This window comes from Eubalaena glacialis, chromosome 18, assembly GCF_028564815.1.
Source record: "Eubalaena glacialis isolate mEubGla1 chromosome 18, mEubGla1.1.hap2.+ XY, whole genome shotgun sequence".
NCBI lineage: Eukaryota > Metazoa > Chordata > Mammalia > Artiodactyla > Balaenidae > Eubalaena > Eubalaena glacialis.
The window spans coordinates 27,481,462-27,618,955 of record NC_083733.1 but is presented as its reverse complement, the minus strand read 5'-3'; the positions used below and the strand labels follow the sequence as shown (position 1 = coordinate 27,618,955).

Here is a 137,494-nt window from a genome sequence, read left to right as displayed (position 1 = left end):
CTGGGCTTTAATTCAAAAGACTCCAGGAAAAAAAGCGGGGAGGTTAGGGGCTAGATGAAAAGATAGAGGCGAGATGGGGGTGGTGTTTTAAAGCTGGGTGACTGAGAATAGATACATTCAGTTAGAGATACATATATATAACTGAATCACTCTCCCCCTATTGCAATAGTCTTTCTGAATAAAATTTATCTTTACTACTTTAACCTCTGTCCAGCTCTAGTTCTTTTTAACAGTTTCTGGTGCCATGATTCAGATCTGGATCAGAACCACCACTGAATCCTCAGATGCGACAGCCAGGCCTCACAGGGCACACCTACCTACACTTTGTGTCTCCGGTCTGCTTGCTGGTTTGGGGATCCAGTGGTGAGGCCGACTCCAAAACCCAGTGCTCTGGATAAATGTCCACTGACGCGGAATGAGGACAGATCTTGATTCTTAGGACTCAGAGTATACTCTAGAAGCTGGATTAGAGCCCTAGACAAGCCAAGGCCAGGTAAGAGTCCTGGGTTTCTCTGCAACAAGCTAGGTTAGAGTCCTAGGCTTTTCTGTTGGTACGAGGCTGGTCCCTGTAAGGAACAGAGGCTGGGTTAGAATCCCACGTTTTTCTGTTCATACGTGTAAAGGCACTATTAGTCAAGAACATGGGGGCTTCTTAATCAACTGGAACTCTCCTCATACTCCTGCTGACCACATGCTTCTATGGCCCTAGTACTGTCTGCTTTTGTTGGCAAAACTTGACCACAAACTCTCTTAAGCTAACACAGCCCCTCTGGGGCTCCTGGGATCTGCTCAAATTAGTCTACCTAAGGGGAAGCCCTAGGGCAAAAGGGAACTAAAATTTCTGATGCACAATGGTCCACTTTTTTCACTTGGTATGAAGAAGCCGAAAACAGCTAAATGATTCAAACTTCATTCAAACTATTGAAGTTCTTAATGTCTTCAGAAAATGTTTTCTGGGACTTCCCTGGTGGCGTGGTGGTTAAGACTCTGTGCTCCCAATGCAGGGGGCCCAGGTTCGATCCCTGGTCGGGGAACTAGATCCCACATGCATGCCGCAACTAAAAGTTTACATGCCACAACTAAGGAGCCCGCCTGCCTGCCACAACTAAGGAGCCTGCAAGCCGCAACTAAAGAAGCCCGCCTGCCGCAACTAAGACCCAGCGCAACCAAATAAATAAATATTAAAAAAAGAAAAGAAAATGTTTTCTGACCCAGGAAACCCCCTAGACACCTTCACAGTGCCCCGGAGTTCCCCTCCCAGCTCTCCATGATATCTATCCCTCTCTCCCAGAACGTCCTTCACCAGCGGCACCCCAGCCCCTCAACTCCCTGAAACTGTAAGGTTCTCCAGATCCCCACCTCTTGTAGATGAAGCTCAGGGTGTGGCTGTTACCCATTCTCAAGGGAGGCAAACAGAAAAGAGAACATTTAAACCTTGGTCTCTGTCAGAATTACATGCCATCATCAAGAAATTTCCTGGACTTCCCTGGTGGTCCAGTGGTTAAGAATCCACCTTCCATTGCAGGGGACGTGGGTTCGATCCCTGGTTGGGGAACTAAGATCCCACATGCCGTGGGACAACTAAGCCCATGTGCTCTAGAGCCCGCGTGCCACAACTAGAGAGCCTGTGTGCCGCAACTACCGAGCCCATGTGTTCTGGAGCCCGCACGCTGCAACTACTGAACCTGTAGAGAGAAGCCCACAACTAGAGAGAAGCCCGGGCGCCACCACGAAAAACCCGCGTACCTCAAGGAATGATCCTGCGTGCCGCAACTAAGACCCGATGCAGCCAAATTAATTAATTAATTCGTTAATTTTTTTAAAAAAAGAATTTTCCTGACTCCCAAATGAAAAAGGAAAGATTTATTGAAGATTTATTCAGTCTTCAATTGAAGACTGTTCTGGGAGCATACTCTCCAGATTCCCCAATTTATGTCAACTTATCCACCTATTGGTTGGCCCTGGGAATACCTCCCTTTGGCTTGGAAAGGCCAAATGGAGCACCATCCCTGAAGACCCTCAAGGGTCTCAGATGACCCTGATTCTCATTGGAGAACGAGGGAAGTAAGAGGAAAGTTACCAGGAGCCATCCCTCGGGTCCCTCTCACCAAAACTGGTCGGTTGTGTATTCAAAATTGTAAACAGCAAAGAGATGAACTGTGGCTGACCATCACCATCAATTAGAAACAACACGGAAAGAGCATCTGGGGCTGGACCTGACTTCCCTAACAGCCTCTGCTCTGGCCACAAGCTTTGTACATGGCCTCAGACCAGAGCTTCGTGACACATTACAGAGAAATAATATTAACTGGCAAAATGCAAACATGTCTGAGCTCCAGACATTAGCCCAGCATTATGAAGATGTTATTTCCAGAAAATTGGAAAATATACAACACAAGCTTATGGCATTGCAGTTAAAACAGCTAGAAGGACCTGAAAATTTTAATCTATGGCAAGCTCCAAAATCACGGTCTCCTATGGATCAAGACCCTTGCTGAAATTGTAAGAAAAAAAGACATGGGTCTGGGAGTGGCCAGACCTCGAGAAGAGGGGGAGGCCTACCCCTTAAGATAGAAGTCGATCTTTCCATGCCCCTCCGCAGGATTCCCCAATAGCACTGAAGGCCAGAAGGCCTTGCGAGGCTCTGCCCGATAATCCAAGATTAATCAGACAGGAAACATCGAGCTCCCACTTGTAGTCCATGCACAACTCCCATTTGGACCATCAAAGCCCCCAGTGGGCAAGGATGTTCGTCAGTCCAGATCTGAGATTTATCAAAATCGTGAAACTCAGATTTGCCCTGGTGCCCAATCCTAGCACTATCCTGTCTGCTATTCCTCCCAACACCCAATATTTCCCAGCCCTCAATTTGTGTTGCGCGTTGTTTAGGATTCCCCTTTATAAGGAATCCAGTACTTGTTTGCCTTCTCCTGGGATAACCAGTAATATACCTGGACTGTTATGCCCCAGGGATTTACTGAGGCTCCTACTTCCTTCTCACACACCCTGAATGCCAGTTCGAGGGCCTTAAGTTCCCAGGAGACTCCACTTTAATCCCATATGCAGATGACCTCCTTCTATGTTCTGGCAGTTAGGACAACTCCTTTTGGACGCTGAATACCTTTTTAAGGCATTCGCAAGAAAGAGCCGTGAGGTGGCTAGAGACGAAATTCAGATATGCTCTCTGTGTGTCGGATATCTGGGTCATGATATTTCAGCTGCAGGGAAAATGATCACAGACTGAGCCTCTGCTATTCAACATTTTCCTCTCCCTGAAAGAGAAGGGCAACGGACAGGGTTTTGAGGTCTTGTGGTATATTGTAGGCCGTGGATACCTAATTCTCTATGATTGCCTCACCCCTCTATGCCGTGACTGGGGAGGCACCCCCCAGACCCAGTAGTCCGGGACCCCCTATCCAAAGATGCTTTCAAGAACCTTAAGGGCTCTCTGCTTTCACCTCCCACCCTTGAACTTTCCAACGACTCCCTGTCTTTTTCCTTGTTTGTGCACGAATGAGAGGGTCATGCCCTCAGTGTTATCCTAGAAGCATAATGGACACCAAAGACCTCTGGGATATTATAGTTTGGCCTTTGACCCAGCAGCTAAGGCACATCCCCCTTGCCTGTGAGCCATGGCTACAACCACCAAACTTGTCCAAGCTACCTCTGACTGAGTATTAGGTCATCTGCTTAACATACACGTCCCTCATGCTGCACAGACCCTATTGCCTAATGAAAACACACAGTACTTTTCTGCATCTCGACTTACCTCTTATGAAATCTTACTACTCTTTCCCTCTCACATCACAATACGTCACTGTCAAAACCTTAACCCTGCTACCTTGCTTCCTTTACCCACTGATGGGACATCCCATGACTGTGTCATTAACACTAGATCATTATCCTGTCCTAGGCTAGATTTAGCAGAAAAACCCCTCCCCCAAGTTGACCTCACTCTTCATGTTAAAAGCTCCTACCTCCGGAAGGAAGATGGGGCCTTCCAGGCTGCATGTGCCATCACTGATCAATATAAACCTCTAGAATATCGAGCCTTGCCAAATGTCAGATCAGCCCACGTAGCCGAGTTAATTGCTCTTACTTGGGCTTGCCTAAGAGCGTAAGGAATGAAGGTGAACATCTATGCTGATAGCTGCTACGCCTTTGGGTTAGTGCATGATTTTTGGTACATGATAGAAACAGAGAGGATTCATGACAGCAGCTGGTACCCCATCAAAAATGGGCCCCAAATAGCAGAACTTCTAGAGGCATTGTTATTGTCCTAGCAGATCATGACAGCTAAAACTGAAGGACATAGCACAAAAACATTCAGATGAGGCCCGATAAATATGATACGTTAGCAGCGTCTTCCCCAACCACCCAAGAAATCCAAGCGGTTTCTAAGCCTTGGGACCATGCCCCCTGCATCCTGCTTCAAGGCCCTAGACCCCAATGGGATTATTCACCTTCTCTTGAGGGACAGCACTCATTTAGGATGACTCCTAAGGAAGTCTTAAAAGGGGTCCACATGGCCTAAATAACAGCTTCAGACTCAGAAAGAACTGGATGGGGAAAAGCTGGCTGTTCAAGCCATTCAGATGGACTTTGCAAGCACCGAGACGGCTGCTTGGTAGCTCTTAAGTATCTCTCTTGAGTCACTGTGTGTGGTTTATATGACATGACTCACATGCAAAGGACAAGATGCAGGATGCATTACACAAACAGTAGTTTGGACCCTTTGGCTTTTATTTGGATCAAGCAGTTCACTTGCCTCGATTGCCAGTAACATGACCCTGGAAAACCTGTAAAGGTGGGGCAAGAAGGGAGGCACCTCCCCCTCAGATCTTCCTTCACTAGCAAATAGATTTTATCCAGTTACCAAAAGCACAAGGCTGCCAACATGTTCTCACTGTCGTCTGCCTGTTTTCTAAATGGTTAGAGGCTTTCCCCTGCCCAAATGCCTCAGCAGCATCAGATGCCAAAGTGTTCCTGCAACAAGTCTTCCCCACTTGGGGCATCCCCTCTGCCATCTCTAGTTACAGAAGATCACATTTCATTGGTAAAATTATACAGGAAATTGAAAAGGCAACACATTTAGTCAAAGACTCCACCATCCTTACCATCCTCAGCCATCAGGTGCCATTGAAAGAGCACAGAAACAGCATCCTCAAGACCAAACTGGCTCCACTGTCTGAAGGACTGGACTTACATGGCCACAAGCACTGCCCTTTGCTCTTAAGACTCTCAGATCATCACCCCTATCTCCAGGCAAGCTATCCCCTTTTGAAATGATCACAGGAAGGCCCACAAAGACGCCTTATTCATCTTGTCTAGTGGAAGATTCTAACTTAATTCAATGCAACATCCTTAGATACTGTCAAGGATTAACAAAATATACTCGATCCTATAATCAAGTCAAGACTTCCCTTGATTGCCTTCCCTTTAGAACTTCCTGATCCCTCATGTGCTTTACAAGTAGGCCATCTGGTATTCTAGAAATGCCACCATTAGAAAACCAATCTTGAGCCCAAAAGGGACCTTATACTGTTTTACTGGTTGCTAACACTGCTGTCAAATCACAGGGTGTTCAACCTTGGGCTCATGTTTCACAACTAAAGAAACACAAGAGTCATACAAATAACTCATACAACTCAATGTCAAAAAAAACAAACAGCGCAGTTTAAAAAAATGAGTAGAACTGAATAGACATTTTTCCAAAGAGGAAATACAGATGGCCAACAGGCACATGTAAAGATGCTCAACATCACTGATCATTAGGGAAATGCAAATCAAAACCACAATGAGATATCACCTTACGCCTGTCAGAATGGCTATCATCAAAAAGAACACAAATAAAAAATGCTGGAGAGGCTGTGGAGAAAAGGGAACCCTTGCACATTGTTGAGGGAAATGTAAATTGGTGCAGCCACTGTGAAAAATGGTATGGAAGTTTCTCAAAAAACTAAAAATAGAACTATCATATGACCCAGCAATTCCACTCCTGGGTATATAGCTGAAAAAAACCAAAACACTAATTTGAAAAGATATGTGCACCCCAGTGTTCATAGCAGCACTATTTACAATAGCCAAGATATGGAAGCAACCTAAGTGTCCATCAACAGATGAATGGATAAAGAAGACGTGGTGTATATATATATATATATATATATATATATATATATATATATATATATATATATATATATAATGGAATACTACTCAGCCATAAGAAAGAATGAAATTTTCTCATTTGCAGCAACATGGATGGACTTGGAGGACATTATGCTAAGTGAAATAAATCAGACAGAGCAAGACAAATACTGTATGCTCATATGTGGAATCTAAAAAATACAACAAACTAGTGAATATAACAAAAAAGAAGCCGAGGGCTTCCCTGGTGGCGCAGTGGTTGAGAATCTGCCTGCCAATGCAGGGGACACGGGTTCGAGCCCTGGTCTGGGAAGATCCCACATGCCGCGGAGCAACTAGGCCCGTGAGCCACAGCTGCTGAGCCTGCACGACTGGAGCCTGTGCTCTGCAACGAGAGAGGCCGCGATGGTGAGAGGCCCGCGCACCGCGATGAAGAGTGGCCCCCGCTTGCCACAACTGGAGAAAAGCCCTCGCACAGAAACGAAGACCCAACACAGCCAAAAAAATAAATAAATTAGTGGTTACCAGTGGGGAGACGGGAGGGGGAGAGGTAATATACAGGTAGGGGATTAAGAGGTATAAACTATTAGGTATAAAATAAGCTACAAGGATATATTGTACAACATGGGGAATATAGCCAACATTTTATAATAATCATAAATGGAGTGTAACCTTTAAACATTGTGAATCACTATACTATACACCCGTAACTTACATAATATTACTGTACATTGACTAAACTTCAATAAAAATAAAATAAAATTAAAATTTTTAAAAAAGAAATACAAGAGCTATTTAGACCGTGGAAGTATTCCAAGTGGGACTTCAAACTGGGTCTCTATTGAGAGCCTCCATAAGCAGATGACAGCCAGAGCAGAGAGTTGCCCCAAGAACCTTGGAACAGTAAATGAGGTCAGGAGGGAGTCAATTTCCACTCAAGACCACAGAACAAGACCCACCTGGGTCCCTCCCCTTTCTCCTCTGCTTCTTATCCTTACCATTTGCGTGGAGACCCTCCTGCTCTTCCCACAATAACCTTCTGCCTTAACTATGACTTTTCCTCACCTGAGATGAGTCTCCACCTTCACTTCTAAATTTATGAGTTCCTGCTCCTCTTCCACGCCCTGCTTTTCCCTCTCTCAGCAAGACTATTTTGCCCACAGAACCTGTAAGCTTGGGTAAACTAGTTGCCACTTCCATTAACACCACAGACTATTGGTACTGTCCTCCCTTTCCTGTGTGCACATCTGATCTGGCATTTCCCAGATCCCTTGATCAATCAGGATATCTATTTTGCTAAAACCCTCCCTCTCTTTCCCTCCACCATTTTTTTTTTTTTTTTTTTTTGGCTGCTCCGTGTGGCATGCGGGATCTTAGTTCCCCGCCCGACCAGGGATGGAACCCGTGTCCCTTGTAATGGAAGTGCGGAGTCTTAACCCCTGGGCCGCCAGGGAAGTCACCCCTCCACCATTTTATACTGTAAGAAACCCCTGCACCTATTCCAGTCTATCCTCACAAGGGTCAAGTCTGTTGCCATCGTCATTTTACCACAGGCTCCCTTCTGAGAATGAGCATTCACCATTACACTTACTTAGCTGCCACTAGATCAAACATAAAACCCCCAAGCCACTATAGGAACCCTGGATATCCCTCACATGAGTGGAAATGATCCCACTGCCCCTCCCAGCCTAATTTCTGGGACCCAGACCAACCACACAGGGACCACCTTCAAACAAATCCTTTCCCCACCCTAAATTTAGCATCCTTTGGTTACCCTCAGCCATCAGACAACTATCTCTATGGCCCCTCGCTAACTCCAGATGATTCTTATTTTGTCCATGGAACCCAAGTTTATTGGCTGTTACTTGCCAACTGGGCCAGATCTTCCTACCTTGCCAATCGTACCAATCCCTTCATCTTACTCTATTCCCCACAACCTCCTTCCTCTCTTAAACTGTCTCTAAAACAATCACCCACTCCCTCAGGTTCATCTCCTCTCACTGTAGGAACAAAAGGTATCCAGGATCATTGTAGATGATCTTGGTTCCCGGGGAGACAATTTAGAAAAAAACAGCTACAGAACTGGGCCTACATTCCATCCATGACCTCACTACTTTTGGGGGAACGGTTTGCCACCTTTTGGGTACCATTCCCAGGAATCTATAGCCTGGCTCAAGAAGTTAGACTCGGGACTTCCCTGGTGGTGCAGTGGTTAAGAATCCGCCTGCCAATGCAGGGGACACGGGTTCGAGCCCTGGTCCGGGAAGATCCCACATGCCGCGGAGCAACTAAGCCTGTGTGCCACAACTACTGAGCCTGTGCTCTAGAGCCCATGAGCCACAACTACTGAGCCCGTGTGCCACAACTACTGAAGCCCACATGCCACAACTACTGAAGCCCACATGCCACAACTACTGAAGCCCACACACCTAGAGCCCATGCTCTGCAACAAGAGAAGCCACCGCAATGAGAAGCCCGCGCACCACAATGAAGAGTAGCCCCCACTCGCCACAACTAGAGAAAGCCCGTGTGCAGCCAAAAATAATTAATTAATTAATTATTTTTTTTAAAAGATGAATAAAAACAAAAGAAGCTAGACTCAACGACAGAATCATCTACTCATTGCTGAAGCAATTCACCCTGTCCCCAGATAACATCACCACTGGCCTGAAATCAGTGACTCACCAACAATGAGAAACCCAGTGTGCTATTCTCCATAACTGCATTGCCCTTGATACGACCCAAAAAGGGGGCATGTGTACAGTGGTTGGAAACAACTGCTGCACCTTTGTCCTCAGCAACCTACCTGACATCTCTGCCATAAACAGGAAGGTTCGAGCTGTGAACGAAGAAGTGTGTGCATCACTGCTATCGCGCTGACACCACCCACTGAGGAAGGACAACAGGTCCTGGGACTTCTGGTAGATCCCTGAAGGTCTACAAAGTTGGGCACAAGGACCAATTCAGCCTCTAACCTTCATCTTTCCATTTATCTTCAAGGTATTCCTCTCATCAAATGTCTGTGGATCCTACAGCACAGCAATTAGCAACCATCAAGTCTCAACAGATGATTCAGCTGGTTCTAAATGAATAAAAAGCAATAAAATGAGAAATGAATGTATATTGATCAGAGGAAAGAATGCCTCTCCTTCCCTTGAACAAAAGGGGGAAGTGACAAAGACCCTTTGCTTAACCAAACTTTAGTCAGGCTCCCTTGAACCTTCTCCCTAACAAGACTCATCCCTGTACTTCCTTCCAGAATCCAGTTTTAGCAAGGATCTTGCTAAGTCAGTTTAGCTGAATGCCCCACCCTTGATATCTGATCAAACGCAGCATCCCCACTATGCCCCAGGGGATATCTGATCACCCTCACCTACCTTCAGCCAGAATCCCCCCAGACTTGATGTCTCCCCTTAGTAATTTTCCATCCACCAATGCCGCCCCGCCCCCCACTTGCTCCTTGGCAGTAAATCCCCACTTGTTCCAGTTGTATTTTGAATCAGGCCCAGTTCTATATTGGAGTCTCTATTGCAATAGCTTTTTTTTTTAAATAAAATCTATCTTCGTCACTTTACTGCCTGTTCTCTTTAACAGTGCTCTTTTTCTTCACCTGGCAGGTCGGTGAACAGGCCATTTCTGAAGCTCTGCCAGATCTCTGTGGATTTCCAGGACGTGAGGCCTGCCGGGCGACCTGAGGGCTTACATTAGGGAAACCCGCCCTCAGGTAAGGAAAGCTCCCATTTCCGGGGCTGGGAGGTGGCGTTGGAGAGGGACGGTCTCCGCCCTCCTGCCCTCCCGCGGGGGCCTTCACCTCACGACTCTGCCCCTCCCGGACTTCCCTTGGTCTGGATGCGCAGCCTCTGTGGACCTTAGACACAGGCCTCCCACCTCAAGACTTCAGCATCCAAACCGACCGGATCTCAAGCCGCTCTTGGAAAAGAATTAAACTAGCACTTTAAGCTCCGCTCTGCAGGGAGTTTTGCCCACCCGCCCAGCACCCTGTGGGGCTGCATTGTCACATTTCATTTGCACAAAATAGTGTTCTTTGCTCGGACACCTAATGTGTGCTAGGCCAGCAGCCAGAAGTATATCTAACCCCCCACCCCAGCCCTTTGCCCTGCGTTCCAGATAAGGACTTGGAGGTTCAGAAAAGTTAAGTAACTTGCCCACCTCCATACAGCAAGTATGTGGCAACCCAGGACTGCAACCGCGTCTCTGCCGCTTGGCACTGGCCATCCAAGGTACCCAACGCTTCACTTGGCAACTGAGAAAAGTCCTGAAGGGCCAAAGACACCCTGAGGCTTTTGAAAAGAGACCTCAGGCCAACAAATCTCTAGATTTTTGTTTTTCTTTTTCTTTTTTTTTTTTTAGCCTAAGACCAGACACTTGGGTCTCTCCTTCTCGGCTCTTCCTGCTCACCGCTGCCTCAGTGTCCCCACCCACCCACTAGGCGGGAGAACGAGGCGTCTTCATTCCTTTTTGCCCCTCCCTCTGTGGGGCGGGCCTCTTGGGGGTCAACCCAGCTCCCCAAAAACAAGGAGGGGAGTGACGGGGGCGGACTGGGGAGGATTCCCGCCGTCTGGGAAGAGTTAAAGGGTCGCCTGTCCGGCTCCACCGCCGGCACCTGCTACCAAAAAGCCTCTGACTGAGGTACCGCTCCCGGCCCCCGCCCGGGTCCGCCCGCCACGAGAGCACTGGCCCTTTAAGAGCGGCGGTAGTGCATCGCGGGGAGGAGGGCCGGGAGCGCTCGGGGCTGCGCGGAATTCGCCGGGAACGTCTGGCGCCGGCTCTCTGGCTCGCTCACTCGCTCCGACCGGCTCCCTGCGCCTCATCCCTGGGCTGCGCGGGGACCCGGGCCCGGTCGGGTGCGGGGCGAGCAGGATCCACGGGCGGGAGGCGCGCGCTCTGGGCAGCGCCTGGCCCCGGACATGGACAGAAGGAGCTGGGCGCGCAGGGGGCGCCGCGGGACCGGGCGGCCGGAGCGCTGAGCCAGACAAAGGCTCAGGAGTTGCGCTTGCTCTCGAGAGCCGGGCCCCGGGCGCCGAGGCTGCAGGACCCCGCGGCGGGCGGCTCCGGCCCGCCCTCTCCCCCGTGGGCAGGCTCCGCGCGCCCGGCCCTGCCCGGCCCGCTTTTCCTCGGGCGTGGGAATTTGCCGAGGAGACCTAAGCGGCTCCGCGGTGGCCGGGACCGGGAGGTCTGCCTCGCGCCCGCCGGGCGGGGAGCCAGGGAGCGTCGCAAGTTTCCGAGCCGCGTGCGGGAACCCGGCGAGCGGGCGAGCCGCGCGTGCAGCAGCGCCCCGGGCCAGGCCGGTCGCCGGAAGCATGGGCAGCGACCGGAGCGCGCCCGGACGGCCGGGCTGGGCGGGCAGTCTCCTTAGCGGCCGGGAGGCGGCTGCGCGGCCGCGACTGCTGCCGCTGCTGCTGGTGCTTCTGGGCTGCCTGGGCCGCGGCGCAGCGGCGGAGGGCGCAGAAGTCAATGCCGAGGTAAGGACCCTCGCCCAGTCCCTTTGCCACGGGTTGGAGGACTTGGGGCTGGGGGACTTGGGGTGGGAAGGAAGCCACGCCCGCAGCCTGAAGCGTGGAGAGGAAGGGCGCGGAGATGAACCCCAGTCCCGGAGTTGGGGGCGGGGAAGAAAGGGGACCCGGCAAGCTGCCCCTCCCCAGCTGGCCCTTGGCGGTGCACCTCTTCCCAAACCCTGGAGGGCGTAGGGCTTGCGCCCACTCTCTACCCCCTACAGCCCCGCCCTGGGCACTGATCCTTCCCAGCCCGCGTCCCGGGAGCCGCTTCTGCCGCCCCCAGCCCTTGCTCCTCTCCTTCCCTCTCTACCAGACTCCTGATTCCTCGAGAGCTCTGCGGACGCACGGTGACGTTCTTTGCGAATGGGAAGGGGGCTGCTCTGTGGGGGGGGGGGGGTCTTGGGCACAGCAGGCAGCGCTCCCGCCTAGATAGACTCTAGTTTGGGTGACACTGAGCCTCGCGCGTCAGGCTGGGGTAGGGGTAGGGGGTGCGAACCTCCGAGGCAGCCCATTCGGGTTGAGGGGGCGCTTTGGCGACTTTCTCAGACTCTTGCGCGCAAGCCGCACCAGGGCCAGATGGCATCTAAGAGGGAAGCCCGGTCTCAGCCGGCGCTTCCTCCACCAGCGCCCCTACGCCAAGGCCCGGGCCCAAGAGGGTGGACCCCGAACATTTTTTCACCAGGAGCCCGGCAGACGTCCCTACCGGGGCCCATCTCTGGAGCGGTCCCGTGGGTGATTAGGCGCCGCCTCCTGGCGCAGAGCTGCGTCCAGCCAGCGCCCCCGGCTCCATGGGGTCGCCGAGCGCCGTCCTCCGGATTAGGGACAGTGAGGGCACTAGCTCCGTTGACCCAGAGCAAAAGCGTAGACGTTCCTTCCCGACTTCTAAGACCCTGCTCCCCGCCCAGGAGAAGGGGAGAGGTTTGGCATGGTGGGGAGACACCCCCCTCAGCGCGTCCCCGGTAGGCTCGGGCCTCGGTGCCCTTGCGCCGGCCTGGAGCCTCCTGCCGCCCGGGCTGCTGCGCTGAGTGCCGTTTCTATTTGCAGCCAGGCCGGTGCTCCCTCCCAGCTCTCAGCGGCTTCCCCACCTCCCCGGCTGCCTGGGAGATTTTTCCGATGGAAGCCTGCCCTTCCCCGCCCTACTTTAATAAAAGCACTGAGGAAGGGCAGGGAATTCCTCCCAGCTCAAGTTACACCTCCCAGCCAGTTCCCCACCTGCTCTGCCCTCCCTCTTCGGCCCGGCCAGGGAAAGCTACAGGGAGCCAGGCCCTGGCAGGAGGCAGAGTGGGACCCCAGGCCATGCCCAGTCCAGCTCCACCACCCCACCCCTGATTCACACAGGCAGGCCGGCAGGGGCTTATTGGGGACTCCTGCTGGTGGGGATTGCCCCTCAGCCTGCATCCAGGTACTGGGCAGAGAGTGCTGTTCGGGCCCACCTGCCACTCTCTGGAGTTGAATACCAAAGAATTGCAAGTCATAGACCCACCCCCGAGGAGTTTATAATCCATACTTAGAAACGGCATCTCCACACAGAAAGCAATTGCAGACCAAACTGGAATTTGGTAGCCAGGCATTGTGATTTGGCATTTTAGATGGCCAGGAGCTGGGGCACTGGGACCTGTGGTCTGAGGGCCTTCGTTCTCTCTTTCCTTTGCTTCTGCTCCTCCATCACCTCCTCCTCTCCCAGCTGCGGGAGTACCCGTAGCCCAGAGCCTGCACTGGGGCCACAGACCATGGCCCTATGCCTGTGTGGCACTGACTAGGGATTCTGTGACTGACCTGCAGCCCCTCCCCTCAGGAGAAACTTGGGTTGGGCTATTGCGGGAAGAAACTCTGGAAAGTACAGGGCACCCTTGAATGCTGGAAGCCAAGGTAGATGCAGGACTAGAGACCGGTGGGCTATCCCAGATCCTAGAGTTGGCTTTGGAGTACAGGCCATGGAGTCCCATCAAGTCTGGCCGGATCTGGGCCCAAAGAGTCAAATGGCTTCAGCAGCCAGCCCATTTGCCCGGAGGCTGTGAAAACTGTCCCCAGGTCCGTGCTAACCAAGAACCAGCATCAGAGATTCCTGGGCCTGGCTGCACCCTGTGTCCAGAGCCTCCGTCCCTTGGAGCAGGGCTTTGGTCCTTGACCACAGCTCCAGACCTCCAGTCAGGTCATGGCTGGGACTGTCTCTGAGCAGCTTAGAAACTGAGGCAAGGCCAGCCCCTCTCCCTCTCCCTCCCAGGGCAGACACCAGAGGCATCTTATCAGACTAAGGAATCAGACATGTGCTAGGAGCCAGTAGACACCAGCAACCTGCCAGGCCTCAGCCTGGAGAAGGCTGTCTTCCTTGGGGAAGCCACCACTGAGCCACTCTGCCCTGTCCCACTCCCTCCCTTGGCTGTCAGGTCCCAGTCTCCAGCCATTCTGGGCCACATAGACCCAGGCCCCGCCTGACTGAGGTGCCAGCTGTAGCTCCTGGCCTCCCTGACCTGAGAGTCCAGGCCCTCCTTCAGATTTCTGTCTTGCTCTTTCTGGCTATAGCGCATACTCCGCTTAAGTGCCTTTGATTTTTCACCGGAGAAGCTTTGGCTCTCCCCACCGCCCCCTCCCCCCCAGACACACCTCTAGGCCCTCAGCCCACCCACCCCTCTGCATGGAGGTGACTCAGGCCGCTAGAGTTCAAAGGTGTGGTGCCACTGCCACTAAAACATGGACACACCCACCTCCTTGTCCCTACCTGGCAGCTTAGCAGGAGAGCAAAAAAAGGGGTAGGAGTCAGCTGGAATTCTGCTTTTGACCTTCAGGTCTAACTTGAGCCGCAGCCCCAGGCTTCCTGGGTTCCAGTCTCTGTCCACACCTCCATGCTGGCCCCTGGGGCCCCACTGTGTGCTCCTGTCAGTGCCCTTTCCTAACTGCAGAGCAGAAGCGGCAGGGGCCCCCGTGCCCACCCTCGAGGAGAAGGGGTTAATGTGAGGGCTTGTCTTTGGGAACCTACAGAAGCTGAATCTTCTTGCCTTCTTTTTCCCTCTCTGCTTTTCAATCTGTTCTCCTCTTATCACTAACAAGCTACTGCTCTCCATACTTTATTTCAAAACCCAGAGAGAACTGGGCTGACTGGTGCTGCCAGGCACTTGGGATCCGACTGGGCTGTGCCTTTCATGCCCAGCCCTTTGCCAGGGTCCTGTGTTTGGTCTGCCCTGGGGTACAGTCAGTCAGCTTCCTCCTTGCAGAGAACAGCCCAGTGTGTGCTCCATGTGTGTGCATCACCTGGCCTGCCCATTCTGACCCCTGGACTCAGACGCCTTCCTTTGCCCCAGCCCAAGGAGGGTGGAGAGGAAGCAACCTAGAAACACACCCAGACCCCCCTTAGAAGACTTCCTGCAAATCCCTCCAAATACTACCCATGCTCTCTGATGCCAACTCAGAATAGCAACGCTGCCCAGCAAGGAAAATCCTCTCCCTGCCAAGCACTTGGTTCTGGTCACCCCTCCATGCCCCCTTTGTTGCTTGGTCCAGATGTCCCCTGCCATCGAAGCCTCTGCCCAGCTGGAGGTTTGACTTCTGCCTGAGGCCAGCTTGCGGTGGTCGTAGTGGTGGCCACTGCTTCCCACCTCCAATTAAAGTTGGTGCCGTAGGCCTTTGGGAGGTGATTAGGTCATGAGGGCAGAGCCCTCGTGAGTGGGATTAGTGCTCTTATAAGAACTACCTGAGAGGGCTTCCCTGGTGGCGCAGTGATTAAGAATCCGCCTGCCAATGCAGGGGACACGGGTTCGAGCCCTGGTCCAGGAGGATCCCACGTGCCGTGGAGCAACTAGGCCTGTGTGCCACAACTACTGAGCCTGCGCTCTAGAGCCCGTGAGCCACAACTACTGAGTCCGCGTGCCACAACTACTGAAGCCCGCGCGCCTGGAGCCCGTGCTCCGCAGTGCGTGGGCGCCACCGCGGTGAGACTCCCGCGCATCGTAACAAAGAGGGTCCCCCGCTCACTGCAACTAGGGAGAGCCCGCGCGCAGCAATGTGGAACCCAACGCAACCAAAAATAAATTAAATAAATATTTTTTTTTAAAAAAAGATAATTAAAACTGCCTGAGAAAGCTCCCTTGCCCCTTCCACCATGTGGGGACACAGCAAAAAGTTAGCAGCCAGGAAGAGAGCCCTCACCAAACCTGACCATGTTGTCACTCTGATCTTGAACTTCTTACCTCCAGAACTGTGAGAAATAAATATTGTTATGAGCCACCCAGCTCATGGTATTTTCGTTATAGCAGCCAGGGTGGACTAAGGCAGTTGGCATCTTCAATATCGTCCCAACATTTATGTAGTTCACACAGCTGACCACTCGGGCAGGGGTCAAGCCCCATGGCCAGCTCTGCCCTGGGCGTGGAGATGTGTTCTCTGAGTCAGCAGAAGCAGAGAGGGCTTGGGGGCTCTCTGCTTAGATCCTTCTCCAGCTCAAAGAGGGCCCAGGGAGGAGTCCACAGATGAATGTGAGGACCTGGGACCCTGCAGGTGGCTGAACACTCCAGGCCTGAGGCACACAGTAGGTGCCTTCTGACTGGACAAGCCCCTGCTGAGTTAGAGCTCATATGAGGCTGTTCCCCAGAAGAACAGTGGTTCTGGGGATGCCTGAGCCCTTTAGGGGAGGTAGTACAGATTTTGCAGCCCCGGGCAGGAACAGCAGAGATATATGAGGTGGTCCTGGATCAGAGAGACAAAGAGGGATGCCTCTTAACCAGATCCCATTTCCCTTGTGGGAATAGCAGGAAATGAGCAAGAAGACCCAACTCAACCTCCAGTATCTGGACAGACAGATGGGGACCTGAGTCCCAGCCATCAGCCAGCCCTCAAAGATGCCCCACAGCCATGGAGCCTGGAGGTCAGGGTCTGGAACTGCTCTCTAGGATTTGCCCTTAGCCCTGGACACCACCTGGTCCTTCTCCCAGAAGCAGCTGCCCCCCCCCGAGGGGTGAGAGCCCAGCTTCGTGTCCACCACACATGGGCCTGGCACCTGGTACATAGGAAGCACTTACAAAATGGTGGCAAAATACAGTGACAGTGAGAAGCACATGGCATTTGCTGTTGTGAGCAAGTCATTGACCCCGTCTGAGCCTCAGTTTCCTTGTCTACAAAATGAGACTAGTAATAGTATCTACTGGATGGAGTTACTGGGGAAATTCAGTGCGTTTATGTGTAAAATGCCGAATGCGATGTACGGTGTCCTTCACGTGGGGCCCGTGGAGGATCAAGTGTTATTTTTGAGCACCTTCAACATACTTGGTGCTATCCTGGGCAGGGCCTAGGCGTGTTTTGTAAGCATTTTCACATTTAATCCTGTATTAACTCTGTAAGCATAGGTGCAATCATGACCCCATTGTACAGAAGAGGAAGCTGAGACCTTGAGGTGAGAGACATTACCCCTGATTCCCCAGCCTGGGTGGTGGCAGAGGAGCCTGAGCTCCCAGCCCCCAGGCTGGGTTAAAGGCTACAGGTCAGAGCCCAGGGTGTCATCCTTTGGAAGTGCCGCCAGGCAGGAGCCTGCTGGGCCTGAGCCAGGTAGGAAGGAGGGTGTGGAGGTGGAGCCAGGGCCCGCCCTCAAGCACGTGAGCCTGGAGCCCTACCCCTGCCTGTCCAGCCACCCAGGCTCTGCCTGGAAGGCAGCCCCATGTAAGAGACAACATCTACAGGGGGTTTCCAGGTGAGGCCCCAGGCCTGGCCCTCGGCCAGCCCGAAACCACTAGCAAACAGGGCCCTTTTCCTCACCCCTGCCCGCCCACCGGCTGAAGGACCCGGCTGCTTTTCCCTCCGGGTTAAGGAGTGCGGGGCAGGCTGGGAGGCCACAGGGTAAAGAAGTGGCATCCACTTCCTTCCTGCTTCCCTGGCTGGACGTCCCCCACCCCGCCTGCCCTCCCCACCACCCAGAGCCCCTTCCCCACCTGCAACTTTCCCATCTTGGGGAGTTAGAAATGAGCCCCAAATGAGCAAGTGTGTTCTTCTAGAACTGCGTAAAGATGGACTATGCTGCCTCTAAAGGGAGTAAATCATCCACTAAGGACAGGGTGGTCTGGCTTGGCGCCCCCCTTCTTCCCCGGCCTTGGACTAGTTATGCCGTCTGCGGGCACAGTGAGGACCTCAGGACACCATGAAAGGTCTGTGTCCGTCCGTCGCTGGCGGGCCTGACAAGATGCCTTTTGTGCCTGTCTGGGCAGCCCCGCTAGGGTCTGCTTGGCCTGCAGAGAGAGCTGTGGGTGAGTGAAGCAAAGCAGAGCCAGGAGAGATTTTTCTTATCGCACAGGGTCTGATAAGGCCGGGTGGGAGGCGGCTCGGCCAGTCTGAGCCCCGGGAGCTGGATGAGGCGGCAGCAGCAGCGTGCTCACCCTGCCCCCACTGCTGCTTCATGCACAGTATTGATCGGGCAGCTCCTTCCCAGACACGCCCGCCCTGTAGGGAGGGCCTGCCTCGGCACTGTCTCGGCAGTCCTGGGGGGCAGCCCTGCTGACGTGGCCCAGCGCCCAGACCCAGCCGGAGATGTGGAGTGTGGGGAGGGCTGGGCGCTGTTCCCGAGAAGGGCCAGGGCCCACTGTGCCCTGCCTCAGGCCCAGAGGAGCAGCCGCTGCTTCACAAACAGCCTGGTCCGGTAGCACTGCCCACGGGCTCCGGTGCTAGCCACAGAGCAGCTGCGTGACCCTGGCTGGGCCCCGCACCCTCTCTGAAATTCGCTGTCTGTGTAATGGGGATGGGGCACTTGTGAGCATTGAATGGGGTGATGAGAGTGGACAGTCTGGCCTCCAGCAGATTCTCGGCCCCTGGCTGCTGCATTTATGGCCTCTCCTAGGGGCCAGGGGGCCAGGAATTCCCCCTCAGACTCTTGATGGCTCTACATCTCTTTGCCTGGGGCAACCACTCACCTGAAGCCTCTACACACACTTATGGGATGGGGTCTGGAGCTTGAGAAAGAAATGGCTGAAAGAACCAGGGTGGGTGGGGTCTCCTGCAGCAGCCTCCCTCCCTGGGCTGCAGGCAGGAGGAGGCCTCGTGGCCCAGAGCTCTCTCTGCAGAACCCTTACCTGCCTCCCACTGGACAGTGGTCCTCATGGAGGAAGGCCCACCACTCTGCTGCTTACTGACCTCCCTGAGCCTCAGTTTCCCCAGCTGAGCAACAAAGCTTCACTGCTTGGCTCACCCCACCTGTGAGAGTCGAGGTGACCAGACGGAAAAGGAGACACCTTATGGAAGGGACAGTCTTTACCGGTAGGAGCAGCAGGGGCTTGAGCACAGCCCCTCCCCGACTTTGAGACCAGGGGTCAGTCATGACCTTGGGAATTGCTTCCTGCTTTTGTCCCAGGGCCGCAGAGCCCCTCGGGAGGCTGGAGTTAGGGCAGCACCTGCCATGCACCTGTGCCCCCTCCCCCGTGGTCTTTCCCCTCCACCCCTAGGGCTTGTCAAACTTAGCAGAGCAGTAAGGTGATGAGAAACTTCTCCTGGACACTGGGGGAAGGAAAAGCCCCAGCCCCGCGGACGGTGTAGACTGACTGGTTCATTGCCAGTCAGGCGGGCTCCGTCAGCTCCTTCACCTTGTCTTTCTGGGGCTCAGCTGCTCTGGGCCAAGGCTGTATTTCAGCTTAGCCCACTCATGTCACCAGTCCTCAGCCTCAGCTTTTTACCCAGCAGTGGCCGAGAGACATTTGTCATAAGGAAGCCTTGGCTGATACCGAGATGGAAGCTCCTGGCTTCCCTGGGACTCAAAGGGTGTTTGCCTGTGTGAAGGAGGGTCCACAGGCACCCTTGGGCCTTTCCCGTCAGCCCCCCGAGCTGTGCCCAGTATTGAAGGGGCCCCTCTGCCCCATCCCCCGCTGGGCTCTGGAGCTCTTCACTGCAGACAGGCCCAGCTCTCTCCCCTCCCCAGGGCCCCAGCCTGAGCCTCCCCCGCCCTGCCCTCCTCCTGTCACTCGCCAGACACCCTAATCAGCCCCTTGGTGGCCTGTGATTGCGCTCCCCGGGATATTTTTACCTTATGCAAATAGGTGATATAGAGGTGCCCTCATCTGTCAGCAGCAGCCCCAGTTCTCCCCCCACCTCCAGCTGGATTCCTTTCACTGTTAGAGCTGGCCGAGCATCACAGCCTCGCCTTCTAGATCTTTCCAGGCTTCTTCAGGAAAACCGTGTCCATTAAGGGTGGTGGACATCCCCCTTTACAGACACACAGGAGCGTCAGGAAAGGTGTCCATGCTTGGGAAGAATGGGGAGGGTGCCCGTAACATTGCCAGTGTCTGGTGGACCTGAAGGAAGGGGGCCCCGGGCAGGAGGGGTGAGGGGGGTCCGTGGCGGATGCCACAGGGCGCTCCTGCCTCCCCCAGCTGCCCTGCCCCCACCCAAGGCTGCCGTGTCGGAGCCTGGATCCTTCAACCCTGTCGGCCGACGCAACGGGCTGCCACTCTAGGAACAACTGGGCAGCGCCCCTGCCCCCACCAGCCTCTGCCATTAATACCATGTTGACTGAGCACTTTCCCCTGCCCAGCACAGTGCCAAGGGCTCCTGTGGACTTTCCCATTTCATCCTCACAGAGATCCAGGAGATGAGGCAGGTCTTGATTCAACCCCCTTTTACGGACTGAGGCACAGGGAGCAAAGTGGCTGGGCCAGGATCTGTCCCCAGAGCTGTGGTCGTTTCTCAGCTCGGTGTCTGCCACATTGTTCTGCGAGGCCTGGAAGCTGTGGCTGGGCATCCTCAGGCTCTGGCAGTCTCCCTGTGCCGCCCTTGTTGGCTCAGCCCCCACTCCCTCCAGCGGCAGCCTGGGCGTTGCTGAGTCCGGCTGTGTGGGCACCCCATCCACACCAGGGGCCTGGGCAGGGCCCTGGGCAGGTGCCAGGGCTGGGCTGGCGAGTGGCACTGAGGAAAGCCAGTACCTGAGGAGCTGGATGTGACCCTGGTGGCAGACAGATGAGAGCGTGGCCCAGGCCAGCTGACACACGGCTGTCGGCCCAGAGCAACTACCATGTCCAGCTGCCATCCTGCCCCGTGGGCTCTTGATGTGCAGCCCTCACCTTCCAGAGCATCTCAGAGAGCAGGCCTTTAGGTCCCCTCACTCGGGGGGTTCCCAGAGACCAAAGATAGACAAGGAAGTGTTCAAAGGACATGCTTCCATGTAGGCAAGGCCCACAGCAGTCCCTGGCCTCTGCTCACCAGCCTCCCACAGTGGTCACCATGTTCTCGTGGCCTTGGGGGCACCAGGTGGGCAGGGCAGAGTTCCCTTCCTTACCACCACTCAGCTTGGCTCACTGGGGATCCCGTCCACCGGTTTTGACTGCAATGGTCCTGTCTGCTCACAGACTTGCGGGCATGAATTCCTCACTCTGCGGGTGCACCGGGTCTCCCCAAGGAGATCATAAACCCCTGGAGGTCAGGACACCTCAGCCGCCTCCTCCACGGCCTCCAGCTGGCATGGTACCTGGCACAGAGAGGGTGCTCAGAAACACTTGGCAGGATGGCTGGCTGGGTGGGTGGACACACAGACAGACAGATGGGTAGATGGATGAGAAGACTTGCCCAGCAAGTCTTGAAGGGGACAGGCACCCCCACTGTGTCCCAGCTGCTTTTCCCAGGTCCATCTCTCTCACCCCACCCCCTGACAACCCCATGGCTCCCATTTTGCACACGAGGACACTCAGGCCCAGAGAGAACAGAGTTTGTGGCAGAGCAGAGGCTGGACTTCAGGCCTCCTGTCCCACCCTCCTGGGCCTGGGTGGGCTGCCTGAACCCACCTGCTTCCCTCCGGAAGGTTCAGGGTCTGTTGGGGAGCCGCACCGAGGGGCTGGTTTTCCTGCCTGGTGAGAACTCAAGAGGTTCTGAACCCTGCAGGGTCCCCAGTGGTCTGCCTGGAATGGTAGAAGGCCCCACCCTGGAGGGGCCAGCACAGTAATAAGGACGGCAACTGTGGACTGTCCTCAGAGACACAGCTTCTGTCCTAATGGGGGAAGGCAAATGATAAACACCTAAGTGAAACATACAGTGTGTCAGATGGTGACAAGTGCAGGGAAGCAGGAGAGGGAGTACAGCGGATGGGTGTCTTTTTTACATTTGTCAGAGAACACCCCTCCAATAAGGTGATGAAGCAGAGACCTGAAGAAAATGAGGGCATGAGCCATGCAGATTTCTGTGGGGAGAACACTCCAGGCAGCAGGAACAGCAAGTACAAAGGCCCTGCGGCCTCACAGGTAGCTCCTGTGATAATTGACTTTTCCTCTGAGATGGGAAGTCTCTGGAGGGTTCTAGACAGAAGACTGACCAGACCTGACTTGTAAAGGCCTTTTGTTCCAGCTCTTGTGTGAGAACAGACCGTAGGAAGTGGAAGCACGGAGAGCGTACAGAAGCTCACATGGTCACCCGGCGGGAGGTGGTGGCGGGAGGTGATGGTGGTGGAGGTGAGAGGTGGTGGGATGCAGGCCATGCATGTTTGGAGGTAACGGTGCCAGAACCTGCTGACCAGGTCATGGCCTCTCCTTTGCAGAACTGGCTGCGGCTCTATGGCTACCTGCCCCAGCCCAGCCGCCACATGTCCACCATGCGCTCCGCCCAGATCCTGGCCTCGGCCCTCGCCGAGATGCAGCGCTTCTACGGGATCCCCATCACGGGTGTGCTGGACGAAGAGACCAAGGCGTGAGTCCCTCGGTCGGGCCATTCCCAGACCCCACTGGCACCTGCCCTCCTTCTGGCCTGCTCTGATGAAGGCTTGGCATGTGGAGTTTCCAGAAAAGAGTGGCCTAGATAAGAGATGGCATATGGCTTGATCCTCCGTGCTAGCTCTGATTGGTTGGGAGTGGCTGCCTGCTGCCTAGTGTTGAAAAAGCTCCTGAGGCCAAAGCCCAGCTCAGCAGCAAGGAGCATAGGATTGATTAGTGATGTCTGCCACGGGCATGGGAACGGGGAGGTGCAGCACACATGCGCACATGTGGTTGCCTAGCTAGGCCTTGCTCTGAATTTGGCAGAGGTGATGTGACCCAAAGCCACATCCTTGATGAGCACGCACAGAGCATAAGGTATCAGGGATAAGAAGCCTCAGGGTAACTCTCCTCCCATTCCTGGGTGATACTGCTGAAAAGGGGCTCACCTTTGCAGAGCCACTGCTGGGCACCCAGTCTTCCAGATCTGGGTGCTGGGCACCCAGTCTTACAAGATCACTGTACCGTTTTCCTGATGAGGAGCTCGAAGCTGAGAGAGTCTCTCACCCCCTCCACACCCATATAAGGGGCAGCTGGAGGCCAGTGGGGGGAGGGTGGGAGACGGTGGACTGCCTGGAAGAGGCAGAGCCCAGCAGGCAGGCGTGTTGAGGGGAGGCTCTGTGCACCCAGGTGGATGAAGCGGCCCCGCTGTGGAGTGCCAGACCAGTTCGGGGTACGCGTGAAAGCCAATCTGCGGCGGCGGCGGAAGCGCTACGCCCTCACTGGGAGGAAGTGGAACAACCACCACCTGACCTTCAGGTAGGGACCCTGGCTGCCCAGGGTGGCGTCCCCCCAGGGCACCCTCCAGAAGCAGCTGGCCCCTCTCTGCCTGGGCTGAGGCCTCAGGCTTCCCAGTGGGCTCCTCTGGAAGGCTTCCTTCCCCAGCAGCCCACTGCAGGGTGTCCGGCCTAGCCGTCCAATCCTGCCAATCCCGCTCCCATGCTGATTAGATCAGTCACCCCACTCACCCACCCACCCCAGGCAGTCTCCCTCCAGAGAAGGGCAGGAACGTTGAACGGCTTCTGCTCTGTCCTCCTTCCCTCCATCCCCTGACCCGCCAGCAACCTAGGGCTGGCCTCACCTGCCCAGATGGGCTCCTGAACCAGTGCAAACTGGGGGCTCCAGGCGTCTGAAGGGTAAGGGAGGACTGGGGTGCCTGAATCCAGGCAGATGCAAGCAGGCAAGCAGCAAGTCACCTGCACAGACCCTGGTTCAAGCACCCTCCTCCTTTCCACTGAGTCCTTTGGCAAGAAACCCCCCTGAGCCTTGAGCTCTGTGGCAGTCCCCAAGGGTTCCCCCTTCCTGTTCCAATCCAGCCATGACCCCACCCGCAGCTCCATCTCCTGAGGAAGAGCAGCCCACAAGGTCACATAGACCCAGGCCGCCAGAGTGAATTCATGATCCATGAGTTGATTCATGATCTTTGATGGAGATCTGTCCAGCACATGGACTCTTAATCTGCTTTATGTGGGAGATAACAGGCTTCATCATGCTTTGTGTGTGCATGTGTGTGTGTGTGTGTGTGTGTGTGTGTGTGTGATGCTTGTTAATGCTTAACATTTACATGTCCTCAGAATGAAATTATGTAAGAAAGAAAAAAAATCAGAATATGTACCCTTTATAGGCATCACAGTTTTGTTTGGGTCAAGTGTGAGGCAGAGTTGCCTTTAGTCTGTACTCTTCAAGGCAATGGAAATCTAGAAGGACAGATACTTATTATCAGGGGCTGGTATATTTGTTTAATATTTATCTGCAATAATGATAGAATTGTTTTTAGGAGAATATGGATAGTAGGGTAAAATATAAAGAGAGAAAGAGCTCTTTTAGAATTATACATAGATTTAACCTACTAAATTGCAGAACATTGGTAGTAGAGAAGCAGCATGGCATGTTGGAAAGAGGTATGTTCTGGAAGCCAGCAGTCCTGAGTCTGAACAGGCTTCATCATGCTTTTATCATGTGCAGGCTCATATGTGCCCATGTTCTACCTGAGTTAAGTCATTTAATCCTCCCAGGCACTCCATGATGAAAGCGCTGCCCTCCTTTTCCCATTTTACAGATGATGAAACTAAAATTCAGAGAGACTAAGTCACTTGCCCAAGGTCACACAGAAAATGTTAGAGCCGAGCCTTGAACTCAGGTCACCCTGACCCTGGAGCCCAACATTCAGAACCTCTTGGCCTGTGTTTCCCAAACCGCAGCCATTTGCATCCCACTTTCTAGGTCTTTCTCTTGGCTATGTATCACCTATACTTTTAATTACTTAATGTTTTTCTTTCTTAAAATAAGCTTATTTGGCACAATGCAACCTTATTCAGTGATATCCTAATGAATTCCTTGGCTTCACGTTAGTTCTTTTTTTTTTTTTTCAAATTCACGTCAAAGTAAACTAACAGTTGATATTGATGAGCATTGTCCATGAACCAGCTCAGATCTTATGCCCTTTCCTTCAGACCATGTGTCCCCACCCCCAACCCAGTAAGTGCTAGCAGTGGACAGCAGCCCCAGGCCCTGTGTTCACTCACACATCTCTCTGCCCACCTGCAGCATCCAGAACTACACGGAGAAGCTGGGCTGGTACCACTCGCTGGAGGCGGTGCGTCGGGCCTTCCGCGTGTGGGAGCAGGCCACGCCCCTGGTCTTCCAGGAGGTACCCTATGAGGACATCCGGCTGCGGCGGCAGAAGGAGGCCGACATCATGGTACTCTTTGCCTCTGGCTTCCACGGCGACAGCTCACCGTTTGACGGCACAGGTGGCTTTCTGGCCCACGCCTATTTCCCTGGCCCTGGTCTGGGCGGGGACACCCATTTCGATGCAGATGAGCCCTGGACCTTCTCCAGCACTGACCTGCATGGTGAGAACAGCTGGTCAGGGTGACAACAGGGGAGGCGAGCTGGAGCCTCAGGGCTCAGAGGAGAGAGCATCCCCCGTGCAGTCCTCGGGAGCAGTGACGCTTGGTCTCAGTCTCCTGCCCATCATCTCCAAGGGGGGGTGGTAGGGAAGGGAAGGGATCATCGTACCCATTTTCCAGATGGGGAAGCTAGAGGCCCAGAAGTCAGAGCAGTTTAGCTTCTTCTAAGAGTAAAGCATGGCCAGGCTCTCTGGCCCCCTCAGCCCACCCCAGCCCTGTCTGGGGTGTCCAGGACCTGAGCCAGGTCAGAGCTGACTGCTGCCTGCCCCCACTACAGGGAACAGCCTCTTCCTGGTAGCAGTGCATGAGCTGGGCCATGCGCTGGGGCTGGAGCACTCAAGCAACCCCAGCGCCATCATGGCACCATTCTACCAGTGGATGGACATTGACAACTTCCAGCTGCCCGAGGACGACCTCCGGGGCATCCAGCAGCTGTACGGTGAGCGGGCGGCACGGGTGTGGCCGTGGTCTCTGCACGCGGCTCTCAACTCCCAGCCCTACGAGGCGTAGGTACTACTGCTACCCCCATTTTGTAGACGAGGAAACTGAGGCCCAGAGAGGATTAGTGGTTGTTCACATCATTCAGTGAGTAAATGGTGGTGCTAGAAATCAAACCCAGGGCTGGCCGACTCCAGGACCTGGCCCTCCCTCAAAGTCCTCACCCAGAGCTTTCATGATGGCCCCAGGGCCCCTCACTGCCCCCCTTTCCTCCTCAGCCTGAGTGATACTCTTATTAGACGAGGGTGTCCCTGGGGTCCCAGGACCCCATTCCTCCCACTGTCACTCCCAGCCCGTGCCTGTCCCAGGCTCTCCACTGAGTGTTGCTGGTTTATCACTTCCCAGTGCCTTTGAGGCAGGTGGCATCCCTGCCGCCCCTCTGCAACTAGGCCCCACCAGAGAAGGCCTCCAGTGGGGAGGTGTCCTGGGGGCCAGTTCGGTGGGTCAGGGCCACACTCAGTGCCCACCCTGAGCCCTCAGTGTGTTCCTGGCCACCTGGGAACCAAGTTCTTCCCTCTGTTTGTGTCCACTGTTTCCTGGAGCCTCCACTGGAGCAGGCTGGCATCCTGAGGGGAACATCACCAAGGGGGGGGTGGAGCCAGTGGCAGCCTCAGGGGCGCAGTGACCCAAGCCCAGTGTGGGGAGGTCAAGGAAGGGGTTGTGTGGAGGAGGATGGAGGTCCTCCAAGGGCTGATGGCCGTGCGGGGGAGGGGTCTGCCGTGGCCAGATAGGGCCTTTCGCCTGGGTGGGCTGCCCATGGAGCACAGGTCTCCCCAGGCTGGGGACCCCAGGCTCCCAGGGTTCTAAGTAGGAGACCCTGGCATCCTGGCTGAGTTCCAGGGCTACCCCCTTACTTCCCCCTGCCGCCCTCCGCAGGCACCCCAGATGGCCAGCCACAGCCCACCCGGCCTCTTCCCACCGTGACCCCCCGGCGGCCAGGCCGGCCAGACCACCGGCCCCCCAGACCCCCTCAGCCACCTCCTCCAGGCGGGAAGCCGGAGCAGCCCCCAAAGCCAGGCCCCCCGGCCCAGCCTCGAGCCACGGAGCGGCCCGACCAGTATGGCCCCAACATCTGCGACGGGAACTTTGACACGGTGGCCGTGCTGCGCGGGGAGATGTTCGTGTTCAAGGTCTGGCCCTGCCTGTACCTCCCCAGCCCCTGGGCCCAGGCTCAGAGCCGAGAGCGCCCTCCCACCTCTCCCCCGGACCCTTGCCCCGCCTCCACCCCCGCTTCACTGAGCAGCCCCTGTGGAGCCATCAGACCCTAGACCAAGAAGAAACCAGCCCGAGGGACAAGAGAATTGCCCGGGATCGTACAATAAGCCTAGGAGTCCGCACCCCACCCGGGCTCTCTCCCTGGTGCCGCCCTGGCTTCCTAAGCCACCTCCCCCTGGACCCTCCCTGACCCGGGAAGGGGTGGGTTGAGGGGGGCCTCCCCCAGGCCAAGGCAGCAAGCCTGCCATGCTCGCTCACACCCATGCCCTCCCCAGGGCCGCTGGTTCTGGCGGGTCCGGCACAACCGGGTCCTGGACAACTACCCCATGCCCATCGGGCACTTCTGGCGTGGTCTGCCCAGTGACATCAGTGCTGCCTACGAGCGCCAAGATGGGCGTTTTGTCTTTTTCAAAGGTGAGCTGGGGCAGGTAGGAGGGAGGGGACTGGGCGGCCTTCCTGCCTTTACCTCTGGCCTGACCTCTGACCCAGCCGGGACTGAGGGAGGAGGAGAGGGAAGGACCGTGCACATCTCGTCTTGTTGCCCACTGTGGGCTTACTCGGGGGAGACGAGTCCTCCTGGCAGCAAGGCAGGGGTTGGGGACGTAGACAGAGACCAGAGGACTGGGCGGCAGAGGCTGCTCTGATTGGAGGCAAGTGTCCATCTTCTGCAGCACAGGGGCTCTGCCCCATCGCCCTCCTTCCTTGCATCCTGTGCCCCTTCCTTGCCCCTTCCTCATAAGAATGGGTCCCCGAGCCCACTCTGGGGCAGGATTCCTGAGTGTGTCTGTGGAAACAGTGGAGCTCTCTCCCCTCAGCCCTCCCTCTGGGGCCTGCCTTCCTGGGGAGGGCCTCAAGGGCAGCACCCCTGATGGACCAGCTGTGTCCCCAGCCCCGCTGGCCCGAGCCTCAACCAGGCAGGAACTCCCCGAGGACAGGGCTGGGTCCACACTAAAAGTAAGGAGCCCTGGGCCATGCACTGGGGTGCCCCAGGATGCAGCCCCCAGACCCAGAGGCCAGGCAGGGCTCCCCCTCTTTCCTCTCTCTGTACAGGAACTGTGTGGGGGGGTGGATGTTCAAGTGGGAATGGAGGCCCATATACGGTGCGACTGTGTGTGGTGTGTGTACAGGTGTGACCCGGCAATGTGTATGTGTGTAAATGGGTGTGTCGCAGGTGTCCATGAGTGTCCACTGTGTGTGATGCGAGGGTGAGTTGCACTGTATGTTGTCATGGGTGTGTAGGTGTCAGTGCCTGCCCTGTGTACGAGGATTGTGTGTGTGTGTGTGTGTGTGTGTGTGTGTGTGAGCGTGGTGATGGATGTGAACAGATTTGGGAGCCCAGAATATCCCTCCCGGTGCCCCCTTCCTGCACACCCACCACCGGCCCCAGGCCTGTCCTCACCCCCCTGGCCCCTCCCACAGGTGACCGCTACTGGCTCTTCCGAGAAGCGAACCTGGAGCCTGGCTACCCACAGCCACTGACCAGCTACGGCCTGGGTATCCCCTACGACCGCATTGACACAGCCATCTGGTGGGAGCCCACGGGTCACACCTTCTTCTTCCAAGAGGACAGGTGAGCACCCCTCCTCGAAAGGGAAAAGGCCCGCACTGGGCCCCCACCCTCAGGCCTGACCAGAAAGAACCCATGGCCCGTGCGGACCGGGCTCCAGGCCCCAGCTGGCCCGCAGCCCGGTGCTTTTGGTCACAGGTATTGGCGTTTCAATGAGGACACGCAGCGTGGAGACCCCGGCTATCCCAAGCCCATCAGCGTGTGGCAGGGGATCCCCACCTCCCCTAAAGGGGCCTTCCTGAGCAACGATGCAGGTACCAGGGCCAGCCCCCTCCCAGTCTACCCAGCACTAGCCATTCCCCCTCCTCCACACACAGGAACAGGGCTTGCCTGAGGTCACCAGCATCGAGATGGCATGCAATGGGGGACACAGCTGTTACCCTAGGCTACCATTTACCCCATTTACAGAGGCCAAAGGGAGCTTGCGTAAAGGGCCCCAAATCCCGCAGTGAGGAAGTTACGGAGTCAAGAGTCCAGCCAGACCTGCCTGTGTCCAGAGCTGGTGCTCAGAGCTGCCCCGATCCCCACAGAGCCTTGAGCCTGGCGGGGGTGGGCGGTGAGCTTGGCTCAGAGCGACGGGAGCAGGAGTCCTCCCGGGGTGCCCCCTTACCCGCTTGGCAGGGAAGCATGATCTCTGTCGTTATAACTGAGCAACAGGGAGCTGTGGCTTTTATTTCTCCAGCAGGGTTTCTGGTGAGTTTAAGAAAACCTATCAGCCCTGGTTCTCAGCCTCCGGGTCTCAGGGGAGACCCGGCTGGCTTTGCTAATGCTCGGGTGGGTCACACAGCTGGTTCTGGCGGGCCCGGCACAACCGGGTCCTGGACAACTACCTCCCCCGTGCGTGTCACGCGGCTTCCATGCGTGATGGTTTCACTCTGCAGCTGCTGTGACCTCCTTGTGCTCAGCTGAGTATAGACGCACCTGGTGGTTCAAACCTGGCCCTTCCTGGAGTTAAAGGGATGTGGGTGGAGTGCCCAAGACCAGAGATCTGGTCCGAGGCGGCATCAGTCCCCTCTTCAGGTCTGATGCAGGCTGACTGTGTGGCCTTGAGCAAGACACTGGCCTCTCTGGTGCAGGGAGAAGCCAGGCCTGGGTCCCCTGACTGTAGCCCACAACCCAGCAGGCTACCGGACCCTTCTCTGCGCTGCCCTAGTCAACGTCAGCCCAGCCAGGAAGCACAGGATTCTAGTCGTGCCCCTGACCTAAACCCTGTTCTTCTCTGAGCATGGTCTGGCTCCTATAAGTTGGTAAGGGACAGATTTGAAAATGCCCAGGGAAGCCAGTGAGAAGGATGGTGTTTTAAAGCTGGGGCCCTTTCAGCTCGCCCTGGTCTTCTTTGAGGTCTCTGGCCAGTGGGTGGGCCCCGGCCTGACACCCCTCCGGTCTGCTTGCCCTCGCAGCCTACACCTACTTCTACAAGGGCACCAAATACTGGAAGTTTGACAACGAGCGCCTGCGAATGGAGCCTGGCTACCCCAAGTCCATCCTGCGGGACTTCATGGGCTGCCAAGAGCACGTGGAGCCGGGGCCCCGATGGCCTGACGTGGCCCGTCCGCCCTTCAACCCTGACGGGGGTGCAGAGCCCGGGGCGGGCGGTGACAGTGAGGAGGGCCGCGAGGCGGGCCCCGGCGGCAAAGAGGGGGACTTCGGGGAGGGGACAGACGAGGACGGGGGCAGCCGCGTGGTGGTGCAGATGGAGGAGGTCACTCGGACGGTGAACATGGTGATGGTGCTGGTGCCCCCGATGCTGCTGCTGCTCTGCATCCTGGGCCTCACCTACGCCCTGGTGCAGATGCAGCGCAAGGGCGCGCCCCGCATGCTCCTCTACTGCAAGCGCTCCCTGCAGGAGTGGGTCTGACCCTCCGCACCAGCCCCTCCTGCTCCTCACGGTGCTAAGGGGCCAGGCTGGCCGCGCCTGTGGTTCTGAGACAGCTCCTGGGGCCTTTCATCCAGAGCCTTCAGTGGTTCCCTCAGCCCCTGGGTGGGGGCCCCTCCAGGCCCTCTAACATCCCTGCCAGGCCTGCCCCCTTGTTTATTTATGCCCAGGTATCTTTTTTTTTTTTTTTTGCACACTAATTGAGCATTTCTTCCTACTTTCCTGACCAGGGCGGTCCTTCAGGGCAGGGGGTTAGAGTTTTCTAAATGTAGTTCTGCACCAGACAGGGAATTAGGCTCCCACCCACTTCTGGCTTAGCCAGAGGAGCAGAGGGTCAGAAGGCCCGGCTGGAAGAGTGGCCAAAGGACTGTTGGGCTGTGCTTCAGCCTGAGCACCAGGGCCAGAACCGAGGGCTCTGCTGGCTTTGGAGCTTCGTGGGGCCTAACTGGTCTCCAGCCCTCTGAGTCTCTGTGGTCTTAGAAAGAGCTTTCACCCAGTGGCAGCCCCAGGCCAGAGCGGGCAGAGGGGGAGGTAGCCTGCTGATCGAGAGAGTCCTGTTGAGGTCTGGTTCCTTCCCACCCACCTCTGACAACTCCAGCAGCCTGGTTCCTTATGCCTAAGAACCTACCCTGCCCCTGGCCAGCACAGGGCCAACAGCCCCCAGCTGCCCTGTACCCCTTGAGCCCGCACCTCCTTCCCTCTCTGGAGAAGGGGCCCTGGGCCTGCCTTACCAAGGACCAAAGGGGGTCTGCCGAGGCCCCTCCCCCAAGGGTAGCACCAGCCTCGGCCCTGGGCTGGGTCTCCACCCCAGCCCACCTTCTCCTCTCTGAGTCATGACCCAACTGGGCTCTTTCCGTGAGCGTCCTCCCTCCCTCTCTCACCCACACCACCATCCTCAGAGGTCTCAGAACCCCAGCAGCCTCAGGCTCAGCTGCCAGCGTCCTGGCTGTCCCAGGGAGAGAGGGGCGGATGGGCGCCCAGGCTGGCACGGGAGGTGTCCACAGACGCGCGCCCACCAGCCTGGGGGTGTTCCTCCCTGCCAGCTCCCTGTCCCCCAGGCGCACTGGTCGGGAGAGGCCAGCAGCTCATCCCCTCGCACAGGCTGTGGGACAGGGCTGTGGAGCCCCCAGAAGAGCCCACTAGTGGTAGCCTGGAGATCCTCCCCGTCCTGGGCTCAGCCCTGAGCGTGGAGATGATTCCTCCCTCTTTTCCTTCCCAAAGTAAGCAGGAGGCGAGGCTGCTGTGGGAAATGGTACTGTACAGCCGGCTCTGTCCCCTCTGCTTCCCTGCAGCCCTGAGCAAGCAGGTCTGCCGCCCAGAATCCCTGAGGCCCCTGCGGGGAGGGGCTCCTCATGGGCTGGCCCCAGTGCGGGTCCAGCAGCTTCCTCCCCCCTCCATCCTCAGAACCACCAGTGAGCCAGCCAAGGGGGGTGGGGAGGGAGGGGGTCAGTGTCCACCCCCATACGTTTCTTTCTGTAAATAATCTGCACTGATTAAATTGTACGGCCGGCAAGTGTGCCTCCTTTGTAAGAGGCCTTGGGCTGGAGCTTACAGCTGGAGGGGCTGCAGGTGACTAGGGCGGGGAGGGCGTGGTCCAGGCTGGGATTAGGGGACTTGCCCCCCAACCACGCCAAAGAGACCTCGTTCCCAGTTCTGCGGGGGCTCCTTCCCGATGGCCCTGGAAGGGGCAGAGCTCTGGGGAAGAGTGGGAGGCGGCTGCCCTCAATAGACCAGAGGAGGGTGAGGCAGGGGACCAGGGGTGGCCCTGCTGGGGTCGGGCAGAGAAGGGGTGGGGAATTTACTGGCCATTCCTTCATGGTGAGAAAGGGCACCCAGCCTCCCGCACACCCTGCACGTCTACGAAGGGTGGGATAACCAGTCCAGGCCACCCAGCCTTCCCACCCATCCAGACTGGTTCTAGGCAGCCTGAAGACCCAGCTTGGACGGGAAGAGATGAGAAACGATGCCACTGTGGATTCCAAAAGTTCCCCTCATCCACATGCTCTGCCCAGAAGGTGATGGGCCGCCCAGGATCTGCCCTCTTTGAAGAAGCAGAAAACCTCGCCCCGGGCAGGGGGCAGCCGATGCCCAGGAGTGCAGGAGACGGGCGTCGCTGCCCTCGGGTCTGAGCTTGGCTGGTGAGCCTTGCACTCCATGTCCGACCTCTGGGCCCAGCCTGTTGGGCGCCAGCCTTTGCACCCAGGACCGCGATGCTCAGCCACGGAGCAGGCCAGGCCCCCAGAGCTCCTTAGGCAGGGTCCTCCAGCCTGCTCCAGGCCCACCCTCCCCCGCAGCTGCGTGCCCCCTTCATCCCGCCCTTTCCTCTCTTTGTGTTGAAAACTGGCTGAGGAGAGTAGGAAACGCTGGCCCTCGGAAGCCCCAGAGGCCACTCAGGCTCAGCTAGGAAACGCCTGTGTGCTTCCCCCAGCCCAGGGGCCTTGGTGGGCGGCACGGGGGTGCGGGTAGACGCTGCCTCGTCAGCCTTCCTGTAGCAGCAGCCACGGGGCCCCACCAGGTCTGCCTCCTGCCTGAAGCCTTAGGGTCACCCAGAAGCCCAGAGGTCACCAGGCAGGAGGAGGGCGGTGTGGGGCACGGGGACGAGAGAGGACAGGATGAAAGGCCTTCTCGCCCAGCTCGTCCGCAGCCGCCGGAGGGGAGACTTAGCAGAGGCCTCACCTCCTCAGGAAACCGCCCGAGGAGTCTTCCAGCCCCAACTCCCGGCTAGAAGCTCAGGCTAGAAGCTCAAAGAAACCTGGCGGCTCAAGGAACAGCCCATCTCGCGAGCCCGGTTTATCCTTGCTCAGGGGCCCAGGTGTGTGGAAGTCTCTGAGGCACAAGGGGTGGGGGAGCACCTGGGCCCTTTCTCCCCAGCCCCAGACAGCCCGGCAGCCCCAGTGACCCCCTCCTCCCCAGGATTAAACAGAAGCCCACATCTTTAACGTGGCTTGTTTTTTTAAATCAAGCTGTAACCTAAGCTCACCTTGGGCCCCTCCCAGCCCTCCATTCCCTCAGCATCTTTTGTTTCTTTATATTTTGCTAATTCCCAAGTAAAACAGGCAAGACATTACAGATAAACAAAAAGAAGAAAAAGATAAGTTGCCATCACTCCCCCAGCCAGTGTGGACAGCTTGGTGTATTTCCTTCCAGCCTCTTTTCCTCTGCTTTTGCACAGCTTGGGGTTTTAGAGTCCAAAACGTCCTGGGCTTCAGCCCTGGTGCCACCGGTACTTAAACCTCAGTGGAGGGGATCACATGACCTACCCCACTGGCTGCTGGGAGGATGATCGGAGGACTCTGGCTGTCAAGTGCTGGCGAGTGCTCAGTGTGTGATCACGACTCCAGTCGTCTTGCATGCTCCCTTGCTCACATTTCACTCCCGAGACGAGCAGGGCTCAGAGAGGTGAAGTGACTTGGCCAAGGTCACACAGCCGGGAAGTGGACGATTAGAACCCAGACAGAACGACTTGCACAGCAGCCCAGCGCCCCCACCCCCACCCCCACCCCCATGCTGCTGGAGAATCCAGCAGGGACGAGGAAGCCCCTGACCACCCTGGCCTTCCCTCCTCACACGTTCTAGACATCGAAGACCCCAGGGCCACCAACAGAGCCTCCTTTCAGGCTGGGGCAGGGCTGAGCTGGCCGCTTCCTCCCCCTCCGACTTGGCAGAAAAGCTTTTTTGTTGTGGCTCACATAGAGGCCATTCTCCTCCGGCTCACGGGAAGAAATGGCCAGCTTCCTGTCCATCCATAGCCGCCCAGGCGGCAGTGGACTCCTCCGTGTACATCCAAGAGGAGCAGGGCTTCCTGCCCCTCCAGGTCCTCTAGTTCTGCCTCAGGGGCCCGAGGCTGCTGGACTTTGCCCCTCGATCCGTGAAACCACACAAGGGGGTTGGACACAGCCTCCTCTCAGCTTTCCTGGCAAATGCTGGGGATTCCAGGCCTCAAGGCACTCTCAGGACACAGCAGTACCGCCCTCGGCCCACTGCTCAAGTGGCCTCATGACCCACAAAGCGCTGGCAGAGACCCTGCCAGGCTGCTTGCTCTGTCCCAAATGTCCTGGCACTTGCTTGCCTCTATGCCTTTGCTTGTGTTGTTCCCTCCTGCTGGAAAATCCTTCCCTGCACATTTTATCCTATTCAAATTGCACAGATCCTTTAAGGCACAGGTTAAGGCTTGCCTTGTCCAGATTTCCACCCTCCCTCCTCAAGATGATTGTTTCCTTCCACCCCTGGCTCACCCAGCACTTGTATCCTAACCATTCCTTGCCTCTGACTCCAGTCTGCCCATCCTAACAGGCACCCAGATGCTGAGTGTGACTCCATCACTCACAGGCTGTGTGTCCTTGGGCAAGTCACTTTACCTTTCTGAGCCCAGCTGTAGAATGCGGCTAATAGCCATGCCTATTTCATTCAGCTGTGAGGCTTGATTGAGCTGATCCATGTAAACACTTAGAACAGCCCACAGCAGGCTCTCAGTAGTTTGTTACTCATATCTCTGTTTTAGGTGCAGGTACCTGATGGCCACTAAGGAGGCATCCCTCCTTGCCTTCCTCTCCAGGAGTATTTGTGGGATGGGGTCAAAGGTCGACAAGCCCAAGGACAGGTGCCAGGAAGAGGGACATTCCTCTCCCACCAGCTCCCCCCCTCAGCTGCCGTGGCCTCGCCCTGCCGACCCTGGCGGCCCAGCCCCTCCTCACCCGCAGCGCCAGCCCTTCTTTCCAGATCTTGAGCACGAGGCCCCGGCTCAGGTTTTCTCCCCAAGTGCTCCTGTCACCTCCCACCCCTACATTTTTCACCCACCTCACTCTTTGCCAGAAATAGCCTCCAAACTCCCCTTCTCTTGCAGCCAATCTAACAGGCCCCTCCTGGAAAAACTATATCATTCCCCTGCCAGCATGGATCACAGCAATAAACTGCATTCCATTAAGAAATTATTGAGTCAGTGGAAAGGGAGGGGCAGCTATACCCCAATAATTTCATCAGAAAATTACACAGCACCATCCTAAAACCTGTCGACTTCAGCCAGATTAAGGTTCCTTTATAGATGGGGACACTGAGGCCTGGACAGGGGGCTGATTTGACCACAGTCACTCACTGAGTCTTTAAACTGGTGCCCAGGCAGGACTCCTCCACCCACACCCTCTCTCACCATGCACCCCACGCCACCTCCCCACCCCTCATGGGGCCTCCCTCTTCTGCACTTTGGAAGAACTGAGGGCAGGGTGTTGTGGTTAATCCAGCTTTCCTGATAAAGGGCATTTCTGTGCTTCATGCGCACATGAAGCACAGCCTTCAACACAGCTAGTGGAGAGGAGATCTGACCTCTGCAAATAGCCCCCCATTGTCCCGTGAGAACAAGACCCTGCTTCCTCCCAGTCCGTGGATTCTGGTAGAGCTGGCCCTATTGCCTTGGTGGCCAGATGATCTCGTGACCCAGAATCCAGCCAATCAGAACCCCAGCGCATGATCCAAGGGTGGGTAGAAAACCCAAGCCTGGCCAATCAGGGACTCCCTGCGACTTTTTCTGGAGCCCCGAGGAGAGAGAAGCCCTGTGTCTGCTGGGATTGCTGAGCTCCTGGAGCGTGACTCTGGAGCTGCTGATGGGTCATCTCACCACCACACAAAGAGAGCCTGCCTCAGAGCAGAGCCAGCAGAGGAATATAGAGCCTTGAAGGTTCTGGAAGGCACCACTTGAGCACCTGGATCCAGCTGTGCCTGAAGCTCTTTCAGTTACATGTACCAATAAACTCCTTTTATTTCTTAAGCCATTGTGTTATTATTTTGTTTGTTTGTTTGTCCTCACTGATGCCCAGGGTGCCCTGAGTTCCAAATTTGTGCTTAGCTTAACACATTCTTCTTGCAAATCTAGGACTCTTCTCAAGAAAGTGCCAAACCCCAGGACCACAAGCCACCCATCTCTTCAACACTTGAATGTTTACTGAGAATGTTTACTGGGGTCCCTGGCACAACTCCCAGCCTCGGTAATGCTGCCTAAGACAACGTAGGACACCTGAGTCTTCACAAGAGGCCCTGGGAATCACGTAGCCAAATGGTAGCAGGTGAGGGTAGTGGGGAGGCTCACTTAACTGTTACATGGGCTTTTTCAGATTGCATAAGGTAACAGACAATGAGAAAACCACAGAAAAGCCAAAGCTGTCTATGAAAAATGTCATCAATATCTACTGTTTCGCCAAACAACTTTAACAAAAATTTTTTGTTTTTTTGGCTGAGCCATGCGGCTTGCGGGATCTTAGTTCCCCGACCAGGGATCAAACCCGTGCTGGGTCTTAGCCACCGGACCACCAGGGAAGTCCCCAACCTTAACAATTTAAATGTAAATCCTACAGGCTTTCCCTTATGAGTACATATTAATATATTTTATTTTCTAAAAGTAAGCTCATACCAGGCATGTTGGTTTTTTTAACCTGCCTTTTTCATTTAATATAGCATGAAATTTGGATGAGAAACTTGACCTGCAGGAGACTTTCACTTTATTTGTTGCTTGAATTTTTCTGAGGATGCATTGTATGCCCATCATGATGAAATAAGTGAGTAAACAGTATATCTTTAACCCCTTTCATGTCCACAGGTTGATTTCTACAACATGCTTTTGGTGGATACATTCTACGGATGCCCCGGAGGAGATTCCTCAACCCACGTCTGGACAGTTACAGATAATATTTTGGAAACATCCATAATTATCGCAAATAGTTTTTGAGGGCTCATAACTGCACCAGACTGCTTTACTGACGTTAATCCTAATAAGAACCCCACAGGGTAGTTCTTCTATTTGTACTTCACACCAGAGGAGCCCAAGGCTCAGAGAGGTGAAGGAACTTGCTCAAGGTCACACAGCTAATCAGTGGCGGGGCCTGAACTGAAGCCGCACCTGCTCTCAATTGTTCATTTATTCAATGAACATCTACTGCTGTCAGGGGGCAGGCCAAGGATCCAGCAGGGAACTAACACAGAGACCCTCCCTCATGGGGCTCACATTCGAGGGAGATGAGCATCCCAGGCAGAGGAAGTAGCTAGTGCAAAGATCCTGAGGCTGGACCAAGCCTGACAAATTTGAGGAACAGAACGGAGATAAGGAAGGAGAAAAGGAGAGAGAAAGAGAGCAAGGCCAGGCCACGGGGTCAGGAGTTGTATTTATTCTAAGCTTGACAAGAAGACTTTGGAGTATTTTAAGGAATGGGGAGGGAGGAGGTGGGATCTATGATTTTAGAATATTCCTCTGCCTACTGTATACTTTGCTAAACTACCTTTGCAAACATCCATGATTCTTGCCTTTAGAGAAAGTTCTAGATATGAAAACAAAGTGGAATCACCAGCCCACAATGTTCTAAGCTTTTATTACATACTGACAAATTACCCTCCAGAAGGAGAGTAGCACCTGTTTCTACTCCTCCCGCAAGTGGCTGAGTGCCCATCCCCCCACCCGTCACACACCTGGAATGAGATCATTTTTATCAACATGATTGGTGGAAGCAATATTGTTTTGTTGGTTTTACCTGCAGTTCTTTGATTGCTGCTGAGTTTGAACATTTTTCTCATGTTAGTTGTTAACTGTTTAGAGGGTTTTTTTTAGGGGAGGGGAGGAAGGCCTGCTTATGCCCATTGCCCAGTTTTCTTTGGGGGCGTTTCTTCTCATTGATTTGTGGGAACCTTTTATAGTGTGACAAAATTGACCCTTTGTCAATCAATGAGTTTTAGAGCCAGGAAGTTCCACAAATGGGTAAACTGAGGCCAGGACAAGCATGGGTACTGGTTCTAGCCCACGCCCTCAGCTCTCTGGGGCCCTGCTCGTTCTGGGAAGATGCCTCTGCCAGCTGTGTTCATTGCCTAGAGAGATTCCCCTCCCCTCCCGTTGGCCCCTCCTGGTGTCTTTCCCTGCTTCACCCCCAGCTCCCCACCAGAGCCTCTTAAGGGTTCCTGGTGGAGAGGAAGACATTCTGCAGACAATGGCTGTGTGTGCAGATGATGTCACCGATGGGGGAGTGGGTCCCAGAGAACAGAGCTTAGTTTCCTGGGCGGGGTGCGGGTGAGGGTGCCCCTGTCCTCCCCTTGTCCCCAGTTACCAGGAGGGGCCAAAGAGTTTGATTGGGAGACAGGCTGCATTCACACCCTGCCCCAGCAATCTTCCCTGGGCAGTGCGGGACTGCAGGAGCATGAAACATGAAAGGGGCATCAGAGAAGGGCAGTGGGGTGAACCAGAAAAAGTCCTAGATCATGGCTCAGAAATCCTGGGTCGGAGACCAGCTCTGTCTGGGCAACTCTTCGAGCTCTCAGCCTTTGCCATGAGATGGGGGTTGTTTCCAGAGTTGGTGCTAAGAATCGGTGAAATGATGGACTTAAAAATGTGCAGACATGAAGCTGTGCTTACTGTGGTGGCATCAGTGCTTTTGCCTGCTCAGCACCCATCTTCCCATCTCTTGGCTCCTCTAGGGAGCCACCCCTCTCCCACTCTGAGTTCATGAATTGCAGAAAGGCGGCTCCTCCCCACCCCCAACTTCAGGGACAGGTGAGACCCAGGTGGAGGCAGTCCCCTATCCCCTCCTCCATCCCTACCAGGGATGGGCTATGTCCAGGTCATCTCTGGCCTTTGTTCACACATAGAACTACCTGTGTGAAAATGAGCAGCACACAAGGAAACAGAGACGCAAGACAGAAAGATGGTATTGTTTGAACCCCTGGATACAGCCAGACCCAACAGCCATCCCCCTTACTCTTGTGAGAGCCAATAAATACTCTCTTTGGTCAATCCAGTTTGAGTTGGAATTTCTGTGATTTGTAACTCAAAAAAAAAATACAACCAAACACAATTGTCACTTAATTCAGTCCTTCGTCACCAAAGCCTGGGGCTCAATGAGAATAGATTTGTCCCAGGTCACATACCACTTAGCTGTAGAGTGAGAGCTCTGGAAGCCCAGATGCACTCCTCCTCAGCCACATTCCCCTGCTGGCCTGGTCAGGATGTACAGCCCCGTCACTCTCCCTCACTTCCTTGCGAATTCACAAGTTAACAAAAGGCTTTGTAAACGAGTGATCTTGTTTGTTTTCATAAACAAATCAAGCAGAGTTTGGGTCTGCGTCTAGGGTGGCAACAGCACCCCACTGGGCTAGTCTTGTGCCTCAGCTTGCACTGTAGAGTCCAGTGGTCCTGACCACAGCTCTGTAAATCACTAAAACTACATTTTCTTGGTCCTGTGTGAAGTGAATTCTGTATCCTGCCTGGGCTCGAACTAATACAGCAGGAGAGAAGCTGAAATTCCCAGATCCCTGGACACGTGTGTTGTCTATTTTAATACTTGCTTCCACGTTGCCCTTCCAGGTCGCACGACAGCTTGCCTGACTGGGCCACTGGGTAACCTTGCGGAGAGATGCGGATGTGGGGCTCCCCCCATGGGTCCAGGCACCTGCCCCTGAGGTGCAACCTCGGGTTCTGGAGCGAGTGTCCTGGCTGATGAACAGTTGTACACTGGGGCACCCGCGGCCACCTCTGGCTGGACACGTGCCCAAGAGCACGTGAGGGGCCCAGGCCCTGCCAGCCACTAGCGGCCACTGCCAATTGAGACCAGCCTGGAGCGCCTTCCCCTCTCCTGTTCAGAGGCAGGACAGAAACCTGACAGGCGTGTTTTCACCGGCGTGAGAGTTTCGGCCCCTCTTTGGGGACTGTTTGTGTTTCGGGTCACGCTGTTGGCTGCCCCACCCCCTTCTTTCCTCTGCCAAAGTGACACTCCCTGGGCTGCCAGGCCTCCAGGAAGCTGGCAGTTCCTGCCCTGAGCTGCCCAGTGGGAATCTCCTTTTCCTATTCCAGGCACTTCCATATCGTCTGTTACATTTCGTTCTCTCATCACAGTCCAGCAAATGGGAGGTATAGCCTCCGCCTTACATACAGACAGGGAGCTGAGGCCCAGCAAGGGAAGGCAGCTTGCCCAAGGTCACACAGCAAGTTAGGGGCTGAGAACGTGAAAACTGACCCCCAGCCCAGTATCCACTCCCCACCCCCAAACCCAAACTCAACCACCAGACAAGGATCAGGCCTGGTAGCAATCCCCCCTCTCCAGTCCGTCCATTCATTTGACAAATACTGAAACTTCCTGGGCACCAACTGCAGAGGGTTGGCCCTGGACCAAACCCCGCCCACCTCCTGTTTTTGTAAATAAAATTTTGTTGGAACACAGCCACTCCCATCCATCTGTGTATGTCTATGGCTCCTTTCTGCTACAGGCAGAGTTCAGTCAAAACAGAGACCATCTGGTCCCCAAGCTTAATATATTTACTATGGGGCCCTTTACAGAAAAAATGTGCCCAGGGCCACATTATGACTTTCTAGGTACTTCTGCACCTTCATGAACCCTTCCTTATAAAAAACTATATATATGCTTATATATATATATGAATCCGAGTCCCCCTAAAACCAAATTCCCTTACTGAGTTTATGATTAATCTCTCTATCCAAAACTTGATTCCCCTGCTGTCCCCCCTGATCTCAGTCCTATGCTAACTGAACCCTAATCAACCAGCGTCAGATGACTAAGATTGCTGTTGTCCATAACATCGTTAATGTCCTAAAATTGCTGTTAGAGATTCATCATTAATGTACAAACTCGGGTTCTTTCTCCAGGGCAAGATGAGCTCACAGACCACCTCCCGCCACCCGCCTCAGCCATGGACCACCTGGCTAGAGAATGGTAAGCCAGAGACATCCTGACTCCCAAAAACACAATTAAGGAATGTCACAGAAACATCACAAGATGATGACTAATCCCAGTTCCTTTGTCCTTAACCTTTAAAACATCCTTAACTCGAAGACCAAGATGGGGTGGATCTGAGACTTGTCTCCCACTCCCTTGCTTGCTGCCCTGCAAATAAACCCTTACTTTGCTGCAGACACCGGCTGTCAGAGTTTGGCTTTCTGCACCGTGGGTACACGAGTCCTTGCTCAGTTACATACACATAAAATTATAGATATAGCTATATATATATATTTTATGACTGCATTGGTATAAAGACAAATATAATCCAGGCATGATTGTATCCTTTTTCTACTATTTTAAATCAATTCCAACATTTCTGTGAGCCACTACAACTCTTGTGGACCTCAGGCACTGCACCTGCTATGCCTCACAGAGAAGTCAGCCCTGAGGGTTGGCCATAGGTGGGTCCCATACTGCTGAGAGTAGAGCCCCAAAAGGAGACACCCCAATGTTTAGCCCTCACCTTGGTCCTTACCCCAACAGTAGAGGTTGCAGGGAGAAGTTTTGACAGCTTTGAAAGGAACCATTCAGGACTCAAAGTGATCGCATACATTTCTTAGGATGAAAAATTTTACTCCTTTTCAAATTCTTATATTTTGTATTTTTCAATTTTTAAATTACTTTTGGGGGATAAATAATAAATGCACACGGGTTAAAAAATATTTTGAATGCCCCAAATGATTTGCAAAAGAATATAACGCTCCCTTCCACTCCTGCACCCCCATCCCCTTCCTACCACTAGTGCGATTCCTTCCATGCAGACTGCATATTCAAGAAGAGATGTGCGCACACAGTTTAATGCACATGCTGTCCCACCCCCGCCTTTTTTTTTGCGTCTTAAGTCTACATTCTTATGCATATATTCATCCTGTCTTTGTTGAATAGATCTTTAGTATTCCACTGAATGAATATACCACAATTAGGATGTGCGGGTATTTCCAATATTTTTCTATTACAGCATTGGAACAGAGATTACTTCTATACAGACTGGCTATGCCTGGATATTAGGCAACTTTTTTTTGCCTCCAAAAAAATCTCTCAGAAAAGAGGGAGTCCCCTTTACTGTATATACAAATTCCCATTACCTGATGCTTTCTGATTCCTTTATTTTAAACAAGGAAGTACTACTTGCGGAAGATACAATAGCCTGAAATGACCTCAGTGAATTCTAATTTGGGATGTTTATGGCGGACACCCAACAGAATTGGTTAGAGGGGGGAAAGGAGGCAAAGGCATTTAACACAAATGCCATAATTTTTCCTGGGGATATGACTTCACAATTGCAAGTGTTAAAATAACACTGTAAACAAACCTTTTAAAGATCACTTTAGAAAGCAATGCTTTAAAACTAAGAATGTCCCTTCATCATACACCATTAAGAAAATGAAGAGGAAGCCACAGATCAGGAAAAGATACTTGCAATCTGTATGGCCAGGAGAGGACTTGTATGCAAACTATATAAAGAACTTGTGGGGGCTTCCCTGGTGGCGCAGTAGTTGAGAGTCTACCTGCCAATGCAGGGGACACGGGTTCGAGTCCTGGTCTGGGAAGATCCCACATGACGCGGAGCAACTAGGCCCGTGAGCCACAACTACTGAGCCTGCGCGTCTGGAGCCTGTGCTCTGCAACAAGAGAGGCCACGATAGTGAGAGGCCCGCGCACCGCGATGAAGAGTGGCCCCCGCTCGCTGCAACTAGAGAAAGCCCTCGCACAGAAATGAAGACCCAACACAGCCAAAAATAAATAAATAAATAAATAAATAAATAAATAAAAATTAAAAAAAAAAGAACTTCTACAAAACAATAAGGAAAAAAAAGCAGATGATACAAAAGAAAAAAGACTCGATCAGCACTTTATTTAAAAAGGATATCCCAATGACCAATAAACATATGAAAACACGCTTAACTTCATTAGCCATCAGGGAAATGCAAATTAAAACAACAATGCAATACTACTATCTACCCACCAGAATGGCCAGAATGAAAACAGAAGACAATACCAAGTGTTGACAAGGATGTGGAGCAATCAGAACTCTCATACTCTGTTGGTAGGAATACAAATTGTACAACTTTGGAAGACTGTTTGGCATCATCTGTGAAAGCTGGACATATGTCTATTCTCTGATCCAGCAGCTTCGCTCCTAGAAATATACTCAACAAAAATGCTCGCACATATTCATGAAAAGGCATGTATAAGAAAATTCAAAGCAGTAGTACGATATTGTGTGATCGATAATAAAAAACATACCTTTGGTCTTCCTCTGAGTTCCTGGCACATAGCTCCTAAATTCCTTGGAATTTCCTAAGTGATGAGAGCGATAAAGGTATGTTGTTATGCTATTGAAGTGACTTTTGGAAAGCCCCTAGGTAAGGTAAGATTGGGGACAGGTTGCTAAGGGAAACAACCACATGATTGGAGGCTTGCAGTTTTCAGTCCCACCCCAACTTCTGGGGAGGAAAGAGGAGCTAGTGATTAAGGTAAATCACCAATAGCCAATAATTTGATCTATCAAGCTTATGTAACGAAGCCTCCATAAAAACCCCAAAGGGTGGGGTTTGCAGAACTTCCAGGCTGGTGAACACATATAGATGCGGAGAGAGTGGTGTACTCAGAGAGGGCATAGACACTCCGAGTCCCTTCCCACATGCCTTGCCCTATGCATCATTTCCATCTGGCTGTTCCTGAGTTATATCCTTTTATAATAAGCTGGTAATCTGGAAAGTAAACTGTTTCTCTGAGTTCTGTGAGCCACTCTAGCAAATTAATTGAACCCAAGTGGGGGGGGTCGTTAGAACCTCTGATCTATAGTTGGTCAGTCAAAAGCACAGGAGACAACCTGGACTTTTGATTGGCATCTGGAAGTTGGCCAGGGGAGTGGGGTGGGTTAGGGGAGGCGTCTTGTAGGACTGGGTCCTTAACCTGTGGGATCTAATGATATCTCCAGGTAGTGTCAAAATTGAGTTGACTGCTTGGTAATGTTGAAAAACGCACATCAGATTTGGTGTCAGAATTTGTAATAGCCAAAGATTGTCATCAACAGTAGAATGGATAGATTGTGGTATATACATACAAATACTAGAGAGCATTGAAAATGAACAAATTATAACAGCACGTAACGGCTTGGAAGAATCTCAGAAACATGAGCAAAGGAAGGTATACATAAAGGAGTATAGGCTGTATGATTCCATTTATATAAAATTCAAAAATAGGCAAGCTAGCCACGAGGTAGAAAAAACCTAAGTGTCCATAGACAGATGAACAGATAAACAAAATTGGTATATCCATACAATGCAATATGATTCGGCAACAACATGGATGAACCTTGAAAACACTACGCTAAGTGTAATAAGCCAGACACAAAAGTACAAAGATTGTATGATTGCATTTGTAAGAAATATCTAGAAGAGGCAAATTCATAGAAATAGGAAGTAGATTAGAGGTTACCAGAGGCTGGGGTAATGGAGAAATAAGGAGTTATTGCTTTGTGCTTAGAGTCTGGGGTGATGAAAAAGCTTTGGAAACAGATAGCAATGATGGTCGCACAACAATGTGGAGGTAATTAATATTACTGAATTCACACCTAAAAACGGTTTAAATGGAAGCTTTCTTCCCTCCCAGTTTTATTGAGATATAGTTGACCTACAGCACTGTATAAGTTTAAGGTGTACAACATAATGATTTGACTTACATACATCATGAAGCAAGTACCACAGTAAGTTTAGTGAACATCCATCATATCATGTAGATACAAAATTAAAGAAATAGAAAAATGTATTTTTCTTGTGATGAGAACTCAGGATTTACTCTCTTAATAATTTTCATCTATAACGTACAGCCGTGTTAATTATATTTATCATGTTGTACATCACATCCCTAGAACTTATTTATTTTATAATTGGAAGTTTGTACCTTTTGACCACCTTCATCCAATTCCCCTTCTCCCCACTCCCTGCTTCTGGTAACCACAAATCTGATCTCTTTTTCTATTGTTTGTTTTTGAAGTATAATTGACCTACAACACGTTAGTTCCTATTATACAGCATAGTGATTCCATATTTCTATACATTTAAAAATGATCACCATGATAAATCTAGAAACCATTTGTTACCATACAAAGATATTACATAATTACTGACTATATTCCCCACACTGTACATTTCATACCCATGACTAATTTATTTTGCAACAGGAAGTTTGTACCTTTTAATCTCCCTCACCTATTTTTCTCATTCCCCCCAACCTCTGGCAACCACTTATTTGTTATCTGAATCTATGACTCTGTTTCTGTTTTGTTATGTTTGTTCATTTGTTTTGTTTTTTAGATTCCACATATAAGTGAAATCATACCATATTTGTCTTTGTCTGACTTATTTCACTTAGCATAATACCCTCTGGGTCCAGCCATGTTGTTGCAAAGGGCAAGGTTTCATTCTTTTTTATGGCTGAATAATATTCCATTGTATATATACACCACACCTTCTTTATCCATTCATCTATTGATGAGCACTGAAGTTGCTTCCATATCTTGGCTATTGTAAATAATGTTGCAGTGAACATAGAGGTGCATATATCTTTTCTAATTAGTGTTTTCATTTTCTTTGGATAAATACCCAGGAGTGGAATTGCTGGATCCTTCAGTAGTTCTATTTTTAACTTTTTGAAGAACCTTCATAATGTTTTCCATAGTGGCTGCACCAATTTACATTCCTACTAACAATGCATAAGTGTTCGCTTTTCTCCACATCCTTGTCAACACTTATTACTCGTTGTCTTTTTGATAATAGCCATTCTGACAGGTGTGAGGTGATATCTCATTGTGGTTTTGATTTGCATTTCCCTGACGATTAGTGATGTTGAGCATCTTTTCATGTGACAATGACAAAAAGGTAACAGAGATGCATCAGCAGAAGTGTAATGCAAAAAGTAGAACATAATTGTTTAATGTGATAAAGGGGACAAAGCTGTATTTCTAAAGTGATGTTTTATCTAATATGTGATTTTAAAAATATATGTATAGGGCTTCCCTGGTGGCGCAGTGGTTGAGAATCTGCCTGTCAATGCAGGGGACGCGGGTTCAAGCCCTGGTCTGGGAAGATCCCACATGCCGCGGAGCAACTAGGCCGGTGAGCCACAATTACTCAGCCTGCGCGTCTGGAGCCTGTGCTCCGCAACAAGAGAGGCCACGATAGTGAGAGGCCCGCGCACCGCAATGAAGAGTGGCCCCCGCTTGCCGCAACTAGAGAAAGCCCTGGCACAGAAACGAAGACCCAACACAGCCATAAAAATTAATTAATTAATTAATTAATTAATTAATTAATTAATTAATTAAAAAAATATATATGTATAAAAAATTAATACACTAAATATTTTAAGTATTTGACTATTTAACCTACATACCTAAAAGTTATAAATACAAGCTGGTCCACGAATGTGTTGTTGGTTTTTTAAAAATTATTATTATTTTCAGTTGTGGTAAAATACAAATAACATAAAATTTACTGTCTTAACCATTTTCAAGTTTACAGTTCAGTGGTATTAAATACATTCACACTATTGTGCAAACATCATCACCATCCATCTCCATAACTTTTGATCTTGCAAAACTAAAATTCTGTCCCCCCAAAACAATAACTCCTCATTCTCTAGTTCCTCCCAATCACCATTTTACTCTCTGTCTCTATGATTTTGACTATTTCACATAAAAGTGGATCATACAGTATTTGTCTTTTTGTGACTGGCTTATTTCACATAGTATAATGTCCTCGAGGTTCATCTACATTACAGCATATGTCAAATTTTCCTTCCTTTTTTCAGGCTGAATAATATTCCGTTGTATGTATAGACCACATTTCGTTCATATGTCCATCCGTCCATCAGTGGACACTTGGGTTTCTTCAACATTTTGGTTATTGTGAATAAAGCTGCTATGAGCATGGGTGTACAAATACCTCTTTGAGACCCTGCTTTCAATTCTTTTGTGTATATAGCTAGAAGTGAAATTGCTGGATTATATGGTAATTCTATTTTTAATATTTTGAGGAACCACCATACTGTTTTCCACAGTGGTGGCACCACTTTCTATTCCCACCAACAGTGCACAAGGGTTCCAATTTCTCCACATCCTTGTCAAAACTCATTGTTTTCTGGTTTTTGACAGTAGTCCTCCTAATAGGTGTGATGCTGTTTTTGGTTTTGATCTCTTTGGGAAATAGAAAATTGTCATATATTTGAGCAATATGCTACTTTCTAACATACATGCGCAAGTATGCATATGTGTGGAATAAATCCCTAGAAGTGAAATTCCTGGCTCAAAGGATGTGTGCATTTTATTTTATTTATTAATTTTTAAAAATAAATTTATTTATTGTATTTACATTTTTTATTTTTGGCTGCGTTGGGTCTTCATTGCGGTGTGCAGCCTTCTCATTGCGGTGGCTTCTCTTGTTGTGGAGCACGGGCTCTAGGCGCGAAGGCTTCAGTAGTTGTGGCACACAGGCTCAGTAGTTGTGGCGCACAGGCTTAGTTGCTCCGCAGCATGTGGGATCTTCCCAGACCAGGGCTCGAACGCGTTTACCACTGCGCCACCAGGGAAGTCCATGTGCATTTTAAAGTCATCAAATTGCCCCCACTGAGGTTGCCCCAATTCACAATGCCACCAACAGTGTGTCAGAGCGCCCGTTTCCCCACACCCGAGCCATCGCAGCACATGATCAATACTTCCATTCGCTAATGCATCTCCTAGTGCCTCTGGTTCTACTGTGGAATGAGGTCCCTCCACCCTTCCTTCTGGGCCACAGCAGTCACCCACACACAGAGCCCTGTTGCATGTCCCAGATGAGACCCCCCCTCCTCAGTCTCATTTCCTCCATACCACCCTCCACACAGGCAGCCAAAAAGATTTTTCTCAGGTCCTGTCCTGTCTGCCTCTGGGGAATCCCACACCTCCCCATTCCCACCTGGTCCAGCTCAAATATACCCTTTTTGTGAATCCTGCTTGGATAAGACTCCAAACAGAATGATTTATTCCCTCCTCCTGTGCTCCTACTGTTTATAACTTTCTATTTAAAGCAGAGCTTGGTGCTCAATATGATCATTCATTCATTCATTTAACAGTTATTTACTGAGCATCTTCTGTGTTGCCAGCACTGTTTTGTGCATTAGGAATAGAGCAGAGAAAACTCTGTCTTCATGGAGCTTACATTCTAATAGGGGAACAGACAATAAAGATCTACATGTAAAGTAAACTACACATGGTATACCTGCAAGTAAGGACTAGAGAGAAAAATCAAGCAGAGAAGGAGGATTAGGAGAACTGGAATCGGGTGTGTGTGTGTGTGTGTGTGTGTGTGTGTGTGTAACTTTAAATAATGTGTCCAGGGATGGGAATTTCCTGGCAGTTAGGACTCGGTGTTTTCACTGCCGGGGCCCGGGTTCGATCCCTGGTTGGGGAATTAAGATCCTGCAAGCCGCACGGTGTGGCAATAAATAAATAAATTAATTAATTAATTAAATGCCCAGGGAAAGTCTTTCGGAGAAAGTAAAATTTGAGCAAGGACCTGAAGAAGATTAGGAAGTGCAGTAGATTGAATGGTAGCCCCAAAAAGATATGTCTGCATCCTAGTCTCCAGAACCTCTGAATGGAGGCCTAATGGGGAAAAAGGTTTTTGCAGAGCTGTTAGAGAATAAATTTATGTTAAGTAACCAAATTTGTGGTAATTTGTTATGGAAGCCCTAGGAAACTAATACAGGAAGCAAATCTTGTGGAAATCTGGGGTGGGGAAGAATGTTCCAGGGAGAGAGACTCTCAAGGACAAAAGCCCTGGGGTGGGGATTTGGTGTCTTATGGACCGCCAAGGAGCTGGAGCTGCTGAAGCAGACTGCACAGGGAAAGTGGGAGGAGTGAGGTCAGAGCCTAGGGAACCAGATCATGTGAGACCATGTAGGGTCTTGCTGGCTTTGACCCTGAGTGAAGTGGAGCCATGGCCGGGTTTTGAGCAGAGAAGTGGCATGATCAGACTTACAAAGACATAAATGAATGCATAGCAGCTACCATATCACATCCTAACTGTGTCCATGACTGCTATACTCTGAGCAATTTGAGGGCAAGGGACTATAGTAAATTTTTTTGCATGCCTAGGGTCCATCACTAATAATTTAAGAGTTCCTACAAATCAATGAGAAAAAGACCAAAAAATAGGCAAAAGAAAAATTCAAGTGTTTAACAAACATGAAAAGCAACCGGATCAATTGCATTCCTAGGAATTTATCCAAGAGCAATGAAAGCATGTGTTCACAAAATATTTGCATATGAATGTTCACAGCAGCTTTATTTATAATAAGGAAAAGTTTAAGCAGCCCAGGTATCCATCAACAAGAGAACTATCCATACAGTGTATCCTTATCCATGTATGAAATGTATCCATACAACTGGCTATCCATTTGTATATCCATACAATATACATTCAATGAATATTGTATGGGTATTTGCATGTCCATACAGTGGAACACTATTCAACAATAAAAAGTAACTAACTATTGCAATGACATAGATGAATCTCACAAGACATTATGTTGAATGAAAGAAGCCAAACACAAACTAGTATGGGCTCTATGAGCCCATTTATAGGAAGCTCCAGAACAGCCAAAATTAATCTCTGATGAAAATATAAGAATGGTGATTGCCTCTGAGGAGTCAGAGCAGAGATTGACTAGGTAGGGACAAGAGAGAGTTTTCTGGGGGTCACGTTCTACAATATATCATAATATAAGGTCTGGGTTACACAAGTGTATGCATTTGTCATAACCAATCAAACGATACACTTAAGAGTTTTGCATCACCATGTGTAAATTTTACATAGAGGTGAGGGGGGAGAGCGATAGACAAAGATTGAACTCTAGTTAATGATATACATGCTCGAGTGTTTAGGATGAAGTATAGTGACGCCTGTAACTTGCTCTGAAATGTATCAAAAAATAAAGACTGATGGATGGATGGATAGAATGATATGTGCTAAAGCAAGTCCAGTAAAATGTAAATTGCAGAACCTACATGATGGGTAAATGGGTGTTCACTGTACAATTCTTTCTACTTTTCTGTATGTTGAAAATTTTCATAATAAAATGTTTTTTGGGGGAAAGAGGCTCAATAATCAGGGATGTGTAAATTATGAGACTCTCTTCCACCCCTGGGATCAAATTACAAGACTCTATCTTCCACACTCTGGATTGCCAAAAATGTTAAAGACTAGGGATACAGTGGGCACAAAAGTGTGGGGTTTCTCACACTGCAGGTGGGTGGAACCACGGTGGTGCCCCTGCAAAGCCATCGGCCCTGACACCCCGCATGCTTCCTTCCTGTTCCCTTCCTGCCCTGAGCTTCTTGTCCTTTACATACGATGTATACAATGTTGTATCCTGTTTTCCCCTCAGCTTGGATTATCAACATTTCCCCACTTCTCTAAAAACTCTTAGTAAACATTTTACTTAGAAGAAAACAGGTATTGCAGGATTTGAGTGTTTTGTTCTGATTTTTTTTTTAGGGTTACAAATTCATTGTAGAAAAATTAGAATGTTCAGAAAAGAACAAGGAAGAAATAAAAATCCCCTGACACCCGTTGACATTCTGTTGGTCCTCTTTCCTGTCTCCTCTGTGCACATGCACGGGCGCGCAAACATACACACGCACACACACAGATTTTTACGTTTGTGTGCATTTTAACAAAATAGGGATCCTATAGGACATCATGTTTTGTTATTTGCTTTTCTTAATAAAATTCTTCTGGGATGTGGTTTTATAGGCTGCCTGGTTCTCTAATGAGGGACTCATTTTCCTCCATTGTGGGGGTCCAGGTAGGGTCAGCCTGGTGCTTGCTATGCCCTTGCGGAGCCCAGGGCAGAGACAGGCCCACCGACACCGGCTTAGAGATGTGCAGGCTCCTTGCGTCAGAGCGCCTGGCAGAAGTACCTTCTGATCCTGAGGGAGTCCCCCTGGCCTGGCCTCTGGCCCCTGGTCTGGCTGCCCCAGCTGCTCCCATCACCACCTGGTTCCAAGCTCAGCTGGGAGCGAGCCGGTCACCCCTCTTCCCTCGGGGTTCCGCTGCCAGTCCTGGAATGTGCTGGCCTGTCCTGAGCTGCCCTTGGCTGGGCCGGGTTGGGGGAGGGTGGGCCCAGAGTCCCCCTGAGGACTGTGGGAAAAGTCAGGCATTTGAGGCCAGTGGTCAGGGTGTCTTGCTTCAGCAAGGCCTTTGGCCTAAGAAGCATCCTCGGTCCAGCCCTCAGCCTGGAGGAAACCCCTGTGCCCCAGGCTTCATTGTATTGTCAGGATTTCCTGTTTCCTGGCCACCTAACCTATTTATGGGCCACAATGGCCGCTTCCCTGGGGAGGCCCCTACTGTACTCGGGCCATTCTCCACAGGCCTCTGGGCTTGGCCCACACATCCCATGACGGCCCAGCCTGGCCTTTCTCTGGGGTAGGGACAGCAAATGGGTGTCACCTCACGTGCTAATTCGGTAGATTGATAGAGCCTGCCAGGCACAGCGTGAGGCTTCTGAGGCTCTATCTGGGCTCAGCAAGAGTCTGACAGTCCCTCAGCCGTGAGCGCTGTGTGGGGCTGGGTGACGTGAGCGTACAGCATGGTGACGGCAGCCCTCTGCCCAGGCCCTAACTTCCTTTCTTGTCTCATCTCCTACCTCGATGCCATGCCCCACCCCTCCAGCCACTCTCTCCTTTGAACATGACCTGCCTTTTCCTGCCCCAGGGCCTTTGCTTTTTTTGTGCCTCTGGCCTCTCATGTCCTGAGCAATTTAATCAGGCAAGATTTATCAAATGAAGCAGACACTGTTCAGCTCAACAATTCTTACTCAACCTTCAAGGCCCTGATTCTAATGTCACCTCTTCAGGGAGGCTTTCCTGTGCCCCTAAGACTGGCCCCCCATATTCCCCTTCCCCAGCCCTGGTACCATTCTATAGGAGAGGCCACCAGGTCAATTTTGTGGGTATCTGAGATCAAGTTCTCTAGAAGCAGAGCCTGAGATGCAATTTTTATGCAAGTTGTTTACTGAGATCCTCAATCCATGTGAAAGTGAGGGAAGCAGATAATAGGGCAGAGAAAGACGCCAAACAGGGTGTGGTTTCAGGAGAAATCTTGCCTCAGCCTGATCCCCAAGGACTCCACATTGTGAACGGTACCAAAGACATTGTGGACTCCAGAGGCCAAGGGACCTGGCTGCTAACCGCCCATGTTGGTCAGTCACTGCTCATAACCTCCCGAGCATCTCCAGGTGATGCGGCTCCCGTCAGCCAAGGGCAGCCTCTGGAGGGGGTGAGCTGAGAGCAGCCAATAGCACAGCAGCTCAGGGATGGGAGCAACAGACCGGGGATCTGGGCGGACATGACCAGCGCCTGTAGCAGGGAGTATCCCACCAAGTGGGAGCTGCCCACAGCAGGTGTGGCATCTAAGGCACCCCAGAGACCAGAACTGGGCACCCAAAGACAGACGTGACACGTGACATACTGCTCAACTCAGGGAGGGCAGCAGCTTCAGGGCTGGTACTGACTCTGTGGCCTGAGCCCGGGTATGTGGGGGTCACCCCCTGCCCCAGTGCCTTCCCAGCAGGCCTGGTGTCTGTGCCCCTGGGCCTCATCTCCTCTGGCTGCATCCCAGCTCCCTCCCCTGGGTCGTGTTGGTCGGCCCGGCTGTGCGTCCAGCAGGCTCTAGGAGGGCCACAGGCCTCTGTGCCAAGGATGTTCTGGACCTCTCCCCAGCCCTGTCCACCTTCCACTCCTCTCTCTCCCTACACAAGTCACATCTAGATGGATAAGCAGCTCCCTAAATCCCTCCTCCTCTTGGAAGCCTCCCCAGACTTGGACTCAGGAAAAAGGTGATGCTGGGGAAGGGGCACGGTTCTGGCTGCTTCCTGTCCCCTGGTGGTGGTAGTGGCGGTGGTGAGGGTGGTCCCCAGGCTGACCAACCAAGGAGCTGGTCTCAGGGGCCTCAGTCATCCAGCCAAAGGCCATGGTGTTTAGGCCATGACGAGGGGGTCAGGGTACAGAGCTGGGGTCTGGAGAAGAGCTGGCTCCCTTTGAGCAGCCTGCGGGAGGAGGAGTTCACGTGCTGGAAAGGAGTGGGACCAGGAAGGTTGTCCAGAAGCTTCACTCAGCATCCCTACCCTGCTGAGCCCTGTGTTTGGGGAGGGCAGGGAAATGTGATGGGGTTTGGGCCAGGCAGAAGAGAGTGAGGAAGGGGAGTGCGCCTGTGTTGATAACCCCTCCAGGAACCGGTTCATGCTTAAAGGAAGGAAGAGAGAAAAACAGCCCACAGCTGGGACCACCAGGCAGGAAGCTGGAATCCCAGCTCTGCCCCCTGTGCTTTGCAACCTGAAGCTCTGGGCCCCTGGGCCTCAGGCTCCTCAAATTAATGACAACGAGTTGGACCAGGTGGCATGCGGGGATTCTTTGGGCTGGAACAACCTGCTGAAAGTCCCTAAGTCAGGAAGGGCCCCCGGTCCCTGGGGAGAGGCAGCTCTTCAAGGGGTGGGACAAGGAGCCTCAAAGCCCAGGATGGAGGAAGAGGCACCCAGGGACCTTGTCAATAGCTGCATCAGTCAGACCTGGGCTCCAGTCTCAGGGCAGCCACTTGCCCCCTGTGGGCCATTTACATCTCCGAGCCTCAGGCTCCTCACTGGGAAAGGGGGACAGTAATATCAGCACCTGCCTCAAGGGTCGGCATGAGGGCAACGGGTACCCAGGGCCCTCAGGGACATGTTCCCGCTCCCCCACCGTGGCTCTGTGATCCCTACATCAGCCCTATTAGGGAAGCAGGACAAGGCTAGTGCCCATACTTCAGATGACAAAACTGAGGCTCTAGGTGCTCAGTTCAGGTTGCCTCTCCCTTTGATGCACCCTGCCTCTCCCACTTCCATGGCTGCAGGCGATGCTGGCCAGGCCGTGCGTGTGTGCACACGTGCACACTCACACGCACACACACTCACATGCACCCCCGCCCCCTCTGCAAGGCCACCCTGGGCTCAGCACTGCTGAGGTGGGAGATGGGAGCAGAGCATGGTGTTTCCCACTGCTGGGCTCCTCCTGCCAGGAGGGGAGGAAGGAAGGAATGGCGCTGGTGGCAGGAGGGGGATAGGATGGGGGTGGAGGGGTGAAGTGGCTGCCTGTTCCATGGAAGGATCCATTTTTCCCTGGAAACACTTCTGCCTTCCACCCCCTCCCCCAGCTGCCTTTTCCTGGAACAAAGGCTGGGGGTGGAAAGGAGACAGTCCCAAGACCCACCTGGACAGATGCACTGTGACTTCACCAGCCCAGCTTGGCCCCAGAGCCTGGCCCCAACCCCATCTGGGAGCCCAGACCCCTGACCATCTCTCTGCCTCATAGAGGGAAACCGAGGCAGATGGTCAGAAAACCACCTTCCTCCACATTGGGTCCTGTCAAGCCAGAATAAAACGGTGCAGCCCACACCCTTTGAGGGGTCATGACGGTCAGTCCTCTGCCTCAGAAAGGCCAGGGCTCCAATGAGGGGGGCACTTCCCTTGGGGGCCTGTTCTGCTCTTCATCAAAAAGTTCCTGCTTATGTCCAGCTGGATCATCCCCAGTGGAGGACAGACTAGCAACTGCCATGCCCCTGCCTCCCTCCCTGGCCAGCAAGGCCTGGGGTGAGGGTGCAGGGCGTGGGCCAGGCAGTGAGAAGGCGAGGCCGGTGAGCACTGGGGAGAAGTCCTCTGGCTTTTCACCTGCTCTGCTCTCTGCTCCGCGTGGCTCTGGCCTAGCTCTCCCTCATCCTTTCTTTCCTCCCTACTCTCCCCCTCCCCCACCCCCGCTTTCCCCCCTCCTGTGTGTCCTCCCTCTCTCTTCCTCTGAATCACTTCTTGTTCTCTCTTTTCTCTCTTGTGTGTGCGTGTCTCTCCCTCTCTGTCCTGGGCGCTCTCTCACTTTCACTTTCCTTGGCTTTCTCCTTTGCCGCTTCTGCCCCTCTCTCTTCTCTTCTCTCCCTCCTTTGCTCCCCCCTCCCCGTCCCTCTCTCCCCTTGACTTTCCAGCACTCCCCTGCCACAGATCCAGCTGTCCTGCAGGCATCTCCCCAAGCTGCTCCACCAGCTCCTCAGCCTGCCCCTCCTCCCCCAGTGCTCCCCCAGGCTCTCACCATACCTGTGCAGCCCCTGCATGCTCCCCACTTCCTGCCTGTCTCCCTCCAAAGGCAGGCCTCTGTCCAGCACAGAATGTCGGAGCTGCAGTGCGAGGGACCTGACATGGGTTAGGGCTGAGAAATCGAGGTAAAGACTAGCCAGGAGCTAACAGACCCAAGACGAGGCCAGTTGAGGCAGCACCCCAGAACAGCAGAGCTCGGGGGCTCTGAAATTACCAGCACAACCCCTGCACTTTACAGCTTGTAAGTCGGGGCTCCCACTGTGGGGTCCTAAGCGGGCAGGCCCAGACTCAGCAGGGCAGGGCTCCCTATGCCAGGCACTCCTGGCTGGTCAGTGCCACCCCAGCAGGCAGCCCTGCAGCCCAGCAGCCCAGCGGACTGTAAATCACCACCATTGTCTGGCCTGGCCCCAGTCTCGCCTGTACTTTAAAAGGAAGACAAGAATCTCCCTGCACGCAGCCCCCCTGCCTGCCAGCCGAGAGAGGGCTGACGCAGCAGAAGAGAAAGGGGGTCTTTATGCCCACGGGCAGGAGGGCACCGCATCCCCTCCCAGTCCCCCTACAATGCCCTCTGGTGAAAGGAGCCTTTGTGATGCTCCCTGAGACTGGCCAGAGCAGACACAGTGCCCTCCCCAAACAGGAGGCAGTAACAGGCAGCTGGGGGGCTCTCTGTCCTGCGGGGAGGAGGGTCACAGGCCATACTGGGGGAGGCCTCTGGGCCCAAGGACCTGAGGAAGAAGCCATGTGATGGCAGGAAAGGAGAGAGGAGACACTCAAATTGCAGCATGCGGAAGCGAGGTTAGAGTTGTCGTGTCCTGTGTCCACATAGGCCCTGACCTTTCCCAGCTGCGGAGGAGTGAATTCCTGTGGAATTGGTCACAGAGGAGGGGCAGCTCCCCTGCCACCCAGTCTCACTGACCACATTCTCACCTACTCTACCTCTCACCCACTCTGCTTTCACTGCTTCTTGAGTCACTTTGCACAGCCCAGGCAGGAACTTCGCAATGCTGTTCTTTCCACCTAGAACACTGTTCCCTGCGTCTGCACTGCTCATCACCTCAGAGACGCCCACTTTGACCTCTCCTCCTCTGCCCCTCTGGGCTAGCTCTACTTCCCCTTATCCCACCTCCTCACCTTCCAGCCTACCACGTCATTTGTTATGTCTGTATTTTTTTTTTTTTTTGTCAGTCTCCCCAGCTGGAATGTGAGTTTGGTGAGGAAACTTACATTCATTTTTCATTTATCTCTTGTCCCAGTGCCTGACACACAGTAAGTGCTCAATGAATATTTCTTTGAATGAAGGTATAGATCATTTCACTTCCCCTTTCTCCTACCCTGAGAGGGAGGCACAATGGTTCTCGATCCAGAACTGAGGGATACTTCTCAAGTTATGTAGTGAAAAAGAAGTGGAACTGAGGGACTTCCCTGGAGGTCCAGTGGGTAAGACTCCACGCTCCCAATGCAGGGGCCCCAGGTTCGATCCCTGGTCAGGGAACTAGATCCCGCATGCCACAACTAAGAGCCCACGTACGGCAACTAAGAAGTCCACATGACGCAGCTGAGTCCGCATGCTGCAACTAAGACACGGTGCAGCCAATACAAACAAATAAATAAAAAATAAATATTTTTTTAAAAAGTGGAACTGGGATTCAGATTCAAGGCTATCTGACCCCAAAAGCCATGCCTTTAACCCATAGTTCCCTATCTCCCTGTGACAGCCACCCTCACGCACTGGGACCCTGCCTGGAGGGACCCCAAGGAAAGAAGGGCAGAGAGAAGGGCTCAGCCCTCAGAGAATGTTCGGACGGCCCAATCCCTCCCTTACAGGTCCAACGGGGGCCCAATGCCAGGTCCTCAAGCAGAGCTCTGTGCCTGTGAGAACAGGGGAGCAGCTCCACCACTCCCCTGCACCTCATCCCTGCAAGTCTGACCCTGCCCAGCTGTGCATCATTAGGCAGGGCTCCTACTGCTTCTGGAAATTTAGTGCCCCCCCACCTCTCCCACCCTGTGTAAAGTGGGCCAGTAACACCTGCTCAGCAGGTGCATCTGTGAGGAGCACAGGTGAAAATGTGCAGAAAGGGCTCCTGGGACCGGACTGTAAAGCCACAGACCCCTCTGCAAAGGCCTGAAGCTGGCAGGAAGCTAGGGGTGGGAAGGACTCCAGAGAAAGGCTTGGTTCCCTCAGTCCCCGGCTGGAGGAAAAGGCTGAGCTCGGGGCTGCCAAAGCCATGAGTCAGCCATCCCTGAAAAGCCAGGCAGCCCAGGGCCCGGCAGGGAGTGGAGGGCCAGGGGGCCTGGGGCCTGGGGCCTGGGGCCTGCTCTGTGGATGGGGACAGTCTCCCCAGGGAAGAGCAAAGCCTTTCAGGCCAGGAGCCATTGGAATCCATCTCTTTCAATCCTGATCCAAGGACCTGAGTGATGCTAACAGTGGTCCCTGAAAAAGGGACTTCCTTATAAAGGCCAAACGTGGGGCTGCCTGACCCCTCCAGACTGCCTTCATGCCCCTCTTCATCTTACCACTCCATCCCCATGAGCCCACAGTGTCCCCCAAGGCCCCTCCGAGCCAGAGACAGGGCCTTAGGGGACAGCAAGCTGGGTCCTTCACTGTGCAGATGGGGAAATCGTCCCAGGGAGGAGCAGTGAAGGCCTGGGGCAGAAAGAGACGGGGCCCAGCTCTTCCCGCCCCAGGCCTCGCACTTGGCTCTGCTTCGAGGACAAGCCGCTCAGGTGCAGCTGCCCGTCACAGTGCCGGGTCGGATGCTCTGGCACAGGCAGGCTCGGACCCCGGAGTGGAGACCCCATCCAGCGCGCCCTCTTGCCCCATCTCTCACCCCACCCCAGCCACGTGGAACTTCTCGCAGTTCCTCAAACCGGCCAGGCTCTATCCAGTCTTCGCCCATGCTGTCCCTTCTGCCTGGAAGGTCATCTCTCCTTTCTCTTTCCTGGCCAACCTGTGCCCATCCCTCAGCTCTCCGTACAAACAGTAGACACAGCTTCCTCCAAGAAGTGCTCCCTCTCCTTCTGCCCCCATGAAGCCGGGGCTATGAGGCCCTCTCTGGGTTTCTACCCATCGTAGAAGCCACTCTGTAGGCCTGTGGTTCAGCCCCAGATCCCAGCACTATGGCCAGTACACAGCAGGAGCTCAGTGTTTGCTCAGTGAAGGGGACTGTGAATGAGGGGAATGAGCTCCTCATGATGGAGGGTCTCTAGGATGGGGGGTAGTCCCCAGGGAGCACTGCCTTCTTCTCTTTCGAACTTCCCCGCTCTGGCCACTTAAGGTGGCTGGGGAGATGGAGGAATACCACTCTCTCCCCAAGGGTCGCCTCCCTCTTGGAAGGGCCGACTCCACCCCTGCTCTGTTGGGCCCACTTCTCACTTCCGTTTCCCGAGCCCCTGCTGCTAACAGGGGCTCTATTTCCTTGTTCAGATTCCAGACAGAGGGACCTGATGGCCATGTCCTGGGTCACTGACCAGCCCAAGAATTCATCATCCAGTTGCCTTCAGCCAGGGGCCCAGGGTCCACATCCCAGGCAGCCAATAATTCACTAAAAAATCTGTTCATTCCTTTATGCAAAAAATTTGCTCTGAGCACTAAACCTGTGCTGGGCACTATCCTAGGTGCTGAGGATACGGCAGGGAAGAAAACGGATGTGGGCCCTGGCCTCTCGGGCGCACAGTCGAATGGGCTCCTCCCTCCTCCCCACATTTCTGGAAGCCTCAGTCTTCCTCCCTGATGAAGATGTCTTCGTTTCTCCTCTCCATGGAACCTCTCTAAGCAGGCAGACACACCTGGGCCAGAAGGAGGCCAACCACAATGACACCCATGAGGCTGATGAACCGAGGACAAAGACCGTCACCCTGACAACTCCCGCCCGGGAGTGCTGGGTCTTGCCCTAAGCACGGTCCCCTCATTCTCTCAGCGAACCCCAGCCACAGCACTATGAGGTGCACATCGCTACTGTAATTCCTGTTGCTGTAAAATGGGAAGGCCCAGTGAGGTGAACTGTAGCTGAGTTTGCAGGGCCGGTAAGCAATAGAGCCAGGATTCAAGCCCACGCTGGCACACGCTACAGGGGAGGGCTTAATCACTGGCCACTTGGCTTTTCCAGGCCCAGAGTGGGCACATCCATTCATCTCACTGCCCTACAATGACCCCGCAGGCGGGAAGGGCAGATGCCCCAGAGCATCTGGTCTCCACCAGACTTGCTTTCTGCTGGGAGGGCAGTGCTGGAGAGGGCCTGCCTGGAAGAGAGGGGACGGTGACCAGCCAGCCCAGTCCCTTACAGGAAGCTCATTCAGTGGGAGACCCCTCCCCCCACAGCCCCAGTCTCAGTCACAGGGACTCCTGTGGCACAGGGGCCTATTTTGGGGAGGCTGTGTCCACCTTCCCCATCCTCTCCAGCCAAATCCAGAGTACACTCAGGACATGGGCTCCGTTTTTGCATCCCCCGTCTGGGGCCTGCTTCCTCCCTGGTCCATCACTCTCCTCTACGGCCCCCATCTTGGTGGGGACCATGTCCTCCTCCCCAACACCCCCTGTAATTAATCGTGGCTCTGGTCCTGCTCACCCACCCCACTGCCAGGCCCGGACAGGGCCATCTACCTCTCCTGGTCAGAAGCCAGTGACCAACTCAAAATAACTATTTCCCTTCCCTCCAGCACAACTGTCTTTCCTGGGGGGGACAACAGCTGCAAGGGATTAGGCGTGGGAAATGGAACCCCACCCACCGAGCTGGAGGCCGGGGCCGGGGGCGTGGTGTGAGGGGCCTGCCCCACCCCGGCATCCAGCATCCAGGGTCGCCTTCCCCCCAGAGTGAAGTCCTCTTCCCCAGGAGCAGGAGGTGAAAGAAGGGAGCGGAAGGACGGCTGCCTCCCCCAGCCCAGCCCACCTGTGGCCAGGACTGGGCCCCCCAGCCTGAGGTTGCTGCTTGCAAGTCAGGCGTAAAGGAACTGCATGCTCTCATTGCAGCAGGAAGCTGGAGTTCCCACTTCCGGGCCTTTGCTCCCACTGTTCCCTCCGCCTGGACCGCCTTTCCTCCTTCGGCCTCCTGGCCACACAAAGTCCTCCTCCACAGAGCCTTCCTCGATCCCCCCCCGCGCCTCCAACAAAACGCAGAGACTGGAAGTTACACCTTTTACCTGCTCACACAACCACCTCTAACGGTACTTCTCCCAGGAACAGACCCCCTGGTGAGGGCGACTCAGTGAGAGGGCAGAGCCACCCTCAGCTGGAGGAGATGGGGGGCTCTCTTGGACCCCGGAGTTGAACTGAGCTGGATAGGCCTCACTCTGAGCAGTGACACCTCAGCCAAGCCCAGCTCAGCCAAAGGACAAGGGGAGGTGTGACTGGGCTGGGGAGGGCCCCGAGAGAGCTCTGAGTCCCCAAGGCAGGGCTGTGTCACATCAGCGCCAGCCTCGGTGCACATTTCCCCACTACTTTTGGGGCTGCTGCTTCTCTCTCTGGACGGCCCCTCTGTACCTGTGCCATTCTGCCCTGGGGTCACTCGAAGTTCACCTCGCCCCCCAACTCCCACCTGCGGCTCCTCCTCCCTCTGCAGACACCGCATTGTCCCTGCGTCCCTTTCCTGAGGCAGCCTGATGGATCGTTGCTTTCTCCCTGCAGGTCTTGGTCACAAGGGCTCTCAAAGCCACGCTTTCAGGCTAGCCCCTCCCTAAGCAAACTCGAGAGAGAGAGCCGGCGTGTCAATACACCTTCGTCTGGCAGGTGGCACTTCGCCCTCCCACCCTCAGCCTTTCATGTCTGAATGAGGTTACACAGTGGCTAAGGTCAGGGACCAAGGTCAGGAGTGAAATGATGCTCATCACTCATATAATTTTGAACTTGCATCCCACTCCCGAGGCTCATCACCTAAAATGCACCCTAAGTGTTTGTAACTAATCCTACAATCCCTTGCAGGTCAAAGGGTGGTCCATGGATCGGAAGCATTAGCACAACCTGTGACCTTATTAGAAATGCTGAACTTAGGGCCTCATACCAGATCTGCTGAATCAGAACCTGCATTTTAACAAAATCCCTAGATGACTCCTATGCACATTAATGTCTGAAAAGCCTGCTCAGATCCATTTTTAAGGAAGTGATTATATTACATTAAACATTTTTTGGTAGTGGTGATAAAATCTTATTTTGCTTAATGCAAGCATTTAAAACAGCATTGTCCAATCAAAACTTCCTGTATCTGCACTGCCCAACATTGTGGCCATTAGCCACATGTAGCTACAGAGCACTTGAAATGTGGCTAGTATGACAGAAGAACCGAATTTTAAATTTATTTAAAATTAATTAACATTTAATTTAAATAGACACAGGTGGCTAGTGGTTACCATACTAGCACGAATTTTCAATCCACTTCACTTTCTACAGGTCTGCCAACCTAGGAAACTGCAGCCTGGCTCCCTTCTCCGTCTCCACGAGGATTCGCACAGCCCTGAACTCCTTCCTTGTTACGGTGCGATATTGCGATATAGGAAGAAATACCTATTTTGGTCTTTATCCCCAGCTCCTGGCCAGAGCTCCTAAAACCTTTGTAATTTCCTAAGCAATAAGGGTGCCAGGAACATCTTTTGTTCTGATATTTGGTCTTTGACCTCAGTTCCTGACACAGAGGTCTAAATTCCTTGGAATTTTCTGGGTGATAGGAATGTCTTTTGTTCTAATGAAGTGACTATTGGTGGGTTCCTGGATGGGAGCTGTTACCTGAAAGACCAAGCCATAATCAGAAGCTCGGAACTTTCAGCCCCCCTCCCCATCCTCTGGGGAGGAGAGAGGGGGTAGAGACTGAGTTAATCATGAATCACGCCTACATGATGAAGCCTCCATAAAAATCCCTAAAGTACAGGGTTTGGGGAGCTTTCAGACTGGTGAACACATCCAGTGTACTGGGAAGGTGGTGCACCCCAACTCCACAGGGGTGAGCCATCACAGCAAATTATCAAACCTGAGGAGTGGGTCAGGAGAATTCCCAATTTGTAGCTCAGTCAGACAGAAGTGTGGGTAACCTGAGGACCCACTACTTGCAATTGCCCTCTGAGTTGCGGGGTGGGAAGTCTTGTGGAACTGAGCCCTTAACCTGTGGAATCTGATGCTAACGCCAGGTAGATAGTATCAGAACTGAATGGTAGGACACCCAACCGGTGTTGGAAAATTGGTTGGTGTCAGAAGTATTGTGTGAGTAGAGAAAGAAACAAATTTTTTCTTTTATATGGTTTCACAAATAAGGCAGGAAACTGGTGCCTCTGAGGCCCATGGAGCCACCAATGGGAGGGGAGGGTGGCAGCCACCATGGGTCCCCACACCAGGTGAGCTCAGCCTCCTGGGGAATGGGTGATGCCCTGAAGCACCCTTCAGGCCTCAACAGTTTCCTCGGGCAACGGGAGTAGAATGGGACAAAGCTAATGTCCAAATCCCACAGGGAAGGCCAGTGGCCCCTCTGAGGCTCAGCTGCCTAAGGAAGCTCCAGCTTCTCCATTTCTCTTACTTGAGGTTGCTGGGATTTCCTGGGCGTGAGGACTGGTGTAGAGCTTTGGGTGTAGAGCATCTCCCCTCCCCCACTCATCTGCCAGCACACGGACCAAAGTGAGCACAACCCTTGGGAATGAATATTTACTCCCTACAAGTAGTGCAGGGATATCAGAAATACCATTCCATAAGAAATAAATAAGATCCACACATGGCCAAAAAAAAAAAAAAAAAAGAAATATCTTTCCACTGGAGAAATGAGTCAATTCCAAAATATGCGACTGAACATTTTACAGGTATCTCTGTCCCCATTAAAATGGGGCATAAGGGCTTCCCTGGTGGCGCAGTGGTTGAGAATCTGCCTGCCAATGCAGGGGACACGGGTTCGGGCCTGGTCTGGGAAGATCCCACATGCCGCGGAGCAACTGGGCCCGTGAGCCACAATTACTGAGCCTGCGCGTCTGGAGCCTGTGCTCCACAACAAGAGAGGCCGCGATAGCGAGAAGCCCGTGCACCGCGATTAAGAGTGGCCCCCACTTGCCGCAACTAGAGAAAGCCCTCGCACAGAAACGAAGACTCAACGCAACCAAAAATAAAAAAAAATTAAATAAATAAAAAATAATAATAAAATAAAAAAATAAAATAAAATGGGGCATAAGAACTTGGCAAGCCCAGCCACCTAAGACCTTCAGAACGGTATAGTCTGGAACTCAAGACCGGCAGCTCATCCCTCCTCCTGCCCACACACTTAGCAGAGAATCCCCATGTGATCCTACTGTCCACATATCCTCACGTTCCCCACAGAAGTGCACCAAGAGAGAGCGAGCAGACACTTCACCGAGCTTTAGGAACGGGTGCCATGAGTCTTTTTTGCATGCTCACTTGTCAATTTTGTACTTGTGTCCTGAGACGTGCTTTCATAGCACACCACGGGGTAGCCAGCTTGGAGGGGAGAGAACTCAGCTTTCCACTACCTCTGATACAGGCTCCCGAGAGTCACCAGGACTGACATGTTGGCTTAGGTCAGTTCCCAACACCAAGAAGAGGGGCCCCAGGCTTGCAAGGATGCTTTAGGCTTCAAGTGAACATGAGGACAGCCCTGGAGGAGGGGAGGCAGCTTTGAGGGTGACTTGGAACCCAAAGGCTAGTGTGTGTGTGTGTGTGTGTGTGTGTGTGTGTGTGTGTGTGTGTGTGTGTGTACCGATTCTACTGTATTTCCTGATTTTACTGTATTTCCTCCCAAATACCAGGAGGATTCACAACTTAAGACTTTATGGAAAAAAGCGCTGGGGGAAACCCATGTGATGAGAGAACTTATGAAAGCCCTTATTAATATTTATTACCCTCATGCAATAAAACAGCAGAGGCTCTCAGTGACATTTTACACCCTTTACTAAGGGGTTCTGTCCAATGTGTTTCCATATCCCACCCTTGCACACTGTTTTGCTTTGCTTCAGACACCATGGATACCAAGAAGCACAATTTTTCCAAGGCTCATGCTCCGTCCAGATGCTCAATGCCTTATGGATTTACAATTTGGAGGGCCTCTATTGCAGCCCAGGGGTGCTCATGATGTGCATTACAGGACTCCATATTTTCAGATTATGTAAAAGGTACAGAGATGTAAGTTACACACTAGAATTTTGTATAAAGGGAACTTAAGGATTTCAGAGGTAGTGGGGTTGCTATCTGCAAACGTGCCAGGGTGGGTTGCTTTACACTCTCCTTCCCTCCCGGCATCTGGCTTCTCAGCACTCAAGAGGTATCACATCAACTCTTGCTCGCTCCAATTTGGAGCAGCTTCAAGTGACAGAAACACCAAAAATCACCAGGGGACGACGTTAACATGCAGATTTCTGGGCCAGATTTAGATCTCCTGAAAGAGAATCTGCATTTTAATGAGCTGGGCCCCAAGAGCCTGCATTTTAATAGATCAGGGCTAAGTAATCTAAATTGGACATTTTTTTTTTAATTGAGAAACATAATCGGAAGAATATATTCAACTGTGTGTGCAATTCAAATAGTAATGAAGCAAACGTCCATGTGTAAACACTGCCCAGGTTAAGAAATAAAGCACTGATGGTCCTTGGACGCCCCCAAAGTGCCTCTCCCAACACTCGTATCCCCATCCCCAACCCCACCTCTAGGCAAAAGCGCACTCCTGAGTTTTCAGATACTCCGCCCTCCGCGTGTCACTGGAGTACTCCCCAAAGGGATACGTTCCAAGACCCCCTGTGGATGCCTGAAACCGCAGATAGTACCAAACCCTATATATACTACTTTTTTTCCGATATATACATGCCTATGATAAAGTGTAATTTGTAAATTAGGCACAGTAAGAGATTAACAACAGTAACTAATAATAAAATAGAACAATTATAATGATACACTGTAATAAAATTTATGTGAATGTGGTCTCCTTCAAAATATCTTATTGTACTATACTCACCCTTCTTCTTGCAATGTGAGATGATAAAATGCCTACATGATGAGATGAAGTGAGGTGGGTGACATAGCATTAGGCTACTACTGAACTTCTGACAATGTCAGGTGGAGATCATCTGCATCAGGTGATCTTGCATCATCGAGCCATGACAATGTCAATGGTGGGGTGTTAAGAGCAAACCATGTTGATGGTTGGGGATCCCAGGTAGGGCAGCACGAGATTTCATCATGCTACTCAGAATGCAGCACAATTTTAAACTGATGAATTATTTCTGGAAATTTCCATTTAAAATTTTTGGACTGCAGCTGACTACAGGGAACTGAAACCAGGAAAAGCAAAACTGCAGATAAAGGGGGATTACTGTATAGACTGTCGTTTATAAATGCATCCTAAACAATATATTGTTTTGTCTATTTAAAAATTGTACAGAAGTGGAATCATCTCTACTATATTGTGCCTTGCTGTTTTCACTGCATTATGGTTGTGTGGTTCCTCTTTTCTTGCACCTAGCTGTAATTTGCCCCTTTTTCATCACCGTATAGTATTCCACTGGGTGAAGATAATACAAATGATCTAATCTATCATTCACAGACGGACATTTCTTCCAGCCCAGCTCTGTGGTAAGTTTCTTGTGTTTTATCATGAGGCTAATTTTGTCGAGGAGGAAACAGCGGGTCAAAGAAGTCACGTGATTTAAGAGCCTAGCACAGGAGTTAAACAGCCTGAGTTTGAAACCTGCTTCTACCACCACTGTGTGAGCTTGGGCACATTAATCTCTGTGCCTTGGTTTTCTCATCAGTAAAATGACAATAATAGTTCTTGTTTCAGTGTTGTGATAATTCAGTAAAACAAATACATGTAAAGTAGTTAAAACCTGGCCTGGGGAAACTAAAAATAGAATTACCATATGACCCAGCAATCCCACTATTGGGCATATACCCTGAGAAAGCCATAATTCAAGAAGAGTCATGTACCACAATGTTCATTGCAGCACTATTTACAATAGCCAGGTCATGGAAGCAACCTAAATGCCCATCGACAGACGAATGGATAAAGATGTGGTACATATATACAATGGAATATTACTCAGCCATAAAAAGGAACGAAATTGGGTTATCTGTAGAGACGTGGATGGACCGAGAGACTGTCATACAGAGTGAAGTAAGTCAGAAAGAGAAAAACAAATATCGTATATTAACGCATATATGTGGAATCTAGAAAAATGGTACAGAAGAACCGGTTTGCAAGGCAGAAATAGAGACACAGATGTAGAGAACAAACGTATGGACACCAAGGGGGGAAAGCGGGGGTGGTGGGGGGGTGGTGTGATGAATTGGGAAATTGGGATTGACACGTATACACTGATGTGTATAAAATGGATGACTAACAAGAACCTGCTATATAAAAATAAATTTAAAAACAAAACAAAACAAACTTGGCCTGGCCCATTCAAATACTTTCAGTTCAGGAATGGGAACGGGGGCTTTATCTTACTTTATATTCTTTGTACAGTTTCAATGTCCCATGAGCCTATGTTACCTTTATGATCCATTAGTTAAACACAAATCTTTGCCCCACAGCTTTCTATCCTCAGCCTCAGGCCCTGAAGTTCAGCTAATGTGCAACCATGAAGGGACAAACCAGGCAAGCCCTCGCTGCAGAGGCAGAGTTGAGTCTAGTCCTCTTGAGCAGCCAAGTCTGGCCTGGCCCAGCCTCCCAGGCAGACATTATCTGACCTGTCAATGCCTCTACAAAAAGGATACAGCCACCACATAGGAAGCAGGGGGACGTCAGCACAAGGGAGGACAGGGATGGCATATGACTCCCATCAGGTGAGCCTCATCCTTGTTCTACTCCTGCCACTCTGACAGGGGCCGGCCCGAGTCTCTCTGGGCTATAGTGTCCTCATCAGTAAAATGGAAGAAGGGAGGGCTCAGACAAGAAGGGCTCCAAGATCTTTTCCAGTGAATTCCTGACACTTGAGACTTTTGGCTAAAGCTGCCAAGGATCTAGGGAAATCAGCTTGGGGGTTGTTCTCTGGCATTCTTGCCTCCTTAAGAAATGCCCCGGGAGGGGGCTGGACTGGCACGGTCAGTCTTATTGCCTTGGTTGCAGGGGAAGCAATCAACGTGCTGGTAGCAAATAAGGGCCATAGTGGATCTGCTCTCCCCCAGGATGGGCCCTGCTGAGAATGACTGCATGCCATGTCCCCTCAAGTTCATGCCAATTAACTAACACTCTCATTTGGAAGACAACGCCTCCTAAAACACACCGTGACTTCTGAGGAGCCGGGTAACCAACTCTGCCTGCTGCAATTTCCTCAATCTAAGGTCACTCTGGCTCCAGCTCCATGAAGGAGAAGGCCTCCAGGCCCTGCAGCCTGACCTTTCCTTCCTCCTTCCCTTGGCCTCATAATTAGTCGTCGTCATCTTCCTGGTGAGCTGGAAAGCTGAGGGCAGGGGCCATGCAGTCGTTGGTGCCACAATTCACATTGGCCTGGGTCCAGCTTAGATAATACATCCCATCACCCTCAACGCCCCCTCACTTCCTCTCGGATGGATATGTGAAGCATCTGGGAAGTCAACAGCTGCCGCCTTATACCCCAAAGACGGTGGTGAGGTAATCCCCATACATAGTCTGACAAGTGCCGCGGGGTGAAAGGGGCTCTGTGTGGAGGAGAGTGCATTACTGTATTGCTCTGGACTTCCAGGAGCACTCCACTGATGTCCTGGCACGGGAGAGAGATGAAAAGTTAACTGGGTTTTCTCGCCTCCACAAAAGCATCTTTCATCCCACAACAGACTCCAGATTGGAGGGAAGATTTCACCACACAGTGGCCAGAGACAAGAAGCTCTGTTGAAGTCCGTGACCACCCACCCCCACCCATTTCTGAGGACCCCTCTGTAACCCAGAAAGCTCAGGAGACAGACACACGGAGTCTAACAACAGGAATGCTAATGTGTTTCAGGATGGAGAAGTGGGCCAATATTCAGATGTGACTGGAGTTGGCCCTGAGAGAGCAGGCTGTCACCTGGGCTGATGGGTGCTCTGCGATGCTGAACGATGGTGACTCTCCAAGGAGAGGGGCAGCATCCATGGCAAAGGCGGCTCCAGTCCAGCTGTTAGCAGGAAGAGAAAGGCAAAGTCGTCTTGACTGAACCCACCTAAGTGCCAGGTCCCGACGACTGCAAGGAGAAATGAGAACTCAGTGAGTGTCTAAGGCAGCAGTGGCGCACCTTTCCCTCCAGCCCTCCGCCCACTGCAGCCCTGCCCTCCTCAGAGATTCAGTCATGCTTACCCAGAGCACACTCTGGAGGATAAGGATGCGGGAGAACAGTGCTCCTTGCCACTTAACTTCTCAGGAGGCAGCAACAGCAATGACGAATTCAGCACTGTGTTTTTACCTCTAGTCAAAGTCAAAACAGCCAGTGCCCACAATTCCAGCCTCATCCTGTGGGATGAAACCAAATCCAGAGGGAGTGTCGGGGAGAGCACAGTATCCAGGATGGCCTTTTGTTCTTTTTTGACTTTGAAATTCTTATCACATAAATATTACCTTTCAAAGAAAACGTCTATAGTACAAAAAAAGTATGTAAATGATACAACCATTCTCTCCAGAAGTAATCTTATGTGTCCTATGAGATCATCTAGGTGTATCTACATAGGCTCTTATCCGCCCCCAAATTGTTTTCCCTCCAGAAATATTACATAGAGTTGTATCATGTAAGTGTTTAACTTTTGTAAATTTAACTATTTGTGCCAGGGTCATTTCACTAACCAAGCACATGCCCCAGAATAAGCGTGAGCAGGGAGAGTGGTGCAAGATTTCGGTTCTCTCAAGTGAGTCCAGTGTTTAAAGAAACATTTTTCCTTCAAGTCCCTAAATTCAAGGCAAGTACTTCATCTGGAGCTCAAATAGGGAGATGGTGATCTGTTCCAATGCTGAGGAACACTAGATGTGCTGATTGTTACAAAAGGGTAAGTGAGGCTCCAACAAGACACCTTCCTAAGGTGTCTATAAGGTGTCTTCCTAAGGTGTCTAAGAGCAATCTGGAATATATGCCATTTTATCTAACTCCACTTGGGACCCACCCCTCAGTAAGACGATTCTACTGGTGATACACTATTCCGTTTCTTTCCATTTAGTTTATCTTGGAAGTTGTTCTAAATCAGTATCTATAGATGTCTTGTTCTTCAAGTGCTTATTGTAAGCCATTTCACAGCATGAATGTATGGGATGTTCTTTGGAAAGAGTTCTATTTTCATACCATAAAGAAAGAGAAATGTCACCATTAAAAAAGACACAAACTAAGAACAAATTTACAAACCAAGAATATAACATTTTATTCATTTCCGGATTATGAGTATTACACAGCATATACATATATTTAGATAATATATAAAACAAAGAACAAACCATAGGAAGAAATATCGGTCTGAAATTGCCTTTACGGGACATCTTTAATTCTGTAAGTTCATTGTAAATGTATCTCCCCACACACCGAGGCAGGCAGCAAGATAAACTCTGGCATTCATGTATCAAAGGACAGCTTATGCCCCACTGTACTTACAATGCACGGCACGGTCACTGGTAGCCACGACCAGGGACGCCAAGGAGTAGGTAAAAGAACCGCAGCACAGTGAACTAATATAAATATTTGTTTTTTGCATTGTCCTCCAGATAGTTTCCTTTTTAAACTAAGAGTCACATCCAGGGTCTATCCCTTGAGTTGCATTCGAGTTATTGCTGGAGGGGAAAGAAAAAAAAACAGAACAAAGGCATCAGTTTAAGTTATTAGAAAACAGACGGTCAGTGCCACTGACCCCCTACCTCTAGTGACACTCAAGGGGATGCTGGACTGTGGAGAGATGCATATGTGTCACCAGTGGGCAGGCATGTAAGCACCCATCGTCGTGTCAGAGGGGACAGATCAGCTGATAGTAATTTGGGGCTGATGAAGAGGTTCAGATGAAGATATTCTGCAAGGAAGGCCTGGGAGCAGGAAGCAGCAGGATGCCCCCCAGGAGGGACAGTGTCACTTCATGGAGGTGAGACAGCAGTAACAGAACATTTCATGGGATCATTCCTGATTCAGTGCTGGTGGTAGAAGACCTAAGACCTTATGATGTAAAAGTCCTCCATACTCCATGTCAACAGAGAGAGGCTCTGCAGCTGAACTTGTAGAACAGAGCACTTTCCAGGGACACAGCTTCTCCAACTCACTGTCTGGCCTTCCTCTGAGGAAAGCTGGCTTACCTTTGCCTTATTCTGAACTGGGAGATACAGTTTGAACTCCGCTGGCAGTTCGTCTTCTGAGTAGAGTCTGTCTGAGAAGTAAACCCGTCGGATGCGGCAGTTTGCATGGATCTGTGGATGCAAGACTTAAAATAAGTCTCTTAAAATAAGACACAAAATATGATTGTCCTTCCTCTTTTCCTGATTTTCCTCGAGCCCCCCGCATGGTGCTGTCAAAGCTTCACCTCTTTGGCATCTCCTCAGCGTGGCTTAGGGGTAGATTCTGACAAGAGGGAGATTTTACTTGCTGTATTCTCCCACTGTATCTGAGCAGATTCCTGAGTAGGTCCTGGGCCTCTCTGAGGTGAAAGCCCCCTGGACAGTGACTTGGGAACTTTAGCCAGAAACCCACACTGTTCTGTCACCTGGGTCACAAGCCAGTAACAAACAGAGCCTAGACCCCTCTCCCATTTGGGGCTCCATCTGGAAAAGGAGCCAGTACCTGCACCCTGAGGGTCTCAATGTAATTTGTGCCATATGCCCGCCGAGTGAAGTCTGACAGGTTGAACTGAATCTGGTTCCATCCGTCATCCAGCCGCATGGGCATGGTACAGATGAAGGGTTTGACCCTGGTGGTGCTCTGGTAGTTACTTGCCCGAAACCGCCGACGCACATTCTTGTCATCTAGTACCTATGAAATATAGAGAAGAATCACATTAACTCCATCTTGGAAGAAGCAAACAACCCTGATAAGACAAGGACCTGAAACTCCCACAGCCTGGTTTCCCAAGGCTGAGACCCAAGGGAGAATAAACAAACCAGATACAGGTCACACTGGATGCAGACGGCCCGGAAGTAGCTAGTTTATCTTGTCTGTTGCCAAGACAACACCAGCTGCTTATGACATATGACACATGCATCAGGCCCCCAGACCATAGCATGATTCCATAAACATTCTTCCCTTTGAAAACTTAAAAAAGCTAGACTTGAGACCAACAATAGCCCAGTGTTAAATTGTAACTTCCCAAATGGACACTATTCTAACCCTCAAGCTTTGAACTCCTGTAGCTATTGATTAGATTTTCTAGATGCTTACTGCTTCTTTTAAAACTTGGCATTAAACTTTGATAATACCAAAATTATGCCATAATAATAATGGTTGCATCAAGTATACAGCAGAGGCAGAAAAGAATACATACAAAAGGATAAAGATACTTTCCTGCGGCCACTTTTTTCCTATAAATTGACAGGACACCTCTTTGGTATAGCCAAGACTGTAGAGATTCATGTGCACACACTTACCTGTACTTCAAAGGTAAAATATTTCTTCAGGTTTTTGATAATCATGACAAGGAAGGGAAGTTTAATTCCCAATGTTTTCTTTGGGTCTGCAGGACATGTGATATATGTGGTGCTGTAGAAAGAGGAAACACCAATAAACACACTACTTATCTTTTCCTTTGTGGTATGCACAGCCATAACACTCAGTCCAAGAGGATAAATTGGAAGGCAGATCTAAAAGATCCAGATATGTCATCCAATGATCCCTCAACCCTTAAGTTAAGCTAATGCGTTAAAAAAAATGCTGGACTCTGAAACAAAAGCTTAACATAGCACTAGACATCAACAATAAAATATCTGAAAAACAAAGCCAGACCCATGGATATGGAAGTTCTTCCAGTGAAAAAAGATTTAATTCTGGTCTAAGAAACTATCAAATGATAGAAAACCAAAACTAAGACCATTGTAACACTGAAAACTACCCTGGCCACCCACTGGATGATTACTGTAAACCCATACCTCCACATAAACACATCTGGGTTAAATAGTAATAACTAAGACTTATACAGCACTGACTAAGTGCTAAGCAGGTTTTAAGTGTTTTATACACATTCACTTATTTAATCTTCACAATAATTCTATAAGGAAGATGTACTGTTATTATCCCTATTTCACAGGTGAGGAAACTAAAGCCTGGGGGATTAAGTAACTTGCCCAAGGTGAGCTCCAAGTAGCAGAGCTGGATTCACACCAGGCAGTCTGACTCTGCAGTCCATGCCATTAACCTCTATGATGTACTACCTCCTGGCATTCCCTGTCTCTGGGAGAACATAGTGGCAACCTACCTGACATTTGTTCCTTCAATCTCTAGCACCAGGGACTGGATGTCATTATCAGTGATTCTTTTGATGTGGCCATTCCGTACCTACAAGGGAGGAAATTAAACTGGTTAGTACTGAAATATCGACAAATAACTCTGTTAAGATTTTGAAAGCTGAATGGGACTATTTAAAGCAGCGGTCCCCAACCTCTCTGGCACCAGGGACCGGTTGTGTGGAAGACAATTTTTCCACGGACCGGGGTTGGGGGTGAGGTGGGATATGACGGCTCAGGCGATAATGCGAGCGATGCAGAGTGGCAGATGAAGCTTTGCCGGCTCGCCCGCCGCTTAACTCCTGCTGTGCGGCCCGGTTCCAAACAGGCAGCGGACCAGTACCGGTCTGTGGCCCGGGGGTTGGGGACCCCTGCTTTAAAGAAAACCACAGTAGCCCAAGGGGCATAACACAGAAGTCTGTGACGCCATATGTTAAAGCTTATGTGAAAGTAAGCCATGCTATTACCTCTATACAAGGCCCAATCAACCACCACAGGAATTGCAGGCAATTTGGCAATCTATAAATCAGGACAAATTTCTTCCCAAAGAAATCAACTCAATTTAGATTCAGCCAACGTTTACCAAGCGTCTACTATACACTAGGAACATTCCTAACAACAACGAGCTCAGTCCTAACAACAACAACAAAAATCGCAAGGTCGTTGGTGTTGTTTCCACTTTACAGACGTGGACACTGACACTCAGGGAGTGCAGATGACAGACCCTAGGTAAGAGGGGCAGGATTAATGACCAGGCTTTCCACTGCCCTACACTGCCTCACATAGTTCTCTGGCCAGAAAGGCCAAATGCTGAGTGTCACTGAGAGGGAGGGTAGCAACCAAAAAACGAACGTATTACTACCCCAGGTTTACTCCTACTTCATGCTTCCTTATCTTCTTTTCCCCAAGTTTCTACTTTTTCAAGTATGAATTCAAGCCCCATCTGTGCCACACACAGAAGCCTTCTTTAGCATTTTCACTCTACACTGACCTCTCTTCTCTCTGATTCATTTTTCTTGCTCATGTAGCCTAGACTACATAATTTAGCACTTCATCCTATATTGTTTTGCATTGTTTGCTGCATATGTAGGAGGAATATGATGGAGAGGAATCAATATTCGATATGGATTCCTCCTCTCAAAACATATTTAGGAAAGCACATTATCTTCAAGCATTACGCCCAAGCACCTTATATGGACAGAGCAGAGACATGCAAAGGCACTTCTGAGACAGGGCTGGACTGTTAGGGCTGAATGTATTAACACATGAAAAAGATCAACCAGGTTTAGAACCAGATGCATCAGAATGACAAGCATGTGGTCTTTTTCTAGGTATAGTGAAAAGGGCTGCCTGTGCTGTCATATTCAACAACTCATCATGTGGCTTTCCATGAGACTTGCATATGGGGAGAGAATACAACGTTAAGTCTGATAGTTGTATTGTTCAACACAATTATTAATAATATGGCATTCTGTCTTTAGACATCAGCCTCTGTGTGCTCTGTTCCTGTTAATTTGATCCACTTGTGGTGTGCGTGGTATTCCCCAGGTAACATCTGATATCACTGCCCATCTTTTTCTGCCAGATGCAACTGAGTCTTGTCTCCTCAAAAGAGTATAAGCTGAAGGGTAAGGACCAAGTATTAAACATCATTTATATGTTCTATAATGCTTAGTACTCTGCTAGGCATAAACTAAGCATTCAAATATTTGCTGACTTCTGGAATTTGTCACCCTAAGAGTTGGCACATATGAAGAGATTCAAGAAGGATTTTTTAAAAATTCCTGAATAACATATCCACCATGGGCTATTATGGGAAGCCAGAGATCCTAGGGTATATCACAAAGCCAGTGAGGTTACCAGCATAAAGAATGCCTTCCCACAAATCATCCTTTGGTACCCATTGTCAGAGACAGAATACTGGTTGGATGGGCCCCAGATCTCTGCCAGTGTAGCATTTCTGGATTCTCAAGTCACAAACATCACACTGAAGTGCTTCTCAAACAAAGCTGGCGACATCCGATGCCCTCCTGCTTTGAATTCTGGGCCTCTTTCCAAGGGAGATTAAAAGCACAAAGACTTGGATCACAAAGACTTGTAGCACATGCCAACACTGCCCACCTCATTCCCCATATAAATGCTCCCAAAGTGGCAATATTCCTCCTCTATTTGCTAGCCCACAGCTGCTGTGGAAAATCATGCAGACTTCTTGGTAAAGGAGGAATTCATCAAGAAATTTTTCCGTACACACATTGATAAGAGCTGACAGTATCCCAACAAGATGCAAACACTAATTTTATAACAAACCACTAATTATTCTCTATAACTTCATTCTTTCTTAAAAAGGTACCAAATGCAACAAACCAAACAGATGGTTAAATTGAAAGGATTAAGTAATTAGGGTCCAAAGACTACTGTTGCTAAAAGGCAACACGTTGCAATTTATCCAACATTGTAAGTGGGACCTCAGATCTTACATCCTGGAAGGTCTCTCCGACCACAGTCACAGGAAGCCTCCCTCAGCTCCAGAAAACCCAGCCAGATTTCACAGGGAGGAAATGTTAGGACATTTGCCTTCTGCCCGTCTCAAAGTTTATAGCACTCCAGTAAATGTGACTACTCAGGTCTTTACAGAAGAAAACAATGCCTTACACTGCACACACAAGCCAACAGACTAAAAGCCAAAACAGACTTTGTGTATTCTTACACGTCTGTCCCAGGGGCAAACTAACTTTCAGTTGGACTGTCAGTAACTTAAGAGAAATTTCTTTCACAACAAACTACCACACTCACAAACTTAATTCTTAAAAAATTAATTAACGTAGCCCGTAAAACATGAGAACCCAGAGGGGGAAAAGGCAGCTTTTTCGAAGGAATGCCCAACAGTCTCTCTAGAGTTTTAACCTGCCTAGTGGCGAGAACAGTCTAAATAGAGCTTTGCCCAAGGAGAAAGTTCAGTCCTCAAAGAAGAAAAGTATTCTCATATCACAAGCTGCCAGAGCTTTAAAATCAAATTAAGTTGATTTCTTAGTGAATTATGATTTTTCTTCTTTATTAAGTTCAAAGGGCTGTAAATACAAATTCACTGGAAGAAGAGTGGAGTGGGGCCGGGGGTGCAATTAACCAGAGATATGGGTGGGAAACGTCCCCAAACCTCTCTCTAGGCTCTAAAACTACGATCAACGGAGAAAGACAGGTGGACAATTTGGGGCAAGGCCTCCCAACCACCCTGGCAATCTGGCTGTCACTGCCTTAAGTTGTAAAGGTCTTCCAGGAAGCAAGCCCCTCCCCAGTCCAGCTTCTGACAAACATGTATAACAAGACACATGGACTCAGAAAGCATCAACTTCCTTTCCTTAGCTTCTTCCAGTTCAGAGGCCACTAGGCAGGCCTGGCTTTGAAATGAAGATAAGATGAACTGGTCAGCATTTATTGCACATGGTGGAAGTAGGTTTTATTTTACTTCCCTCTCTAAATTAGAAAGTGCCTATTGTTTTTGACTTGCTAATTTTTTTAATTTCATGACACATTCCTGTAGTGTGGCCTATGAGTGTTTTATTCCTCCAAAATAATGATAATAAATAAAGCCAATCTTACATTCTTAAATTTCATGAACTCCTCCCCCCCCCAACCCCCCCCCCAGCCCCAACTATGAGGTGGAGTTACTTTAGAAGCTTCAGAACCCAGGCTACTGGCAATTAACAATCAGAATGGTTCTCAGCCTCTGCAGGCACCAAGAAGGGAACCCTCAAGCCCTTTTTTGCAATCACTCTCCCAGGCTTTCCATGGTTGCTGGGACAACTAATAAAGAACACTGATTTTTTTTTCCCCCAATGTAAGCCCCAGGGAGGAGGGTCAAAGCTGAGGGGGGAAATACTACTGGGATAGGGGGGAAATACTACTGGGATAGGGAGGAAGCTGGCCAACACTCTGTATTTCGTCAAGTGCTTTAAAAATAACACGAGTTGTATCCGTTCCCTACTCCCACCTTTCTTTTTTGTGGCTCCACCCACTTATCCTGGCAGACAGCTGAGCCCTCAGCCATCTGGCATCCTAGTCTTAATGACACATGTTCCAATTTACATTAAGCCTTTAGAGCTGTCCATTTCAGCAGGAAAGTTTCTGCCCTGAGCTAGGGGCTGGGCTCTAAGTCAGAAAACAGGCAGAGGGAGACCTCTGTGGGGAGAGCTGGGCATAGCTCTGTCTCAAGGCCTGGGCCTTATAGGCTCCAGTGGGTTAAAGGCTTCTCTCCCTTTGCGGCACTTAACAGGGACTATCCAAACAGCAGACAGGCAACTTTGGACATTTACAAACAGCCCTTTAAGTTAAAGTAAGGACAATTATATGTATTGCTAACCAGTCTCTTCCTAAGAATGCCTTGAAAGGGCAAGTGTAACTAAAACCCAGGCCTTTGCCCAATTATAGTAAAAGCTATTTTTTGGAAAAATGAATAACATCCTCAGATTGACCCAGGGATAATCTGAAAAAAATAGTTTTAGTACTTTCATGTCCAAATGCTCTCAATTCTACTACTAGAAATTTAACATGTACCAACAAGGTTTGTTAATTAAAAGTTAAGGTGTGGGAACTTTTCTTCTGGAGAGAGACTTTGTTCATTTTTAAAATTAGGAACTGGGAATGGGAATCTAATATTTTCCAGCAACAACCACAAAAACTCTGGTTCTAATATTTCGTTTGGGAATGCGGAGGATCAGCAGCAGAAAGAAAGAGAAGCTTGTATGAATTAACAGTCTCATGTAGTAGACTTTTAGGGTATTACCAGTAAAGTCTGAAAGTTACATGTTTTACACAGGCGTAAGTGAGAAAAGAACCTCCTGGTATTTTCTTTACAAACCAGAAGTAATGTTTACATTAAACATAAAAAGTCCTTTAATAATGTAGTATTTGCTGATCCCAGAAGTTAAGGGAGCATTAAGAAATCCCTAATTTCTGCTAAACTCTTGGTTTGAAAAATTACAAAGGTCTCTATCAGGAAGCTTACCGTCCAGCCAGGAATACAGATCTTGAGAAGCTAATTTCAAGTATGATGAGAAGGAAGTAGAGGTTCTATAAGTGGATATAAATTAACTTAACCTGAGGAAGTACCTTTGCGCTGAGACGTAGAGACTAATGAAGATGGGTAGGAGTGGGTCCCAGCAGAGGGGCCGGCAAGTACAAAAGCCTAAAGCGGGGAGAGAACAGACTTCTTTCAGTTCAGTAGGAGGTCAATACTAGAAGGGGGATCCTGTGGGACGTCAACCTGGAGAACTAGTTAAGCAGGTACCAGACCACAGTCTGTGTGGCCTTAGAGCCATGTTAAGGTTTTGGATTGGGAAAGCCATGGTACACTGACTAAATTATTCTCATTTCAGAAGTCTGGAGTTACTGTACTTCCTATTCCTAGGCATCTGAATATCGGGCTCAGTTATAAATTTTTCACTTACTCTTGAGCAAATGCCTCAGTTCCCTGCCCTATTTAATACTGTGTGCCATAACTGTTGCTAAGCATTTATATACATCTTCATTTAATCTCCATAACCATGAGAAGGAGGTGGATTACAAGATGAGAGAACTGAGTAGTTGAGTACTTGCCCAAGGTTACACACCACAGGACATATGACAGAGCCAGGACGCAAATCCAAGGTGTCTGACCACACTCTGGCACTGGGGTTTCAAAGTAAGATACTATTCTTCCCCCTAAGGAACCTGTAGTCTAGTGGGAGATATACAATAAATAGGCAACTGCCATTCAGCGTGATATAGAGCGCCACAGGAGCACAAAGGAGACATAAACATTATTTCATTGGGAACTTAAGCTGAGATTTGAAGGATGAGATGGGAGGAGGTGCTGAGAACTTCAGAGTGTCAGATAAATGCAGGTATTGCAAATGTAGCCACACCCCCAAAATGAATTTGCAAATTAACTGTTATTATGAATATGGCATTCACTCCTCATATTCATAAGGAGACACAGAGCCTAAATGAAGCCAAACCTAAGTTTTCCAAGACTGCTCTTCAGCGTAAACAAATAACAGAAATTCTCTCTCCATAAACTCAGGAAGAAGAATAGTAAAATTTTGTGAAATCAAAATATGTAACAACTAAAAACAGGCACTTATAGCCAATATGTACCTACTAGCAGAGGGCAGGGTCATTTCTAGATAAATGTGGACAGTCCTTCCCTCCCTCCATCAAACTTTGCCCTTATTACAACTTTGCCTTATTTGGAATCATGGGAGTGGGGAAAATGTCTTCTCTTCCCTAACTTTGTATCTCCCCAAATCTACACAATGCCTGTCACTTAGCTGTTGCTCAATAAATCTTTGATAAGAATATCAGTTCCCAGTGTTTCCCCTTCTGGACTGGATTCCCAACACTTTCTGAGGACTTTATAATACAGCTGAGTAAAGGAACACATACACCAAAGCCTATGGATCTGGCCCCAAACTTTCCCTTTTTTCCTCCCTTTCCTTCTCTTGCCTCAAGGGGGAAAAATTCACAGATAAACACTTTTCAATCTAGTCTAAACAAGAAGAGTAGAAACATATAATTGACTTTTACTATTATGAGAATTTTGCTTAAAATGAATGTTCCTCTAAAGGTTTTCTTTGCCAAAATGTCCGCTTAATTTACTCCATGTAACCCTGCCAGTTGATCTAACAATGTTTTCACACAGGTTTATGTCATTAGGGTACCTACCATCCGACCTCTAGTGGCGTTGTTAAGGGACACAGTGCACCATGGTTACTTTGCTTTTATATTCCGTGTGCAAACATGCTGACTACTCAAAAAGCTGCATTTGAAAAATAAAACACACTACAAAAGATCAAGCCCGGAAGGGTTAAAATGGGGCAACTCTGATCAAAGTTTCACCTGATAGAAATGCTGAGGCCTCTCTACCACTGGAATTCTTTGTGTTGGTAAGTTCTCTGACCTGCTCTGAAAACCTCTCCTCCTAGATCAAGCCCCATTCTCTATATCAATTGCCTCATATCGACACTTTGGTTACAATCCCAAGTTCAACTGGCATACAATCCACTCTCTCCTTGCCTTTGGACAGTCCAAAATTAAGTCAAGCCACAGCTGAGAAGCCATCATCTTTACAAAGTTCCCAGGTACACTCATTCCGGGTTCTCTTTGTAGAGGTACAATTTCGGAGTTTAAAGTGTTTTTTATTCCAATGTAAACAAAACCATGGAACTGAAAAACTCAGTAAAATGTAGGAAAACAGTTAAGGAACTGCTCTCTTGGGTAATAAGTAACTCTTGGCATTAGCTCTAGTTTGTGGACAGAATCACTGTGAAAGAGGAGAGCTGGTCAGATTTCTCACACATGCGTAAGGCCAAACTCATTAAATTCAGATCTTTCAACTATCTTATAAAAATGACATTGTGAACACACCATCCCCAAAGCTGCTCTCAGAAAGCAGAATTCCCTAGTGGCAACAGGCAGAAGGCTGTCCATGTTCTCTCCTAATCTCTATGTGGCTCCAAACCTTCATCTGTGGATAAGGGAAGACAGGGAATTGTTCTGAGATGATATCCAAAATTCTTGGCCTCATTACCAATGAACTGCTTATTTAGATTATCCTACATTCTTCTCTATAAAAACAGCATTCAACATACCACCTCTCTCCATTTTCCCCGAAGGACTGAAGTACTAAGGTTATACCCTAAATCACCTGTCTTCCAATGTAGAGTGCTTTATATTAACTCATATTCAAAAAAGGGTACAGATGACTGGGAATTTGCATGAGAAAGGAAATATGAAAGTAATTAAATGCAGACCAACTCATAGATTGCTAGGCACACATGCCCCCAATCAACATCTCCAAAAAGTGAACAGGGTCACCATCTCCCAGAGTCAGTGGAAGTTATCATCTAGCGGATGCCTGAATAAAGATGATGAGGCTTGTACTTGGCGTTCAGCTTGTTAACCCAGACAACACTTTATCACCATTTTGCAATTTCCCTAATGGAGATCAGCCACTGAAGGCAGAGTACAGACCCCAAGTCACAGTGAGTGTGGAGCAGGTGCCAAAGGCCACCGAATTCCGGCTTGGTTGGGATCAGTGGGAGGAAGGGAGCAAATGAATGAAACACAAACATAACTGAGTTCTGGCTGTGCCTCTATAAGGGGGCCTGGAACAAAGGCTCTGTGTCTAGTGCCCAGCACAGTGCCTGGTACAACACAAGATATCAGTAAATATTTGTGAAATCAGTGAACAGCGGTTCCTTTCATCTGCGCGTTCCCGAAGCAACCTCACGTGAGTTTACACTTTTCATGCCGTGAGACGGGCACTATCGACCCCACCATATAGATGAGGAAACCGAGGCTGAAGAACCAACTGGCCCAGTCAAGTCTGCGGCGAGGGACCACTGTCCTAACCACACTACTGCCGCAGGACACTTAAACCCCAGGCACGCCCACCCCACAATGCACCCCCCGCTGCTTACACGACGCCCCCACCTGGCGCCTCAGTCACGTCAGGCTGGGGACAGGGGACAGCAGAGACCGCCCGGCCTCCCCCAGGCCCCAGTTCGACACAACTACCCGCTACCCCGGGCCCAGCCCCAGGCCCCCGCCCCGCCGCCGCCCCCAGCCCCTGACCTTTTTGTCCCAGATTTGCAGGGGCTTGCTGCCAATGCTGTAGAGGATAGAAAGGAAGCCGCTCTGGAACGTGTTCTTGAACATCTCGCCCGCGGCCTTCTCCTCAGCCGCGCCGAAGCCGACCTAAATATGGGCACCAAGTGGCGAAGGCAAAACAGGGGGCCGGCCCTGGTCCGAAGAAGGGACGCTGCGCTCCTGACCTCCCGACCGGTAGCCACAGACTGCTGGACTTGGACGCGGGACGCTGCGTCCGTGAACTTCAGCTCCAAGAAGAACTAAGCCACCTCAACACAGAAACCACAGCAACTGCCGCCCGCGCCGTTCTCCCCTCCTTAAATGGAGGCGGCGGCCGCCCGCCGCCTGTGATGGATCCCTCCGCCCACTTGAGCCCGCCCCCTGAGAGAGCTGAGCCCAATCCCGCCACAGGGCTCACAGACTTCCTGTTCCTTCCGCTCTTAAGCCCCGCCCTAGTCCCGCCTCCTCGTGAAAAGAACTCCTTTGCCAAGGGACTATTTTCCCATCGTTGTCCCATAGCTGCTTTTAGAAAGCGGAAGGAGACAGGATTATAGACTATGTTGTTAGCGGCTACGTGGTGTCATGGGAACCTGGCGGGGGTGGGGTCAAAGCGCGTGAAGGCCAGGCCCCGCCCCCTAAGGGGCTAGGAGGAGTTACAAAGGCAAAAGAAAAGTGAGGCAAGGCACGGAAGGTGGCTCGGATAAGCTTACCTGGTGTCCTGCGAATGACAAATAAATACTTGTTGGCCGAGTACTGGATAAGGTTAAAGCAGCTAACCAGTATTGCGCACTAACTGTGCTAAATGCCTTATAGGCATCATTGCTTTAATTATTGACAGGATCGTTATGAATACTCCACATAACTTGTGGGATGAAGTCAAAGCAATACTTGGAGGAAAATTTATCGCCTTAAATGCATTAGAAAACAAGGCCTGAACATTAGGATAAAAGCAGAAATTAATGCAATTAAAATATAGTTGAGTTGGTTGAGTTGAATAAACAAATTGCTTTTTTAAAAAATCAATTCTTAGAATTTTTTTTTTTATAAATTTATTTTTATTTTTGGCTGCGTTGGGTCTTCGTTGCTGCTCATGGGCTTTCTCTAGTTGAGGCAAGCAGGGGCTAATCTTCTTCGTCCCAGTGCACGGACTTCTCCTTGTGGTGGCTTCTCCTGTTGTGGAGCACAGGCTGTAGGCGCACAGGCTCACTAGCTGTGGCACGTGGGCTCAGTAGTTGTGGCTCATAGGCTCTAGAGCGCAGGCTCAGTAGTTGTGGCACACAGTCTTAGTTGCTCCGTGGCATGTGGGATCTTCCGAGACCAGGGCTCGAACCCATGTCTCCTGCGTTGGCAGGCAGATTCTTAACCACTGCACCACCAGGGAAGCCCTAGAACATTTTTTAAAAGACATAAAATAAGCTATGGTATTTCAAGTGTGGAAGAAATCCCAAATGTTGGAAACCAGTCACTCACTGAGCATTTACCTGGATATTACTCTGTGTTCAGGCCTGTGTTGGGTATTGTGGCTGACAGAAAAGGAGTTTGCAGCTAACTTCACTGTAACAACTAATGTCATCATTGTAATAACTAATAATTCCTAACATCAATTGAGCATTTATTTTGTGTCAGGCATATAATAGAGTGCCTTAGCCTTTATTAAATCATTTAATCCTCATGGCAATGCCGTGAACAGTCCAACCAGAATTTCCAGACAGAAGGAAAAATATGGATCTTATTACAGCAGAAAGCCAAAAATGTTTATACAAAGCTGTTATTTTTGGATGATTTCTGAGGACTCTGTGTAATTCAGGTCAGTGAATAATTTATCCCTTAAGGTTATTAAATTTTTCAAAATATCCTAGGGGGAAACACAATTACTGTACATTAGATTTTCATGTGCACCTGAGTCTATTGCAGGATTTTTAAATTCTGCTCTCTTGAACTCAGACAACACCAAATGCTGGTTAGGATGTGGAACAACAGCAACAGGAATCCATTGCTGGTGGGAATGCAAATTGTACAGTCACTTTGGAAGACAGCTTGGAGATTTATTACAAAACTAAATATACTCTTGTAGGATTCAGCAACGCCACTCCTTGGTATTTACCCAAAGGAGTTGAAAACTTATGTCCATATCAACACCAGTACACAGATGTTTATAGAGGATTTAGTCAAAATTGCCAAAACTTGTAAGTGACCAAGACATCCTTCAGTAGGTGAACAGCTAAATAAACTGGTACACCCAGACAGTGGAATATTATTCAGCACTAAAAAAGAAATGAGCTATCGAGCCATGAAAAGACATGGAGAAAACTTAAATGCATGTTACTAAATGAGAGAAGCCAATACAAAAAGGCTACATACTGTATGATTTCTACTATATGACATTCTAGAAAAGGCATGGAGTCAATAAAAAGATCAGTGCTTTCCAGGGGTAGGGGTGTGGGGAACGATGAATAGTCAGAGCACAGAGGATTTTTAGGGCAGTGAAAACATTCTGTATGATACCATAATGATGGATACATGTCATTATACATTCGTCCAAACCCATAGAATGTAAAACACAAAGAGTGAACTCTAATATAAACTATGGACTTTGGGTGATTATTATGTGTCAGTGTAGGCTCATTTATTGTAACAAATGTACCACTTTAGTGGGGGATGTTGATAATGGGGGCCATGCATGTGTGGGGGCAGGAAATATATAGAAAATGTGTACTTTCCCCTCAATTTTACTGTGAACCTAAAACTGCTCCAAAAATAAGGTCTTAATTTAAAAACAACAACCTTAGAAATATCTTCAAGACCTTGAGGTAGACAAAGATTTCTTAAATAGGACACAAAATGTACTAACATAAAAGAAAATATTGATAAATTGAATGTCATTATAATTTTAAAAGTCTGTTAATTAAAAGACAAGATTAAGAAAGTGAAAAGGCATACCACAATCTGGGAAGACGTATGTGCAATACATACACCAGACAAGAAAAAATCTTTTATCCAGAATATATAAAGAACTCCCACAAATTAATAAGAAAAAGACAGAAAACCCAATTTTGAAAAACAAAAGAAAATATTCAAATGACCAATAAGCATATGGAAAGATGCTCACCATATCTTGTCATCAGGAAAATGCAAATTTAAATCATGAGACACTGCTGCAGATCAACCAGAATGGCTAAAATTAAAAGGACTGACAATACCCACTGATAGGGAGGATGTGGAGCAACTGGAACATTCATACTTTTTTTTTTTTTTATAAATTTATTTATTTTATTTATTTATTTCTGGCTGTGTTGTGTCTTTGTTGCTGCGTGCGGGCTTCCTCTGGTTGCGGCGAGCAGGGGTTACTCTTCGTTGCAGCGCGTGGGCTTCTCATTGCAGTGGCTTCTCTTGTTGTGGAGCATGGGCTCTAGGCGCGTGGACTTCAGTAGTTGCAGCACGCGGGCTCAGTAGTTGTGGTGTGCAGGCTCAGTAGTTGTGGCGCACGGGCTTAGTCGCTCTGCGGCATGTGGGATCTTCCCGGACCAGGGATCGAACCCGTGTCCCCTGCATTGGCAGGCGGATTCTCAACCACTGCACCACCAGGGAAGCCCACATTCATACCTTCTTGATGGAAGTATAAATTGGTTCAGCCACTTTGGAAAACTGTTTGATAATGTCTACTGAATCTAGACATATATATACTCTGTGACTGAGAAATTCTAATGCTGGGTACCAAACAGAAATGCTTGCTTATGTCCATAAAAGACATGTACAGAAATGTTCTTAGCAATGTCATTTATAATAGCCCTAAACTAGAAACAACTCAAATATCCATCAACAATAGATGGGGACTTTCCGGGTGGCACAGCGGTTAAGAATCCACCTGCCAATGCAGGGGACACGGGTTCGAGCCCTGGTCTGGGAAGATCCCACATGCTGCACAGCAACTAAGCCCGTGCGCCACAACTACTGAGCCTGCACTCTACAGCCCGCGAGCCACAACTACTGAAGCCTGCGCACTCTAGGGCCCGCGTGCTGCAACTACTGAGCCTGCGTGCTGCAACTACAGAAGCCTGAGCGCCTAGAGCCCATGCTCCGCAACAAGAGAAGCCACCGCACCGCAACGAAGAATAGCCCCTGCATGACACAACTAGAGAAAGCCCGCGTGCAAAGACCGAACACAGCCAAAAAAAAAAAAGAAGGGGCTTAGTTTGTTAACCTGCAGTTTGCGTAGAGCCATTGCAGAAGCAGCAAGCAATTCTGTGCCCGGCCCAGAATCTCTGACCATGAACGAATCACAGTCCTGCGTTTAGATAGAATATCTCACCTTGGTGGGATAAGTGTCAAAGTACACACAGAGACTATGGGAAGTAAATCAAATTCATAATATCAGTAATCCATGTCAAACAGAGGAATAAGTTTGATTATTGTGATATTTTGTTATTTAAGATATTTGAAATAGTTAACTCATTTAGAGAATTAGAGGATATGGTACTTTGAATTTAATTTGAAATGCTTAAAGGAATTTGAAATTAGGTCTGCAATTTTAGTTTTAAAATGCTAAGAAAATTTAATTAAGTTTGTAAACAACGTTTGATTGATTAAATCTATGAGTTTAGACTTAGATATGTTAGTATATGAATGCTTAGGAAGATTTTAGCAGATTTTAGTCTTTCATATTAGCTATCGGAAGTGTTTGTGCAAATCAAACAGATTAAATATGTGGTTTACTTTGAAATTGTCTAAGGAAACTAGATTAAGTATGTGAGCAATGTTTATGGTTTAACCCATTAAGTTTTGAATTAAGTGAGCATCAAAGATTAACCAAAATAAATGTTCAAATTTACATACAAAACCAACCAGTTTGTAGTTATAACAAGATTTGTAGACACAAGACAAATTAGATTTTTAAACGTACAGCTTTTTTCTTTTTTAAAAAATAAATTTATTTATTTATTTATTTATGGCTGCTTTGGGTCTTCATTGCTGCGTGCAGGCTTTCTCTAGTTGCAGTGAGCGGGGGCTACTCTTCGTTGTGGTGCATGGGTTTCTCATTGCGGTGGCTTCTCGTTGCAGAGCATGGACTCTAGGCACACGGGCTAAGTAGTTGTGGCTCAGGGGCTTAGTTGCTCCACGGCATGTGGGATCTTCCTGGACCAGTGCTCGAAGCCGTGTCCCCTGCATTGGCAGGCAGATTCTTAACCACTGTGCCACCAGGGAAATCCCAAAACGTACAGCTTTAATAACTAAGATATTATATAAAACACCCAGAACTTCAAGAATCCCTTTTAGAGCACAAAAGCCCTGGTTACTTGCTAAAATCCAGTGGACAGCATCTGTTTATGTCAGTCTGAGACCAGAAACTCCAAGCACCTGGCCACTAAAGGACACAAGGGACTTGCCACACACTGTAAGGCAGAGATTATTCTTCACCCCTCCCTGCTGATGGGAATGGGGAGATATAGGAATGAGGTGAGGGGTTGTGCCTAGAGAATCACCCCTTAGCTGGGAGCAAAGATGGAAGACTGCCCAAATGACTGGGGTGCTCAGCTAGCAGATGGAGGACCGCTGAATCCCAGCTCAGTGGTTATATCCAAAGACATCGTTTAAAGAGCCAGTGGCAGGCAGATGAAGCTCCTGCTAATCTGAGAGTGAAGTTCAAAGGGGACTGTGTTGGGACCCTGCATGTCATTGTTATTTTTTAAAATTTATTTTTAAACTTAAATACAGCAAAATGTACTCTTTTTGGTATAGTTTTTTTTTTAATAAATTTATTTATTTTTTATTTTTGGCTGTGTTGGGTCTTCGTTGCTGCACTCCGGCTTTCTATAGTTGCGGCGAGCAGGGGCTACTCTTTGCTGCGGTGTGTGGGCTTCTCATTGCGGTGGCTTCTCTTGTTGCAGAGCACGGGCTCTAGGCGCTTGGGCTTCAGTAGTTGTGGCACGCGGGCTCAGTAGTTGTGGCACTCAGGCTCAGTAGTTGTGGCTTGCGGGCTCTAGAGTGCAGCATCAGTAGTTGTGGCGCACGGGCTTAGTTGCTCCGCGACATGTGGGATCTTCCCAGACCAGGGCTCGAACCCGTGTTCCCTACATTGGCAGGCGGATTCTTAACCACTGCGTCACTAGGGAAGTCCCTTTGGTATAGTTTTGAGAAAGGTACCAAGTCATATAACCATTGCCACATTTAGGATACAGAACAGCTCCATCACCCCCAAATTCCCTTATGCTATCCCTTTGTAGTCAAACCCCCCACCCCCCAACCTTAACCTTTGACAACTACGGGTCTGTTCTCCATCCCCACAGCTTTGCCTTTTCCTGAATGTCATATAAATAGAATCATCCAGCCTTTTGAGACTGGCTTTTTCACTTAGCACAATGCATTTGAGATGCACGTTATTTTAAAAGTTTGTAGAATATTCTGCAAAGAGTTGCTCATCCATTCCACCACCCAGACCATTCAGGCCAGGGATATTTAAAAACATTTACCAGCCCTCTGCATGGTTACTTTTGAAGGCATCCCCATAGCATTTCAAACATTAAAAGGCAGCCATTTTTCATATTTAAGATAACTTTTTTTCCCTGTAATTTTTTTTGAATTCTCAGTTCACAGGATTGGAGAGACATTTACTTACATTTATTAAATTTTTATTTTGCAACTTTCTTATGTTAGAGCCAACACCCTTTTTTCAAGTCTCAAATATTCCGTAGGTCCCTGGAAAGCTCATAGACCTTGGACACCATGCCCCAAGTGCCTGACAGAGCCCCACAAGAATTCCATAGCTAAAGGCATCATGGTGCCAACCTACACCAGTGAGAGAAAGGAATGGAAGACTACTTTCTCTGAATTACAACAATGCCCTTCCTAAAAAAAGGAAAAAAGAAAAAAAGCATATGGCACAGTAATTCTTTTTTTGAAAAGATTTTATCTCACAAACATACAGACTGTGTAAGAATGTTATGTGCAAATTTGTTCATTGCAACAATACTGGTAAGCATCTATCCATAAGGGATTGCTTCAACTGTGGTACATTACACAATGGAATGCTATACAGCCATGAAAAGGGGTGAGGTAGATCTATACATGGTAACAGTAAAATTTTCCCAACTAAGTGAAAGCACAAGTTGCAGAAAAAGAATGTAAAATCTGACTACCTTTCTGTCAAATAAAAATCATTATAATTTTAAAATGTTAGTAAATGCATAGAAAATAGTCGAAAAATACATGCCAAATTTAACTGTGGCTTCCTCCAAGGGAGGAAAGAGTTTTTGGATGTGTGGGTATGTGGTTAGGGTGAGGCTGTCATTATTTACTTTTATGTAACATTTGAATTTTTTGCCATGAACATATATATTACTTTGGTAATCAGGAAAAGTCAATAAATATTACTTTAAACAACCGCAATACAAGCAGGACTACTGAAAGATGTGAATTGATGTTCTGAATTTCCAAGCACATTGTGGATGAGCTTCAGACTGTTCTTGGGTTAGTGGGTTCCTTGTCTCCTTCTCTCAAGGCCAAAACAACCTAAGCAAAAACTCCTCCTTCACCTTCGTCCTACAACTGAGCACTCTCCTACCCAACAATTATCATCCACAAAACCCAAGTTTATCTTGGTTGAGAGGTTTCTGGAAAATAAGACTTTCCCACTGGTTGAGAAGGGAAATTGGATAAAGCTAGCGTTTCACACCCGGGGCACTCAGCAGAGACCCCAGAAGGATCATGCACTAGTGGAAAGCCCAAGGTAGTCCAGAGTAAAGACTACTCTAAACTTACCCTAACAGAGCTTAACGCTGGGGGACTTAAGCTACCTAATTCCAAGACTTAATATAAAGCTACAGTAATTAAGACAGTATGATATTGGCAAAAGGATAGACACATAGACCAATGGAATGGAATAGAATCTAAAAATAGACCCACACATATATGGTCAATTGATATTTGACAAAGACAAAAAGGCAATTCCATGGAGAAAGAATAGTCTTTTCAACAAAGGGTCCTGGAAGAACAGGGTATCCATTAAAAAAAAGAACTTGATGCATTACACAAGAATGAACTATATATGGATCATAGACATTAACATAAAAGGTAAAACTATATAACTTCCAAAAGAAAACATAAGAGAAAATGTTTACAGTCTTGGGGTAGAGAGAGAGTTCTTTGCTAAGACACAAAAAGCATGAAGCATAAAAGAAAACATTTGATAAACTGGACTTCATCAAAATAAAACCTGTTGCTTTTCAAAAGACATCATTAAGAAAATGAAAAGTCAAGTCAGCCTGGTAGAAAATATTCATAATTTATATATTTGACAATGGACTTGAATGTAGAGTACAGAAAGAACACTTACAACTTGGTAAGAAGACAAATAGCCCAGTTTAAAAATGGGTAAAATATTTGATCATACACATCACAGAATAAGATGCATGAATGGCTGGTAACCACATGAAAATATGCTTAATGTTATAAATTATTAGGGAAATCAAATTAAAACCACAATGAGATCCACCAAACCCCCATTAGAATTACTGATAATATCAAGTATCAGTGAGTATGTGGAGCAACTAGAATGTTCATGTGTTGCTGGTAGAAAAGTAAAATTGCATAACCACTTTGGAAAATCACATTGCAGTTTCTTATAAAGTTAAACATATATTTACTTATGACCCAGCAACTCCACTTCTAGGCATTTATTTACTCAAGAGAAATGAAAATGTATGTCCATAAAAAATGCATGTACAAGAGCTTTCGTATCAGGTATTCAATGTAGCCCCAAATTGGAAAGAACTCAAATGTCCATAAAAGGTATGGATTGTGCTATATTCATGTGATGGAATGCTACTCAGCGACAAAAAGAAATGAAGGCTTACCCATGCAACAGCATGGATGAATCTCAAAAAACTTATGTTGAGCAAAAAAGCTAGACACTAAAGAGTACTTACTGTATAATTCTATTTATATGAAATTCTAGAAGAGACATCTATTCTATAGTGACAGAAAAGAGATGAGTGTTTGCTTGGGGCCTAGGGCTGTGGGCATTGATTATAAAGAGGCACAAGGAAATCCTTTGTGGGTAATGGGTATGTTCTATATCTTTATTTTGGTGGTGGCTACATGAGTGCATACCTTTATCAAAACAGATCCAACTGTACACTTAAAATGGATGCATTTTATTGTATGCAAATTGTACTTCAATAAAATGCATTTTAAAAATCTAAAAAAAAAAAAAAAAAAAGCTAGCGTTTCAGTTCTGCATGGCATCTAAAGAACTCCCAAGCCAATCGACCGTGTATGTGCTCTGAAGAGACCCTCCCTGTCGGGGAAGGCCCTCGAACGCCAGCGGGTCAACATGGTGATAACATGCTATGTAGATTAACACAAACATACGAAGTACCACGTTCATAAGAGTTTCAGGGACATGCTCATTAAAACAAGGTATTGAGATGCTGTCTCAGACACGTGGGAGACCAAAAGAAGTTTACAGAGCCTTGAGTCAAAAAGGGCCTCATGAGAGAGACCGCTTGAGAATACGAGGCCAGTGATGGAGCTGGAAAGGACCAAGTCCAGCCGTTCGGTGTCCTGTCAGCTGGTTGGGGGCCTGCGGGCCCTCACTCGCTGGTGTCTGGGGGCAGGCACAGTCTTGAGCTCCCACATCTGAGAAATGGCTTGGATACAACAGGAGCTGGTCCAAGGGACACTGACGCCATGGTGGCCCTGGGGGACCTCTTTGCTTTCCCCCTATAATTGCTTCAAAAACTGTGAGCGTCCACACCTGGGTTCCCATAGTCACCTGTTCAGGACAAGCAGCAGAGAAGACAGGAGAAGGGATGTTGGGCAGACCAGTGGCTTTTGTGGAGAACTAGCGGGCGCCCCGTCTAGCTGCCCAGGTGTCGGGTCTGCCCGCCGCTTCTGCTTTACAGGCGGTGGGAGGACGCAGGCCTCAGCCAGACACAAGGCTGGGCAGCCACCAGGTTGTTGCTTTCACCTCCCCGTGGCACAGCTGTCCTGGGAGAGGACTGAGGGCGCCAGGGAAACTCATTTGTAAAACAGGTTTCGTTTTCTCACTTAACAGACACACCTGGTGCTTCTATTCCACCTTCTTTCACCTGTGAGTGGGCTGCTTCTCCTCCCATTCACGGGAGCTTCGGGATAATCTGAACCCCAGACCCAACCCCTTCCCCTGCCTCTGGGCAGCAGACTCAACCAGCCTCCAAGGTAAGATGCTTTTTCGGAAGGGGGCGTGGCGGGGTGGTGGGCAGGATTGGGAGGTGGAATGAACACGGTGATGCGCAAAGGGAAAGCAAACAATGGGCTAAGGCAGCTTCCTGAGTTCACTAGAGGTGACATTTACCTACCGCCTAAATGGTTGGTTGACTCACCTGCTTTGGAAGGAGGGGTCCAGGGAGACGAACGAGGCGAGGCCGAGGCCTGGCTTTCCTGGCTCGCCAAGTCTGCTGGAATCACCTGCGGTCCCCCATTGCCAGGGCTGGTTCACATACCTCTTCAACTTCTCATCTCTGTCAAGAGCGTCCTGGGAACGGCCCTCCTCACCTCTGGGACTGGCCCTCTTCCCTCTGGCTAGAACCTGGCTCAAATGCTCTTCTCTCTGTCCTCTGTGGCCACAGGTCTCGTTTAATGGCCCCTTCCGCACTGAAAACTCTCCATACATTTCTTTTAAAACCTTTTATTCAATAATATATACTTTTAAAATTATAATATGTAACCGCCCATCATGCCATATACGCCCCGTGCCCCCACTGGAGTCTGTGGTCAGCTAGTTAACATGGTCTGCTGGAAAAAACAGGCGGCCACGGGGACGAGCCAGGGGCGCGGGGGAGCAACAGTAACCAACAACCATTTCGCATACCCTTCACATTTCCCATGCTTTCTGGGTCAGGAGGAAGTCAACAGGAAGCCAAAGGCGTGTGAACCTTTTACATTCAGAAGTGAGGTTTGATATACGGTGGTGGGCTGCCCTTCGGTTGGTCTAGTTCGTGCTCGCCAAACCTGCCACCGTTTTGTGTCTGCTCACGGAACGTGATCTCTCTACACACGTTAAGACGTTTGATTTGGTTCTTGTTCTGCTTATGGAAAAGTGGGAGGAACCGCAACAGACCTGGGGAGAGAGATGGGAGGAGGGGAAAGATGGCATTAATCATTCTGATCTGGAGTGAGGACAGGCCTCCACTGGCCTGTGGCTCCCTTCTCTTGGGGAGCACTGGGAATGGTATACAAGCCTGACTTTCCCATGGCACTTTGTGGAAAACCAAGTAAGGACTGGTTTCAGGTTTCAAATAGTACCCTTTTTCTTCCTCTTCTGATCACCACTTACAGAGGCAGTCTTGGCCCCAGCCTTACTGGACCGAGTCCCTCCCCTTTTCTCGGGTCCAGGACGCTGATCTAGAAGCACCAAAGCCTCTTGTCTATTCTGTGTAAGCCAAGCTACAGGTTCAGCAGCCCAGCTCCAGATATCCATCAGACCTGACCAACTTACTTATGTCTTGGGACCAAGAATCAGATGACTGTATTTAGAGGGAAAGGGCCCAGTTCACTAATAAAGAGCAAAAACGGAGCTCAAATATTTTTAACTCCCCCCTGGAAGGAGCTGTCTGGCATGGCCTGAAAACCTCATTCCTCCTTCCACATCCAGCACAGTGGAGTGGGTCGTGAGATGCCAGCAGAACTCTAGAAGCCACAGCTCAGAATGGTGCCACAGCAGGGTACCGACAGAAAGGACAATGTATCTGGGAAGCTGTCACACAGAAACATTTCATGACCCAAACTTTCTTTGGGTACAGGAAGGGTTCTACTGCTTAGTATCTGAGAAAGGCTGCATGGTGTGTAAGGTTAAGAAATGACTCTTCAGCAGATGATTTTCAAGCATCCCACTCCACAGAGGGATCAGTGAGAAGCGCGCGCACTGATGAAAGACTCCACCATCTGCCAAACAATGGCGTGTGCCCGCTTGAGTTGCAAGAAACGGGGCTGGGGAGAGGTTTTCCTAAATGCAGAACACTGCCACAAGGTAAAGTTGTGCAATGAAATGGTCAATCCCAAGCAGGACTGACAGGTTCTGAGTGGTACAATTCAGAAGCAAGTACCAAGAAACAACCCCCACACCACCCTAGTCCCACCACTTCTGCTCAAGTCAAGTCTTCACACCAAGGTGATTAACTGCAGCCACCCACCCACACAACTTCACAGTTCAGGGTTTATTCTTCCTCTCCCCCAAGAGACAGGAAATACAAGTTTAAGGTCCTCATAGCAGTGGCTTGTCTCCCACTTGGGAAGGCTGGTGATTCTCAACATGCTGGTGATTATCAACATTTTTATTTATGAAAACAGGATTTAACATGGCATTTTTCTTTCCTCTAAAGGGCAGCAGCACATAAATCATACATCAGTCATCCAGTGATACAAAGAGGTGGTCAATTGTGTCTGAAGTAGTCATTAGTAAAGGATCACAACCCAGGCAGTGTTGCTTTTCTGCAAACAGAAGAAAATAGTCGGCTCCATGCTTCTTGAAGATTTATCCAAGCTTTCCACTGGGTGTCAAGATTTCTGTCCCAACCTCTTAGTCACCATTTACAGCAAGAAAAGCCAGCAAGTGAAAAACTGTTAATTTATTGATTCAATGAATTAAAAAAAAAAAAAAACAATCCCCAATACATGCAGTTCAGGATTAAGTATCACATTTGTAGCACATTGTTGATTCTCTACACAAAAGTATGCATCACCTGTATAATCCCATAACATCACTTTCCCCTGCCTCTACAATACCTGGTTGGGGTCATTTTCACTGACACATTCACGTAGCTCCAAAGCATATGTTATTACTGGTTTTCTTAAGCCAGATGTTTCCTCGCCACCTCCCCTCCCCTCATCCCTACCCTGGGGTTAGTTTTAATGGCAAGATGTCACTCAGTCTTAGATTTATTAAGCTCACTGACAAACTTTGGCTTCTTGTGTGCTCATATGGACCCTGCTTTTGCTTTCGGGTTTATATCTCAATGGCCTTGACTCCGATCAGTTACCATCCACTCCTGTTAATTTGTAGGAGGGAAGATTGCTTTTTCCTGTGAGTGCTCATGCAGTAACACAGGTTCCTAAACGAATCATTAATCTGAACTGGCATTAAAGGAGACTGTCAACTGGGCTCTCTCACATCCATTTCAATGCATATATAAAAATTCTTCCAATTGTTTGTGTCCCAAAATAATTTTGCTTCCATCCTCATCAAAGCAGCACCTGGGAGAAGCTAAGTCATTTCCCTGAGTAGACGCAGACTGAGACCCACGGCCATGGGCTGGCTCTCTCTGGGACTCAGCATCTGCCTCAAGAGCACCACCTTGCAGTCCCACTGGAACCAATCCTGGGGGCGTTCCAGAACTCAGGGCACGTTCCAGAACTTGAACTTTGTGCTCCCTTGCTTTCTTCCCTCAAGAAGTCATGTTCCCCCACCTCAAGATCTACCTTTCAACTGTTTTTACTGATTCCCTTTCTTCTTTTAACAGCCCCCTCTCCTGTCCTCTCTCCCTGCCCCCAAGGATTATAAGCTCTTCTGTCTCCTCTAATCAATCAGTTGGAGAGCACCTTCCTTCTCTGCAAGGGAATACATATGCTTTGAGCCTCGTGAGTACCAACGTGCTGGAGAATGCCTGTGAGGAGACCCAGTAGAGTGACTGAGGTTCACGTGCCTCACAGAACTGGCTCTGGCACTCCTCTAAGTGGTAAGATGACCCGGGAATGCTTGGTCTGCGTTATACACTCATTGGCTGCTCCCACCTGGTCACTTACCACGGGGCTAGGATAGGACAGGGGCAGGCCAGCTGATAGGATCACGGGGAGAGTGAACTGCAAGCAAACCTGATGAAAGTATTTGCACTTCATCAGTTCTGCTCTCGCCATGGGATTTCTCAGCTGAAGCAAAACCTTGCAGTTATGCTCACCTGTGGCCAACAACCTCTGATACACCGATCTGTATTTGGCACGGGAACCTTCCGTTCTCACCATACCGGGTCTATGTTCTTGAACACAGGCAGTACCTGAGATGACAGTGTAACACTACCCTGTTCGCCACATTTTTTTGCTTTTCTTTAGGAAATAATAGGTCCTTATCATAGGCACTTTTAACCTGTTACAAGGTAATGAAGCAAACAAAATGTCGAATGAAAATTACTGAGATGAATTTAAGAAATAATATGCTAACCGAAAAGGATATTGGGTGGGTAAATCTACCACAGCTTTGTCTAAATGTAAGATTAGACTCACTCACACACACGCACGCTCTCATCCCTCTTTTGGAACTCTCCAAGACTGCCTCCTAACCCAGGTAAATACTCTAAAATCTCAGGGGAGCTAGGTCCATCTGGACACAAAATGGTTCTGGAGATAGGTAAAGGAGGAAAGGTCTGGACGAGACTCAGTTCAGTTTGGGAAAGAACCACCCACAGTCAGTCAGTCAGCCAGAAGTTGGGTGTCAAGACCAGACTCAGAAAGGAGTGAGCATTTTAAACTCAGTTATGCTATATGTCTAAGGCATGAAGAGAGGTAAAAAATATAGGTGGTGGAAAAGTAAACTGTACACATAAAATGGAAGAATTACTCCTTTGCCAAGCTGCAGTCACAGAACCCAAGGACAGGCAGGTGAGCTGTGTTTGCATCTACTACATCATGACCAGAGGAGAGACAGAAGTCAAGTCACCTGACTCTTCTCCGCTGCTTTTACTGCCTCTGTGGGGACCCAAGAGAAAGAAACGGGGTTACTACTTCACCAAGACCCTCCAGTAGGCTTCCTCTGCCTGGTCCAGACCAGCAATTTAAAAAAAAAAAAAAAAAAAAAGAAGGGTGGGGGGAGGGAATGGGTGACAAAGGAGGAGATGGGTGGGGCAGGAAAGACACACAGTGGCACATCTCCCTGATAAATAATAACCAACAGTTCGGTGTTGCCTAGAAGGGCACATTAGAAGGCTTTTGATAATCCAAAACACTGAGTTTTGCTGCCTGACATATCAATATAGGTTCACCCAAGAGCTCCTGTCTTGTTTTTGATTTTCAGGTAGAACAAATGTATACATTAATATACAGAATGTGCAATGAAGGCAGGTAGCATTGGTATGAGAACCTTAACTGAATGCATTTCCTGGCTTTGGGATCTTGTTTTATTTGAAGTTCCCACTGACCAAACAACAAATATAGCATCTACATTTAGAGATAGGACCTGCTACCAATACCAATACGATTTTATTGGGATATGGAATGTAAACAGATGTTTTCAAACAACCTAACCTTATAAAAATGTATGGCATTATTAAATAGTAATAAAGAAATCCTAAAGTGTGATGTGGTGGTAGACACCTTGAGCTCCAGCCTAGTGTGAGAGGTCCCCACAGCTGTAGCATGGCCCTGCAGCTGGGGTCAGGGGACTGCTTGCAAACTATGTTGATGACAAGTCCCCAGAGTGACATCAGCTCTATTTTTTTTTAATTTTCTTAAACAAAATATAGCTTCCTTTGCTAACGTGAAGGCTAGCACAATGGATCCCAAGCTTTGATACTTGCCCCAGCAGCTCCACTCCTTTCCCCAAGTCGCTTGTATGCTACTCTCTCCGGTCGCTTGGGTTATCGGTGGGTGGCCCTGCCCACACAACTCCAGTCCCTGCACGTGAGAAAGACTTATCTCTGCCAACACATTCATGTATTACCTATCAGAGCTTAAAAATGCAGATTACCCTGATTACAGAGGGAAACTGTTTCTCATGGGAATAAAAAGGGGTAAAGCATGGGAGGGGAGTACTTGTTTTTTTCCCACCCAATCTGTCTTTCCTGAATAAATTCTAATAAGGACGCTTTTTTTTCTCCCTCCCTGACCTCCCTGAAGACTGACTTTCCAGCTTTAGTTATGGTTGTGAACAAAAAGTCTTTGTTTCAGAGACGTGCGTTAAAATAGGTGCACACACAGGGATGTGCTAGGAAATGAAGTTTTCCTTAAGAGGCTGGGGAAAAAAAGCTACATGAAAAAAATAGCAACAAGATTTTATGGTTAGGCAAATCAACGAAGGTTACACTGAGCTCCAAGTTATGCACTTAGCATCCAACTTTTGATGAGACAGATGGACCTGTCCATGGCATCAGAAGGTTTAAAGTGATGTCTCCTGACATCAAAGGGGACTCCTGTGAGAGTGACTGCAGTTTGCTCCCAAATGAATACACTTAGAAGAAAACTGCAGGGATGAGGTACATTTCCCAGAGAGCTCATGTCATTAAAAAAAAAAAAAAAACATAAAACATGAATTTGTAAAAGAGCTTAGAAAAAAAATACTGTCACTGTTTTAGTATCTCCTTTTCGTGAATGAGGCTGGTGTGTCACTATAGACTGCTGACATTTTGCTAAAACTTGAGCCTGAATCTCACCAAAGGAAACCCAGACCACAGTGGAATAGATAGGAAGTCAGATATTCAGAGCTTGTTGACTTGAACAGGTTAATTCAACAGTGGTCTCCTGTTAAATAAAGGTAAATGTACAACAACTCCGAGTCTCTCATCTCCCATGCATTCCAAAGGGAAAGTCCCCTCAGATACCCAACTATGTGCATCGTCAGGCTGCCAAACAGCAGTTCCCTGTAGACTAGTGCTGGGGAGTTTCTTTCTTTTTGACAGACTTTTAGGTCTTTACTCTTCTTTGCGTTTAGAAGGAATGGCTAGAATTTCTTTTTATCACACTGTAGTTTTCCTTCAAGGTTTGTGTTTGGTTGGTTGGTTTTATTGGCAAGCATCAATGCCGCATTACCCGTCGCTTTCCAGTCTTCATCGGGCCGCCGTGAGACCACTGGAAAGTACAGCATTATCTGCACAAGGCTGGGACTGCTCCTTCACCACGGGGTCTACAAGAAAACAGAACAGTCAGCAGAGGCAGGGCTGGCCAGTGCCAGGGGAGAACACCATAACAGACCCAACCTTCTTCCACAGTGAGATAGAGACACAGGCTACCAGGAAGTCAGGGTCAGGAGGGCAACAGAAATTACAGACACTGAGAAATGATCAGGGGGAAATGCTCTCACAATCAACTCGTATACCTCTTCAGAGTACAAGTTCAACTGCTAAGACTAAGGGAAAAGAGAGGCAGAGAAACACCCATTTCCCACTGTTCAAAATTTCTACTGATTTTCTTATGTGTTGTTTTTCCTTGAATACTAACATCATATCCAACTCCCATTTCTTCAAAGTATGTGCGATAGATAATAAACACTTCGGAGGCAAGGGTGAATAAAAAGAGCTATTAGAAGAACTATCGATTTTAAGCAACAGTATAAAAATTTTTTTATAGAAGTATAATATGTATTCGGAAAAGTAGACAGATCATGATTTGTATAATATAAACATCAGTGTTCTTAATTCAGTCAAACTCAGAGTGTAAAAATAGCCTTCTGTGACAGAAAGACATCCATTTACACTTGTCTGAGGTCTGGAAGAATGAAGGGTAACACCTTTTAAATCTGCTGTCTACTAATGCTTATGGGTTACCAGGCTCAAGACTACAGAGCAATGTATTCTTCAGGCAAGATTTAGTTAATCTCCAGAGAGGAAAAAAAGGAGAAGGAAAGAGCGTATTGGTCAAGCAAGAGATAGGCTGAAAGTTCTCATCTCACTTCAGACAGAAAACTGAGACAGATCACTTAACCTCCCTCACTCTCAGTCTCCTCTGTGACTGGACTAAATGACCTCACACTGCCTATAATGAGAGGAAAGTCTGGGACATACTTTATCAGCGGGGAGAACCATATGCATGCAGACCGATAAGCAACCACATAAACTGAATATACACACATACTTTAAAGTGAGACCTAAGAAGTCTGTAATTCAGATAGAATTTTAGTGAGGTCCTTCCATACCTGCTTTCCTTTCCTCAAATTCCTTGTATTTATTTATCTTATTTCCTTCTTTAAAAATATGCTATGGTCACCTTACTACTTTCAACAAATCACTTTTTTTTTTGAGGGGGAAAAAAATCTTTGATTAGGTTTCCACACAAATGTATATATTTGAAAACAAAACTTTAGATACTTGTCATCTATCAACTCAGGGTCATGGGCAATGGTCAAACAGACCAGACTCAAGGGAAATACAGCAGTGAACAAGCAAACACCTTTGGGCATCTAGAAACAGATCTGCAGAGCTGTTTCAAGAGTCGAACTAATGAGGCCAAATCCCAAGCATGATTCATCCAAATACCCAGAATTCTCTTGTCTGGCCTCAAAGATAAAGAGTAGAAGAACTTCCCTTTGACAAATCAGGCCCCTGGAAACTCACAGAAGTATGGGTGCTCCATGGCCTCTTTGGCAGTCAGTCTCTGTTGATGGTCATATCGCAGAAGTTTGTCCAGAAGATCTAGGGCCTCAGGGCTGACGAGGTGTCTGTTCTCACTATGGATAAAATTTTCCCAGCGTTTCCGTGAATGTCTGAGAAGAAAAGGAAAGCATTGGTATTCTGAGATTAAATTCAACAAGAATCCTTACATATTAGGCTAAAAGCCAACAAAGTCTTAGAACACTGTGCTGATTACAAGCTCATTAAATCTCATTCTTATTGTTACTTGTCCCCCCCGCCCCACCCCATAGTTATGATCACAGCATCCTCAAACAAAACAGTGCTCTGTGACTGATACATAGAATTAATTAAAATGTCTGCATCTGATTTAAAATTTGTAGAACCTTTCTAGATAATTTTTTACGCCCCAGGCTTTTAGTCAATTCTGGGTGAGGCACGGAGGTAGCTAAGTAATCTTTATTGTTCAGCAGATATATTTAAAGAGCTAGCCTCAGAAACATGGAGGTTCCATAAAATTACTGTCTGAAAATTGTCAACACAACATCTACTTTTCAACACTACTGTACTGTATCTGACAATATGCTTTAAAATTTGCTCCCTTACAGAAAATCCATTACACAGAACAAGAAGAAACTACAAATCTCTTATTCAAAGAATCACAGCTTTCTAAGATTTTCCATTAAAATAAGCCATATGCTGTTCCAGAAAGCTTTTTTCTGTAGCATGATTTTGTCTTCCATTTTCTATTGATAAACAGGTTATCTCTTAGAGAAGTAAAATGATTAGAAGACACATGTAAACAATGCCCAAATTTCTCAAGTTAAAAAATATATATGGGGGAAAAAAAGAATATTTCAATTTTTATATAATTAGAAAGGAGAAAGAGCTTTAGAAAGTGATTTCAGCTAACCTTTTCACTTCTGAAATGGGGTAAATTAAGACCCTCTTTGTTTCTCTCTCTTACTTACTGTCCCAGGATATCATTGAAGTGTGGATCTAGGTCTATGTGATACTTCTTCAGATACCCATACAGCTCATCTGTACCCAGAACCTTGGCAATGCGAACAAGCTGAAACACAAAACAAACTGACCAAATTACTGAGCACAGAACTCACTGCAAGCCCGCGGGGATGCTGGACCAAAGAATTAGGAGACTTCCACATCACTAAATTTCCAGGGAACAGATACAGATCTGAGCCCGGGGCGGGCAGGCAGCAGACTCACAGATATGAAGTTCACATGAATGCAAATTTCCAAAATGCCTTTAAAATGATAACACAACTTATGACAATAATATTCTACAGGCTGATGATTATGGGGACAAAAAACCTAATGACTAGAATCTTTTTTTTTTTTTTTTTAATAAATTTATTTATTTATTTATTATTTATTTTTGGCTGCGTTGGGTCTTTGTTGCTGTGCTCGGGCTTTCTCTAGTTGCGGCGAGCGGGGGCTACTCTTCATTGCAGTGCGTGAGCTTCTCATTGCGGTGGCTTCTCTTGTTGTGGAGCACGGGCTCCAGGCACATGGGCTTCAGTAGTTGTGGCTCTCGGGCTCTAGAGCGCAGGCTCAGTAGTTGTGGCACATGGGCTTAGTTGCTCCACAGCATGTGGGATCTTCCCGGACCAGGGCTCAAACCCGTGTACCCTGTATTGGCAGGCGGATTCTTAACCACTGCACCACCAGTGAAGTCCCTAATGACTAGAATCTTGTTTTATTAGACAAGGAGGTACCTGACTTCCTCATAGACACAATTTGGAAGTTGCGCATAACACAGCACTATCTGTCTCTATCTTTGGGGACCACAGACAAGATTTTGTGAAACTCTTTACCCTGAAGAATAGCTTATATGCAGATACTGGATGATATTTAGTGGCTCAACAACAGCATCCCTATCAAGATGCTATTTTCTTGGCATCTGCCCCCAAATGGATAGGAGCCAGATGATGTTTGCTTACCTGGTCATAGTTATCCTGTCCATGAAAGAAGGGCTCCTTTCGAAAGATCATGCTCGCTAACATACAGCCCAAACTCCACATATCCAGGCTATAATCATACATCTGAGGAAATAAAGACAACCAGTCAGTCAAGGGTGTTACAAATGTCATTTTTCTGATCTGAGTTTCTAGGTTTCTAGTCTTCAGTTGACCTCTTCAGATATTTTAAAATTCAAAGCCAAAAAAAAAAGTAGCTGAGAAAAGTCCATAATTATCATTTTGGGGTAGAATAAAGACTGGATTTTATTTTATTTTATTTTATTTATTTATTGGCTGCACTGGGTCTTCGTTGCTGTGCGCAGGCTTTCTCTAGTTGCAGCGAGTGGGGGCTACTCTTCGTTTTCGTACGCAGGCCTCACACTGTGGTGGCTTCTCTTGTTGTGGAGCACAGGCTCTAGGTGCACAGACTTCAGTAGTTGTGGCACGTGGGCTCAGTAGCTGTGGCTCATGAGCTCTAGAGCGCAGGCTCAGTGGTTGTGACACACGGGCTTAGTTGCTTCGCGGCATGTGGGATCTTCACGGACCAGGGATGGAACCCTTGTCCCCTGCATTGGCAGGTGGATTCTTAACCACTGCGCCACCAGGGAAGTCCCGAGTCTAACTTCTTGAGCCAGGCGACAGATTCCTGGGAATGGTACTCAAAAGGTGGCAAACCTTTTCCCAAAAAGTAGTGAGGTCGTGGATGGTATGTAGGCCCAGTTCTGTAGCTGTTTTTTTCTAAATTGTCTCCCCAGGAACCAAGATCATCTACAATGATCCTAGATACCTTTTGTATCCAAGGCTGGATTTTAAATGTATCCAAATTGACTAAATAAAAACCAGGAAAAAGAAAAAGCCAGGAAAAGCCCTAAGCAAAGGTAAAAAGAACCCAGAGGTGCTTCACTAACATTTTACCTGATAGTCCACAAGGAGCTCTGGTCCCTTGAAGTACCTGGAGGCTACGCGGACATTGTACTCCTGGGCGGGATGATAGAATTCCGCCAGACCCCAGTCTATCAGTCGCAGCTATAAGTACAACAGAAACAAAGCATGTGAAAGGAGTGTCTCCAGATGTCTGTGTCTTACAACAAGGCCACATCTAATTAGATAACAATTATTTGGCCACATAAAAAATGTTAGCAAGTGCACTGGCTAAAAAGATACACTTTTCAGCAACTGCTAAGAGGTCATTTCTAGAGCAGAGCACTTGGAATCTTATTTACTTTTTCTTTTTTAAAATTTAAATTATCCTGGCTTATCATTCTCTCTAGATCAATAAAGCTTAAGCTTGTCTTCTGCCTCCATACCAGCTGCATGTGTTAACATACCCCCTCATTACTGATAGCTTTCATTATAAGCTCTAGTCATAACAGAAAAGGTTGGGGACACGTGCCCCACTCCAGGATTGAAGCATTGCTCTAGCTTTTCATTAATCTAACACTAGCTGATTCATTTACTCACCAGTCAGGGACAATCAGAACTGAAAATAGAAAATTGGAGGGACCCAGGTATACTTTTAAGGCCAGGCAGATTGGTCTGAGGGTCATTAAGAAAGGAAGTGAAAATCACCAGCTGTAGTTTCTGTCTTGAGGCCCTCCAGAAAATCATGACCAAAGTAAACAAGTGACTACAGTCAGGGTCAGCTGTCTACTCTTCTTGTGTACTATGCTTATGCAAAGTAGAAACCAACACTGGAGACTAGAGAAATAACAATATCACAAGTCTGCCAAAGAAAACAGCATGGGTCTTCAGAAACTACCTAGGTACTGGCCAGAGTTTTGACTGGCCCTAAGCCTTCCAATGAAAGGCTTTTCACTGCCTGGCTGTAATGGTACCTTTTTCTGTTGGTGATCTATCATGACATTGTGAGGTTTCACATCCCTGTGCATGATTCCCTTGCTGTGGCAGTAATCCAGAGCCTATTAGATAAGAAAGCACAGAGAAAAGTAAGCAAACCCTCTACCACCCCCCAATGCAAGCATATTCTTTTTATTTTTTTTGATTCTGAAAGCTTTTATTGAGCATTGTCAAATTTGTAGGCTTCATAGGGATGGACATCATATTTATAAATGCCCTTCTGTAAGTGCTACCATAGATGTGAAATTCTTGCCCTTAGTATCATCTTTGAAATTGTTAAACTGAGAATTCTGTTAACATTTTAAGAATTGGCATATTGTATTACTGCGAGATTTGATTTTCAGCATCTGCAAGCATACTCTTATTTGTTTGTGACAGCTTGATCTGAATACAGCCTCTCAAGGGGTAGCCTTACTATCTGTAACAAAAGAGAAAAAACATGCTTCAGAAGGCACCCCTTGCTCTCTGAGCACACTATGCTGGCACCTGGTAGAAAGGGGGCTGTGGAGAGGACACCAAGGGCTATGATGAAGGTTTCTTAAAAAGGGGGAATGATATACTTCTTTAGGCACTCCTCTCCTACTTGTAGCTGGTAGCAATACATCAGCCACCTGGATTTAGAAATCATACATTAATCTGTCGGTCTAATTTGATGTGTTTAAAACCAGACCTAGGAACCACACTGGAGTCACTTCTCATATGAGTTCAACGACATGAAAAGAGTACATGTGGACATGAAGAATGACATCCAAATATATCTGCAATATGACTTGTCTTTTAGGTAAGTGTCCCATGTGGGTTTTCTAGATTAACATATATTCTAATATTAGTATTTTCCTTAAAAATAATCCCTGAGCCAGTTGGTCTTTAAGAATTATGTTATGACTCTACAAGTCAATGATTTTTCAGTAAATTCCTCAAGCTGTGCCACCATTACCACAATTCATTTTTAGAACTTTTTCATCATCCCAAGAATTTCCCTTAAGCCTGCCTGCAGTCAGCCCCCAATCCCATCTACCTCCTACCTCCTTCCTTCCTTTCCCTCTCCTCCCAACCACTGCTCTACCACCTGTTGCTACAGATTTGCCTCTTCTGGACAGTCATCAAATGAAATAATACAATACATAGTATTTTATCGTCTTTCGCGCAGCATACTGTTTCTAAGATTCATCCATGTTGCTTTTTTCCTTGCTGAGTAGTATTCCATTGTATAAGTATACTAGTTGATAGACATTTGGTTTGTTTTAACTTTTTGGCTATTGTGACTAATGCTACTTATGAACATTCATGTACAAGTCTTTAAGAGGACACACATTTTCATTTCTCTTGGGTAGATTCCTACGGGTGAAGTGCTAGGTTGTATGTACGTTTACATTAAACTTTTAAAGAATCTGCCTAATTGTTTTCCAAACTGGCTGCACCATTTTACATTCCCATCAGCACCATATGAGAGGGTTCCAGTTTCTCTACATTCTTGTTAACACTTGTTATTATCTTTCTGATTACAGCTGTTCTAGTGGGTTTGATGAGGAATATCATTGTGGTTTTGATTTGTATTTCCCTAATGAGTGATCAAGTTGCACATCTTTTCATATACTTTTGGGCCATCCCATATCTTCTTTGGACAAATGTTGATTCAGATCTTTCACCCATTTCTTATTTGGGTTAAGTTTGTTTTTTGTTTTAAACAATATAAAACTTTGCTCCTAAATCTCCCATTTCTAACACAGTAACTATTTTCATAAATTTCAATGTTGGGCCCTTTGGCTTGTCTTAAAAAGCACTTGAAGCCTACATGAGGCCCATAATATACTCCTTGAATAATGATAGCAACCCATAATCGTATGGTACCTACTATGTGCTTGACACTGAGAGCTCTTGCAAGGGTGAGTTTTCCATGGGACAAGATTAGGGTTTCTCGATGTTAGCACTGTTGACATCTGGGACCAGATAATTCTTTGTTGTGGGGAGTGGTCCTGTGTATTACAGGATGTTTAGCAGAATCCCGGGCCTCCACCCATGAGATGCCAGTAGTGTCCCTCCAACTGTGACAACCAAAAATGGTTCCAGACATTGCCAAATGTCCTCTGAGGGACAAAGTTAACCTGGTGGAGAATCACTGGACTAGACTAGCAAGGGCACTGTACCAGGCATCTTTAAGTGGGAGGGAATATATAAGCCAGAGAATGATCCATAGAACCAGCATTCCAAGAATAAGCAAATTTTGCTCTCCCCAGACACAAAAGAGTATACAGTGTACAATGCTTTTCATATGAAGGTCAAGAACAGGCAAAACTAAACTATGGTGGTAGAGGTGAGAATATAATCTATGCAAGGAGAGAAACAGTCTATATTTGCACTGTCCTATATGGCAGCCACCAGCCACATGAGGCCATCGAATGCTTGAAATGTGACTAGTGTGACTAAGGAATTGAATTTTTTATTTTACTTAATTTAAATAGCTACCTCCGGACAGTAGCTACTGTATTGGACAGCATAGTTCTGTGTCAGTGTGGGTGAAGGTTTCACACTTAAGTAAAATCAAAAAACTATACCCTTAGGATTTGTTCATTTCATCTATGTAGGTTCTACTTCAATTTAATTTTTCTCTCTGTCTTGTTTTATACCAACAGTTGTAGCAAGATTCCACAGTGGCTCTGTGGCAGTGCTGTAGAGAACCACGGCTCCTGAGGACACACCTCCCTAAATCTGAATCAGGAGCTCAGACTTGGTGGGAAGCCTCAGCGAGTCACTGAGCAATCACTCTGCAGTCCTCAGCCTAGTTCCTTCTGCATTTTCTACATTCCACCTACATTTCCTCTCTCCCATCCCTGTTTTTTTTTTTTTTTCTTTTCTTTTCTATGAGAATATTTAGCAAGTGTTGATTCTGTTATTTTGCCTGGTCTTTGTCCAAAGGAATAAACTAATTAGGACCACAGTACCTGAGGTGTGAAAAATACCTGACGAAAGCAGAGGCTGGACAAATACAGTAAGGGAATAAATTCTTTTGCCACTAGTCAGATTCCCTGTGGAGTTACTGACTGCGTTTAAATTCCTTGGGGGAATTATTTCAATTTAAAAATCTGATTGTTTCTGACCATTAAGCATGAAAGAGGTTTTTCAACTTTCATCTGGGGCTCTGCCTCATTAGCACAAAGTATGCCCCACCGCATAGCTGCTACCCCCAGAAGGCAGAGAGGACATCAGACACTGCCATCGGAATGACCAGCCTGTATCACTGCGATGCTGTTACCTTATCTAAGGACAACTGCACTAGGTTATATATCTTACCTTTGGTGTGCTAGCTAACCACAAAATCTTAATACCTTACTTAAAAAAAAATAACCAACTGTGAGATTTGGATTGCTGCTCTCACGGAGTGAATGCCTGGGATTTTCTGAGAAGCCCTAGGAAAAAGACTAGCCTGACAGTTCACAGCACCGCAAACCTCTGCCCACCAAGGCCTTCCATTCTAGCCTGGAGGGGATATGAAGAAAGGTAGAAAGGTGTGATAAACCAAGCTCTACTTTCTTCATCTTTCTGATCTTAATGACAAAGAAAGACCCATTCGCCATAAGAGTGAATCCACCACCTTGGCTCGAATGATAAGTAGTTTGTGTAAGTGCATGTAAGAAAACACACTGACTTCACATAAAGCTAGTCCTTCAAATTCCCATTCCTTAAAGCCTAAGACTTGATTTAACTTGTATTTTCTTCGAGCAGCTGTTCATAATCCCATCAAAACTCCATCCTGACAATTTTCTTCAATAATACCAATACCTTAGACACATCTATATTCTTTTAGAAGTTCTTAAATTGAGACCCATCCATTCCACCCTATAACTTTATGTAATGCTGTATGTATATTTTTACATGCATTGGCGGCATGGGGCGGGGGGCGGGGTTCATAGCTTTCATTAGATTCTTAGTGATTCACGACCCTAAAAAAACACTGTATTCCATTTTACAAACCTTTTTAGAATTCTTTACTTAAGCGTTTATCTAACCAAATTAAAAAAGATCACTCCTCTGTCAATCAATAACACTTGAAAATTTCAGTCTCCTAGAAGGTCCACCCATCACCTCTCCTTGCATGTTAAGGTTAACCAGCCGGGGCTAAACGGGTGGGTTATCTCATACAAGAAGGGGACTATGAGAAATGGCAAGAAAAGGATGGCCGTAAAATGCCCACCATCCCTGTATGCATGTCCTTCCACGATGTGACTTCAATGCTCTGCCCATGAAAAGTGGAGTCTACTTCTCCACCCTTTGATTCTAGGTTTGGCCACGTGACTTGCTTTGGACAATAGGGCATCAGCAAACGTGACACAAGCAGAGGCTTGAAAAGTGCTTACACATATCGAGGTTTGCCCTCTATTGCTCTTAGGACCTGATGAGACCACCATGGGAAGCAGCCCAGACCATCCTTCTGGAGAATGAGACCTCAGCTATTCCAGCTGCCATCCCAGATATGTGAATGAGGCCATCCTGGACCATCTTGCCCTAGTCAAGTTGACCCAGACCAAAAGACTCACTCAGCCAACCCACTGAATTATGGGAAATAATAAATCATTTTTAAAAAGTCACTAAGTTTGGGGTGATTTGTTATGTAATGAAAACTAGTGGTATTAATTAAGCAGCAAAAACAAAACAAAACGAAAAACAGTAAACAAAAAAACAAGGACCAACAAGAGTTATGTTCTAACCTCTGGTATAATGTCCCCAGTACCACTAACTTAGCCATTTTTCTCAGTTACACTGAAGTTTCTATGTAAAGATTCCACAATGGAGGCCTCAATGTAAGTTAACCCCCCACCCCAAACCAAAAAACACCACTAAATTCTCTGGGTATCAAGAAATATCCTTGAGGTCTCTGTGTCCTCTCGAAAACTTCTTTAATGAATAATCCTGAAAAATTTCACGGTTTATGACTGTCACTTACTTTAAGTAGTTCATACATATAAAACCGGATATCAAAGTCTGTCAGGATCTGGTAGAGTTGCTGAAACAGATTTCAGAAAACATTAAGTTAATTTAGTCTTATTGCATCTTGTTATCCAAAGTTGGTCATTATTCTCTGTAAACTTAGTGCTTAAGTCACTGAAGAATCCCAGAACTTTTTACTACCTGATCTGGAACAAACGAGGACAAAGACTAAAGACAAGGGTCTAACACTTCGGTCTTCAGAAGAAAAAACGAAAGGAATTCCAAAGGGGAGAAGAAAAAAACCATTTACACCAACTTGGATCTTTTAAAAACCTGTGTAATGCTCCATGATTTCAACACCCACAATTACATTATTATGAAGTCCAAGTTGTCCAATTGTCCTCATATTCTTACTGAACTTCAAACAAACTAACCCCACTGCAGCACCACAGTTTAGAGAACCAAGTTCCGAGCAGATAGCAGAATCTGAAAAACTTCATCAGCCCACATGGTAAAATGATGGCAAGACAGTCTGTTCATGAAACCCAAGGAAAATGAACTGCTATAGCATTTGGAGACGGCAAGAGACTTCAAAAAAAAAATCTATAACCTCCACTCCCTCAAAACCAATTCCAGGCTGGAAAAAAGAACACTTCATAGGCAAAAACTGATGGACGCTAAAGACGTAAAATGTTTAGGGGGGAAAAAAAGGAGTGGTGGCGTGAGATGTTTAAAAAAAAGGAAGGAAGGAAGGAAAAAAGGGAGGGAGGGAGGAATGGATGGATACCAGTTCTGAAAATGATTCCAGGCCTAAATGACATACCAATGTAAGTTTTCTTAATTGGTAATCCAAAGACCCACTCACTGGGAGTTTTGTTTGTTTAATTTCAATTTCTAAGAGACGGAGGAGAATTTACACAGCCAGGTTCATTTAAATCATCACAAACCCCCGTCAGAAACTATATTATTATTTTAGACAATCAATTCCAAGTAAATCTCTTTCCCCATCAGTCCAAGCAGCACCTTCTGTAAAATTAATCAGTACACCTTTATTAAACCTATTTTGTTTCTCTCTTTACTGGAAGACTCAAGCCATGTAGGGAATCTCTCCAAGGAGCACAGAACAGCGTATACAATGTGTTTGTGTAAAAAAGGAGGGGAAACTAAAACTACACATGCATATTTGTATCTGCAAGAATGACTTTTCACTGTGTACCGCTTTATATTTTAGATCCATGTAAACATACTACTTGTTCAAAAAATTTTTTTTACAAAAAACAACAGATTTACCAAGAATCGAATCCAACATTTTTGAACACCAGGACTTTTAGCCTCTTTCTCAAATTTCCCCTTTTCAGTAAGAGTAATTATCCCTCCAGCTTAGTAAGAGTGTCTGATTTCACTCATGGCACTGTAGAAAATGAACACATACTTTCCAGTATACTGGTGGTGGCTTGGAGCTGCTCCACTATTGGAGGCTGACCCTGCTTGGGACTGAACCGCGTTTAGGCCCAATGGCATGAACGTGCCACCACTTCGGCTCCCGAGAGACTCAACTGCATAACAGCTAAACACCCAAGTGTTTTGTTCTCCCCCAGCTCTGCATAGCAAGAAAGGCTTCTCAGCAGCACACTGACAGTCTGTATGTACAGACACAGGCCAAAGATAACATCTCTTCGGGTGCCAAATCAGCTCTTCCTCTGAGAGTTAAGGAGATCACTCCCAGAGACTGTGCCAAGTTGAACCTCAAGTCAATAAACAGACAATGAAAGTGAAAAGGGCATTTTCTAGTAACCCTCAGAGGGCTAGAATATTCTATTTCCAGAAAACAAACATGGGCTATTTTATCATTTGGACCTTTATCTGCGGAAGGCTTTCCTCTCATACCATGCGGTATCTACCCCAAGCATCCACGTGAGTATTAAGGCATCAAAACAAATGTCCTTGGACTGCTAACACAGTATTTATAGCTACTCTAACCAATATCAATTTTACGTAACACAAAAAACACTAGCTGACTATAGCATTTAGGCCTAATACGTTACAAAGTCCTGAGTGACAGGATGATACTCACTTTCATTTTTCAGGAGCTCTGGGAAGGAGGAGACCAAACTACACCTGTAACATTTTACCACCCGGGCCTGAAATTCAGGACTCACCAGAGTCCAGGGAGTAGCTTCCTCCAACCGTTGTAGCTCTTTCTCCACTGCAGCCCCCAGGAGTTCCCCACTCTGACCAAAGAAACCTGTCTTTGCCACCTCTGTTCTTCCCTCCCCCAAATCTAGAATGCCTGCCCCTCCCCCTTAGCTGGTAAAATCATAACCATCCCATCCGGGTGCCACAGAGCCCACAGTGGTCTCCTCCTTCTCTGAACCCCCAGGCTGTTCACCGTTCTCTGGGGCGCTCACAGGACACCGACAGCAGCAGCGTCCCCAGAGTTAATGTTCTGTACTCGGGTACTGGTGGAGAAGTTCTCAGGATACTTTCTCACTCTGCTGTGAACAACAAGAGGCTTCTTCACCTTGCCCACACGCCAAGAGCCCCACGCCACCGCCCCTGCATATCGAGGCATATGCATGCTGGGGAGGAATGGATGCCACAGCTGCTGGCAGTCACCGATGTGGTGATTAAAGATCTCTGAACTTTCCTTCCCTCAGGCATGTCAAGGGTCCACCGTACAACTCTGTCTGTGGACAGCAACTCTGTCCTTGCAGAGCAGAATAACATGTTTTATATAGCCCACACCACGTGTGGCAATTCTGTGCTTGTACACAGAAGGCAGTCAATAAGTGTCTTTGACGATGCTCACTAGTCAATGGGACAAAATTAAAACTGTCCTCAAGAAACAGAAGTACTAAGATTCCATGACAAATTAGGAAGGGAAATTTCACAAGAAGCACACTTCTCCTCCATTCTTCTTAGTCAGCTACGTGGAGAACATCCTTAACCAACCAACTGCAAAATGTTGTCAGGAAGTTAGTTTTATTTACGTTTTCATAAGGTAAGTGACTTACCAAAAACAAAACAAGCCTATACTTCCCGGAAGATTACAAAGGTGCTGAGAAAGAAACTATTCACCAATCCTAGTTTGGTTCCAAAGTCTCAAACACATTGGCATTTCCCTAGAAGTCAGTTATACTCCAGGACTATTCAAAGGGCCCAAGGTACTTTTTTTTTTTTAAACTTTGGGTTGGTTGGTTGGTTGGTTGGTTTGTTTGTTTATTTATTTATCCATTTATTTATTTATTTATTTATTTATGGCTGTGTTGCGTCTTCGTTTCTGTGCGAGGGCTTTCTCTAGTTGTGGCAAGCGGGGGCCACTCTTCATCGCGGTGCGCGGGCCTCTCATTATCGCGGCCTCTCTTGTTGCAGAGCACAGGCTCCAGACGCGCAGGCTCAGTAGTTGTGGCTCACGGGCCTAGTTGCTCCGCGGCATGTGGGATCTTCCCAGACCAGGGCTCGAACCCGTGTCCCCTGCATTGGCAGGCAGATTCTCAACCACTGCGCCACCAGGGAAGCCCCCTCTCCTGGGACTTTTAATTAACCTCAGAAGGTCCGAGAAGAAGAATGGGAAAAATGCAATTTGACCAAAAGAATCAGTGCCTTCTTGGTCTAAAACCAACATCCAGAAAGGAATGGCCACAAGTGGGCCTCACTCACGCTGTCTACACACAGATAGTTCTTCAGGCTCCAGTCGTGGTGCAGCTAGATTCCAAGGCCCCATCCCTAATGACTGTCATTCAGGAGGACTTCTCACTTCAAGAAGGTTCCCAGCCAGATGTGGGAATCACCAGCACAGCAAACTCTCACGCTGCACACACAGCTTGCATATTCCCTGCCATACACAGCTTGGTCTATGTCTAGAAACCAGTGGTCCCCACGTAGGGAGAAGAAAAAGTGGGGGGAGTGCGAAATAAAGTAAAAGTGAAAGGTGCTGAATGCAGGAGGCACCCATTTTATAGCACTGTTCACACATAACCCCAAGATCCAGAATGAAACCAAGGGCAACATTTTTAGAAACTTAAGGAAGCAGAAAAAATCATTAATCAAGAACATCAAAGTTACTACAAATCACCCGAAAATGTCTTACAAAGAAATGACAAAATAATGTCAGTGATCTATAATAAAAGTAAACTTTGTTCCCCCAATTAAGGAAACTTTATTTAGTCTGTGAATGCACCATCTCCACATCAGACCCTAACAGCATTAACAAGGCCTCAAGATAATCAGGTAGTCAAGGCCTAATTCTATGTGAATGATATGAAATTTTCCAAAGATTAATATGGGTCTACCATCTTCTAAAGATGGAGCCCATTTGGGATGTCTTAAACATTTTTTAAATGCCCAAATGATATATATTTTACTTAAAATGTATACTTATTTTTACTGATACTTTTCCAAAGGCATAGAAAACTGAGAAGCATGTCTCAACAAAAAACTCTTTCTACCTTATAACAGTACCTTAACTTCCTTGAGACAATTCTGAGTTTGGGAGTTTTCTATAACTATTCATTCTAACTTTTAGAAACTGGCTTTTCCTATTCATTTGCTTTCAAATTTTGTCTTTTGTTCCAAGTATCACCATGTATCTTTTATTATCACTTTGACATATACGAAGCATAACTGATGATTTTAAGGAGAAACTGACCAAACCAGTACCACTACCACAAAATAAAATATCAAGGGAAAAAATTATCAAGGCCATAGAAGATCTGAACAAGATTTAAATTAACAAGCTTGATATAAAAAAGTGACTGAGTACCAAAGCCACAAAGCAACCATCAACAAATTCCAAATAATCAACATTATACAGATGTTTTCTGGACACAAGTGCAATCAAATTAGGAACCAACTAAAAGAATCATTAAAAAAAAAAATAAACAAAAAAATACCAAGTGGATCCGGAATGGACATTCCCAGGACAATAATTACTGGGAAACTTTTGAATATAAACTCTATACTATATATTAGATGGCATTATAATATAAATATTAAATTTCTTAAGTGTACTAACAGTATTGTGGTTATACAGGAAAATGTCCTACCTAGTTCCAGTGACGGCATATTTAAAAGTGAAGTATCATGATGACTACAACTTACTTTAAGATGACTTCAACAAAAAGAAAGACAAAGAGGGGAGGGTGGGGAAGGGGTGAGAAATAACTACAAATGTGGCAAAATAATAACAGCTAGTAAATCTAGATAATGTAAGGGTATTAACTGTGCTACTCTTTCCAATTTTCAGTAGATTTTAAATTTTTCAAAGTAAAAGATTTGGGGAGAAAAACCCAAATCCACAAGTTTGGAATCTGTACTTGTAATCTGAAAACTATATAGAAGGGAGTTACATAACCATGGAATGTAGCTACAATGGTGCTTGGGGTTGTATAGACTTAAAGCACACTTACTACCAATCAAGAAAGACAGAAACAAATCAAATGAGCTGACTTCAACTCAAGAAGTTAACAGGAAAAACCAGTGAAAACCCAAGAAAGAAAATAATTAAGGAAGAAAGAAGAAAAGTTGGAACAAAATAATTAAGACAGGAGCAGAAACAGAATGAAATCGAAAACCTAACATAAACTCTCTGAGCACAAAACCAAAAGGCAATTCTTTGAAAGCATTAATAAGAGATCTCTAGCAACACTGATTTCTTTAAAAAAAAAAAAAAAAGAGAAAAGAGAGTAAAGGTACAAATAATACTACAAATGTAAAGGAAAGCATAACTAGAGACATATTAAGTTTTTAAGTCCTAAGAGAATTCTATTAACAGCTTTATGCAAATATAATTTAAAGTAGACAATTTTAGGAATAATTATCCAAATAGACTCAGGAAGAGATAGAAAACCAGGATAAAACTTTAACCAACAGTATGTTTTAAAAAGGAAAGTGTAGTTCAAAGTCTCCCCTCTCCACCTCAGAAGATACCTACTACCTAGATCAACCCTATTTTATATAAACTTTCAGAGAATAGAAAGGAAAAGCTATCTAACTTATGTTATGAAGTCAGTATAACCTTGATACCAAAATCAGAAAGACTCTACAATAAAAAGAAATTATAGATAAAAATTTATTATCAATTGTATCAATAAAAAATACTGAAAAGAACAGGCTGTGTCACTGTCGATTCACCCCTGATATTTAAACCAGGGACAAACCTTCTCTGGATGATACCTTAAAACCAGTTTTTAATACACCTAACAGTAAAATTTAAAAAATAAATAAAAACATCCTTTCCTAATAAGATGGACACAGGACAAAATAATAAGCCTGAAGGACACTGGACAATAAATCAACTGATTTCCCCACTTATGGCCTGTCATACTATCTGGAAAAAAAAGTAATTTCCCTGTTATGATTTGCTCTTCCTGATATTGAAGATATTTTAAGTTGACTAAAATGGCATCGTTTGAACATTCAAAGGGGACCTACAGTTTAATAACATGGCAGAACCAACCCATCCTACCTCTGTTTCTTCCCAAAGCTCCTCTAAAATAACTGTAAGACGGACTTCCCTGGTGGTCCAGTGGTTAAGAATCTGCCTTCCAATGCAGGGGAGGCAGGTTTGATCTCTGGTTGGGGAACTAAGATCCCACATGCCAAGGGCAACTAAGCCCACGTGCTGCAACTACTGAGCCCGTGCGCCACAACTAGAGAGAAGCCCAGGCGCTACAACGAAAGATCCCACATGCCACAACTAAGACCTGACGCAGCCAAATAAATAAATATTTTAAAAAAACCGTAAGAGGAACAGGGGGATTTACTCACAATGCTAAGAGAATGGAAGAGACAACAAACTTTGAAGCTATAAAACAGATGTCCAGTTGACTTAGCAGACCAAAAAAGCTGAGAATTCTCCCAACATTCTGCCAGCGGAGGGGGCCCAGTAGCAAACACTTCACAATGAAAAACTACAGAAAGGCCCAAGAATTGGTGACCCCAGGTACCACTGAAAAAGGGCAAAGAGATTGAGCTGAAAACAGGAAAATGAGTTTAAAAACACGACACTGAAAAGGGAGAATTAAGTGAAAGTCCACATGGCTCTCCTCAACTTGAGGCTACTAGGGATGCCGGCAGCCAGGCTTGCATTCTTGAGACAGGAGCTGACAATCAGTAATCAGTAATTTCATTACTCTACAGAGGGAGCAGACATTCAAAAACTGTGACATTTCAGACAACTGTAGCAGAGACAAAACCCAAAAACACCCCCCCCAAAAGGAATTTGGAAGGAAAACAGAAAAAGACATGAAGAAGAAAACATAATGGGAAAAAAACCCCACATATTCTCAGTGAGAAAATAGAAGATATTACATAAAACATAAAAGAACAGGATACTATTTTTAAAATTCAGAGAAGAAAATAGAGTGCCAATATATGAAGTCTAACATTCGAATGAGTTCTAGAAAGTGAGAACAAAGAAGAAAGGGAAAAAAATAAAAGAACATTAAAAATATTTTTTCAAAATGGAAGGACATGGGTTTCTAGACTGAAAAAGCCCAGTAAGTCCCCAGAACAAAGGATGAAAGCAACCTGTATGAAAGCACATCACTGTGAAATTTCAGAGACTGAGAATAAAGAGAAAATACTAAAAGCTTTCAGAAGAAAAAAAACAAAAAACCCAGATTACATATAAGATGAAACCAGAATGGCTTCAGTGGTAATAGTGGTAACAATCTCTTCAAAATTCTGAGGAAATTATTAATTACAACCTAGAATTCTATATCATGGCAAATGTATTAATTGGGAGGATAAAATAAAGATGTTTTCAGATATGCAAGCCTCAAAAAACATCAATTTCCCATGACCCTTTTAAAGGAAGCTCCTAGAGAATATATGCCATCAAAACATCCTCTTTGTAAGAAGTAAGATTTCTCTAGGAATTAAAAACTGATCCTCTGTATGTTATTAAATCAACAGAACAGCTGTCAATTTAAGAAACACAAAAATACTGAAGTGAGGGACTTCCCTGGTGGCGCAGTGGTTAAGAATCCGCCTGCTAATACAGGGGACACAGGTTCCAGCCCTGGTCCAGGAAGATCCCACATGCTGCGAAGCAACTAAGCCCATGCGCCACAACTACTGAGCTTGCACTCTAGAGCCCGTGAGCCACAACTACTGAGCCCACATGCCACAACTACTGAAGCCCGTGCACCCAGAGCCTGTGCTCCGCAACAAGAGAAGCCACCGCAATAAGAAGCCTGCGCGCCGCAATGAAGAGTAGCCCCCGTTTGCCACAACTGGAGAGAAAAGCCCGTGCACAGCAACGAAGACCAAATGCAGCCAAAAACAAATAAATAAATAAAAATTAAAAAATAAAAAATACTGAAGTGAAATTTTTACATCTCTGGCTAGATAACTGGGAAAAATGCATTAAGGAAGCAGAAGCACTGAAACCTGAGGGATTTCACTATGAAGTTCCATTAAGACCAGCTTTTAAACTTCTGCATTAGGAAAATGTTTGGTTTCATTAAAGCCTATTTCTTAAGAAACACATTCCCAATCATGGACATCTTGATAAACCTCAGTTGTTCATAGCAAAAGTGTGATCAGTTACATGTATCAGCACAGTACTCTACCAGCTAAGCACTGCTCTGCTAGTTAATGAAAAAATTTACATCCCACTTTTTAGAGTTCACCTTTAAGGAGTCACATCAACAAGGAAACTTGTTACAAGTGGGAAAAGCCATCCAATTGTCCCTCCATATTTGAGGATTCAACCAACTGCGGATTGAAAAAAAAAAAATTCCATAAAGTTGAATTTGCTGTGCTCCACCAACTATTTACATACCATTTACATTGTATTAGGTATTACAAGTAGTCTAGAGATGATTTAAAGTATACAGGATGACGTGCATACGTTACATGCCAATACTATGCCACTTTTATTGATATATAAGGGACTTGAGTGTCCTCGGGTTTTGGTATTCCTGGGGCTCCTAGAACCAATCACCAATCACCAATCACCAATCCCCTATGGATACCAAGGGATGACTGTACTGAATATAAAACTTGCTTATTGTTTTATAAGTCATAATATCCATTTTTGCTTATTTTCACTAATTATTTTAGAGTGATTACCAAAGAAAAAGTAAATGTGAGGATAAGATTCTTTTATTTTCACCCAAAAGCATCACTCCCCATAGCATCAACTTTCAACTGCTGATTTGGTTTTGTCCTAACTTCCATCACAACAAAATCACAAGCCTTTCATACACTGACAGAGAATTATATTCACCTAAAAGTTCTCTAAATGCCCCTAAAAATCAACACCACTATTTGCTTTTATATTGGTTTTCATATTATGCTCTACCATGTCCAGTATGCCTGGCTCCTTATCAGAAGATTGCAGTGTTTGAACAAAAATAAAAACAAATTCACGAAAAACCAGCTTAAAACCACGCTTTTGGAACACTTTAAAGTCTAAATTAACATGCATTATAAACATAAGAAATGTAAATAACCCAAAATAGGGCTTTTCTAGAGCACAGTGACTCTGTGTCATCTGCTTTGTACACAGTGTGCATGAATACACATGCCATCTGACAGCTTGAATCCAAGGTACTATACTGACTTGTTTTCCACACAAGTCCTGTATCCATTTATCACTTCCTATCAGTAATATAAGATCTGTATGAAAATTAAAGTTAACACCTACCTAAAACTATGCTGTTTACAACAGGAACATTATAAATGAGGCATTAACTTAGACCCAACCCAGCAGCTCTCCCCAGAGTAAGCAAGGCAAAGAGTGATGAGTAATTTCACCTGTGCAAGAACCTAACCACTTTCTGCATTCTGTACTAATGCTTTAAGGAATCCAATGTTATTTCCTGCTCTCACCAATGACCTTTCCCGGCCCCCTTGTGTTCTAGAGTGTCAAGAGTACTTATCGCCACCTCCCCACTCCCCATTAACCCCATGCCAGAAAGAAAAAGTATATACGCACCTTAAAATCTGTATTATTGATATATTCAAATACCAAAGCTGGTGTCTTTGACTGCAAGAGAGAATATTAATGCTTTGTAAGTTTCAAACAATAAATGTAATTTGCTTCTGTTGTACTGGCCTACCCCCAAATCCCACTTAGATGAAAGAGATTCACTCATCAGGGAGAGCCTATTAAGAAAGAATCCTCTTGAAATTTTAAGTTTGGAATTTGCTTCAAAACAACTGGGGATGGTGGTTGGTGGGAAGTGGGTGGGGTAGAGATGAAACAAAGTTGGCCACAAGCTGATTAACGTGAGCTGAAGTTGGGTGATGTGTGCAGGGAGGTTCATTATACTATTCATTTTATTTTGTAAATGGTTGCAAAATTTCATAATAAAGGTTTTCTTTTTGTTTTTTAAGAAGAGTTGTATTCTCTGACCAACCTGTCAGTGGGCCTGGCACATTATGTGAAGATTTATACTCTTCAGTGTTCCAGGTTGCCAACTACAAAAGGAGTGTTAGTTTTCATCTTGGGTTAATGCGCCAGATGCATTTTACAGAATTATCATGGGTCTTGGGAATTTATTACTGGTCTTTTTAGGATCCAAAAAAGTCTATAATTATCAGTAAGGTAGAATGTGAAATTATTGCCTTGGCTAGGGACAATTAGAGAATGTCTCACGTTACAAAGATGTGTTTCCCCCACAAATCATATAAAATCAAGTATTTTTGAGTACTATAATCTTTAATGCAATGAGTACAAAATGTTCAATATTTCCTTGTGTAAATACAGATATTCAAAAGTCAGGTTTACCTAAGTAAGGTAAAATAATGCTAACTGGCAGTAACAAGCTTTCAAAATTGAGAGAAAAGCAGGGGCTTAAAGGATTATAGGAAGAAATAAAATCATCTTGGAAATCTTTACGGCTGTGAAGTTTTGCTCAAGGAAGCAAGTAAAAGTTACCTAGGAAATAGGCCACAGTGCATGCATGCAAGTCTTTGAGCAAGCAGCAGACCTGGTGCAAGGATTCCTCACTAGCCCAATGCTGAAAGTTTCAATAAGACCACCAGATCTCTCTATAGGCTGGGAGCAAGCCTGTCCCCCTACAAGTTAGGGGATGAGGGTTCCCTATTGGTTTTCGTTCACCTTGATTTACTTGCGTTACATATCATGTAAAACATATACATGCTTTAAGTAACAAATTACAAAAACAGTAAGACAGGAATCATTAAGTTCTGTTAACTTAAAAAAAAAAAAAAGCAAAATGAAGATGCTCTAGGTATAAAACTACATACTGGCCCACACTGCAGGCCATTTTCAAGGATTATGTAGTCCAGAGTTAGTCACTGTAAAATCAATCTGAGCTGATAAGGTTGGGATACATTTTTAATGCCTCGGATCGAATCCAGCATACAACCGTCCTTCTCGATCTTTTCAGGGTCCAAAAGGAAAAACTTTTCTTTTTTTCAATTCAATGATACTGTGTAATCTTGGGCAAATTACTTAACCTCTGCAGACTTCAGTTTTCTTATCTATACAATGTGACAATGTGGACAATAATGTTACCCACCCCACTGAATTGTTGTGGGGATTAAACGACATGATACCGTTAAACACTCAGAACAGTGCCTGGCACACAGTAAGCATTCAATGCATGTTAGCTACATTATTATGAGGATGTCTTTAGCAGATAGAAGCAAAGACCTACTTCTTAAAAAGCTATCATGGGAGAACAGGGAAATATTCGAGGCAGAACAGGTAAAGAACAGAAATTGAATGGGAAGCTTGGCTAATCATAAACACTTAAGGTTAAGTTACTCCCGAGGGGGAGAGAAAACAAAATTAAACAGCACATTTAAAATGGCTAAAAATTAAGCATTTTAACAAAAATATTTAAATTGCATCTGCATATACAATGTGAGCCCCAATGGTGGATGCTGAATTAAAGACCAGTATGAGAAACAGCAAGATAGTGACCTCAAGGGGTCTGTGGGGCTGTGATCTGTTCAGCTCTCTATGGCAAGTGTCCACATGGAGACACTTCCTATTTCCTTCTATAAACCCAGATTTTCAAATTCAGGCTTACTTAAGTGAGGTAAAATGTTAATTGGCAGTAACAAGCTTTCAAAGTTGGGAGAAAAGCAGGGCCATAAGGAAATATTCAGCAAACGTTTGTGGGCCAAATCAAAATAATGAGGTAATAAACCTGGGACAGGGATTTTTTTCTACATAAACTTTTAGGTTCCATAAAAGCGGCGGTGGCTATTTTATCATTGGGCCACCATGATTTTTTCTGGTTTTCAAAATCAGTTAGTAGTAAAGACAAACACAATCATTCCCACTATATTATAATGATGTTTCCCATTATTTTCAGGTTTGGGACATTGGCATACACACACACACACACACACACTCTCTCCCGCAACCACCAGGCACCTACCACAGGGTCCTTCACAGTGTCAATCAGCTTAATGATATTTGTTCCACCACGAAGGTTCTCCAGAATCTTAACCTCTCGTTTTATCTTCTTTTTCTTCACTGGCTTAAATACACAAGAGTAATCAGAAGTAAGACTCCTTTTGAAGTTAATAAATAAAACTTTAAAACAATGTTTATATCAAATGGATATTGTACTATCTTGCACACTGTGTTATGCTAAAGGCCATGTCTAAATTAGAAGGAAAAAAAAGAAAAGAAAAGAAAAAAAGAGATAAAATGGGCCTGCTCATAAGAATCAAATAATTCATGGACTCATATAGCTTATGTGTCAAATCTTTAAGTAGTTACATATAAAATTTTGAATACCCATGTCATACTTTAAAAATAAAATGCTTACTAGATAACTGCCAAATGGAGAATGTTATAGCTCTGAACAGCTGTCTATCATGCACTCACAAATGGAAAAACTGAAACAAAATGGTGAGACACCTGCTCTTCCAACGGGTTGCATGTAATTTTGTCTTCTAGGAGCGAAGACCAGTTCACTGACATCAAATTACAAACTTGTTTCCCAGCTGCTGGCTCCCATGTCCTGTCTGCACTCCCATTTCCTTAATATCTAGAATCTGAAATCAGTTCAGAGCTAGTAAAACATCCCAAGAGATCCCATTCCTAAAGAAAGAGATGATGGATAAGCAAAGGAGAAAACTGACCTCTGACACAGCAGTGACTGAAAACTCCCGCTACCTACTAACCTTTCAATCTGCTGGACAGAAAAATCAAAAACCTTAATCAGAAATACTAGCATTATACGTGTTATTTCTTGTCTTAAATGGGCTAAAGAGTTTGAAGAAGAATAAAAGTAGTTCTGGAAAAATAAGCATTATCATAATCAATCATGCTTTATAAAGTACTTATAAAGTACTTAAACAGTGACTGGCATATAGAAAGCAGTCAATAAATGCTAGCTTTATTATTTTCAAAATTTTAGTAATAAATCATGTTTCATCCTCACAAAATTCCTATGCAGTAGACTCAGGCAAGTTGAGCTATTTGCCCAAGGTCACACAGCTAATTCTAAAAAGTGGGGGCAGGATTCAAATCTAGACAGTCTGACTGTAGGCCTCACTCTTAGCCACTGCGCTTTCATTTCCCAAGTGTGGCTATGGAAGAAACATAACTGAGGAAAAGGAGTATTCCACCACTGAGACACTGTTATAAAAGCACAGGCAAAGAGAGTCCAATGGATTAGCCATGAAACAAGACTGAAAAAGCCTTGTGTGTATGTGGTGGTGGTGGGATGGGGGGAGATGTAATATACACACATGCCAGAGAAACCTCTTGTTGGTCATCAAGCTACAGCTTTGAACACACAACAAAACAGAGAGATTATGAAATACAGAACAACTGCATCACCTGTAAGAGGGTGCTCAATTGAGAGACTGGAATCTGGCTGCATTCTTCCAAGCCAGCTGCCACAATCATGGCCACTCCACTTTGTCAGGGTTTTCACTAGAATAGATCTGGCTACCGTGGTTCTTCCCCACGTCCACTTAGGAATTTTACTCCTTACTTCCCTTTTTCATAATTACAGAGCTCAATATTTTGGGAAAATGAAGCACTTGAATATGAAGTACAACTTGGTCAGAAAACAGCCAGAGAAGGATATACTACAAAATAAGTAGCCTATAAGCTTCAAAAATGTCAATGTCATGAAACACACAGACTGAACAACTATTCCAGTTTAAAAAGATGACAACTGAATATAACACATGGTCTGGGATTTTCCTTTGCTATAAAGAACATTGTAAGGACAACTGGCAAATGAGAATGAGAGCTGTAGATTAACAGCACTGCATCAATGTTAATTTCTGATTTTTGATCATGGCATTGTGGGTTATGTAAGCAATTGTTCTTGTTTTTAGGAAACAGAGGAAATTAGGGATGACTGCAATTTCCTCTCAGGCACTTAAGACATGTAAAAGAAATATAATTATTTATATGCACACACACATACACATCTATGTGTATATATATACACGTGTGTATATATATGAGAGAGTGAGAGAGAAGGATAAAACAAATGTCAATATTTGAGAAATGTGGGTGAGAGATACGGGAATTTTTGCAATTTTTCTGTAAGTCTGAAATTTTGTTAGTAAGTTAAAAGAAAAATAAAAGCTGGCTATCATATCTAAAAATTTAGCCAACGATACCAGTATATTCAATGTAAGAAAATTCTAGAGTCAATAGTCTAGAATTCTAGAGTCACTACTGGAAAGCAGTTACACATCTGTGGGAGTGGCAACAGAGGGAGAAAAACACAACAGCCAGAAGAAGCCTGTGTTCACCAAAATCCCTCTTCTCCCTCTAACAGTAAATTAGTACAGGGGTAACCCATTAAATAAGTTGCTCCTATGACAATGCCCCATATAAAGCCTTGATTTGTTCTCCCGTTATTCAGCAACAGATCAGGCAGGTACCCAGTTCCTGGACAACCCAGTTAAGATGAACACATTTTTCATTATGTCTAAAGGTAACTTATAGAGCACGTGAAGCATATTTTGTTGCCCAACTGTCACCTGTCCAATAACTTCCCAAACTAGAGACTGGGGACAGCAGGACAATTCTGAAGTGGCACAATGGAGTCACACTGCAGCTGGAGTTCTCACATACTGACAAAAGACAAAGAGACTGTAAGAAAAAGGAGAGTGATGTACAGCTCAGGACACTCCCCTCCAAAGCAAGGGCACCAAGTCTCTACAGAACCCAGGCTACGGGTAACTCCCTTTAGCCTCAAGCTCACTCCTCTGAACCTAAGAGATGCTCCAGAAGCTGAAAAACCAATGAGCTCCTAGGGAGTGAAAGCAAAGATTTAAAGTCTATAAAAAGAATTGAAGAGAAAAAGTTAGGATTTATAAGGGAGGATCCTTGCATCCGAAGGAAAACAGACCATGAATTTTTATAGAAATAAGGATGCTCTGACCCTCTAGCCCACTGTCTGCATTCACTCACCGTCACTAAAGTGGAGAATACATTTCCATCACAATCACATCATTTCACATTTCATCCTGCATGTTAGAAAAAGCCTCTGTCTCACCTAAGGTTCATTTATTCCAATTCAGAGAATATCTGGTTCTAACTGAATCAGTTTAGCTGTTTAACAAAACAAAAAAATTTAAACTCAAAGTCTAGTAGATAAAATGGCAAAAAGCTAAAAAAGAAATTAAAGTATTAAAGCAAGTTTCAATAATAAATTAATTTTGGCACACACCTAGAGAGAATATTTAAAGGGGAAAAACTCATTTAAAATGTTCTGTGCATGAGCTCTGAAAAGAAAGAAAAACAGATTTTTTTCAGAACGTTTCTGCTCACAGGCGAAGAGTCCCAGCTATTCAGGAGAACCTTGTTCAATGTAATCCAAGAGTAAGGTCCTTTTTCTCTTTCCCTATTCACCAACATTAAACATTTTAAAACAAAAGACCAATTTAGTATTGGCTGCTTAGAAAGACAAAAGTTGATAAGGCCAGTAATCTGTCCTATTTACTCACAGCAGATTTTTAAAAAGCCAGATCTGAGAATGATTTCAATTACTAGCATTTAATTGTGACTGAATTTGCAAAGTAATGTCTACCAAAGGCGTAAGAATTATGACCTCAATAAATGCCAGCAAATGTTAATAGGCAAAGTCCTGTTTTAATTTCTTTCCAAGCATAACTGAACTGATAAATTCAAGGAAGGCAGGAATATAGCTCAGAACTTTCAATTCTGGGATTACTTTTATTCCACTACCAAAGCAACAACTGCCCCACTAAGATTAATTTCATCACCTGCAATAAACAATTACAATGAACAATGGTTGTCAGGAATGTAGGATAGAGTAGAAAGAAAGCTCAGTCTGGATGATGGCTTTTATTTTATTACCCTGGTAGCATCTCTAAAATCCATTACAACTGACCTAAATATAAACATTATCTGAGCAGAGCAGTGTTTATTTCTTCACAGCAAATTTGCCCCTAATCTTTCAGCTCTCGTCTTCTCAATTACATTATCAACGTCTTGAACTGTTTATTCTAGATTAAAAACACATTTTTTATTTAAAAATGTGAGGCACATAGCAGGCCTTCTGAATCTCATGGAGAGGACGGTACAGTCCTTTCTACTACTGGTTCTGCTCCCTGAGCAAGCGATCAGGATGAGACTTGGAAGAACTGTATGGGTTAAAAAAGTATAAAAACACTGGTTCTTGTGGTGTCAAACAAGAAAGGAAAGTAACATTTCACTTATGCATTAAACATGCTGCTGTGGATACAAACCAGAGAACCCAAGTCTGGGTCCCTATGGCTCTCTGGGCTTTCATCTATCCCACACTTCAACCAGCAACCCTCTGATGTCAAATATTTCCCTTCAGAAGAATAACTCCAAAAATCATTGGAAACAAATTAATTCCATTTGACTTCCAGTGAGTGTTTGGCCATCTTTCCAGTACAGTTCAGAACATCCAGCAAATGTCCTACTCGTGCCCCTCACATCTACCAAGACTCCATGGCAGGGACCGAAGGTCGTGAACCTAGTGCTTCTGCCCCCCACCAGCCATGGAACCCCGAGCAAACTGCAGGTTCCCCTGGGTCTGTAAAAAAGAGGCTGGGTTCTAATAATACCTGCGCTCCCCTATCCTGTGACTCTGTTTCACAGGTTAACCACACTCTCAATGACTGACCTCACAACCACAATATTAGAAACAGCACTGACTAGTTCACAATTTTTAATTTTTTTTTTTTTAATATTTATTCATTTATTTATTTGGCTGTGCCGGGTCTTAGTTGCAGCACGCGGGATCTTTGTTGCTGTACGCAGGATCTAGTTCCCTGACCAGGGATAGAACCCAGACCCCCTGCATTGGGATCGTGGAGTCTTAGCCACTGGACCACCAGGGAAGTCCCCAAATTTTTATTTTTAATACTTTAATAATACTCTTTTTAACACTTTTTATACCATGAGACGTGTGTAGAAACTAGGAATCACCAAAAAATTTAGATAAATTGGTATTAATGTCTTGTTTCAGGACAATGATGTCTTGGCACACTTGCCTAATAAAGTAAAAGGAGGGTAAAAAACCTAGCAGCTGAAGAAGTAGAAATAAAGGAGAAAGCACAGAGCAAACATCATTTTGATATAACCTAAACAGCCACCCGCCCACTAGGAAGCCCACTATGAAGTAACTAAAAAAATCTGTAATCAACAGTCATCTCATCCTTCTTTTAACACTACCTCCTGCAAGTACAAAAATTTAAATATACCTACAAACAAGTAGGCTAAACATGCTGAAAAGATAAACTTGTATTACCATCATTCTTTGTTTGAAGCTTGATAATTATTTCTGGGGGGAAAAAATGGACAGCCAAGCTCTTTGTATAAAATAAGACTACCAGGCTTCCCTGGTGGCGCAGTGGTTGAGAATCTGCCTGCCAATGCAGGGGACACGGGTTCGAGCCCTGGTCTGGGAAGATCCCACATGCCGTGGAGCAACTAGGCCTGTGCGCCACAGCTACTGAGCCTGCGCGTCTGGAGCTTGTGCTCCGCAACAAGAGAGGCCGCGATAGTGAGAGGCCCGTGCACCGCGATGAAGAGTGGCCCCCACTTGCCGCAACTGGAGAAAGCCCTCGCACAGAAACGAAGACCCAACACAGCCAAAAATAAATAAATAAATAAATAATTTTAAAAAAATAATAAATAAATAAAAAAATAAGACTACCAACAGGAAGCCTAATATGAGGATTTCCAGTCCTTGCAGCATGGGTCCAAAAGCCTGCACATTTGTTTTTTAAAAACTGGTATTGCTCTTAACTTCTACTTAGAAAATAGCAGTTGAATTTGAAGGATCCCAAGGACTCTAAGAAGAGATGAAATCCATACATAGGTGATACTCACAAAGCGCTATAAGTTGTCCAAAATGGCCAAATGTTTCTATTTCTGTCTATACCTTCCTAAGACGTCTACAAAGGAACTGAAAAGTTGACTTTTCAAAATCAAGATGAAACCTCAGGCACAAAAGTGGTTTTCTGCCCTGCTATATTAACCCTTACCACCCCCGCCCCCCAACCTCGGCCTTTTCTCCTCAAAACAATTTCTGTCAAAAAAGATATAACCTCCCTATTGATTGGAAAGTTTTCTTTGAAGATTTCAGACTCAGGATCTCACTTCAGCATAGACAGAAACATTTTGCTCACCAATTTCTAAATTCCTAAAACCTCTTAATAGCCCCAATATCTTCTGATCACAAAAATATTGAGAAATCTACTGATGTAAATTAAATGATATAAAAGCCCTCTGTGGTCATTCATCATCCAACCATTGTCATATATTGAAAAGGACTAGATGGAATGTTCGCCAAAAAAGCAAGCAGCCCCTGTCCTCAAGGAATGTACCCTCTGTCTCAGTCACAATGTGCACATCAATATATAATTCCTTCTTGAAGTTGAAATACAGTACGCCTAGATGAAGAGGAAGCTTTTTCTGGATTCCTTCAAATTATGAGCAACTGGCACTTTGTTAAGGAACTAATTTCCTGTGGCCAAGTACCACAACAGTAGGTATTAGTCATAACTTTGACTTATCTGAATGGGGGCACTTTACTGAGTAAAGACCCTATTCTTTTTAAAAAACAATACTTTTAATCTACTTTAATTCAGCCTGTCAGAACGAGAAAACCCAACAATACCATTAATAGTTTCTTACTCCATCCATCAGACAGAACAAAATCTGGACAGAAATGTCACAGGGCTTTGAAAAATAGAAAGTGAGTGTAGTTTTCACCAGTGGAAACAAGGTGGTTCAGGCTGCACTCTGAGAAGAACTTGTGTGGAAAAGATACAAGAAACAACACTTCATTAGCTAGAGCATCAAGGGGGCCTCCCAAGTCTTATTCGAGAACACTGGAACTTACTCTGTGCTCAACGTTAAGATCTTATAACCCAGTGCTAAAATGAGCAGTAAGAGACAGGAAGAAATAGCAAACAGGAGTTCTGGCTAAGGGTTATTTCAACATAGTGATGTGAGATATGTTTCTTTGTGCCTACATTTCTTGTCGGTTAAAAATAACCTTCAGCTTCCATATTGGGTTCCCTAAACATATCCTCCGAATCTTTAGAGCAGGGGAAAAGCTATCCAGCAACTGAGGCTATGAAGCTCTCTATAAGGATGACTAAAGGGCAACGTGATGCTTCCCTAAATGAATGTACTGTTATTTACATGTACACCTGAATGTTGTTCCTTTTCAAAAAAGACACTACAGGAAGTTGCACACTTACTCTAAAAATGCTACCGTCGCACAAATGTTTAGACATTTTTCTGGAATTGCTTTAGAGTCAGCAGTTCATTCTTCTGAATGTACAGCAATGGAATGTGGATATTCCTAATTTCAATTTATGCCTTGCTTAAAATTTCCTAAAGAGATTTTAAGCAGCTTATATTAAAAACATTTATGCTAATGTATAAAGAAAAAAATTGTATGCCTTTGCCAGGTGATTTCTCTGAAGAGAACATTTCTTTCAATATTTATGCTTGTGAAGAAAAACAAACAAAAAAGATCACGTGACTCTGTAGGTGCAATTCATATTTAGGGAAGAGGAGAGTCAAAAACTCCACGTCTTCAAAATCAGTTCCTCACTTCTTACCCCCGTGTTTCTGACAGCACAAATAATTTGCCTATTTCTCTCAACTGCAATCCTGCCTCTTCATCACTAGGCCAGGATGGTACTGCGTAATAGAGATGATCACTTCTTGGAAAGGTGATTTTCAGACAGTTTAAGACTGACCCCTCTTTCTAAATAGGGACACAACTGCCCTAACTCTACTTAAGATACAAAAACAGCTTTTCAATCCCACATTCTTATTCACAAAGCCTCTTCAAAATGGCCACAATGTAACTCTTGTATGTGTAAAAGTGCTTATATTAACTCTTTGGTCATCTCAAGATTTCACTAAATGACATGCACACATATTTAATAATCTGGCAATGATGAATACCCTTCACAGATTCTAAGAATTACTTTTTAGTACATCCTATAAAACATTATCAAAGCTACACAATCAGTTACCTGAAGATAATTTAGCCAACTCTTCATGCTCATTAAGATCATGCCTTCATTCAAGAGATGACAAAGGTGTATCTTTAACAAACTTAGGCTGCTAAACCAGATTCAGGCTGTTTTGTTCCCATTATTATTTTAGTGATTGTAAGTGTATTCTCCACTGCTCCCAACTTCACTTTTACTAGCTGATAAGCAACAATGAACCTTCCTGACACAATTGACTCACTATATCCACCCCACCTGAAACTTTTATCACCAAAGGAGAAAAAACAAGTGATTATCCACTGAGGTGTTTCCCTCCACTCAGGCTTCAAGCTCATCTTTGAAGCTACTCTGTTTCCAACTTTCTCTCTGGAATAACAAACTCAGTACTCAAGGAGCTCCTGGATTGGGGGGATCTTCATGAAAAGGCTCTTCTTGCTCCTGAATACCTGTTTACTTTGTAACAAATGGAGCCCCTCTGGAATTTTCACTTTGGGACCCCGTAATTACATTTCAGAACAAGAACGTTCCTGAACTATCGTGCTTAGATTTGAAACAGGTCTGCATATTTTCTTGAAAGTTCACAGGAAAACGGGGTGGGAGGAGTAGCAGAGAGACATCAGGCAGAAGATATGTAAAATGAGAGCTTGTACTACTCATTCTAGAATATGGCTGGAGTAGTTTATATCCTCCTGACCTGTGAAAAAGAAATTTTAATGCCACTCATAAGACACTCACCTTGAGAATTTTTACAACCACTCTCTCATTGTTGGTGATGTTAATGGCCTCAAATACTTCACTATACTTTCCCCGACCGAGTTTTCGAACCAGCTGGTAATCATCTTGATTACTGTGAAAGGCAAGAAAGAGGGACACATAAATGCCAGGATTTGGGATTAACTGAGCCTATGCCCACTACACACCCCCATCCAGCCGCTTCCATTAATCAAGCACTTGGAACTGTCTATATACATCATGCCACGACTCATTACCTAAATGAAAGCCACAACATAAGCTTGGCTCCCTTCACTGGACGCAGATCCGAACCTAACTGGTCCCTCATTAACTTGGGGGAGATGAGGTAGGAAGGCACGGGTCTGAGCCAATCTAGAGAGGTGAGCAAAGAATCACCATCCTGGAGGCTCCGAAGTGCCCCTCTGCCCACAGCACCTGCCTTATATTTCACACGCCGAAGGTAGGCAGCTCCTCCTTTGAGAATCTGGACGTCTTTAAAAAATTTCCTCGCACCCAGCCTCATTTCAAAAAACTAAAAAGGCAGAGAATTTTAATAGCTCAAGAGTACAGCTGCTGACTTCCCACCCCAATAGAAACCCCAAAGCGTGAGAAGGGCCGCTCCCTCACTTGCACCAGGCTCTGGTCTCTGGACCCCTACACTTGTCAGTAAGAAAGCATTCCCTGGGGTGAGCGGGAGAGAGGGGTGCGCACGGCGGAGAGGAAGGAACGAGAAGGGGGAGAGGAAGACGAGAACATAGTGTGTGTGTGGGGGGTCTGCCGCCCACCACAGACCCGAGGAAGCACGGGCCCACCGGGGAGACAGATCGCTGGGGGACAGATCGCGGGGAGCGAGTGCGGTCTGCATCGGGGGGCGGCCGGGCGGGGGTGGGGGTGAGAAGGCCCGGCGGGGGACGGCGGCGGCTTTACCCCCAGCTCGGGACGTGAGCCTCATAGTCCCAGTACTCGCGGCTCCTCAGGCTGTTCACCTCGGCGTAGACCCGGGCCCTGCTGCCCGCGGCTGGGCCGGGCATGGCGGGCGGGACCGGGGGGCGCCGCGGGGCGCCGAAGGCGGCGGCGGCGCGGCGGGGGTCGCGGGGCGGCGGGCGGAGGAGGCGGCGGGCAGCGGGCCGCCGGAGGAGGAGGAGGAGCGCGGCTGCGGGCGTCCGCGCCAGGCCGGGCCCGCGGGGGCGGGCGGGCTGGGGGCGCGGGGGGCGCCGGCCGAGCCGGCCCGGCCCTGGAGCGGCCGGCGGGGCGGCGGGGCGGGAGGCTCTCGCGCTCCGCGGCGGCCTCCGCTTGGCTCGCGGCCCCGCGGCGGCGGCGGCGGCGGCGGCGGTGGCGATGGCTGCACCAGCAGCGGCAGCCGCCGGCCGGGAAAAGGGTAGCGGCGGCGGCGGTGGCGAAGAAGGAGGAGGAGGAGGAGGACACCCGGAAAAGGGACCGCGCTCACTAGGAGCGGCCGTCGCCCGGTCCGGGGCCTCCCGGGCTCACAGCGCCCCCTGCTGCGCGGGGGGACCCGCCCGGCGGTCCGGCCCCGCCCCCGGCCCCGCCCTCCAAGGCTACCTTCCAAGTCTCCCCATCCTCGGTCTGGCCTAATGCCCTCATCACGGAGCCTCGTCCACCCACAGGCTACTGCCCTAGAGGCTTACCCCTCGTATACCCTTTTAGGACTCTCCTAGAGACCCTTACCCAAAGCTCTCTACCCTCTCGTCATCCAGAGTTTACCCATCCCAACCTCCCAAACGGACCCTGTTGTGACCTTTTTGTCACCCAAAGTTCCCATCGAGTCCCTCCCTAATGACTCGCTCTTACCTCTCAGAACCTCTCCTACTCAAGAGAGTTCCCCATCCCTCCCAGAGACACCCCGTCTTCCCCCAATGGACCCTGCCCTGTCACCCAGAGACTCTTGAACCTCCAGACTTCCCCTTCTCTCCTCATCCAGAGCCTTCCTCACGAAACCCTTCTTTTACGCTTTCCCCCAAATTTCCTTCCAGAACCTTCCCTAAGAACCCTCTGTATGTTCACTTCTGTCACTTGGTTAAGTTGGAGTCAGCCGGGTTGCTCACTGTAAAGTTCCTATTTTTCCCTTTGTAATTAATAAGCAATTTGTGGGGAGATACTTTGAGACCATGTAAGTACCCTGGTTTTGTTTGGGACCACAGAGAGCAGGGGAAGAATTGTGAGAGTCCTGCCGGCAGGGACAGGCTAGGGGCATGGACTGAGGATGGGGTAGCCAACCAAACTTTGGCCTATTTTATTATGTTGTCTTCTAGCCCTGAACACTCTTCTCTCTTTGATCTTCTGGGCCTTTCTTTTGTCTTGCTTTCCCATCCCACATTTTTTTTTGTCAACGGAACTTCCTCACTCAGCCCAGGTTGCTCTGACTCCAATCCTTTTTCATATTCTGTTTTCTAGGTGAGACCCTGTTTCCTCCTTTTTGATATAGTTAAGGGCACAGACTGTGGAGTCAGATCCATCCCAGGTCTGAATCCCAGCCCTGCTACTTACAAGCTGTGTGACCTTGGGCCAATAACTTAATCTCTCTGTGCTGTAGATTTTACAGCATAAAAATAGTAATGGCACCTACTTTACAGGGCTATGGGGAAAATTAGACAAGGTAAGCCATGTAATACACTTAGATAGCAGATACTACATGCTCAATATTATTATTATCAGACCAGGGCCTTTCTCCTATCACTTTTCTCTCCTTGAGATCACCACATGCCCATCTTTCGGTTCTTTTCTACCCTCCAAGCTTGGCCAGGGCCACCTCCACCCCCTCCACTCCCGTCTTCCTATGCCTGACTCCTTTTTCCTCTTCAAGGCTCACCTTTAAGTTCACTTTAAATGTTAGAGTTGATACTGCTCTATCCCAGCACCCACCCACATTCTTCAGAAAACTGCATATTTTCTAATTATTTGTTTCCTAGGTTATTGTCTGTTTCCCCCACTGTAGAAACAGCATGAGAACAAAAACTGAGTCTGGATGCTCACCGCTGTCTCACCCAGCATCTGCCACAGCTCAAGGCTTTCAATGAATACAGTGTTACCCTACAGAGCATGTATTAATGACAAAGGGCAACCTGGAGGTCATCACGCTAATCATGAATCAAACTTAACATCATCAGTAAGGGACCAACTGACCCTCTGATGTCATGCGTCAAGAAGGGACACAACATTTGCCCCCAGATTTTAACTGTAATCAGACAAATCCAAACTGGGGAGCATTCTGCAAAACAACTAGCCTGGACTCTTCAAAAAGATGTGTCACAAGAGAAAACAAAACAAAAAACCAAAACTCTAGAGTAGTGCTCTTGATTAAAGAGCCTGAGAGATATAACAAAATGAAGTGTATCATTCTGGATTCGATCCTGAATGAACAGGTAGGAAGGAAAGGAAAGAAAGATGGAGGGAGGAAGGGAAGGAGAAAGAATACAGCTAAAAGGATACTATGTATTGGGACTACTGGGGAAATTTGAATATAGGATGTATATTACATAAAAGTATTGTATCAATGTTAAATTTTATGAGTGTGAGGATTATGTTGTGGTTAGGCAGGAGACTCTCCTGATCTTAGGAGTTAGTATGCCAAGTGTTTAGGGATGAAGTATCATAATATCTGCAACTTACTCTCAAATGCTTCTCCAGAAAAACATGGGTTCCTGAGAGCACAAGCATGCAAGGGAGAGGGGAGAGATTAGAGAGAAATGTTGACAGTTGGAGAATGTGATTGGACTACATGAGCTCGCAATTTTTTGGTACTTTGAAAATTTTCAAAATAAAAACTGGAAGAAAATAAATAAAGCATTTATGGAATAAGTGGGCTTTGGAATTTAATTCCCAAACCTGCAAACCTCCCTAAATCTCTGTTGCATGAGAAGACACAAACGTTCTCAAATTCTCTTTTTTTTTTTAAATTTTTTAATTTTTAATTTTTAAAAATTTATTTATTTATTGCTGTGTTGGGTCTTCGTTTCTGTGCGAGGGCTTTCTCTAGTTGTGGCAAGCGGGGGCCACTCTTCATCGCAGTGCGCGGGCCTCTCACTATCGCGGCCTCTCTTGTTGCAGAGCACAGGCTCCGGACGCGCAGGCTCAGTAATTGTGGCTCACGGGCCCAGTTGCTCCGCGGCATGTGGGATCCTCCCAGACCAGGGCTCGAACCCGCGTCCCCTGCATTGGCAGGCAGATTCTCAACCACTGCGCCACCAGGGAAGCCCCGTTCTCAAATTCTTAATGCAGCCTTAGGATTTCTTTCTGACAAGTCCCTGTGAACTAGTCTAGACCAGAGGTTTTTAATTCTGAGCACTTGGATGAGCTTCCTAGGTTCAAGGAAACCTTGACACTGTGCAAATTTGTGGGTCAGTTTGTGTGTGTATGTGTGTGTGTGTGTGTGTATGTGTGTGTGTGTGTGTGTGTATGTGTGGGTGTTTATGCATGTGGGTGTGTGTGCATTCTGTCCTTAGCATCCATCAGATTCTCAAAGGAGGCCATGGCCCAAAAAGGGTTCCAAACTGCTGGTCTCACTACTAGGTCCAGTCCCAGCTGGGGTCCCATTCCTTACCTCCACCCTCACCCATCTCTGACCCCACCTACCCTCCCTGCACCTTTCTCTCATCCCTCACCACCTAACCCACACCCATCTCACATAACCTGCTCCCACACCTGCCGGGATGCCTGAGGATTTGCCCACACATCACTCTGGTGCAAAATGCCCTTGGATTTGGCTGACACTTGGCTAACTCAGCCCTGAAACCTGCAGTCGGTCCTCCCACGGCCACATGGAGTATTCTTTTGCCGTTTCTTGGTAGGTAGGTTAGGCACTCCATGGACTTGGTAGAGACCCACCTCCTCTCCTTCCTGCCAGTTTGCCATGCAGTGTGCTTGGTGTGAATTAAGATGGGCGACTGGAGATGGTACCAATGCAGCTTACACTGAAGGAGTAAGATTCACTTGGATATGGAGAAGGACAGGCCAGTGGCTCTGCAGGGATGGCAGACAGGGTAGGGACACATTCAGTGAACCAGAATCAACCTCCCCTAATTACTCTGTGTGTGTGGGTTTGGGGAGGAGCATAATTCAGGGTTACACAAGGGAGAATGAAAGAGGGCATCTTGAGTCAACTGGCCCAAGAATTTAATACCAGCTCCTCCTATGCCCCCAAATTCTATCCAAATACTAAAAAATAACCCCCAAACCCCCTCCCGTAATTAAAAAACCCTCACAAGAACCTTCTATCTTCCCAAGGCCTATGTCCAAAACATTTGAGAGGTTTACAGGCTTTTATGCTATATTGCTGATCCTTAGAACCTAGCCCAAGAAAATGATGACAATTATGATCAAAGAATTATTAATGGTAGTGACAATTTGTGTGTTCAATATCATTGAATCCTGCAAAAACCCTGAGGCTAAAAACCATTGAATTTACCCCTTAACTGGGTGGATTGTATAGTATGTGAATTATATCTCAAGAAATCTGTTTAAAAATCCAGTGAGGTTGGAGCTATTGTAAGGATCTCCTTTTTGCAGTTGTGGAAACCAAGACTCCAATGACATGGATAATTGAGGCAGAGCCTGGATTTGAACTCTGGTCTTTCTGACCACCAAGTCCATTTCCTTAACCCATTTCTGATTCAGTATATCCCCCCAAAGACCTAAAGATGTTCATCATGAAAATCATCATCTTTAAAATCATGAAAATGTTAAACAACCTAAATATCCCCAATTGGGGGACCAGTTAAATAAATCGTGTATCCCTACAGTGAAATATTAGGCATCATTAGAAATTATGATTATCAGGAATTTTTAGTGATGAGAAAAATTTTATTATATGAGGTTTTTTAATAGGTTTTTAAAAAATTACACAAGTCATTGTGGCAAGCAGAATAATGCCACAGTCTCCGCCTTGTTCCCCAGAGATCTCTACTTTCTAATCTCTGTGACCTGTGAATATGTGAATATATTACTTTACATGGAAAAAGAGGCTTTGCAGATGCGATTAAATTAAGGATTTTGAGATGGGGAGATTATCCAGGATTAGCCAAGTGGGCTTAATGTAATCACAAGGGTCCTGATAAAGGAAAGAGAGGCAGGAGAGCCAATGAAGTAGATGTGAAGATGGAAGCAGAGGTCAGCGTGATGCAATTGCTGGCTCTACAGGTGGAAGGGGGCCATGAGCCAAGAATTGTAGTCAGCCTCCAGAAACTGGAAAAGGTAAGGAAACATTCTCACCTAGCAACTCCAGAAGGAATGCAGCCCTGCCAACACCTTGATTTTAGTCCAATGACACCCATTTCGAACTTCTGACCTCTTGAACTATAAGATAATAAACCTGTGTTGTTTTAAGCCACCAAGTTTGTGGTAATTTGTTATAACAGCAACAAGAAACTCATACAGTAGAATATAGTTACTAAACATTCTTCAAGAAACTCAGTCAGTGAGGTTAAAAGTGAAGAGTGTTCTTCTTTCCCTTCCACATTCCCCCAGTTTGGTGTGTATCCTTCCAGGCCTTTTCCTCTGCAATAAGAACATATAATACAATAACATATAATACAATGTATGTTCTTTTGCTTTGCTTTGCTTTGCACCAAAGTGTATATACATACTCAGTAGATAAGTTCTCAGGCTTGTAACAAATGCATAGAAAAAGAACTGCAAGGAGATACATTAAGTGCCTTTGAGTCTGGGAATCACTTGATTTTTCTTTTGTAGTCGGAAAAAATAACCAATGTCTAGATGCTGTTGACTATCTTGGCCCTTCTCCCAACAACCTATGGGTTAGTGGGGGCTTTTCACCAGTTGGGAGGTTGTAGAGGGTTGGGGAGTAAGGTCTTAAATTCTCTCTGTAATAGAGGAATCCAGAGGGAGTGCTGGGCTCTCATTTCTGTGTGTCTTTGAGGCTCCAGACAGGTGAATAAAGTGTGTTCATTAGGGCCGCACTGGCAGCACTCCACCTGGGTCCATTCCCACAACTTGCTTAGGGATAACACGCTTTCTTTTTTTCTTAATCATCCTTAAAGTGTGACCCACTCCACCCTCCACCCAGCAGGTGTCCCCATAGAGAGGCAGATGTGGCACAGCCTGCCCAGACTAGAAACAGAAATTTTTTGCTGGTGTTCCAGTGGGGTCCTCTTTTATCCAGCCTTGTTTGACTGGAAAAGGGGGCACACTTTTCACCCCTGTCCCCCATCACCCATCTTTTCTGAGAAGCTCAGTGAACTCAAACTCTCCTATTATTCTCAGGGAAAGAGATAAACTCATTCAGACTAAAATGTCAATAACAGCTCTCTAAAGGGGATTTGCATTTGAAGGAAGGTCTGGACTCAGAAGTCCTGCAGAATGGATCCTTCATCACGGAGTTGTGAGTGGTAGGTGGAGGGGTTATTTTGAAGGGCAGGCAGTATCTCCCTGAGAGCTGCACCCACCTCGAGAGACTGAGGTGGGCATTTGGAGGGGCATGGGCTGAACTCTACAGTAACAGGCACCACAGCCCCTGGCAAGGCCATTGTACTTCGCAAACATTTATCCTCTTCTGGGCAGACCAATTGCTCTTCCAAATTGTCCACAATCACCATCAACTCCCACTTCCCATCCATCACCAAGTCCAGCTGGTTTTCTGTCCAGCTGGCAGCTCACTTCCACCCTCCTGTCTTGATGCCCATAGAGTTGGCCCTGACTTAAGCCTGAATCATTTCCTCCTTGGCTTTTCTGCGGGTCCTTTTCTGCAGCCATTTCTGGGCTGTCAGACTCACCACGTACTAACCCAGGGGTCCTTAACCTGGGTCAGTGGCTAGAACTCATTGGGTTCATAACCTTGGGTGAAAAAAAATTACATCTTTATTCACTAACCTCTAAATAAAATTGAGCATTTCCTTCCATTATGGATGTAGTAAATAGATAAATAAATAAATAAAAATGAAAACAAAGGCCAGTAGTATTAGCGGTCCCTGCAAGTATGTCACTAGTAGAAATCCCAGATA

At 47.2% G+C, this 137,494-nt stretch overlaps 3 protein-coding genes across 7 annotated transcripts; 1 reads left to right on the top strand and 2 right to left on the bottom strand.

The window, feature by feature from the left end:
• The first annotated feature begins 10,907 nt into the window (after positions 1–10,907).
• MMP15 (matrix metallopeptidase 15) lies at positions 10,908–31,941 on the top strand. 2 transcript variants are annotated; one of them, XM_061172930.1, is made up of 10 exons: positions 10,908–11,630; positions 22,150–22,298; positions 22,991–23,119; positions 24,908–25,215; positions 25,550–25,711; positions 26,647–26,900; positions 27,261–27,399; positions 28,405–28,555; positions 28,691–28,806; positions 29,953–31,941. In XM_061172930.1, the coding sequence occupies exons 1-10, from the start codon at positions 11,469–11,471 to the stop codon at positions 30,408–30,410; spliced, it is 2,028 nt and encodes a 675-aa protein (XP_061028913.1). In that variant the 5' UTR covers positions 10,908–11,468; the 3' UTR covers positions 30,411–31,941. The 2 variants fall into 2 exon arrangements, with proteins under 2 accessions (XP_061028913.1, XP_061028914.1); XM_061172931.1 differs by lacking the exon at positions 10,908–11,630 and adding an exon at positions 21,734–21,856.
• Positions 31,942–69,584: 37,643 nt separating this feature from the next.
• CFAP20 (cilia and flagella associated protein 20) lies at positions 69,585–81,586 on the bottom strand. Its single transcript, XM_061173301.1, has 6 exons — positions 81,266–81,586; positions 72,628–72,707; positions 71,804–71,915; positions 71,004–71,192; positions 70,523–70,633; positions 69,585–70,012 (listed from the first exon to the last, which is right to left on the bottom strand). The coding sequence occupies exons 1-6, from the start codon at positions 81,347–81,349 to the stop codon at positions 70,007–70,009; spliced, it is 582 nt and encodes a 193-aa protein (XP_061029284.1). The 5' UTR covers positions 81,350–81,586; the 3' UTR covers positions 69,585–70,006.
• Positions 81,587–91,888: 10,302 nt separating this feature from the next.
• CSNK2A2 (casein kinase 2 alpha 2) lies at positions 91,889–130,587 on the bottom strand. Of its 4 annotated transcripts, none has more exons than XM_061173039.1 (12): positions 130,449–130,587; positions 129,525–129,636; positions 120,713–120,814; positions 118,324–118,341; positions 108,361–108,420; positions 103,397–103,480; positions 102,477–102,587; positions 101,544–101,645; positions 100,554–100,654; positions 99,568–99,716; positions 98,048–98,141; positions 91,901–92,375 (listed from the first exon to the last, which is right to left on the bottom strand). In XM_061173039.1, the coding sequence occupies exons 1-11, from the start codon at positions 130,550–130,552 to the stop codon at positions 98,065–98,067; spliced, it is 1,020 nt and encodes a 339-aa protein (XP_061029022.1). In that variant the 5' UTR covers positions 130,553–130,587; the 3' UTR covers positions 91,901–92,375; positions 98,048–98,064. The 4 variants fall into 4 exon arrangements, with proteins under 4 accessions (XP_061029023.1, XP_061029022.1, XP_061029020.1 ...); XM_061173037.1 differs by having other exon boundaries at positions 91,902–92,375; positions 118,291–118,341; XM_061173040.1 differs by lacking the exon at positions 103,397–103,480 and having other exon boundaries at positions 91,889–92,375; positions 118,291–118,341.
• Between the last annotated feature and the right edge of the window lie 6,907 nt (positions 130,588–137,494).

Bases quoted from the DNA above. Each gene is read 5' to 3' on its own strand.
- MMP15 (XM_061172930.1), top strand. From the start codon at position 11,469: ATGGGCAGCGACCGGAGCGCGCCCGGACGGCCGGGCTGGGCGGGCAGT. The intron at 25,712-26,646 runs GTGAGCGGGCGG...CGCCCTCCGCAG, and splicing joins GGGCATCCAGCAGCTGTACG to GCACCCCAGATGGCCAGCCA. The intron at 28,807-29,952 runs GTACCAGGGCCA...TTGCCCTCGCAG, and splicing joins CTTCCTGAGCAACGATGCAG to CCTACACCTACTTCTACAAG.
- CFAP20 (XM_061173301.1), bottom strand. From the start codon at position 81,349: ATGTTCAAGAACACGTTCCAGAGCGGCTTCCTTTCTATCCTCTACAGC. The intron at 71,916-72,627 runs GTAGGTTGCCAC...CTCTTTCTACAG, and splicing joins ATTGAAGGAACAAATGTCAG to CACCACATATATCACATGTC. The intron at 70,634-71,003 runs GTACTGGCTCCT...TTGCATCCACAG, and splicing joins TTGAGACCCTCAGGGTGCAG to ATCCATGCAAACTGCCGCAT.
- CSNK2A2 (XM_061173037.1), bottom strand. From the start codon at position 130,552: ATGCCCGGCCCAGCCGCGGGCAGCAGGGCCCGGGTCTACGCCGAGGTG. The intron at 118,342-120,712 runs GTAGGTGCCTGG...TCTCTCTTGCAG, and splicing joins ACACTGTGAAGGACCCTGTG to TCAAAGACACCAGCTTTGGT. The intron at 108,421-118,290 runs GTGCGTATATAC...AATCTGTTTCAG, and splicing joins TCAATAATACAGATTTTAAG to CAACTCTACCAGATCCTGAC.